Source organism: Lepus europaeus, chromosome 6 (assembly GCF_033115175.1).
Source record: "Lepus europaeus isolate LE1 chromosome 6, mLepTim1.pri, whole genome shotgun sequence".
Classification (NCBI taxonomy): domain Eukaryota; kingdom Metazoa; phylum Chordata; class Mammalia; order Lagomorpha; family Leporidae; genus Lepus; species Lepus europaeus.
Genome location: NC_084832.1, coordinates 53425607 through 53569785, shown reverse-complemented (window position 1 = coordinate 53569785; position 144179 = coordinate 53425607). Strand labels below are relative to the sequence as shown.

The 144179-nt window shown below is 37.4% G+C and overlaps 1 pseudogene; it reads right to left on the bottom strand.

The window, feature by feature from the left end:
- Positions 1–31757: 31757 nt before the first annotated feature.
- Positions 31758–108354, bottom strand: LOC133762080 (splicing factor 3A subunit 1-like; annotated as a pseudogene).
- Positions 108355–144179: the final 35825 nt, after the last annotated feature.

Sequence of the window (144179 nt, the reverse complement as noted above, 5' to 3'; positions counted from 1 at the left end):
ATTCTGTAAATTAACCAATGCATTATATGATTTATTCTTTATTTTGTTATTCTATAGGCTAACTTGTTCCCTCCTAAGTTCCTCACCAGGCCCTGTGGTTACAGTAATGTTGCCTACCTCCAGTATACCCCATATGCATACCTAAATTATTGTACCTACTTATGTAAACATCCTACCATGCTTAAAGTTTGAACCATGTTCTTTCTCAGACAGGCCATGGCTATTCCCCTGACCATAGAATGCCTTGATCATTTTTGGCTGTAGCTCTTATAATCCAGACTCAAGGGAGTGGTGAGAGCATTTGACCTCCTGTTTCACAATACTGTTATGGTGCAAAAGTATAAGATGTGCTCCTGACTGACCAGATTTGTATACAGCACTGACATCCTCAGGAAAGTAAAAATTCTGTGTTGGTGTTTTTTAATTTTGGAAAACAGAAAGTAATCTGACATCTCAGAACTCCTCCAAAGGGAATATAGACAATAAGTACTGGAGCTCTGACTGATCCCTGAGAATTGAACAAAATAATGAGCTTTAACTCACAGACGGATCTCAATGAGAACCCGGGCTAAACTGAGAAATACCCCATGAGTCCTCACAAATTTATGGTGCCTATTTTATCAGCTCACACCGGACTCAGAATTAAGGAGCTTCTGATAAATTACTCTGAAAAATTCATTTATAAAGGAGAATAGAACTTGGATACATAAATACAAGATGTTGGCAGCAAGTCTTATGAATAAGGTTAGTCAAAAAGGACTTCCAAAGAGAGAAGTCCACCTTTTATTTCCTATGAGATCACCATGTGTCAATCTAGTTTTTAAGATTATTCATCTGTACATTGTTTTAAGGCAATTGGGAACATAGTCTTTTTTTCTCAGTTATATTCTTAGCCTGATAGTTTTGAGTACTTAAGGGAACCATGGTGCCATCAGATCTCATTTTAAGTATAATGGCAGCATCCTAATTTTCTGAGATCACTGAGTTCAGTATGATTTTTACTTCTGATTGACTATATCATAACTGACCTTATCTTTATCATAACTGATCTCATCTTTATCATAACTGGTCTCATCTTTATTCTTTTTAGGATTAAAAAAATTTTAAAGGTATACAAACTATGTGTTTGATATATACAAATTTAGTAACATGGTGATTCTTCCCACCCTACCCTCCTGGCCATATCCACCCTTCTTTCTCCTCTCTCCTATTCCCATTCTTATTATTTTTACAAAGATCTATTTTCAGTTAAGTTTATACTCAAAAGATTAACCCTAAACTAAGTAAAGAGTTCAACAAATAATATGAAGGAAAAAAATACTGTTCCTCAACAGTTGACACAGGGGCTGTTCAAAATCATCCCATCTCAAAGTGTCAACTTCACTCCTTTAAGTTACCTTTTAGGTACTCTATTAGTTACCACAAATCAGAGAGAACATATGGCATTTGTATTTTTGGGACTGGCTTATTTCACTAAGTATAATGGTTTCCAGTTGTATCCATTTTGTTGCAAATGACAGGATTTCATTTTTTTTTAACCACTATGTAGCATTTCCATAGTGTATATACACCATAATTTCTTTATTCAGTCTTCAGTTAGGACGTCTGGGTTGATTCCATTTCTTAGCTATTGTGAACTGAGCTGCAATAAATATGGGATACAAATCACTCTTTCATATGCTAATTTCTTTTGGTTTGGGTAAATTCTCAGGACTGGGATGGCTAGCTATTCCTTCTAACTAAAATGGAGATACTCAAGTTGCAAAACCATGACATCTAAAAGTGAGATTGTCTAGCTGGCCTGCTCTGATTTTCACGACCTCCACCAGCCCCTAGGCCTAGTTCCCAGCCTGGAGCTCCTCAGGGTTGATCCATGAGGTTTTCCTCTTGATTCACACACACACACACACACACACACAACAGCAGATGCGAGTTGCTTGACCTAAAGTGGATTGGAAATGCAGAAAGGCAGGTTAATGATTTAGCCAAATTGTATCTGTTTCTTAAATCTTTGAATTTGTTTTATGTTTCTGGCATTGGCACATCTCTTTCTATTCAAATAATTAGTGTGCCTAACTGCTGAGGAGCTGTAGTTGTGGCTTTCCTTTCCTTCTGTGGGTCTGAGAAAAAAAAAATCTTCTTTTTGGCCACTCTAGTATTCTTCTTTCTGAATTTTCATCTAGTTCAAGAGTGGAATAATTAAGCAAAATGAGCATCTCCTGTTGCTACTGCCTATACAGAGACTGCTACACACATCTCTGAGTTATAGGTAAATCCTATGGGTGATTCCATTTATCCCGAGAGTCATTCGGTACAGCAAACTTATATTTCTAAGGTCTGTTTATTTTGCAAGAGAGTAATGGTGAGAAGAATTGCACTAGACTGTGTGGTTTTGAAAGGGCAAAGGGTGTGAGGAGTGGTGGGATAGCTACTTCCCTTCCCCTCTCAAACCCATGGGGGCTTCTGCGCAATTTTGCCCATGGAAGGCTCAGGTGAAGTGACACAGGCAGGTACAGGTGAACTGTATCAAGAACCTTGCATTTCATCCTCTTTGCAACTAGACTGGGAACTGTTTTCTCCTGCTCATTCCACTCTGATCCTAAAGAAGAGGCTCTGTTTGCAGTTTCAATCCACTTCCTGTGTTCTTCCTCTGGATTGGAGGCACAGTGAATCAAAGAGAAGACAGGAATTTAAATGATTCTTTTCATGAGGAATTTTTCCAGTTACAAGTAGAGGAGGAGAATGCTATTTCAGTATGTTTTGTACTGGGACAGCCTAAAGATTTCTTACAGCCATAACTATTCCAGGCCCCTAAGGAATTACAATTAAGCCCACTTCTTGTTCAGTGCACAAAGATTTGTGACGTTGGCAAATCATTATAATTTTAAAATTATTTTGAATTTTGAAAGTGGTTTACAAATTACAAAGAAATCTCAAACATTTATTCATTTCATATTAGCCCATACCTACAAATTTTATAAGTAATTAGGAGCTGGCGCTGTGGTATAGTGGGCTAAACCTCCGCCTGCGGTGCCAGTATCCCATACGGGCACTGGTTCATGTCCCAGCTGCTCCTCTTCTGATCCAGCTTTCTGCTTATGGCCTGGGAAATCAGTGGAAGATGGCCCAAGTGCTTGGGCCTCTGCACCTGCATAGGAGACCTGGAAGAAGCTCCTGGTTCCTGGATTCGGATCAGCCCAGCTCCCGCAGTTGTGGTCATTTCGGGAGTGAACCAGAGGATGGAAGACGTTTCTCTGTCTCTTCCTTTCTCTGTCTGTAACTCTACTTCTCAGGTAAATAAATAAATCTTTTTTTAAAAAAAAAACAATATTTCAATGACCTTTAGGAGGATGTGTAGTAGAATGTGTTAGGATTCTTAGAAATCAGTAATTTTCAAAGAAGTTGGCTAGACTGAGTGGTGGAATGTATCTCAGATGCCAAAAGGTTCTCTAGGTAATTGTACTTAACATTACCTGATATTTAGTGGAACCAGGGCTACGAATTAGGGAAAACAATTTTACTCAGATGGAATTAAGAATGATGATCAAGAAAATTAACCAGAAAAAAATTACCCAACCCATGCAAAGTTGGGAACTGGTTGTTCAGGGTAGAACTTGGCTCTGAAATAATGGATAAGAGAAATATAATGATGTTTGTGCTTATTTTTCTCCTTGGCAAGACAAATAAAACAGAAAGAAAATAACTTTTGGACTGAAGCAGAATCTTAATAAGACCACAATAACAATAAATTGGAAGCAAAGTTTAATTATTGTTTTTCTCCGCATGATTCACTCTCTGCCTTCTTTGCAAACTTCCTAGCACTTAGTTTTGATTCTCCTTTTATCTTTCATCTGTTGATGTTATTTACATAGAGAATTGTGATGTGTTTACCATATTATTAAAATAGAACTAGATTTTAATTAAATATCAATTCAGGATCACAGCTTCTAGCTACTTGCCAGCACTGATGGTGATCAATAGGAGATGCTGAACAAAGAAAATAAATACATTTTCTGAGTACTCAAATGTTTTTTCATTTCCCTCTCTTCTTCCTTCAGTTTCCCTGCTTTCTAACTCCCTCTAGATTTGTTTGTTCATTCCCCTTCTCTGTTCCTCCACCTGCTTAATTTTTCACATGGTGCCTGTATTTAATTTCTTGTGTGCTTTCTCTATTGCATGCATTCAAACACTGGAAGCTCGAGTTCTGAGTGCCAGATCATTACGTTTTCTAATTCACAAATCTGCTTCCAGTTGCCAGTTTCTTTGGATTAGGCATCTTTGAAATGCTCTCTCTTCTATGCTTGTTTCAGAATTATAAAATGTTGTTTGCTTGATTGTGTATTTATTTTACAATAATTAGTGCACCCTACACTTTTATTTGGAAAAACCATTGCCTACCAGAAGTAAACAGTTCTAAATATTCTATAATATTATTCCTAATTATTTTTATAAATGTATACCATTCCCTCTCAAGTTTACCATTTTGGATTATTCTTCAGAAATTAAAACTCTTTGTGATAAAACGTGAATTAGAATAATTCAGTGTTTTTAGATTTGAAAGATCTATGCAGATACAGACACATGCTTCATCAATGAGATATTTGCCTGTACACTGTAATAACAAGGTCATGATGAATTTGTTAATTATGTACCAATTTTTTAAACTAATGTATTCAATTACTTTTGAAAGATTATCAGAATATAAAAGATATTATAAAACAATTCAATGTCACATATAGGTAGGAGTAGTCCACTGTTCAACCAAGGCATGAGTCTGAGCTCACTTGTAGCCTGAGTATATAAATTTGACAAAAGTTATTGAACTAATAATCAAAATTTTGTATACTAGGGTTAAGAAATTCTTTTATCCTCTTGTCTACATATACACATGAACACACACATATGCGTGAATGGGATAATTACACTGGAAATGTGTTTCTAGATTTTAAATTTTCTTCTTTTGTTAAACACCATTTAATTTTAAAACTTTCCCATATTTAGCCACTTTTATTTTTTTTTTTTTACCTGACCTTTTTCTTTGCTTGCTTAGGAAGATTCATATGTACCCTTGCTATAATACCAGAAATGTGCAGAGCATATTATGACTGATTCTCTGTGTTTCTATTAAGCTTATTTTCTTTGCTTTTTGGCCACAATTTCTTTATGGAAACTCCCTGTTTTATTCATCCTTTACCCTTCGGCTGTACACATGACCTGTGTTAATCATTCTCTTTCAATAAGCAATGGACAGTTTCATTATGCTCATGATTTCTACTCTTCGTTGGTCTGTGTCTGAGAATGTCATTTTGCTGTACCACTATGTTGATATACAGTGACTGATTCTCTTCTGTTATTATAACCTTTTTATAGAGGTGAGGAGCTTCTCGAGGCTACATGAAGTAGTGAACTGTGGCTGATGTTCATGGAGAGAAATTATTCATGAACTTTGTAAACACACGTCTTAATCCCCAGTGGCCAAAATAATTGTGGTATATTAATTTTTAGAATGAATATATATACACATGCACATGCACACACATATGTAACTGATATATTTTTTGATATGTAAAACACATGTGTTATTAATAGTCGAGAAAATTGATAGGATAAAAAGTAGAAATTAAGGAGTTACAGATGAAAAGGAGAAAACAACATTACTGATGAAAGCAAGACCTTGAAAAATCAGGAAACTAGGGAAAAGGGACATACTAATTGAATGCAGACATTCAAAAATTGAAGTTATAAAACAAGACCAAGAAGACTAATTAGGAAGTCTTGGAGGCAATTTATGCTGCTACTGTCACCTTTGAAATCACAACAAAATTACATGTAACATTTACAAATCAGTATATAATACAATCCAGGCAAATGGGTATTGACTGGCAGAAGGGATGATTCAGGGAATTTTCAAAACAATATTTTTGAAACAGATGGACAAACAAAATAAATGGTCTAATTGCTTACCTAGAGGAATGTTGGGTTAGAAGCCACTTCAATAAATCTGTTGATGTTTCTTATTTGTTTTTGCTTGGTTAAGAATCTGATCTGAAATCCCAAACTTTGTACAGTCATCTTGGTTACTTAGCAAACAGATTCCCAGAAATCTGCTTCCTACACAGAGTTCTAGGGTGCCAAGGAGGAGATACGTGACTCATATTTTCCTAGAGGAAAATGTATAACCCTTGTGAAAGTAGGATTCCATTGAACATTGGTAAAACTTTAATGTAAAAACAGGTCACATGCCACTTTTTAAAAATGAATAAGCACTCCCAATGAGAAGAGTAAAATGCCCCTAAAACTTAGGAAAAATGCTCCTCATCAGTCATTCCAAACTAGATTTTTTTTCTTATTTTTAAAAAATATTTATTTATTTGAAAGGCAGAGTTACAGAGAGAAAAATATTTTCCATCTGCTGGTTCACTCATCAAATATCCACAATAACTGGGACTGGACCAGGCTGAAACCAGGAGCCTGGAACATTCTCACTACCACCATTTTACTAGGCCAGGCCTTTATAGTCTTTTTAAAAAAAGATTGATTTATTTGAGAGGCAGAGCCAGGGGGAGGGGGGAGGGAGAGATCTTCAATTCATTGGTTCACTCCCGAATGGCTGCAACAGCCAAAGCCACAAGTTTCAGCTGGGTCTCCCACATGGTTGGCAGAGGCCCAAGCACTTGGCCCTTCTTGGGTTGCTCTACTGTGCTCATTAACAGGGAGCTGGATCAGAAGCAGAGTAATCAGGACTTGAACTGGTACGCTCATATGGGATGCTGGTGTTGTAGGTGGTGGCTTAACCTGTTGCACCACAATTTTAGCTTCCTCTCAACAAGGCTTTATATACTTCAGTATTTGTCTACTGCAGGAATTGACTTCTAGGATGGTGGTCTACAAGGGTTGTTTTGGAGATAGCATATTTCATGAACAAAACACAATCTGTTTAACACCACTGAATTTTTTCAAATATTCAAATAAAATTTGTAATGAGTTACCAACTAGCAAGTCAGCTTTGCAATGAAGAGAGGAGCAGAAGGAGCTTTAAACATGTATAATCCCTCCCATGCGTCCCATACTCACAAACATCATACACGCACGAGCACAATTACACCCTCTTGCCCAAAACTCATTTCTGGGTTTATAAATAGGCAGATTTCTTCTAAACACAAAATGATAAATAGTTTTGGGAAGTGCTGACTTTTATTAGTTGACATTTAAGTTGCTTACATTATACATGAAAGTGTTTTATATTGCAACCGATTGGGCCATTTATATTGCTTAGAAAATTAATTTTGCCACCCTTTTTCTAATAGAAATAAATATTTTCTACATATGAGGCAATTTTCCTCAACTTCTTTATAGTTCCTAGATTTAAGTGAAGTTAAATACTTGACAGATCAGCCATCATTTCCTATGGATATTAGGAAAAAAGTCAATCATAGAAACATGAAACTATTAGAGTAAATTGATGGTCAAATCATTCCCAAGGAATTTTACCTTAAAATCTTAGCGGAGAGTCAGTGTTTTACTTGACATGTTCTGCTTATTTTCAAGAGATGGAGAGGGAGAGAGAGAGAGAGGAGACATGAAGAGTTAAATTGTACTCAGAGGTTTTTTTTTTAAAATTTCGACTGTTTTCACACTTGAAATATTCTATTCTCAAGCAGAGTAATTGTCTTATTTTGTTCAAGCAAAATGAAGTAAAAAAGTTGATGCATTAATATTACAGGTCTATAGTGTGGATAAATTGGCATGTTAAATTTCTCTAAGATTAAGGTTATCTTCTTTACCTCTGTGAAGTAATAGAATGAAAAAAAATATATAGCTTTGTATTTCAGAGAAAATGTTGTAAACTACTCAGCATCCTTGATATTGAGGAGAGTGGCCTCTAAATAAACAGTTTTAAGCCTCACATCTGAAGTGAATTTACATCTGTAAGCTGGCTTCTCAATTCATGGAACAGTCTTGCATCAAGCATTTTCCTTACAAATTTAACTTGCCACTTAGAATGCTTATCATTAGACTCACTTTTTTACTTTAAAACTCTAGAAAGCCCCTCATCAAATGCAAATATGTGATTCATTAATTGTACTTTCAAAATTTTTACATTTATTTTCATCTTATTTGAAAGGCAGAGAGACAGAGAGAGAGAGAGATATCTTCCATTAATTGGTTCACTGCTCAAATGTCCTTAAAAGCCAATGTTGGGGCAGGCCGAAGCCGGCAGGCTGAAACCAGCAGCCCTAATCTCAGTCTGGGTCTCCTGTGTGAGTGCTTGGCTGGGACCCCACCATTTGACCCATCTCTGCTGCCTCTATGGGTCTGCTTTATCAGGAAGCTGGATTGGAAGCAAAGGAACAAGGAATTGAACCATTCACTCCAACGTGGGATGCAGGCATTCCAAGTGCCGTCTTGACCACTGTACTGGACAGCCACCCCAATTCGTTGTCCTTTCACCAGGAACATTACACCAAGGGATGAAAAAGCCACTTGGGTGTCAAAGTGGAGAAAATTGTCAGAAAGTGTGGTAATAGACAATATAGATAATTTCGTCAGTTTCTTAATACAACTCTGCAGTTTATTATGTCCCCTTTACAGAAAAGGGAAATGGGGGGGGGGGGGTAAGCAACTTGTCTAAAATCCCACAGCCAGTAAACCCGATTTTTTTTTTAATATCTGTGCAAAAGCACTGTGCCTTTTAAAATATTAATACAGTTACAAAGGAGTCTTCGGGTGTTTTAAAATCATTACCATACTCACACTGAATGGAGAAAACTCCCCCAGCTGAGAACAGTGCATTTGGCTCAAGCAGCCTAAGACATATTTGGAACTGCACTGCTGTGGTGGCTGCTCAAGAGCCTGCTCCTCCCGCTGTGTCTCATTTTTAGAATATGAGGGGGTGGAGGGAGAGAGTGAAAGGTGACTGGAAGGTAAGAGTCACCTAAGTTTACCTGAGAGCTGCAAAGTGTTGGTGGGAGGTTAGTGGAGAAGCCAAGTTTGCTGGGGATGCTATAAGAGAATAAGGTCAGGCAGTTGGGGCTTGAGGTCACCAAGGCGAAGTGCTGTTCTTGGAGAAGGTGTATTTACAGAAACAAAGCGCTTTAAAGAGAAAGGCTATATAATAACAATTATCATGTCCATGGCTGTGGCAATTTTTGATAATTTATATTAAAAAGAAATTGGAATTTCTCACAAAGAGAAGGCTGAGAGGATGACTTAATTACTATCTTCAAATATATGAGGGATTGTTACAGCATTTGGAAGATGACAACCAGCTGTTCTCTGTCTCCAAAGAGGAAAACAAGAGAAAATGAATTTGCAAAGTGGCAAGGACTTAGACTGAAGACAAGCAAACATGATTATTATGTATTTTCTTAAACATAGGGACTACTGAATGCTGAGAGGTAACTTGTAGAAGACAGGGTCTGTGGACCTTTCGAAACTGATGTTTAGGGTGAATGTCACTTGGTTTACTCTCTTCCATCAAAGACAAAGATACACAGTACTGAGAAAAAAATTAGGAGTAGGAGGCTTTTTTAAAAAAGATTTATTTATTTGAGAGGCAGAGAGAGGGAAAGGGAGAGGTGGAGAGGGGAGAGGGGGAAGATGAGAGAGAGAGAGAGAGAAAGAGAATGAGAATGAATAAATCTTCCGTCCTCTGGTTTACTCCTCAAATGACTGTAATGGACAGAGCTGGGCTCATCAGAAGGCAGGATCCAAGAGCTTCTTCTGGGTCTTCCCCATGTGTACAAGGGGCCCAATTACTTGGGCCATCTTCTGCTGCTTTCCTAGGCACATTAGCAGGGAGCTGGTGCAGAGTGGAGCAGCCAGGACTTGAATCAGCGCCTATATGAGATGCCAGTACATCAAGCAGAGGCTTAACCTAGCCATAGCGCCGGCCCCAAGGAGTAGAGTTTTAAAGTAGAAATAAATATCCAGTGATGTCTGCCCTGCTGCCTGGTCACCAAAGATGTAGGGTTAATATGTAGATAAAGTTCTTATAAGAATTGCTCTAATTTCTGTTTTACCAGAGCTCCTGATGATTTTTAGTAGAGGATTCTATTTGCAAGTGCTCACAGCTGTTACCTCTTTTACCTAGAGAGAAAAAGATTCTAGAACGTTTTTGCAGGTGTGTTTGTGTTGCTAAGCTTTAAGTGATAACTTGATGAAAGTGATGTAGAATCACCTTGGGAGACTCCACTGAGCTGAAGAGTGACTTTGGCACTCAAGTTGAAGTAACCAGCACGGACCTCTTTAAAGGGAAGACTGAAACTGTTAAAACTAAATTTAGAATATTTCATTATCTGAAATTCATATTTTATCAAAAATAGTTTATATTTTTGCTTTAGTAAATGTATACAATATCTAAATATATATTTAGTAAACACAATTTAATGAATAACATTTAGTAATCTAATAATAGGTACATTTTCTTGATTATCTTTGGCCAAAAGACAAATTACCAATAATAGTTTAATTTTTGAAGTCCTAAATGATTTTAACTTTAATTCCTACAATATGGGACTTATAGCTTATTGAACAGTTTTACATGCTTGAACTTTTAAAAAGGAGGTATCATAGGTCATCTGTAGTTACTCCTCTTTTCCCATCAATTTGATGAGAAGGGTCAATATAGGTTAGAAATATGATGGCATTACCATTTTCCCTCAGAAAAATCTATATTTCATTTGGTACCATCAAATCATCCTCCATGCACTTTTTGATGACAATATGAAGTTGTTTACCTTTCAGCTGAGAGCAATTAGATTTCTTGTTAATGACCAGTTTTAATTGAATGCTGCTAGCTCATCATTAAAACCTGAGAGATCAGAAGAAGCAATTTCTCAGGCTCATGGCACTTGGCTCTGAGTGTTTTAAAAGCATATAATATATATATATGTATATATATATAGTATGTATATACACACATATATATACACAAATATAAAAGACTATTTGTTTTCCATTTAATTGTTTTTCTGTAGTATAATGATAGTCACTGATGCTTTCTTCGCAATCCGTATTTTACTAAACAAAGTCTTATAGAATTTCCTTGTAGAATTTCCATCTTAAGATAGGTAACAGAGACATCAATCCTTTGTATGTATTGGAAACAAGGAGAAACCCTAACTGTGCATACCTAAACCAGAGCGTGCCAATATCTATTTTGGAATGGGAAATCAATAAGGTACAAGGTGTTTGGCATTGCCAACATTTCCTATCCTCCTTTCCTAGAAAATTCATTTTTCTATTCTCTAAAGTGTTTGAACGATTATTTTCTCCTCAAGTTCTAACAACCTATTCCCTCTCCCCTCACAATATTTAAAGAGGATAGCAAAGCGATAGAGTGAGCACTGTCTTTTCACCCAAGTCTAAAGGCAGAAAAAAGGAGGCAGATTGAGAGAATGCCCTTCCTGAAGGACACTGGAAAAATCACCAGGGCAGGGCCTTCATCCGAGTTTGCAGAATTGGCAGCCTCGAGTCTTCCCTTATGCCTTGGCCAATATCAAGACACTTAGCCAATATATCATCAGTTCTTTTTAGGAATTGTGCCATGGCTTACAAACACCCGAATTCAGCCCAATCTGCTAATGTGTGCAAGACATAATTGAAGTGTACAAGGCTGTGTGTATTTTGCATTTGGTAAATATCCCTAAACACATATGTATGATCAAACAGAAATATACATACAGATGAGTATATATGGACATACTTCATAGGGATTCATAATTTCTAAGGGCATTGGGTTATGTCTTCACAATCTAAGGGGAAAATTTCTCCTTCTGATGCAGTCAATAAAACAATGAGTTTTCCTCAACCTTCTCATGGATGGATTGTTAGAATGAATGCTTAAAAACTTTTTTGCCCTTTAACTTTATTAAATGCCTGACATTTAACAACATTAGCTGATGGTAGAAGATGAGTCCTGCTCTGTGTGCTGTATCCTGGAACATGATGCAAGACATAAAAAAGAAATCTCCACGGAAATGTTGCCATTAGTTTGGAAGTCACTGTTCAATCTGAGTTATTTTGGGGAAGAAAATGACTCATAGAAGCTAAGTGTTCACACAGATTGTGATATTGTGGGAGGCTGGCATGGCTCATCATTAATCTTATTTCAATTAGAACTGTTCACAGCCTGCAATTAGAATGTCGCTGCTGTGGTGAAGCCATACTGTACATGTTTCAGTGACTGTTTTGTAATGAAGAAAAACAGGCCAGTTGGCATGAGACAAATTTTCATTTTGTGTAATTCAATAAATGCTGTGATTTGAACACAGTCCCTCTACCCCTAGAATTGCCCCCTCAAAACTAGTAAAAGTTTTTAATTAATCTTAATCATGTCAAATAGAACTTTAGCACATCTTCTGCAATGTGTCTTACTTATGATGGAATCCTTTTATAATAATTTGATATTTGTATGTCATTTAGACTAGAGATCTGGGCCTTTTTTGAAAGACCCAGAGAATAAATAGAGGTTTGCAAGCCATAGTTTCTATTTCAACTACTCAACTCTATGCCCTGTATTTCAGAAGCAGCCATATGTAGTATGTAAATAACTTGGTAGGTAGCTGGCCTGTGAGGCTTTTTTTCTGACCGCACAATTACCCATTTTCTGGAGTGTAGAGTGTGGAAAAAACGTTACCACCTTCAAGCATTCTTCCTAAATTAGTTATGTTCTTGAGCCAAATTTATCTAATTAATCCCTTTTTATACTGCTGTTTTCTGGGTGACTTTAAATGATAATGCATGAATTTGTATATTAATTGATATATATTCCTCCATCCCTACTTCACACTGGTGCAATGAACCAACTTGAGAACACTGTCATCATCCTTTTTCTTTCATAATTTCCATTACTGGGATATGGCTTTTGTGAGACTACAAATGTCAAGATTTAACATGGTGAATGTTGCTCACTAGTCTCAGACCCAGCCCACCCACATTTTATCATACATTTATCCTTTTTATCCAAAGGATCAGCAAGTATTTACTCTCTCAAGTACTTTGATAGGCATCAAAAACAAAACGTCTTACTGTTTGAATGGAAATAGAATAGACTCAAGGAGAAGAGTCATTAAACATCTTGTATTCCAGTTTGTCATTTTAGACTAGCAGTTGTTTTTAAAGAACATTGGGCTTGCTGTTGTTCAAGTTAGTAAACAATATAAGGCTGTTTATAAACAAGTATTACATACTGAAGTGCAGGTGCTAAGTACTTCAGTAATTCCAAAATGTAATATAGATAATCAAATCAAGAAGTAGAGAATACTTGCTCTATCATGAATAGAGCTCAGATAATCCCACCACATTTCAAAGAGGTCATCCTCAGAATGCTGAGTCTAAGTCTCTCCCTTTAATGATGAGATCCTTCTAAATTGTCTCCTACATTTCTTGTGCTTTTATAAAGTAAAAGACATTATGCTAAGTGCGATGAGGGCATTAGTTGAGTTGACAAAGATCTCAAGAAACTTATGATTTAGGAGGAAAGAATGTGTACACAATTGAATAGAAGGCAGAATATAGGGCAGTAAGCTTGAAAGTAAGGGCAGTAAGCTTGAGAGAATATGAATTTTGCAACTCAGAGGGTAAAGGTATAACAATATCAATTTATCCTTTTAGAATTTTAGTAGAGCTGGACTTCAGAATGGTGCATCTACATTCACTCACTCACTCACTCACTCAACAATTTAGTGAATGACTTCTCCATTATCATTAAAGCACTAATGCATTATCATGATGCACTAGGCATGGTACTTTGTGCTAGAGTTAGTTACAATACCTGTTTACAAGGGTGTGTGTGTGTGTGTGTGTGTGCGCGTGCACACACTCAGGATGACAAAAGAAGGAAAGCTAAATAGAGTCCGCACTAGTGAAGGAAGATTTACCAAAGGAAGCATTTAACCTGAGTCTTCTCAATCATTCTAAGGCAGGGCATACTAGATAGAGAGTCTGAATAAGACAAGAAAAGCAGCAGCAAGTTAACCCTGTCCTTCCCACATTCAATAACAGGAATATATTACTCTACGAAGGAGTAGAATAAACAATAAACTAGGATCTATAGAGCTTTATAAAGTTAATGTCACCTGTAACATAATCTTGGCTAGAGACAAAAAGGAATGTGGGAGAGAACATTAATTTCAGAATGAGGTAGATCCAGAGATACATCCTAATTTTACCATTTACTGTGTCACCTCAGGCAAGTTATCAAGACACTAATAACTAGCTCTGTCATTTAGACTGTTTTTATATACAAATAACTGAACAATAGCTTCAAGATAGCATTATGGCTGCAGCAATTCTAGGCCTTGCATCCACTCATGACAGTGTGGAGAAGAAGAACAAACATAATGATTTCTCGTGGTTTGCTTGACAATGGAGACCACTAGATTTTTCTTTACATCTCACTGGTCCGAACTGGTCATTTGAATATTCCTAAAACAATCATTGTCAAAGTAAGTCAGAGACCTTGGGCCATCCACTGAAGCTGAAGGTGTAGTTAGGATCCCATGAGGCACCTGATTTTGTAGGGAAAGAATGGAGACATATAAAAACTGAATCTCGTCAGAGAGAATGGATTACAGAAGCAATAATGTCAGTTTCATTATTAGGTTTAAAAGCGATCATATTAAAAAGAGTATAGGACAGCACTTTTATGTGGAAGTCATTTAATAAATGATAACTAAAACTACCATAAATCTTATTTCCATTCTTGTAGATTGAATTTTCTTAAAATATCTTTAAATTTTCTTTCAGAAGTAATGTCAATTTGACTCATTCATAGTCTCATTTGTAATCTGTAGTTATTTCATTTTTCTTCCTAATTTTAAGTTTGTTTCGTTGTTGTTTTTCTAGGTCCTCAAGATGCATTGATAGCTCATTTGTTTGGTGCCTTTCCAGTTTCTTGAAGTAGCAACAAATTGCTATAACTTTTAATACTGCCTTTGCTGTCTCATAAGTTTTGATATGTTGTACTGTTGTCTTCATTTGTTTCCACAATTTTATTTTTATTTTTATTTCCTATATGACCCACTGTTCATTCAGGAGCATGTTTAATTTCCATATGTTTGCATATTTTCTAGAGATTCTTGAGTTGTTAATTTCCAACTTCATTCCATTGTGGTCAAAAAAGATGTGTGATATGATTTCAGTTTTTTTTAATTTACTGAAACTTTAATTATGGACTAGCACATGATCTATCCTAGAGAAAGTTCCATGCACTAATGGAAAAGAACATGTGTTCTGCAACTGTGGCAGGAAAAGTTCTGTAGATATCAGTTCAGTGAATCTGGTCCATAGTGTTGATTATCTCTGCTATTTCTTTGTTGATTTTCTGTTCAGTTGATCCATTGATGATAGTGGGGTATTGAAGTCCCCTATTACTATTGTATTGGAGTCTATGTCTCCCTTTAGATCCATTAACATTTGTTTTAATTAGCCAGGTGCCCTGGCATTGGTTGCATATACATTTATTATAGTCATATCTTACTCTTGAGTTGGTTCCTTAATTACTACATAGTAACTTTTTGTCTCTTTTAGCAATTTTTTTTTGTGTTAAAATCTACTTTGTTTGATATTAGGATGGCTACAGCTGCTCATTTTTGCTTTCTGTTCGCATGGAATACCTTTTTCAATGCTTTCACTTTCACTCTGTGTCTATGTGTTTTGGTGAGGTGTGTGTGTTGTAGGCAGCAAATGGAAGGTCTTCTTTTTTAATTCTTTCAACCAGTCTGTGTCTTTTAAAAAAACTTGGTTGTGAGTCTAATTGGAGATCCTCTGAAAGTAATCTGGTGTTTCTCTCATGCATATTTTAGAATCTTTATGTTTTACTGTTGAAAATTTGACTGCAATGTTTTGTAGTGAAAATCTTTTCTGGTCTTTTCTATTAGGAATTCTATGTGTGTCATGTATTTGGACATCCCTTTGTTTCCAAATCAGGGAAGTTTTCTGTTACTATTTCACTGAATTGGCCTTCTAATCCATTTGCTCTCTCCATACCTTAGAAACTCCTAAGGACCCATATGTTGGGTTGTTTGATAGTATCCCATAAATTGCCAACATGTTTTTAATTTTTATAATTTCACTTTTTTTTCTTGGTCTGACTGAAAATTTCCAAAGATTTGTCTTCTAGCTCAGTATTCTTCCTTCTGTTTCACCAAGTTTGTTGTTAAGGATTTCTACTTTATTTTTCACTTGACATTTTGAATTCTTCTTTTCTAATGTTTCATTTTGATTTCTCTTCAAGTTCTCAATTCCGTGGGAAGATTTTTCTTTGATTTCATGTATGGATTTCTTTAGCTCATAAATTTGCTTCTCATTGCTTCTGATCTTCAAATTCTAATATTGAAGTCTTGTGTTACTTTGGTAGGGATTGGTCATGTTGTGTTCCTTATTATTTTTTTAATATCTGCAATTATTTTTTAGTAATTTGTGGAAAAAAAATTTTTTTTTTTCATCTGATGGCTCTTAACTTTGAGCTATGCCTCAGTGGCTTAATGGAATATTTGTTCTTTCATTGAACACATAGGTATGACCAGGGAGCTCTAGCCAGTGCTCCAGGGTGGGGTGAGTATCCAGGTGACACCCAAGTTGAGTGTGGTAGATGTCCTCTATTGTCAACAGTGGGAGGGTATGATCACCTCTATTGGCATAATACCCTCAGCTTCTGTCTTCCATGGTGATCAGTGCCTGGGTGTTAGGGCACAATTGGTACAATACTCATTCATGCTGCCACAAGAACCATATGAATGATCTGTTCACTTCTCAGTGTGAGCACGGATCCTGATGCAGTGACCCACCACAAGCAAGCAGGGAGCTCTGAGCATGTGGAGCCATTCGCAGTGACTGCCCAGAAATCTAGCTATACCCTGTGCCTTCTCATGTAGTCACAGAGTTCCCACAGTCTCATCACACAAAGATCCCACAGTCATGGGGTGCAAAGGATCTGCTCTGCCTTGCTAGCCTGTCCTATCCACAGAGAGGCAGAGATGTTCCCATAGCCAGCTGCCTATATGTACTCCAAATTTGTGGTTTGAGCTCTAAAGCCTGTGATATATTGAGAGACTGGGCACCTGAGAGTCCTGCATAGCTTCCCAGCTCCCTGCCTATCCTCCCAGCCATATTCATAGTTGGTGGGGAATGCAGATTTTTTCCCTCTGCTAAAATCTCTGGGCCACAAGCATGTACAATAACCAACAGCTGCAGCCCCTATTCACTTCACAATGGTGCCTTCTCCCCACCAGTTCCCAGGTGCTCACACCCAAGCTGTTGCCGCTGCTGCTGCTGACAGATGGCATCTTGTTCCAGTCAGTTGCTGGGCAAGTGCACAAATGCTGCTGCAATTGCTACTTATGTCCAGTATGGCTCCTGTCCTCTCTCAGCAGGTTACTGAGCTCCATTGTGGAGAGGATGGGGACAAAGAAATGTGCCCGTACTTTTTTATTTTTTGCTAGGTTAGCAGATACCTTGTCCCCACTAGGGCTCTAGGCCAGACTCAAAAACCAGGCTCTCCTCTGGGTGTGTCACCAGTGGCACAGACTGCTGCAGTCTGATGTCACCTCACTCTTCAGTGCTGGTGCTTTATCTGGCTTTTAGCTGCTGGGATCATGTGGTATGTCCATGCTCCTTGCTATGTGTTTGTACCTTCCACACAGGTCCAGAGCATCCCTCTTCCTTCTATAAAATTTCCACTTCAGTTTTCTCTCTAACTCTCCCTTGAGAATGTACCTCCTCCACTTTTGATTATTTTTTAATTAATTTTTGCTATTTTCCCCTAGCCTATAGCAATACATCCTTTCTCTATTCTGCCATCTTGGACTCTTTTGTTCTTGCTTTGTTTTGAAATTCATTTTAAATGTTTACTGGATCTGCACCCTAAGCTTCTTACCTTTCATCACAGTATTTTTATCATCATTTTCCATTTAGCTCTTGTTTTAAAGATTGATTTATTTATTTGAAATTCAGAATTTCAGAAGGAGAGAGAGACAGAGATCTTCCATCTGCTGGTTACATCCCCAGATGGCCAGAAAGGCCAGTGTTTGGCCAGGCTGAAGTTAGGAGCCAGGAGCTTCATCTGGGTCTTCCACATGTGTGGCAGGAGCACAAACACTTGAATAATCATTCACTGCTTTTCCCAGGGCATTAGCAGGGACCTGGATCAGAAGTAGAGCAGCCAGGGAAAGAACCAGCATGCAAATAGGATACCACTGTCCCAGGTTTTACAAGCTATGCCACAATGCCAGCCCCATTGACTCTGTTAAGGTACTATTTTCAACTTGATTTTTTGTTCCAATTTCTGTGTGCAGGTGTGCTCTTGTGCAAGTGCGTCTGTGTATAATTTTCTTGCAGAGTGGATGGTATGGAGACAGCTTTATTGTGCAGATAGTTTGATTACTCAGACTCATATTTTCTCTGCAATGGTATCTTTTCCACTCTTATGACATGGACTATGTATATGCAGTATGCTATATTTCAGTGTTATCCATTAATATGTCCTGATTGATGACTTAGATTTTGTTAGCCTAATAATCTTGTTAAATAATATTCTTCTTTTTTAAGTATTCTTGTAATAACATCAAATTCAATAAGAAGAAATCTATCTGCAAGGGAACATTCTAAAAAGCCTATTGCATCAGTTTCCATATTATTTATGTGTCCTTCTTGGTGGTCAGCACATCAGCTTCTGCTATGAAGCACACTACAGGAACATTAAAACATTTATGTTAATTTCTACTCAAACTGCTCTACTGTCCCTAGGTTTTATGATCACAACATGTTACGTGAGTTAGGACAAATCTTTTCTCTCTTTTAATAGAAGAACAGGATTTTCTTCAGAGGTTAGATAACTAACGTAAAGTCATACATCAATTAAACAAGGTGTTTCATTTAGAACTCAGCTTTCCTGACAGTCACAGCATGGAGTTCATGCTGCATTTTAATGTAACTCTTAAATATGTATGGCAAAATTCTTATCTTGTCATACTATGGTGCTTGACCAGAGTTTCTATCCCAATTTTGTGTATGCCTAATGTCCTTTCATTTCTTTTTTAAGTTCCAGTTTAAAATTATAAATAAATATGCATTATGCATACTAGACAGAAAACATTACCAGATTTGAATAAATACCCTACTAGAATTGGGCATTTGTGATACTGTTTTGCAACATTTAGTCTGTGGGATACTGTATCATTGATTCATTGTTTGCTTTGAATATTTGCTCCCACACATGGTACTGTGAATACTTTCTCATCATTTACTTGTGACTAAAGTCATCAAGGGAATAATTGACTTATATTTTTAGAATTTTAATGGCAGATGATATTCCCACATATTATGAAGTTATTCTCTTTTGTGAACCAATAATTTTAGTGCTAATTATACAAATAAATATACTCCACCCACCCTGGCTATGATATATACATATCCAAAATTACTGTAGCAACTCTAATTTTTCCATTGATTTAGCTATTAGTATGCATAAGAAATGCCATTATAGCAAAATATTTTACAAATTGAAAACAGGAAGCCTGTAGATATCTGTCTGATATATCATCCAAAACAAAAACAACATCAACAAAAGGAAACTATAGTTTGCTAGACCAAAAAGTCTGTATATTGTACAGATTGTTTGAATTTTAGTAAATGAAGATGTTAATAGAAAATTAATCTGAAGATCTATAAGATTCTAATATTAGGGGAACTGATTTATGCAAAATGTAATGGGTATGGGATTTTATGAAATTGTTGGAGCAATGAGCTGGGTGTATGTGTAACACCATACTGATTTCTGAAAATGCAGATTTTAAGAAAATGAGTAAGAACTAGAAATATATTCATTCAGTTTAGGTAAATGAAAACCATTTATGCACATTTATACACAGATACACAATGTGCAGTTAAAATTTACGTATTTATGATTACGTATTGCTCACACTTCAACAGATTGCCATGTGGAGGAGGGGAAGTAGAGGCGGAGGATGAAGGATGAAGGCAGAAACTGAAGAAACTTCTAAGGGAGGTATATGTAGACTAAGATGGCAATATACCGATAGCTAAGGACTATGAGGATTATGACTAATTTACTAAAATTATGCCACAACAGTTTCCTTTTGGAAAGTCTATTGAACTGAAAGTGAGAAAACTTGACTTGACTATAAACATTTGCTCCGCTATGTTTTCAGTGCTACTGGTTGGTAGTGTATATCTGACCACGCTACATCAAATTTTGGGCCTCAGTTTCTGCAGAGTGCAGGTGTTTGATTATATGCTCTTTACGGTATCTTCTTGCTTTAAACTTGGATATAAATATATACATTTATGCATTCAACAAGAACTGCACACATACATACCACTAGTAGTGAAATCATCTCATATTTACAAACAATTGCTGACTAGAACACCACTTCAGCTTTAGAAACTTTTAGGAAAGAGCTTTCCCATTTTGTAAATGACAGAAACACTGCTCATGTATGTTTTGGGCGCCTGTCCCTTGACAGTGTCTTGTAAAGCAATATAATATGCTATCGAGGTCAGTCATGGCTATGTCTATGGATCATGCACTTCCCACCATAAGTGCTAGAATTTCACCAGAGGCTCATAAAACTTTAGGTATAATTTACTGTTGCAAATTTACCTCCTGGATGCCTCCTGGTGCCTTTCTGATCCCTACTTTGTTGCTCTTCCCTGATATCAGACTTTGACTTCCACTTTCCTCTTCCCTACCTGGCTCTTTGACTTGTCACTTTTGCCTATCTAGGACTCTGGCATGCACAGATTCTTCTTGGACGTATTTGGTGGCGATTTGTTGCAGCTGCTACTCTGTAAAAGTTTTTTTAAAAAGGGAAGTTCCTAACTGAGTCCTTTGAAATTGTGTGTTGCCCCATAATCCTTTGCTGCTACCACCCCACGCCATACCCACCCATTTCATGTTGGCATCTGGCCTCTGTTGGGTTAAGATAATTACAGTGGGTGGTTAATCACATTGATGGAATCATCCTATTTTGATCCAAATCTTGGGTTGGCCTAAATTATACCAAAAATTCACATTTGATAAATTTCTGTTGCATCAGTGCACACACCATTCTGATGGAAGGAAGAAATGTTTGATGGCTGATTAAGCATGTTGAGAAGATTTTTCCTCAAACATTGTTGTATAATTTTAAAGGGGTTTAAGTACTTGCCCTGTGTAAACTTTGGGAAGAATCTTGAGTAGTTGTTCTTCTGTATTGACAGATCATGTGTGTGTGTATGCACAAGTGCACACACGTGTGTGTGTGTGAGAGCGCGAGAGCAAACATCTTTTTTTCTCCCAACAAGCAAGTGGAGATGGTGACATCTGATTTTAGCAAGGTGAAAGACTAATTGAATAAGAGCATCCTTCGGTCAGAAATGTAAATCTAGATCTGTAGTAACAAAATGGAATACAACAAAAAATTATATAACCCTTAATTTGAAAACAAAGACATGGAAAATCCAGATGCCCTAGGTAGAGATTAAAGCCAGAGCAGTAGATGTCCTGGCTGATGTCACAAATAACTGGGATCTAGCATTCCTGGTTATAACCAGGGAGGGAGTCAGCCACTGTAGACAGCCAGAGTTTCCTACTGAGAACTTGGGAGGAGATATGAAAGATCCTGTAAAAAATATATATACTGAAACTGATCAAAGGGTTAAAATAAGAAATGTAAGCCAGAATGAAGGGATAGAATGAATGTATTGAAATTTTAAAGGACTAAACTAAAAGAAGGCAGGCTATGAGCCCTCACACATTGAAATGTCTTATGCTACTCCTCATGCTTTTCATATACTGCTATGTAATTGTTTGCATTATTATTTTGACTACACACACACACACATATATATATATATATATATATATACACATATATATATATCACATGGGATCAAGATACTTCTAACAAATATCATTTAAACCAAATTTCTAGATAGCAAAATAATTCCAATTTTTTCAAACAATTGCAAATAATTGTTTTTATTATAATGAAGGCTATTCCTTGAAGTTATGAAAAATTCTCAGTAAAGTTTAATCTCTTTAAATATCCAAGTTTCTTAGCTTTATTTCTCTTGAGTAAATAAATTTCACACAAAAAGTACTTAATTGGAGACTGTATTTATATTCTCTAATATTACATCATGCAAAAGTATGTGCCTCTTTGCAGATTTAAAGTAAGGGGATGTTTTAGGTATTTTAAGACAAACAGTATCATGAACAAGGAAATTTTTAATGGCCTCTGAACTACAAGCATTGCCTTTAGTGGTCTTTTAGTTAGCATTCTTACATTTTATTTCATATTCAACTTTTTCATTCTAAATTCAGCTCTGTGATTACTATTTGTCTCAGTTGAATTTCAATGCTAGTCTTTCCAATTGTTTCCTAAATGCTCAATTCCTTACTTACGTGCAGTAGATTTCTCATACCTTATAGAATTCCAATCAACATTCCTCAGACACTTTGCATTCATTCAAAGCCTTCTTTCTCAAAGTAAAAATGCTTGTATTGTTTCTCTTCATAAACAGCATACTCTCTTGAGCATTTCAAATCAAATAATAAGTTGATAACTAGATTTGAGATGCTCCCAAGCTTCAATCTGATTTATCATACTTGGCTGAATTTTTAGGAAAAGTTCCAGGAAAAAAACAAAACAAAAAACTTCTCTCCACATAAAGTTTAGCCAAGGAAAAATGTTAGAATCAGAAAACAATGTAGCTGAAGACAGAACTTTTACTCTTTTCTATAATTAAATTGCCATTATCACAATCAATATCAGTGTAATTAAAATTTTTCATGGTCGATATTCTAGTCTTTTCTGGGCTGATTTTAAGGAAAGTTACTTTGTCTCCTTTCCCTATGGGTTGTTTGTATAAAGAAAAGAGCCATTTTCAAGACAACCTGGATCCAAGGCGGGGAGAGTAGAGGTGAGAGACAGAGAAAGAGACAGAGACAGAGACATATCACAGTGAATTTGGTTTTGACTGCAAATTACATTCTCTAGATATTTTCCTGTTCACTCCTTCTTTTAAAAAAAAAAAAACTAAATATGAACAAGAAGACTGCTTTTTTTCTATTTTTAAACACTTTATCAGGGCTGGCGCCATGGCACACTAGGTTAATCCTCTGACTGTGGTGCCAGCATCCCTGAGTCAAGACCCAGTTGCTCCTCTTCCAGTCCAACTCTGCTGTGGCCTGGGAAAGCAGTGGAGGATGGTCAAGGTGCTTGGGCCCCTGCACCCACATGGGAGACTGGGAGGAAGCACCTGGCTCCTGGCTTCGGATCGGCACAGCTCCGGCTGTTGCAGCCATTTGGAGAGTGAACCAATGGAGGGAATATCTTTCTCTCTGTCTCCTCTCTCACTGTCTGTAACTCTGCCTGTCAAATAAATAAATAAAATCCTTAAAAAAACCCTACTTTATCATATTTATGACATGCTCAAGGATTTATAAATACTCAAGCATTTCTTCATAGCTGAAAAGTGTAGTCAACATAAAGAAACTAACTCTAGTTCCTGTGTTCAAGAAACATCTTCTTGACTAAGGTCAAGATAAAATATCAATAGGAAAAGCAAAATAGTATACTGTATGATAGTTTTATGTGTAGGATGTCAAACAACAGAGTCAATGTAGATGTTAAGTATTTCCTGTTTTGTTATTTATACCTCTGTGTTGGCTTTACATGTCTTATGGTCTTTCTTACTTTATGATCAGAGGACACAAACTTGTGGCCTGAGAAGTGTTTTTTGAGGTTCACAGAATAATAAATAACACCTTGAATTTGTCATCATGTTAAACTTAGAAAATTGGGCAAAAATCGCAGACTATTGAATTTTCTCAACTAAGCCAAAGATCCATTGTGAACCTCAGATTCCATATGGTTATAGGTAGGTATATAAGAATATGGGTGGGCCGACACCATGGCTCACTTGGCTAATCCTCCGTCTGTGGTGCTGGCATCCCATATGGGCCCCGGGTTCTAGTCCCGGCTGCTCCTCTTCCAGTCCAGCTCCCTGCTGTGGCCCAGGAGGGAAGTGGAGGATGGCCCAAGGGTTTGGGTCCCTGCACCTGCATGGGAGACCAGGAGGAGGCATCTGGCTCCTGCCTTCAGATTGGCACAGTGCGCTGGCCGTAGCAGCCATTTTGGGGGTGAACCACCCAAAGGAAGACTTTTCTCTCTGTCTCTCTCGCTCATTGTCTAACTCTATCTGTCAAATAAATAAAAAAAAATTAAAAATAAAATAAAAATCTGTCACTAGATTCTGTGGCTATTTCTATAATCCTCTATATACTAAAAGATTAGTTAGGAGTTAACTTTTTAATGAAGAAATGAATTTAATGTTCTCTGCACGTGGAAGCTCCTTGAGGGTAAAAATTCAATATAAAGTATTTCCTGAGCAATTATTGACTGGCACATTGTCTCTTTTATCTAGCATACATTGACATGCCAATAAATACATAATAGTATTACATTTATATCTCATTATAGCTCATGTTTTCTTCCTCACTTTGTAAAATGTATCATTAAAGTTGAAATCACCACAAAGTATTCACTTTTGTAGTTCATACATTAGCAGAGCATGAATTTAAATCTCTTTGGCCTCCAACTCTATGTGTGTGTGTGGGAAGGGTGGGGGCAGAGGGAGAAAGCATTTTTGTGTAGGGAGGGTTATAACAAAAATGTGTTACGTTGCCTTCTAATAAATATTTTAACTTGGAAATATATATGATTAATAAATTCAATGAATGAATTATAACAAAAAATCACATTGATTACTGGATCACTTTCTTACAACTTCTATATATTTTCATTTGCTATTTGTAGGGATTTGGAAAATAGGGTGGATTTTAGTTTCAATCAGTTAACACTTAACAGTCTTGGCACATAGTAACTGCTCGATAAATATTTAGCATGAAAAGTTAAGGGAATTCCAGAGGAATTCCTACTCTATAGCCAGATTTTGAGGTATAAATGGCTGCAGGTGATTTTAATCCTTCTCTGTTCCCTTCACTCAAAATGTAAACATTATAAAATCATATTTAAATTGTTTTATTGGATCTAGAGAAAGCATTTGATATTTAAAATTATTTGGTGCAAACATTTTAGAAAGATGTGAAATATTCTGTTAAAAATTTTTAAAAAAACCTCCACAGTGGAATGATTTTTTTTTCCTTTTAGTTAGTGGGTATACATTTCATGGGTACATGTAGATACATATCGCTCTGAGTTATTTAAAGTCAGTTAACTTACTGCAAAAGCACCAGTTGTGAAGATTTGGGCATGACGCTTACTCATTTCACTTGAGATGGGATCCTACAAATAAAGAATAAGAAGCAAACAAAAATGTTTCTCAAAAACTGGGGAGCAACCTAAGAAAAGCATTTTCTTTTCTTAACTTTTATTTAATAAATTTAAATTTCCAAAGTACAACTTTTGAATTATAGCGGCTTTTCCCCCGCCCACCTGCAACCATCCCATCTCCAGCTCCCTCTCCCATCCCATTCAGATTGGCAGAGTGTGCCGGCCATAGCGGCCATTTGGGGGGTGAACCAATGGAAGGAAGACCTTTCTCTCTGTCTCTCTCTAACTGTCTAATTCTGCCTGTCAAAAAAAAAAAAAAAAAAGGTTTATTTTCAATTATCTTTATACACAGAAAAAGATCAATTTAGTATATACTAAGTAAAGATTTCAACAGTTTGCACCCAGACAGAAACACAAACTATAAAGTACTATTTGAGTACTAGTTATGCCATTAATTCACATAGAACAACACATTAAGGGCAGAGATCCTACATGGGGAGTAAGTGCACAGTGAGTCCTGTTGTTGATTTAACAATTGACACTCTTATTTATGACGTCAGTAATCACCCAAGGCTCTTGTCATGAGCTGCCAAGGCTATGGAAGCCTCTTTTTTTTTTTTTTTTTTGACAGGCAGAATGGACAGTGAGAGAGAGACAGAGAGAAAGGTCTTCCTTTGCCGTTGGCTCACCCTCCAATGGCCGCCGCGGCCGGCGCATCGTGCTGATCCAAAGCCAGGAGCCAGGTGCTTCTCCTGGTCTCCCACGGGGTGCAGGGCCCAAGCACTTGGGCCATCCTCCACTGCGCTCCTGGGCCATAGCAGAGAGCTTGCTTGGAAGAGGGGCAACCTGGACAGAATCTGACGCCCCAACCGGGACTAGAACCTGGTGTGCCAGTGCCTCAAGGCAGAGGATTAGCCTATTGAGCCGCGGCGCTGGCCTGCTATGGAAGCCTCTTGAGTTTTCCAACTCTGATCATATTTAGACAAGGCCCTAGTCAAAGTGGAAGTTTTCTCCTCCCTTCAGAGAAAGGAGAAAAGTACCTCCTTCTTTGATGGCCCATTCTTTCCGCTGGGATCTCACTCACAAAGATCTTTCATTTAGGTATTTTTTTTTTTTTTTCCTGCCAGAGTGTCTTGGGTTTCCATGCCCGAAATACTCTCATGGGCTTTTTAGCAGGATCCAAATGCCTTAAGGGCTGATTCTGAGGCCAGAGTGCTGTTTAGGACATCTGCCATTCTATGAGTCTGCTGTGTATCCCACTTCCCACGTTGGATTGTTCTCTCTTTTTTAATCCTATCAGTTAGTGTTAGCAGACACTAGTCTTGTTTATGTGATCCCTTTTCTATTACTAGTGGAACTGATAACCTATAGGCAGCCTTTCTGTTTTCACCCTACTATTCTATTGGACATGTCTAGTGTACACAAGCAAATGTCCCCCACATGAAACCCAGTGATAGAAATTGAACCAAGACTTCCTAAAACTCCTCTTTGTACTCCGTTTCTTGGGCCAATATGCCATCCCCTTCCTAAACAAGTTTCAGCAATTATTTGAAACTCTTTTTGAATAACAAAGACATGCTATACTTATATAATTAAAATAGTGATACAATATATTCATGAGTTTTTTTTTTCATTTTTCATTTTATTGTTACAAAAGTTTATTTTCTGTAGTTTGTGCTGACTTGAAGTTTTGTTTCTCCATGTGACAGAGTGACATACATATATATTACCTGTATACAATGGCCTGTTCTAAAGTCTTTCTTTTTCCTCTTTGGATTCCTAATGCAGTTAAATCATTGCTAAAAATTATTATAAAAATCTGAGTATTGTGATCTAGTTACCTAATTTTTAGTTTCTGTTCATTTGCCTATCAAGTTATTATAGGTCACCTTTAAAAATATTCTGTAGTCTATAAAATATCAGTGAACAAAGCTGATTATAGATCCTTGTTGTTTTGTTATGATGTATTGAATTACACTAACCATTACTCATATGATATACAATTCAAACATTTGCTATCTCCACAACATCCTTAAGAGCTCTTGGGTTTATTTGTTTAAAGTTTTGTAGGTAGGTACCAGGAAGTGTCCACCAACAGATAATTTTAATCCAGTGAATTTGACATGTTTTCTCTAGCTTTGGTATTGAAGAATTTATTACTTATAAGATGGAGAAAATGTTAGTATTTATTGAGTGATTACTATGCAGAGAGTAGTACATTGTGCATTTCATGGATACCATTTCATTTAATGCATCCAGATCCATGAGACTGGTGTTTATATACACATTTAGTAGAAAAGGACAAGAAACTGAAGACATGTTATATATAGCCTGCCAGGTTAGGAGCCTGACTCTAATAACAATGTACTTGCTGCTACTCTTTCTGTATATCTGTGAATATTTTTATATGTGATTTAAAAAATACTTACCAAAATGATCCAGTATATGTTCTCTGGATCAAATACTTCTCTGCCTTTGTCTTTATGGTCTATGTATTTATTTTGATATATAATGTGATCTTATGATTTAATACATCATCAGCACTTAAAATTGCTATCAAACCACTTCTAATATCTCTTAATTATAAGGGATAGATACATCACGTTATTTATACATTTTCTTTCCCATCACTTAGCATTTCTCTATGCACTTTCATTTCTACTGCACCCTTCTTCAGTACACATTTAGAAGAGCTTAAGCCAGGATGGGCATTGTGGCGCAGTGGGTTAACCACTCTTTTGGACAAAATCCCATATTGGTCTCCCAGGTGGGTGGCAGTGACCCAAGCACTTTGGCCATCTTGTGACACTTTCCTAGGTACATTAGCAGGGAGGTGGATCAAAAGTAGAGCAGCTGGGACTCCATCTGGCATTCATATGGGATGCATGTGTCCTAGACTGCAGCCTAAACTGCTGTGCCACAATGTTGACCACCCTGCCTCCGTTTCTGATGATTTCTTGCTAATATGCACCCAGGAGGCAGCAGATGATAAATAAGTACTTGAGTTCCTGCCATGCCATCCACATGGGAGATCCTGATGGAGTTCCTAGCTCCTGTCTTTATCTAGCTTGGCCCAGCCCTCATTATGGTAGGCAGGCATTTGGGGAGTAAACTAGCATATGGAAGATCTCTCTCATAATATATATATATATATATATATATATATATATATATAATCTGTAACTCTGCATTCCAAATTAAATAAATAGCTTGGTGTAATGATTGTGAAGTATTTTTAATCCTGTACTTCAACATTTAACCAGCTACACACTATCCTCCTGGTAATTCTCTCAATTTTTTTAAAAATTCTTTTAAATTTTGTTGTATCGAATTACACTAACCATTACTCATAAGATATACAATTCAAATACTGATTCTTCCCCTCCTGCCCTCCCTACTTCAACCCACCTCCTTCCCTTCCTTTTTTTTTCCTTTAAATTATGCAATAACATAGTTTCCATTTATAGTAGGACTTAGATACATGAGTGAGAATAGATAGTATGAGAAATGCTGTTTTCCTTTCTTGCAGGTGGTCTAAATTCTGCTTAGCCTATAATGTACTCAGGTAAAAGTTTCTGCTGATGACTTAGCATGAACCTGAGAAGGTGTGTTCCGTTTAATACACCACGCTCACTACCTCCACCAGCCTGCAGCAGAAATATAACAATCATTTATTAGATATTTTCAATGGCCAGTTGTTATATAGGCACTTAATAAATGTTATAAACCTTAAATAACTTGTATGTAAAGCACTTAGAATTATATATGAAAATAAATATCCCACAAATGTTTGGCTTTATCACTTCAAACAGTATCATCATTATCTCCATCACAATTGTCATTATCTTATAGCTTTTAGTGATCAGTGGATGTAGGTATTATTATTATTCTCATTTCATAGCTAAAAATAATAGGCCTGGTTAATGAATGGTACATACTGAGTTCAAAGCAGGGGCATTTAATTTCTGTGACCATTTTTCTCCCCTACTCAGCTGCACTTGTCCCATGAGTAGGAATGGACTCAAGAAAAAACTGTCTCCCTGTCTCTGACTTTGACCAGGTGTGAATTGCTCCTGTCTTCCCTGGGGGAGTGTGTCACACAGGAAGCCTAATCCAAAAGCCGTGACTGACGTTTTCATAGCACAGAGTGCTGTTCAGAGAAGTCCCTGTGGCTTTGAGGCGAAAGTGGCAGGGTTCCTAGGGGGCTCTCTGAATGTCTAAGATGTTCTGATTGCCCTGCTTATCCCAGGAAAGATAACCATAGCCCTCATCTTCCCCAGGGCATTCTGATTTTCCACACAGAACTGGACTCTCGTGCTATAAATGCTCATCTTGTCCTCTCCTTTGTCCCTTGTCATCACTTCTTCTGAACCTGACACCAGCTGTGTGCCATCTATTAACCTGTCATATTCATTGATCTCCCTAAGAAATCAAACTGTCCCTCTAATTCCCCTGTCTGATCTTTGCTTGCTAGAGGATACCGACAAAATTGTCCCCTAGCAAAAGAAAAGTATAGTCTATTTGCTTTAGTCCTAATAGCCTCAAATGCTGTATAGTCAATACATGATTTTCTGTACATTTTAAAGTTTATGGCTTTATTGAAAGTGAAAACTGTTTGCAGATAACTCTGATTTGGTCTCCAAAGGCTATATGAAAAATACAACCAAAGTAAACACACAGATTAAGAAAGCTTATAACAAAAAGTGTAAAATCTTTCCATTGGCACTTTCATTTTTAAGAGAAAAAAAGACAGGGTGTAATCTGTAACTCATAATATCTGCATTCAAACTGGTTGCTATTTTTCTCCACTCTTATTTGTTGGAGGATCATGGCGTATTATTAGAAAATCTCTATTGTAGTTATCATGCTTACAAAGAATCTCTGCTCATTCTCATTTTTACATATGGATATTAGAAAATTCTGTATTCCTCAGAGAATCTATTCTTCCACCTATGGTGTCACTATAAATAGATGACTTCTTTGACAAAACAGCCTTAATTTTAAAATAAATACATCCTCATTAATTCATCATGTATCTGTTCATCCACTCATCATTTCATCTGTAGCATCTTTTCTTATGTGGGGCTATTGCAGTGCTAGGAGCTTGTGTTAGTCAATATCCAATCAGGAGAACATAAATTATTCGAGGCATTTCAAGTAGAGAGAATTCAACATAGAAAATTAGTTAAAAGCATACTAGAAGTGTCAATATAGTAAAAGAGAAAAGTAAGTGGTTACTCCAAATTAGCTCAGTCCTTGGGATGAGGACTAGGGGCTGACATGCAGAGGAGCTGCCATTGCCCCTGCTGGGGCTGGCATGTCACTGTTGCCACCAAGCAGGGAGCTAGGAACCTCCTTTTAGACTGGTGCTGGTGAAGCTTCCCACAGGGCTGCTGGGTATGGAAACTTGGGGTCATCTATGAAGTTTTAGACGGGGTTATCCCCTGTACCTGAAATTCACCCTTATTACTGTGCCTTCAGTAACAACTTGACTACCCTTCCCCACAATTGGCTAGCTTTTCTATTTGTAGGAAAAATCAGCTTGCTCTTTAACATCTGGCACACGATTTCTATACTGAGAAGTCTCCAACTTTATCATTTCTTTCTCTTTCCCTTGTACAAAGGCACTTTAAAAAGTTCATGAAATGAATGGAATTCAAAGTTTCAAGTCTGGCGCTGTCATAGCAGGGAAAGCCACCTCCTGCAATGCTGGCATCCTATATGGACACCAGTTTGAGTCCTGGCTGCTCCACTTCTGATCCAGCTCCCTGCTAATGTGCTTAGGAAAGCAGGGGAGGATGGTCCAGGTGCTTGGGACCCTACACCCACTTTGAAGACTTAGAGGAGGCTCTTGGCTTCAGCCTGGTATAGCCCCAGCTGTTGCAGCCATTAGGGGAGTGAACCAATGAATGGAAAATTCTATCTGTCTCTTCTTGTCTAGTATTCTGACTTATAAATAAATAAGATAAATATTTGAAAAAAATAGATGTTTCTTTTGGTACAATTTTTTTTGAAATCCATACACAGTATTTTCATAATATGCATTTTAAGTACCTCTCTATATGTGGATTTTAGTTTACATCAAAAGAAACTTTTAGTTGCATTTTTCATGAAGTTTTCTTTTTCAAGAAGTTTATTACACCACAGCAAAATACAAAAATCATCAATGACCATAACAACCATATTCATATTCAATCAGCCAAGTGTCTCTTGGCACAATGTACCTATCCTGTGGGCCATTTCTGGGCTCTTAGCTCCTAATGGGTTGCTCTAACTAACAAGCGCCTTCACATCAAGACCCTAACACAACAGGGTTCCAGGAAGTGGCTTCAAAAGTCCTGCTACTGCTACTAACGTGGGAAGGAGGCCAGGGAATGAACCTTAGTAGAACATTCTGAATGTCCAAACAGAAAGTGAAAGCATGTGCTGCAACCAGGGAGGCCTCCTGTGTGTCTAGGGCAAAAATGGGGGACAGGGACACAAAACCGCAGAGACCTGGCAGCACGTTTCTCTCTTCTTGTTGCCTCTCTCCTTGAGGGCCAGGTGATGATGGCGCCATTGGCCAGGTTGTAGTAAGCCAGTGAGTTGGGATCCTTGATGAAGATGCCTTCATACTACAGTTTCTGTTTCCCTGCAGGCATGCCTGAAGCTTCATGAATCTTCACTTTGATGACAGAGTGAGAAGCAAGGTGAAGACCAGCACCTGTCCATTCAGCTTCCATTCTATCTTACCCTGCATGTTAGGCTCTTGGGCTTTGATGGTTACTGGACCCTTATTCCTGTGCAGGAACTCCTCAGGCATGAGGTTGTCCTTTGTCTTCAGTTTCTTGGAGGCAGGCTCATCTTCCATGGGAGGCGGAGGGTGAATAGGGGTCATTGGGGCTGGAGCTGGGACAGGTGCCACAGGTGGACAGGCACAAAGGCTGTTGGTTCAATCACAAACAGTGGCTGGGGTGCCATGATAGGAGGTGCTGAGGGAGGCATGGGCACCACATTGATCCTGGGTACATGGATGATGGGTGGCATGGGGGCAATCACCAAGGCCAGAGGCAGCTGGACTACAGATGCCATTGGATGCTGGGCATGGCAGGTTCTGCAGACACAACTGTAGTTCAGACAGGAGGTGGCACTGTGGGTGGTCAAGGCACTGAAGTGATGAGAGGTGCAGAGCTGGGGATGTTGGTGGCTGAAGATGGAGGTGGTGGCTGCTGGAGGATTTCAGTGGGCTTGCTGGGGCCAGTCTTCTCTTTGGTGTTGTTCTTTGGCACCAGGTTCTTGGCCTTATAGATGGCCTCAGCTTGCTCCTGGAGGATAATGTTGGCCTGCACAGCCTGCTGAGTCCGGGCCATACATCCCGAGTGGCTGTCCCAGGTCACCTTTTCCTCTGGCTCCGGGATCTCCTCCTCACCGATCTTCTTACCCATGACTGTTTGCTGCACAACAAAGATGTCAGTATGCTGCTCAGCCAGCTGCTTCAAGCTGCTCTCAATATCTAGACCTGGTGTATACACCTCATCATCGCTCTGCTTCTCCCGGATGGAGTGACCCCAATCAAGGAGCCCAATGCACATGTGTTCCTGCATTTTGCTGGCAGGGATATTCTCCCCTGTGATGGCGGATGCAAAATACTCATCTGGAGCAGAGCTGGAGGCATGGGAGCTTTGGGATCATAGTCTTTGTGGATGATGACTTGGTCTGGAGTTGGGGGCAGAGGTGGAGGCACGGGTGTCTCTGGAGGGGTGGGTACTTTTTGCCCTTCTTCATCATCCTCTGAACCCTCATCTTTGTCTTGCACTTGGGTGTCCTGGTTCAGCTGGGAAGGAGGCTCCTAGGCCTTCTCCTGTTTCTCATCCTCCTCATCAGACTCAGCCTCTTCACTCTCCCCAAACTTCTCATATCGCTCCCGAATCAGGATTCGGGCATCTGGTTCCTCTGGCGTGGTGGGGGGAGGGAAGTTCCCTTGCTCATTGGGCTTCGACGCCACTGTTTCCACCATCACAAAATCATGCCAGTCTATCTGAGCACAGGTCACCTGCTCCTCCTCCCCCTCCTCCTCTCTCGCTCCTGGAACTTGGCCCATTCCACCAGGTAACACACCTGATCAGGGGTTTTCAACCTTTCTTGAGCTTTGTAGATAAGCCTTTGAGTGGAATCAAAATCTTGGTATATTGCGCCACAAGCTTCATGAAGTAGTTGAAGAGGCTGTGCTGTGGGTGGAGAAAGTCAATCTGGTAGTTGCCTGCTCTTTCTGCATCAGCTGGGTCAGAAACTGGTGCCCATTCCTCAAAGGCCTGGGCTGTGAGTTTCACCACATCCAGGTCGAAGGCTGAGATGGAAGGAGGGTCAGTGATGAACTCAAACTCAAGAGGGGGTTCTTTGGGCACGATGGTCTCTTGGATCACCTGAGCCTGGATATTTTGGGGCAGCTGCCGGTGGGTGGAATGCTGCTGCTATCGCATAACCTTGGGAATGGTGGCTGAGGGCTCCTGGGCCTTCCCCTCCATGAATTCGCTGACTTTGTGGTGATAGTAGACAAGGTAACTGGGGTTCAGGAAGTTGAACTTGAGGTTGTTGATCTCATTCTGTCGCATCCTGGCTACAAATTCAGGTCCCTTTCTGACCACGAAGCTGGCAGTCTTGTCAACGATATTCCGAGTTCTGGAGAAGGGTAAATAATTCCCATCACGCGCTTGGTTGGGGTGGAATCCTTTGAAGATGCATATTTTTCTGTTGCCTATGTGGGTTCCGTGACCACCGGCAGCTGCGAAGGCACCGCCTGTACAGATCTGGCAACGCTTAGGGCTGCGCGCCCGCCTTGTTGTAGGTGACTATTGCTCTGTCAACACAGCTTCTGCTCTTAGGCAGTTACTTCCAGTCCCGCCCCCTGGCCAGGCACGCACGCGTGCGCGCCCATGCACACACACACACACACGCACACACACACACGATGCCGTTACCATGGCAGCAGTCAGGAAGCCAGGCTGGGTGTCCCAGGAGTCCAGGCACAGCTGGGGCAGCTCCGTGAGCCAGTCAGACCCAGAGGCTTGAGACAGGTGAGAAGTTCTTCATCACCCACCCACTGGACCTGGTCCCCTCCCATTGGCCTCTAACTTTGGAGGTACCCCTCTCCCCCAGGACTGCTGCCTCAAGGCCCCTTTTTTTCCTATACCTTTAGCCCTTCTCTCGCTTCAGACCTGCCCCTTCCAGGCCTTCCAAATCCCATCTTTCATGAAATTTTGATACACCCTTATATCTGTCATTGCAAGTGTCATGACATATTTAAGATTTTGTGTGCCCATTAGTGTATCCTATTGAGCTGCGAGCTTCTCAGGGTGGCATTTTAATGTGTGATTATATCATCTTTACTAACACAGAATTTACTAATTCTCTACTGATATTTGTCAGATTTATTTGCCTTGAATTGAAATACATGATGGCACAAAACTACAAAAGGCAGAGAGTCAGAGTGAGTGAATGCGAACGGTCTTAGCTGTTGGCTTACTGCCCGTGTGCCCGGGACTGCTGGGGCTGAGCCAGGCTGAATCTGTGAGCCAGGAGTCCAGATTCCGAGCCAGGCCTCCTGTGGGATGGCAGCTATGACTGGGGTTCCAGTATGCTGGATCAGGTATTGAAATTTGTGCTGCAGGCAATAGGGAGCCATTGGTGCTTTGGACTGCTTGCAGTGACAGGATGTCATTAGGTGATCCTGAGCAGGAAGAAGTTAGAGAAAGGTAATATCAAGTGCAGCCCATACCTGTAGTAGACAATAGGAATTGAGTATATTGATTTTAGCCTGACTTTTCGGGAACCTCTGTTCTTCTCTCACTTGGGACATAGGAGTGTTATTTTATCTTACTTTTTTGTGGAGGTGGGGCTTTTTTTGAGATTAAAAATTACTCTTTTTTAAAGCTTTCGGAGGTATCTGGCTGACAGGCTGCTGAGGTTTTATAATCAACCATTTCTAATCATGAAATGTTCTAATTATAAAAAGTAATGTAGTCAGACATTCTAAATTATGTTCCCATTCACTTTGCCAAGTACCTTTCCAAAACTGTTTCTTGTTCTGGCATCCTACTTTCTTTTAGTAAATCTCTTTTTTTTTTTTTTTTTTTTTTATTTTTGACAGGCAGAGTGGACAGTGAGAGAGAGAGAGAGACAGAGAGAAAGGTCTTCCTTTTGCCGTTGGTTCACCCTCTAATGGCCGCCGCGGTAGCGCGCTGCGGCCGGCGCACCGCGCTGTTCCGATGGCAGGAGCCAGGTGCTTCTCCTGGTCTCCCATGGGGTGCAGAGCCCAAACACTTGGGCCATCCTCCACTGCACTCCCTGGCCACAGCAGAGAGCTGGCCTGGAAGAGGGGCAACCGGGACAGAATCGGTGCCCCGACCGGGACTAGAACCCGGTGTGCCGGCGCCGCAAGGCGGAGGATTAGCCTGTTGAGCCACGGCGCCGGCAGTAAATCTCTTTTTACAACACAGAAAACTGAAGAGAGTTCAGCTGCAGAAGTGTTATAACTTGTATGCAAAGGTGTGAGTGCATTTGATCCAAGATAAGTCACAGTGCAATACACTGCCTTCTTAATCTAAACTCATTTTTTTTTCCTGGAGCTGCTTTCAAAGCCAAGAGTGAGGTGACCATCTGAGTGAAATTAAAATGACAATAACAATAGCAGCCCTTCCTGACTTGAGAAATAGGCTTTCAGTTCCTGCCACAAAGCCTGATTCTTGAGATGGACATGAATATGACCTGGGCTAGTAGATTTCAATTCAGGACCCACAGCTAGATGCTTGGTGGTCCCAAAGGTCCCTGAAGGTGAGAAAAGTGGAGACAGAACAGGCATGTTCCAATGTCCTCTTCTATCTGACAGTTCACTCATATCCTCTGAATACATTTTGTTCTCTATAAAGCTTTACTTATAAAAAGAATTTGACTGCAGTCGACATTATGAGAAACCACTGATATAATACCACAAATAAAAGGTTGTATGAAGGAAAGTTCCATGGTTGTAGAACCAGCACCTCTCCTTAGGTTTTTAATTTTGCACTTTCAATTAGTTGTGAGAATTTACTTCACCTCTCTGAACCTTAGTTTTCTCATCACAGATATTGTGAAATTTAAATGTAAAAAGCTTTTGAGAGAAGTAGTTAGTAAGTTTTAATATTCTGCTCAAGCACAGGATATTGTTTTCCAGAGAACAAGTTAGTAAATTAATGAAATTCTAGAGGAACAATGCAACTCTGTCATTATTGATGAATTGTTTGAAGGTTGACTGTGATGGTTAATTTTGTGGGTCACAGGTGCCTAACAGTTGGCAAAACATTATTCTGGATGTTTCTGTGAGGGTGTTTTTGGATGAGATTTTCACTAAAATTAGTGAAGTTGAATAAATGAGATGCTGTGTGAATGAGACCTATCCAGTGACCTGAAGGCCTGGGTAGAACAAAAGGCTGAGCCTCCTATGAGTTAAGATAGTTTTCCTGCCTGTTGGTAGCATTTGAATCAGGACATCAGCTCTTCCTGTTTCTAATGCACGGTTCAACTTTCTGACTTGAAGGGAGATATCAGGTCTGCAGATCTTGGACAAGCCAGCCTCTGTCATCATGTGCAACAGTTCCTCATAATAACTCTATTTCTGGATTATGGATAAGTATGTGTATGTGTTTTCCTGTGTATGCGACTTATTGGTTCTGTTTCTTTGGAGAAGCATGACTAATCTTGTCAAGATGATTTTGAAATATATTTGCATATTCTTTGATATCTTCTCCCTAGAAGGTGGGGCCCATTTCTCCTCTTCCTTGACTGGGGGACTTGACTCAGTGCTGTGCTTCTAGTGAATAGCACACATGTGTTTAAATCATAAAAACACATGGTGACTTTCTTTTGTTTTCCTCTTTTAGATCAGTCTCTGTATAGGATGCTCATTCAGTCTTATAAAGAAATCCACATGATAAGGACCTGAGGCCTCTAGACAACAGCCACGTGAACTATTTTGGAAATGAGCTCTCAACTTGCCTGTTGAGCTGTCAGAAGACTGAATCCCTGGCAGAAATCTCGACTGCTACTTCATGAGAGATCTCGAGCCACATCCACCCATCTAAGCTGCTGCGATTCTGGTCCCATAGAATGTAGGTGAGACAATGAATACTTACTATGTGAAGCCACTGTTTTGTTTTTGCAATGTTGGCACTTACTGTATAGAGGATATTTCCATCGACCTCCATTCTTACACACAGGATTGTGAGTCATTCCTGGGCAAGATGGAGAACCAATAATGAAAAGATTAGCTGCATTTTCTACTTGCATTAGACATAGGAGAGTGGCCAACATACAGAAAAGCTGGATCAGAATTCAGAGGGTTCACGTTGATCTGGGCAGGAAGTCAAGACCTAAATGAAGGTCAGCGAGAGCAAAGGCAAAGTAGAGGGGGCTTGGAGAGAAAAGCAAACTGTTCATCAGCACAATGGGGAATAATTGACAGTGTAAAAATGAAGGTCAGACTCCTGTACACTTAAAATAGGTGTTCAATACATATGCATTGATTGATGTTGGTTGATTTATTTTGAGTGCCAGACAGATTGTGAGTCATCAATGTTGCAATGTAGCTTAAATAAATGTGAGCTGTGCTTGCAAAGTAAAATACAACAGTGATAACCAAAAGAGCACCTTTTTGCTTCTCATTGTGAAGCTCTCCTGTTGCCACCTCTAGACTCTGAGAAGAAGGAGAAGGTACCCACTGGATGATAAAGGATGCTTTACCATTAGAAAAGAAAAGAATGAGGAAGGGCTTTGTCAGTGGAGGTGCAGACCTGGATTGATTTTTCTGTTGGTTGAAGACTGGTGTGATTTGCAAAGATGCTGAGAAATATTTCTGTGGGTGAATGGTGGGAGAACAAAGTGGAGAAGTGTGATTGTAGGTTGGTAGTGGGAGAGAAATTTGATATAGATGTTGGCCACTAGTAATGGAAAGAAATAGCTTAATTTTGGTTTCTTATACTGTTAATATAAATCTCTGTTTTTAGGATTCAACAGAATAAGTGCAACTGTGCTTTAGTTCTGCACATTAAATCACCATTGTTTTTGTTGTTGTCATTGCTTTTGTTTCTTTCTCCCATTTGAGATATTCTGGGCAATGTGCAGTATTGAATGACACAGATTAGGAAGATGCTCTGTGTTCTGGTTTTCCTGAGGATCTGTTTATACTTTTTGTGTCAGTGTTGTTATTATAGTGCCACTTTTACTCCAAAGGATCATTATTTAGACAGCCAGTGATATGGCCAGTTAGTGGAAGAATGTTGGTAGAGAAGCAATCTTGTGGAGTGGTTAGAAATATGGACTCAAAAACAAAACTCCCTGGGGGACAAAATCCAAGCTCTGTCACTTAATTGTCATGTGTCCTTGAACAATTTCCTTAATACCTCCACACTCTTAATGCTATAACGTCGAGAATGGTAACATATGTTAATGTGGTTAGGTAAGGATTAAATAAGTTATTATGCATAAAGCCTTTCAAATAGTACCTGACATATGAAAACTCTATAAAAGCATTATCTTTAGTTAATATTTAATGCTCACAAAACTCTTGTAATTAAGGTGTTATGGTGCCCTTCTCAAGTGAGTACATTGACATATCTAAAGGTAAAGAAAATTTTTAATAGGCAAACTGGAAAACTGTAGCTGCAGGATTTGGTCTGTGCTTTGACCTCAAAGCTGAAACTTGTTCCAGCATTCCTTAAGTCCAATTAGCTTCAAATCCTCTTTATAGCATTTCTTCATAATCTATAATTCTTGCATTCTTATTCTCATCCAATTCTATATTGGCACTATCCAGAGCAGAGAATTTTTAGGGAGGAAGTGGTGAGTGGGAGACAGCATGGTGGGAGGGGTGGAGATCACTTCTGTTATCAAAGGGTATCATGTGTTCATCTTGTTTAATATGCCTCTGCATTAGCTTCACAGAAGATGTGGTAGGGGCAGCTGCACACAAATTAAGCTACTGGATTTCTCTGGATTCACTTTATTGATAGAATTCCCAGATTCACGAAAATCTAGGATGATTCTCAGCAGAGAACATAGAAGTCTCTGTGTTTGTAACTATGGAGGCAAAACTCAGAAAGTTTAGCAGAGTGCTTGAAACATGAAGAGAGAAATAATGTTTGATCTTTACATGTGGACAAGTTCAGAGAACCAAATTACTGTGGCTGCACAGAGAAGTAGATTAAAGCACTTACCAGTATGGCACAATTGCCAAAGATCAAAAAGAAATTGACTTGTCTTAGTGAATGCCAGTTTGAATGATCGGCTAGGGTCCAGGCACTTCCCTTGCCTGTTGGGCTTTCTCACAAGAGAACACTATACCTCAGCTCTTAGATGAAACTTTACCAATAGACAGAGATTAGACAGCGGTGGAATTATAGTATTTCCTTGTGTTTGAAAATCAATTCAGCTAAGTCTTGGAAAAGCAAAATTCCAATTTATAGACTTAGGATTTATAGATATATAACTGCTACACTGCCTTGGGAGATAGCCTTGGTGCAGTTTACCCAACACATTCCTTCTGCGCTGAGTTTTCTCTTTGTGAAGTTTGATTTCTCAAGTAGAACTTTTTATAAGGTATCACACTCTTGCTTAAACTCTGTATCCCCATTTATAAAGTGAGAATAATAGTACATATCAGCACAATTGTGAGGATTGGGAATGATTTATCTAATGTGCCTGTCCTGTGGCTCTGAGACATATGCCTAAATACTACTACTGTCATTACATCTACCAGTGCTAATAAGAAAGATAGTAAGAGTAGCCACTCTGGTTCTAATGGAGTTGGTCACTTGACACTGTCAGGATAGTATATTTTACTACATCAATATTTGTGTTACCCATATTAACTTATTGAATTACCAAGATTAACATATATAGCTGGGGCACATGATGTTTTCCCCAAAATGTTAGATCCCTTCCTCTGTGCAAAGAGAGGCCACCTTATTTCTCCTTGAAAGGGTGTCTCCTTGTATAGACAAGCACTTGGAGAACATTTTACTTTTTAAAAGAGCACATTTCCATACCTATCATGGAAATGAAAGCTTTTCAAGAAAATTCCTGTGAAAAGTCTAAGATTATTAAAAGAATAACTGTTGAGGAAAAAAGAAACAAAGCATTTAACCTTTTTCCTCTAAAAGTCAGAGACTGCATTTCTTACAAAAGCCTCTGCAGCCTCCAATTTTATTCAAGAACTGAAGAAACTAACAGTCCCCAAGGCTCTGAGATTTAATTTCCATTGCATAGAATGCCCCTCACATCAGAATTAATCAGGCTTGCTTTCTACTGTTTCATTTCCCTTCAGGAATCCTGTGGTGTAAACCTCATAGGTAAACACAGATATTCATCTACTCAAGGTGTTTTAAAGAGGCAAACATTTAGGGACCTAAATCATTGGCAGTGATGGGTGTGCACTGACTTGGGCGCAATTCATCTCCTCTATTCACCAAGTCTGCTTCAGCATCTTCTGTGCTCACAAGAGCAATAGCTTTGCTCCAAGATAGCAGGACAAATGATCTGATGTTTATGGTTTTTGCTGCCTATAAGGATATGAAACAATCCTAAACTTTTAAAGAAGAAAAAAAAATCAGATGTATAAAATATTTTTTAGCATCTCAATTTGCTGTTGGTAGCATTGTCTTAAAGTATCCAGTTTTGCCACTTCCACAAACCTTCAATTTATTGATACCCTAGAGTTATAAGGAAATCACTTCTAAGGTTATACATTAAATTCCTGTGACAATTTGGATGTTTGAGGATCTCCCTGTATTGGTTGTCTGTTGCTAGAAATTTTGAGTCTCCTTGGAAAGAAAGTAAATGTTGGCTCCAGCTCAATGATAATGTGTTTACACAATTTCGTCTTATTTATAGAAGAAAGGGCCTAAATAAATCTAAATATGTGTTTTTATGCCCTGTACTTGCAGTTGTACACTTTAGGAGGATGTGGCTTTCCATTGTTGCTTTTGTAGCTGTGAAAGACTTAATGATCTACTTATCTCTTCTCTGTTGTTTGCTATTTCAATTCTTAGCAAACTGGAAGTTGTTTCAGTTCAAAAAGTGGACAAAGGACAGGGTGTGTTCTTTTTCAAATCTCTTTTTTTAGAGATTGTAGGGGGATGGAGAGGATGAAATGTGGCTTTACAACATTAACTTCCCCAAGGTAATTAGCATTCTCTTCAAATGCTCTGATTTCTGGGGGATTTGCTTTACCTTTGGGTTGGCTACAAACTTTATGCAGGTATTACAGGCAGAGAACCTCAAGGGAGTTTGAGATGTACCTTTGGAGCATAATAAGTAGCTTAAATGATTTTATTTACAACCTGTTTACCTAGTCATAGACGGTTCAGGAAGTTTGTGAAGTCAAAAGCTACTTTACTTCAAATTTGATTGAACAGGGAATATATTCCTGAAGCACATTCTTTCTTCATTCATTTTGGATATACAGATAGTAATTTAGGAAAAATAGTACAGTTTTTCCTTTCTTTCTTGAGTGTTGACAAACTCAGAGAGGAAGATATCACAATTTGATTCATTGCTGGAGGCTAGTCTCAGGAGGAAGGTAAATCAGCTACAGAAGTTCATTCTATCTTTGGTAGTGTCAAACAACAGGACTAAGAATGTGTGCTGATATTGCTGGTTTCTCAGGATGCTGCCATTTCTGGCCATTCATATTGCCCAAGTGTGAGGCAGCAGGAATTTAGCCTACTGGTTAAGATGCCTGCATCCTACATCAAAGTGTCTGGGTTAGATTCCCAGTCTTGAATCCTGGCTCCACCTTCAGCGGTGATAACTCCTGTAACTGGATTCCTGCTACCAGGGAGACCTGGATTGAGTTCCTGGCTTCTGGCTTCAGCCTTGGCCCAGCCCTACACATTGTGGGCATTTCAGGAGTGACCCAGTGGATAGGAGCTTGCTCTACTAAATCATAAGCTCACTGAGAGTTAAGTTTCTTTGTGAATATCCAGGCTACAACATTTCCAGTGTCTGTATAGGAGCAAGCATTTGAAAAATATGTATTGAATTAATGAATCAGGCTTGTGTTCAAGGACAATTTGACACAAATATGGCTGACAATTTTCTAACAATAAATTTCTCAGCAATAATAGCATTCAGTTATTTACTATATATATATGATACTGTGCTAAGTACTTTGCCTATCCTTTCTTTATATCTTCATACTCTATGTAGGTTTATTTCAAAAATGATCAAACTAGGCTTTGGGAATGTGGGCTTAAAGAAGTGTTGTGCCCCCTTTAGCTCTTTGAAGTATAAGAGGTAGCAACCTTTGTAAATTATGGATTAATAGAGATAATTATTAGAATAACTACAATGTAATGTTTTGGAGTGAAATGGACACTTTGAGATTCAATGATTGTTTACAGCCTTTGTCACTTCTGTTGAGGAGCAGTGTTTTGTTTTGTTTTTTTTTTTTTCATACTATTTGTTGAACTCTTTTACTTAGTGTAGGTTTAACTTTATGATAATTAAGTACACTGAAAGTAGATCTTTGTAAAAGTTAAGAGTGGAAATGGGGGGTGGGGAAGAAGAGTGGTTGGAGTATGGGTAGGAGGGAGGGTAGTGTGAGAAGTATCACTATGTTCCTAAACCTGTATATATGAAACATGTAAAACTTGTATAACTGAAATAAAATTAAGAAGTAACTTTCTCAAGATTGCTGCAAATAATTATCTTTGCCCAGTATATAGTGTGCAATTTTTAGTTATATCTAGGTTTAAGTTAATTTTATTCTTTGAGTCAATAATTAGCAGGAATAATTTATTAATTTCAAGAAGTTTTATTCCACCAATCTCTTATGCTTACTTTTTTATCCTAAAAGTCTACACATCCCATCTAGTATTGGTAAAATTAGCAGCTTTAGTCATTTTGAGTCTACCATATACAACCTTAGTTCCATAATAAGTAGTAATTCCTCTTAAGCAGAACTATTTCTGGTTGCTGTGGGTTGCTAATTCTATTTGGGATCTTTGGCCAATTTTCTGATACTTCCTAGATTCTCCTTACACTAGGAAAGACTTTGTTTAGATGAATTGTTGTTGTAAGAGATCCTGGTTTAGATACATACATACATATATATAAAATTTTGAATGTCCCACTTAGAAACAGTGTTGTTGTTGAAAAGAGAATATATCAGATACCAAAGACAGTTTGGTTGCAAGACCAGTCAGGGGAGATGCTAGCCATGAGCAACTGGTACTTATAATGCATCTAGTGCAGTCATCTGGAAGGTACATCTCTCTGTGTACCAGCTGAGTGTCAATCTGGTGATCACTCATCTCTGACTATTTATAAATGGGAAGAATTTATTAACAATGGTGGAAAATTCTACCTAGACAATTTTCCCAATAGATTTTGCTGATTAGTTTTGTGTGCCAGTTCAGATCTCTTCTGATCAGTACTAGTATATCAACAGAAACCAGAAGAGACAGAATCACTGTATAAAAATATTCAATATGGTAGATATTACACATATTTCACTAAAGGTTTCTTGGCATTACTAATGTCTTGTTGGTGTGCTATTTCTAGATTAAATAATGTGAGCAACTAATGAATAAATCAACATTGTCACCAAGTCAACATCTCCTTATGGGAAAATTTTAAATTTCTGTGAGGCTTGAGGAAAGCAAGTGCACTGGGTATTCAGAAATGATTGGAGTATGGTAGCAAGAACTGTGAAGGGTCTCTGATTTTACTCTGCTTGCTAGTTGAGAAGTTTGTCAGCTGTAACTTCATAAATGCTGATAGAAAACATGAGGCTCCTAGATCAGACAAAGGAGTTATTACTCATGTTGCAACAGGAAGCATGAGCTTCATGTTTCTACTAGATCTCCATGCTCTTCAGGTACCACAGGACAACACAGACAGATATGAATGCTATTGAGACAATTTGTTTGCATCTTATCTGAGGAAACCCAAGCTAACAAAACCCCAATTTGTATAATGAGCCACCAGCAAACCAGCTTAAACATTGTCCCAGAGGGAGACATTATCTTTGATATATAGACAGTAACAAATCTACCTTATGATCTGCAAGAAGACAGTTTATAATCGCCCTTGGCTGTTCTATATACAAATGTCCTGGAAACAATAGACTAGTATGAAATTCATCAGTGTACTGCTTGTAAGATGTGTAGAAATTTGAGAGACTCTGGAGAATTCTCTCCGAAAATATGAAAGCCCAAGTAATCAGCTGACTGTGAACTAATTTTGAAAAGGTTTGAACTTTTCCTTATTCAACCAGCCAGCTTTCTTAGCATCTTCTTTCCCTTTCTCTCACTCTTTTAATGTCCTCATGAATTTTATCTTTTTTTTTTCTCCCTTTTTTTTTTTCAAATTTACTGGCAGGATCAGTGCCAATAGCCCTTCTGATGAAAACTGAACCTCTGAGATGCCAATTAACATTGCATTGCTGAAACAAGTCAATTCTTTATTTGTTTCTCCAGCCAAGTTCGTGCATTTGAACTTTAAAGGTTTTGTTTTCATGGTCTATAGCACAGGAGGAAAATGACAAAACCAGCTAAATCCTCTATAAGCAACAGAGAAAGGAAACCAAAAGCTGTTGCTGAACCAATTTGATCTTCTTTTTCTTGTCTTCCAAGCCCTGCTTATTTATAGCTGTTGTAGAAATCTGTAGAAGAAAGACAAGCAAGACTAAGAGTAAGTACAAAAGCTGGACTGACAACGATTGGGTATAAAGAGAAGTGAATTATGTCAATGCAAAATGTATTTAGAAAGAACTTCAGAGAATCAAGTGGAGAAAAGGTCATGATATGATATTTCTGAGAGACCAGAAGTGAGCCATTGATGTGTCTTTATTACATTCCTATTGGTGAAACATTTCCACTACTTCATAATTATTTGTTTTTAATCTGGAAAAATTTTTAAATATTTTAGCAAACTTTATATCAAGCTGCCATTTCAGATGAGAAATATATTTATCTTAAATGTAGGCATTGGGACAATAGTTCCTATTTCAAGTGAGAAATATACTAATTTAAAATATAGTCTTTGACACAAGTGCTCATCATATTTGAATCATATCAAAATGTGAACTTGAAATAGAAAAAAATTGGGGATGACCAGTTTAATTTACCTAACTAATTTTTCTTGGATTTGATAATTACTATGAAAACATATAAATTCTACCTAAATACCTAGGAATCTCTGGCATGAATGAATGCTATTTGAATTATGTTAAATGTAATAGTAATAGTAATGTAATAGTGGTAATATCGGTATTTAGAAGTCATTTTAAAAATACTCATAAGTTGATATTTTAAATTTCAATATATAAGAAATACAGAAACTCTATTTAGAAGGATTTTGAATGATATTTTAGGATGAAAATATTACCTAAGTTTTATACATCAATGATCTTAATGAAAGTCTGATGTAATTTCTTACAATAAATAAATATTTAATTATTAATCAATTCAGTAATCCAAAGTAATCTTATATATTGCAGTTTGCTTTCATGTAGATGTTACATGCAGCATTGTTATCTAATGGTAACCAGGGTTAAATGTGTACTATTTCAGATGTTGTTTTTTCCTTTTAGCTCTTTCTACTTTTAACCTCATAAGGCTTTAAGGCAAGAGAAAATAATAGTAAGAATTCCTTTATTCTTTACTCTCTTATCTTCCAATTATATGGGAAGCAAATAGTGCACTGACCATGAAAAATGCTTTTGTGTACATTATCAGGAAGCTGGAATTAGAAGTGAAACCAGTACTTGAATCCAGACACTCTTATACAGGATGTAGGCATCCCAAAAGATGTCTTAACTCCTGCCCTAAACACCCAGCTCCACTGTTAGCTTTCAAATGAATTTTACTTTACCTAAATGAATTATAGCTTTTATGGGCAAAAGGAGAGCATTTCATTGCTTTAGGTTTCCATTTAAAAGCTCAAAATCAGAATTTTTAGTGTTTTTAGTATAATAAAATTGTAAAATATTATTTATTCAATTCTTTTAATGTACCAGCTACTTCTCTTGTATCGTTTGTCAATTGAATCTCATATTATTTTTGCCTCAATTGTTAGGTATTATTATTTTACCATCTTTTTGTCATTCTACACTTTTTTTTTATTTCATTTTCTTCCAAACTTCAATGGAAACTCAATAATTCATGCATAGAGAAAACAAAATAATTATTGCTGTATGGAAATTTATTGTAACATAATAGTGAATTCTAATAGCCCAGTCACATAATTTGAACTCATGATATCAAAATAATGAAGTGAATAATGTGTGAAGTTTCTTTATCCTTATATGTCAACATGAACCAGAATTTTCTACACAAATTACGTAAAATTCATTTGCATAAGCGCCAGCAAACTTAGAGTAAACAAAATTTCAAAAGGTATTAGGGTTAACACGGCAGAGAATTTGGTACTTGGTTGAGATGAACAGTGTTGAAATACCTGTTAACTGCCTGTTTACTTAGGAAGCAGTACTGCATGTGCTATTAGGATGCTTTTTAGCATTGTAAATCTATTTCTATGGTTCAAAGTAATGCACCAAGAAAGGCGACATGCTCTACTCTGAAGTTAAGAAAACATGCGGGGATGATGCTGTGTTTTGATGATCCATTCAACCTGGAATTTAGCCTAGACATGATTCACTAAATCTTAGATTGAAAAGAATCAAAACAAACCTCATCCACCACAGATTTCTGTTAAGTTTTCTCTTAGAAGCAGATGGCAAAGTAGAAATGCTGGCTGGAAATTGATTGAATTTCAAAATTCAGATGTGAAAAAAATCAAGTAATTCAACCAGTCCAATAGATTGTTTGGGGAGTGTAGGGCTATCCTTCACTACTTAGCCTTGAGAGAATTCTGTCATATGTAATTAGGAGCAACAAATGATTTTTTGTTATTTATCTTTTTTCCTTGCAGAACTTGATTTCTTATTCTAACAACTCCATTCTCAAAAGTATTTCCAGAAACAAAGCAGGTTTTACTGCCTCTTTACTTCATGCCTAGAATTCTACTTCAAAATACTTCTCACACTCCTCAATCGTGGATGCTTTACAACATTTTTAGATAGTTACTATGTCTGTCAACCTTATCACTGAGTAGTCAGTATCATTTAGGAGGGGGGTTCATAAATGAAAACTACTTGTGTAATCTTTTTTTTCCTGCTGAATTCTTTTTAGTTTTAAATTTTTAAGTTTTGTATTTGGTGACTGTCTACCTCTTTTTAGACCCAATTTTCTGGGCATCATCCAATTCAATTTGAGAAAAACTTGTGTGTTAAGATAAGAGAGGCTGAGGAGGAAGCTAAGACTTTAAATTGGAAAAATGTGAAATTAATTCAAAAAGGAAATGAATAGAAGTTTCTGTTAATACTAACTCAAAATCAAGGAGTACTAGGCTCAGATGTGACCAGAATGAGATGATAAAACCAACTCATCTTTTTTTATATAAATTATTTTACATAACGTAAACACATTTTGGGTAATTCAGATATGCAGATTTAGGAACGTAGTGATACTTCCCACCCTACCTTCCCTCATGCACACCATTCCTTATCCTGCTTCTCTTCTTTCTACTCTTATTTTTTACAATGATCTACTTTCAGTTCACTTTATACTTAAAAGAATAACTTCACTAATTAAAGAGTTCAAGAAATAGTAAGAAGAAGAAAACACTGTTCTTCAATAGTAGAAACAAAGGCGGTAAACATCACATTTCAAAACGTCAGTTCACTCCTATGCATTACTTTTTTGATACTCTATTAATTACCACAGATCAGGGAAAACATATGGTATTTTGTCTTTTGGGGATGGCTTATTTCAGTAAGTATAATGGTTTCCAGTTACATCCATTTTGTTGCAAAAGACAGCATTTCATTATTTTATTGGCTAAGTAGTATTCCATACTATATGTATATACCACAATATCTTTACCCAGGCATCAGTTGATGTGGCTGATGGGCTGATTCCATATGTTAGCTTTTGTGAATTGAGCTGCACTAAATCTAGGGGCACAGAAAACTTTCATATTCTGATTTCATTGCCTTTGAGTAAATTTCCAGGAGTGGGATTGCTGGGTCACATGGTATATCTATTTTCAGCTTTCTTAGATATCTCTGTATTGTCCTCCACAATGGATGTACTAGTTTACAATCCCATCAACGTTGGCTTAGGGTAGTTTTTTTTCCCCACATCTTTGCCAGCAGGTGTTTGTTGATTTCTATATGAGAGCCATTCTTACTGGGGGTTAGGTAAACCTCATTGTGGTTTTGATTCCCATTTTCCTGATGGCCTGTTGCCAAGCAGGCTCCGTTCTCATGTGGTTTCCGAAGCCATCCAATCACGACCTGTTGTCATTCAGGCTCTGTTGCTGTGTGGTTGCTGAAACCATCCAATCACAGCCTGTTGTCAGTCAGGCTCTGTTGTCATGTGGTTTCCAAAACCATGCAATCACAGCCTGTTGCCAGGCAGTTTCTGTTGCCAGAGGTCATCTTGGCATGGCCTTCTCATTCCACCACACTTTATCAGTTGCATAGTTTGCAAATACATTCTCCCATTCTGTTCATTGCCTCCTTGCTTTGCTGAATGTTTCTTCAACAGTGCAGAAGCTTCTCAGCTTTAAGTAATCCATTTGTCAGCTTTGGCTTTGATTGCCTGTGCTTCTGGGGTCTTGTCCAAGAAGTCTTTTCTTATGCCAATGTCTTGCAGAGAGTCCCCAATGCTCTCTTCTAGTAATTTTATGGTATTGGGTCATAGATTTAGATCTGTGATCCGTTTTGAGTTGATTTTTTTGTAAAAAGTGTAATGTAGGGGTTTTGCTTCATACAACTGCACACAGGAACCAATTTTTCCAACATCATGTGTTGAAGAGATTGTCCTTTGTTGAGGATTAGTTGATTGTATATGTGTGGATTAATTTCTGAAGTTTCTATTCTGTTCCATTGGCCTGCATGTCTATTTTTGTGCCAGTACCATACTGTTTTCATTATAGCTGCCCTGTAGTATGTCTTGAAATCTGGTATTGTAATGCCTCCGGCTTTATTTTTGTTGTTTGTGTGTGTGTGTGATGGAATACTACTCAGTCATAAAAAAGAGTAAAGTGCTGTCTTTTGCAAGAAAGTGGATGTAACTGAAAACCATTATACTTGGTGAAATAAACCATTTTGAGATGTGATGATTGTTTACCATCCTTGTCTCTATTGAGGAACAATGTTTTGTTCTTCTTGCTATTTTTGAACTCTTTAATTAGTGTAGGGTTAATCTTTTGAGTACAAAGTAAACTGAACATAGATCATTGTAAAAATTAACAGAAGGACTAAGAGAAGAAGGATGAGGAAGGGTGGGGCATGTGTGAGAGGGATGGTATGGTGGGAAGTATCACTGTATTCCTGAATATGTATACATGAAATACATGAAATTTGTTTACCTTACATACAAGTTTTAAAAAATTAAGAAACAGAGTAGCCGGGACTGGATGTGGCATCTCATGTGAGATGCATGTGTCCCAAGTGGTAGCTTAACATGCTGTGCCACTACTCCTATCCCAAAAGTGTTATTTTGATGGGAATTCAACCAAAAGCATTTGGGGATTTGTGAGCTAAGGACAGAATTTTGTACTAAGAAAAGCAATTGAAAGAAGAGATGAGATCGAGGGAAGAGAATAGAAACGTAGTGGAAGCAACTATGTGAGGGGAAAGTGTGGCTGAAGCATGGAGAGCAGAAAGGAATCGTGGGCGTGGTTTAGGGTGAGGCGAGAAGAGGCTGGAGAATCGTCTTTCTGTAGCTGTGGCAAAAGGAGTTCAGTGAGAAATGGTGGACCTTGGACTAAGTAGGTGGCATATAAATGGGTAAAAGGGATGGAAAATATGTATATTTACATCATCCATTTGCCATCTCCCTCTCTCTAGAGCATCTGAGAGAGATTCCAGCTCTGGTAATGAAGGGTGAGACCATGGAAGATAAAAGGGGGGGTATATTCTAGTAATTTTGCTAAATGGTTTTTTTTTTTTTTGACAGGCAGAGTAAGACAGTGAGAGAAAGAGACAGAGAGAAAGGTCTTCCTTCCGTTGGTTCATCCCCCAAATGGCCCCCACGGCCGGCGTGCTGCGGCCAGTGCGCTGTGCCATCTGAAGCCAGGAGCCAAGTGCTTCCTCCTGGTCTCCCATGCAGGTACAGGGTCCAAGCACTTGGGCCATTCTCCTCTGCCTTCCTGGGCCACAGCAGAGAGCTGGACTGGAAGAGGAGCAACTGGGACAGAATCTGATGCCTGAAACTGGGACCAGAACCCAGGGTGGCGGTGCTGCAAAGGGAGGATTAGCCAAGTAAGCTGCAGCACCAGCCTTTGCTAACTAGGTTTTAAGAGTCTAGTAGGTTAAAAGAAAATGTCTTTTAATTATTATAATTTTAAATTTCCTAATAATTTCTGATACTTAATCAAGAATGACTTGAGACACTTAGACATTCAGTTTCTCATCATATAAACTTAATTACCTGTAAACAAATACTTAGGGAATTTTAAATATAAATTTAGGAATAATTTTGTGTCGTTAATAATTCTATCCTCTATTGTATGGATTTGTAAGAGCTTCTTGGTGTTCTTATTAATTGTATAGATATTTGTCTCATTCAGAAAAGCATCTTAAGGAGGATACAGCAAACACAGACAATTTTTAGAATGCCTCCTCTCTGTGGCTTTGATTCTGCTTTCTTTTTGAGAATAACTTTTCCTTTTGACTTCTGACATATTGATCTTAATGACTATCTTCCTACTGCTGTCAAAAGTGAAGGAAAGAGCTTGCCCGTGTTTTGAGGGGAGGCAGAAAGTGTGCTAAGGGTCTGATTGCTGGTACAAAGTCACACCGAATCCCAGATTCTGCTGCTTGTCATACAACGTTGATGGATAGCTTTAAAGCTCCAGAACCCTAAGATTGGAAGTAGTGCCAGAGAAAGATTACTGAGGGTTACTCACTGTTGTGTTGTGTGCATTATGGAAGATCATCAATATTTTGCTTATAAAACACTGATGTTACTCTAAATCTTTATAGACACAGACCAAGATTCAGTAGAAAGTCTCCTGTAAAAACATTTCAAAACAAGTATATAAATGAATAAGCTAGGAAATTATAGTGCGCGGGAGTTTTATGAGCTTTGCGGTAGTGGAACAAAATAAAAGTAGACTTTGCAATAGCATATATTTAATTAATCTGAAGTTTAAAGTGGCAAGGTGTTTTGTATTAAGTAACTATCTAAAAAAACTTTCCTTAATCTCCATTACATACTCAATGCAATCTTTAATAAATAATCTCAGAAAATGACTTCAGAAGTGCAGAGTGTATAGACATATTCCTGGGAAGCAGAGTATATAGACATATTCCTGGGAAGCAGAGAGCTCAGGGTCTTTTATTTCTAGTCCTTTGATTTGATGTGTTAACAGAAAACACATTAGAATTAATAGTGACCGGATCTGGCAAATCTAGGTGTTAAGCGCCCTTAAACCATCTCTGTTTCTCTAATGGCTTAAGACTATTAAGGAGAGAAAAGATATGAGGGTTGTTATTTTATCCCATGAATCTTTGCAAAATAATGTCGCTAATTAGGAGATTTTCTTTTTCAGTTGCGTTTTTGAAATTTTGAAGTACCCAAAATCCTTTTTACTTATGTCTAGGGATTTTCATGCTAAAGTTACATTAAGGGCATGGCATGGTGAAAATGTAAAGAAATATTACCTTGAAATAAAATTGCAGTCATCCCACAATTCCAATTTACTTATATCTTTTCAAATTTCATTTTTTCCCCTTAAGACTTCTGATTAGTGACTCATGAATGAAGACCTTTCTTAGTGTAATGAGTTCTTTTTCCTCCTTGGATTAGGTGACTAGATATAAGGCATCAAAACTTCAGTCATTAAATATTAATTATAGTTATCCTATATTCTCAAACATCATCCAAACAAGAATGAGGCATTTATGTGCTTGAGTCACTATGGACTTTTTAAATTTTTTTTTTTTTTAATTTTTGGACAGGCAGAGTGGAGAGTGAGAGAGAGAGAGACAGAGAGAAAGGTCTTCCTTGTCTGTTGATTCATCCCCCAATGGCCGCTGTGGCCAGCGCACTGCACTGATCCGAAGCCAGGAGCCAGGAGCTTCTCCTGGTCTCTCATGGGGTGCAGGGCCCAAGGACTTGGGCCATCCTCCACTGCCCTCTCGGGCCACAGCAGAGAGCTGGACAAGAAGAGGAGCAACCAGGACAGAACCAGCGCCCTGACCGGGACTAAAACCCGGTGTGCCAGTGCCGCAGGCAGAGGATTAGCCTAGTGAGCTGTGGCACTGGCCCAAGTCACTATAGACTTTTAAGGCTGGACAGCACACATTAAAAACAGCAAATGACATATAAGGTGTTTAGTTTACATGGTTCTCCCAATGAAAAGCCAGTCATTGTAAATAAGATCTCAAAATTCCTTTTTGATTTCCTTCTTCATTATTCGATGAAATTCTTACATTTTCAGAAACAACATAGCCATTCAAAAATGTGTGAATTATTGTGGTAAGAGCCAGTGTACATTCCCTGGGAAATCCCTACATATGGATCTCCCGTGTATTTCCACCACCACAATTCTACTATGTAAACACAAGGACATTTTTCCTTTCTTACTGTTTTGTATCACTCAGGCTTTGTGCTTTACCTTGACTGGATCTCTTCTTCTTAAGAATTTCTTTAATTATAAATTTAGCCAAGTATTATCTGCATACAGGTATTTTGTACAAATGTTACCACTGGGGACACAAAACAGAATTTTTCCTAGGTACCAGAATTTCATAAGAATGATCTGAGATGAATGATATTTTTAGATGATGTATTATATATCTATTGCTACATATCAAATTAACCCAAAACATACTGGCTTAAAACACCATTTATTATATCAAAGTTTTTGTGGATTAGAAATTGAGGTGATGGGGGTCTAGTGGTTAAGATGCCCATGTCCCAAATCTGGAGTACCTGGGTTTGATTTTAACTTTGGCTCCTGACTCCAGCTGCAGCTAATGTAGAACCTGGGAGGCAGCAATGGTGGCTCACAGGTAGTTGGGTTCCTGTCACCCATGTCGGAGATCTGGATTGAATTCCCAGCTACCAGCTTTGGTTCCAGCCCTACCCTGGCCATTGTGGGCATTTTGGGAGTGAACCAACATATGGGAGCATTCCCTCTTTATCTATACCACCCTCTCTCTCTGTCTCTCAAGTTAAAAAAAAAATTAAAAAGGAATCTAGGTTCATCTTTGATGACTGTAGTTCAGGGTTCCTCACGAGGTGTTGATTGGGCTACAAGACTCTTAAAGTTCACTCCAAGAAGCTAATGATAGGCTAGACATCTTCACTGGCTAAGGGTCAGTTCCTTGTCATCTTCATAAGGCAGCTTACAGTATGGCTACTAGCTTCTCTGAGAGCAAGCCTGCAAGAGTGAGTGACGACAAGCAAGATGGTAACTACAACTTCAAATAAAATTTCAAAAATGTCATATGGTCACTTTTGCTGTATTCTGTGTATTAGATGGAAGTCATTAGATCCAGTCTGAACCCAGAAGAAAAGGATTGCATGAGGATAAGGATGACCAGTGGGGGCCATCTTAGTTAGAAGTTGTCTATCATAGATAATGTGAAATATGAGTGTGCTTTAAAATGTATTGCATTAATTGCACTAATTTATTTAGGTATTTAATTCTAATATATTACTTTTTCATTATCAGAAAACTAACTATTCCTTAATTATTTCATTTATGAAACAAGATGGAAGCATTTGCAAGGTAGTTTATTCAACAATTAATTTGGGGCATATAGGAGTTATGTTAGCTAAGTGAAATCAGGAGAAAAATAGAATATTTTTCTAAAATAATATTAAATGAGTTTGTAATAGAAAAACAGGAAGTTTATTAATTCTTGAATAATTACTCAAAATAAAATATGAACATTTTAGGATCTGAGATTCAGTGAATATTTATAGTCTTTCTGTTGAGGAACAATTTTTTTTCTTCATACTGTTTGTTGAATTATTTTACTTAGTGTAGGGTTAACCTTATCATTAAGCAAACTGAAAGTAGATTTCTGTAAAAATTAAGAGAATTGGAGAAGGAGAAGGAAGAAGGTTTAAAGCATGGGTGGGAGGGAGGGAAGTACCATTATGTTCCTAAATCTGTATATAGGAAATACATAAAACTTGTTTAACTTAATTTTTTTAAATTTTAGAATACCTTTATATTTTTTTCCATTTTTTTAACTTTTTAACTTTTTAGCAAATATAAATTTCCAAAGTATAGCTTATGGATTACAATGGGTTCCCCCCCCCATAACTTCCCTCCTGCTTGCAACCCTTCCAACTCCCGCTCCCTCTCCCATTCCATTCACATCAAGATTCAGTTTCAATTATCTTTATATACAGAAGATCAATTTAGTATATATTAGGTAAAGATTTCAACAGTTGAACAGAAAAAATAGGTTCATTGAAGTCATGTGAACTTTTTCAATGAACTTCAATTTCTAACCTCTCCCTATCAGTTTTCCCTTTTCTCTTTCTGCTGATTTCTAAACAATTCCTCAATTTCTATAAAACTGTTCCAAAATAAATATTATTTTTACTTCTGCATAAGCAACTGAGTAACCATAGTGATTTTAGAAGTCAGACAATCATTAATATACATTTGGCAGTTAAAGATCCTATATTCTGAGGTTGGGTCATTCTTCAAAGGAAAAAATCAATATCATGCTATAGGACTAGAGTGTTTCTATGGCATTACAAACAAGACCTGGATTAACCCTTATGTAGTATAACATCTAAAACACATCAATAATTTTGTTCAAGCATCTTTACCAGATTTCTGGTAGGTGGAAATTTTCAAAGTCCTGAAGAATCTGTAGGAGAGGGGAGGAAAAAAATACTCACTTCTACACTCCCAGGTTTTTCACTTGGATTCTAAAATTTAAACTGACAAGACAGCTGAACAGGGTAAACACAGTTGTTAATGTGTAAGCACACATACGTGTGCAGTGATGAGTAACTCAAAGAAATAGTTAGAAGTGGGGCTTATACAGATACTGTCCTAATGAAAGAACAAGAGAAGAGAAAAGAGAAATACTATGAGAATTAACGGTAAAACTATTCTTCAAACAGTACTTTATAGTTTGTGTGTCTGTGTGGGTGCAAACTATTGAAATCTTTACTCAGTATAAAGTTAATTTGCTGTATAAAAGATAATTAAAAATGAATCTTAATGAAGAATGGGATGGGAGAGGGAGTAGAAGATGGGATGGTTTGCATGTGGGAGGGTAGTTATGGTGGGAAGAATTGCTATAATCCAAAAGTTGTACTTTGGAAATTTATATTTATTAAATAAAGGTTTTCTATTAAAAATATTAAGTGAGGTTGTGTGAAAAGACTGAGGAAACACCTTCACAAGAGGAATAGGGGAAGGCTGAGGTCTCATCCCATGTCTGCTTTTTCTCAATTGTCTTGAGCACAAAATTATGCTTATATCAGAGTGGCATATTTTGGTATGATATAGAGTGAACCTCTTCAATTTCAAGAATTCTTGACATTAGATATCATATTTTAATATATTCAACCATGTTCTGCTTCATAACTTCAAGCACCTTCTACCTGAGATATGAGCAGTTCTTTGCTTCAATACAGTCACCTTCATAGTCAGGTGTTAAAATATACATTTAGCACGGATCCCTGTTTTGTGTGTATATAATGGGAATTACTGACCAGTTTCAGTCACCTTATATTTCTCTATAATTTCCCCACTAGTTCTCAAGTTAGAAGTGGTATTTGAAAATGAATCTTTCCAACTACTGAAAATTTACCTTTTTTCCCCAATTCTAGCTTTTAATTTGTATTCTCCTCTCAGTGACAATAATTTTTCTGCCCTCTTGTACCTTCTAATTATTTGAAACTTAATTCTTTAAGAAGAAAGTAAAGCTTGAGTCTGTTTAATCTAGGTACATTTTCCATATCTAATTTGAATTTAATTTTGTAAAAATAAAATATAGTTATTCTTAACTACCTACTCTCCCATCTTGAATACTTAGTTCATATGATTGCCATAAATCAGGAAGAATATCTAGAAAATAGATTGTTAAATTTTCTATTTGATTTGAAATAAAACAATATTAAGTACAAAGACTACTGAAAAGAATTAATGAAAGTCAAGCCCATTCTTCAAGATTTTTATCAGTACATAATTTAAGACCAGACTAACCAGATACAGCATCATTTCTAGCAAAATGGAACCAGGGGAAGAGAAATTTCCCACTTTACTAATTAAAAATATAATCAAGATCTTTAATATATTGATAAAAACCAAGAGGAAAAATAACTGCTGAAAAACATTTTTTTTAAACAAGCAAATTTTATTGTGAAAATTTGATTCAGAAGTTTATTGTGTCTGCCATGTAGTATCATACTTACAAGAAGGTCTTGTTTACTTAAAATGTAGCCAAATATTAAGAAGGATGGGAACATACCTCACCATGCTCATGTAGTGAGTTACTGTTTTAAGGATTCAGGTTTTGTAGCCATCAGGTAATCTCTACGAGCGCCCATTAGGGGAATGCTGGAGTGATTACCAGCTGAGTAATGAGGAGTGGGACGCTGTACTGAGGTACACTTGCTCTGAGAGACTCTTGATGAAGTAACAGCACAGTCAGCAGCTCCACTTCCTCCTGCTCTGAATCCCAAAACCAGAAGGAAGACACAGGACTAAACGGTCTCACAAATGCTTTTGTGTGCTTTTATGCAACTTCATAAATTTCCAAATGTGTTGTGCTCAAACCAAACAGAATATATTTCTAATTTACAATTGCTGCTCTGTGAAATGGTGGCCAGTTTTCTGTGCAATAAAATGATACATCAAGATTTGCAGGCAGTTCTCATTGTGAACATAGTGCACTGGGACAAGCGTAAATGATACCATTAAAAATTCATTCCATAACCCTCACTAGAGTTTTATACAGCTACATGACATTACTTTTAATACAGATTTAGAATATATTTTTCATTCATTTTACAGCTTAAATATTTGTGGTTTGTTTGGTTTAGTACTTGTTTCTATGTTAATCTTTCAGGATGGAATACCTCCCATTACAATTTCATCTTAGCTGTTTCTCCAGACCCTCATTAAGAGAAAAGCTTGCAAAAATTCTTTAAAAATAAGTGCAGCTCATCTCTTGCACACGACCTTCTCAGAGACTGAGACTAGACACCAGACTAAAATTCACTGCCTTTTTTCAAACAATTCTGTGAGTGAGGAAATTCATTAATGGTTACAATTAGCAGAAGACATTTGGTTGGAATATAAAGTCAGGGGAAAACAAGAGAAAGAGTCTATAAGTTCATAATAGAATTCTCTCTTTTTCAAAAATAAGAGATTTTCATCAAGCATATGTAATTGGCCTGGTGCTTAATATGCTGACAGGTTTTCCAGAAAACTGGATAGGCTTTGAAATTATCACATTGTCATCTCAGAGTTAACTGGGGACTCTGAATATATTCAGTGTGGTCCACTTGGGGGGTCTGTCAAAGCCTGTATGATGTAGATGTAAATATTATTCTACCTGGTATAAAGTAATTCCTTCCTCCTTTCACTTAATCTTTAAAGATTCCTTTGATCCCTTTATTTTCTGTCACAGATCCCCATGATTATCTCATTAATCATCAATTCAATCAAACTTTCAGAGGTGTGTCAGAGATCTTTCAAAGACTGGTTTCTTCTCCCGGGGGGGAGGAGGGGGACTCCTTACACTTAATAGTATATCTAGAAGGCCTGGCACTGTGGCTTAGTGGGTAAAGCCACAGCCAGGAGTTCTGGCCTTCTGTATGGGCGCCCATTCAAGTCCTGGCTACTCTACTTCTGATCCATCTCTCTGCTATGGCCTGGGAAAACAGCAGAAGATGGCCCCAGTCCTTGGGCCCCTGCACCCACATGGGAGACCTGGAAGAAGTTCCTGGCTCCGGGCTTCTGAACCACACAGCTCTGGCCGTTGAAGCCATCTAGGGAGTGAACCAGCGGATAGAATGTAATTGGCCTGGTGCCAATCTCTCAATCTCTCTCTCTCTCTCTCTGCCTCTGCTTCTCTGTAACTCTGCCTTTCAAATCATAAATAAGTAAATCTTTAAAAGCTAGTATATCTAGAGAGAGATACACAGATAAATATAGTTTTGGGGATTTTTGGATCTTCTACAGACTATTGAAGTATTTTTCAAATTAAGAACACCTGTCCCCATTCTTCTTTGTCTTTAACTTGTAAATATATCTTAGAAAGATTCAGCTCTAGTTAAGGGAAAGAAAGAAACAAATGCACAATTTGATGTTGCAGGCTGTCCTGTGGTTAAAATGCACATTCCTTGAAAGCATGCTATCTTCTAGGTAGAACTGTTTCTCTTCTTACCCTCAACATTATATTCAGAATCCCCAGTTACACATTCTTCTGTTGGATGCCTTCTGGTTTCTGTTCCACTGCAATTCTCTTGCTCACATCACCATATAACTTCTTTGTTTTTGACACTGATGGGCAATTTTGAAATCTTACCTTTTATCTCTTTAGTATTGGACCTTTCTGATCGCAGCTCGTTAAACCGCTCAGCCATCCTGACGGCAGACCCTGGACCTTTCTATAGAAACAAAAAAGAAGAAAATAAAACTCTAGTTAGTCTTAACTGCTCTGTCTTGATCTCCTTGACATTTCCTAATCAACTTCCCTTCATGTTTTCTGGAATCTTACCAAGATTTTTTTCTCCTCCTTTTTTGTCCTAGGTTATTGCGCACAGCCTAGGGCTCTCATATTTCTATTCCTAACCCAGAATTCTCTGAAGTCTAAAATTCACTATGTGTTTTCTCTTAGCAAACTCATCGACACCTAAAGATCAAAATTTTAAAGTTAAATCCACCTCTTTTTAAAAAATTTTTTTTCTCTGTGTTTAATTTCTCAATTGGAGCTATCTCTATACAGTCATTATCTGATAGAAAATCACCCTTTGCTCTTCTTCCTTTCTCTAGTGCATCTAACTGGCGACCAAGCCTAATAGATGCAAACTCTTTCCTCTCTTGCTATGCTCCCTGCTACCCTCATTGCAGAGGCATTTATAAGGTAGATTTGATATCACTGGATAATGAAATGAAAAAGAAGGCTTTTCAAAATGATGTCTGTACATACATATTTTATGTTGATGCTACACTATTGGGACAGAATATATTTCCCAGGAAAACTTAGCTTTGCCTTTCCTGCCTGTCAACTGATTGGATGAGGCCCAGAAACTTTAGGGAGGGCACTTTCCGTTGCTTATAACCAACTAATTGTAGAAGTTTCCAAAATGGCTTTCCAGAAACATCTAGGTTAGTGTTTGCTTAAATAACTGGATACCATTGCCTAGCCACACAGACACACTGAGAACAATCCCCCAGCAACATTAACAGATTGTAGCAATCAGAAGTTTTGTTATAATTTCCAAGGACTTCTCATTAGTTCTCCAAAGCAACAAATGGAGAGGATATAGAATTAAGGTTGAAGGAATATGTTGGAGGCCACCCGACAAACCACATGGAGACATGCAGCACTCAGTCAATTTATTACCACGTTTATTGCCTCATCGCGTTCCAAGCCAAAGTAGGGGGCCCGGCGCTTTTTAACAAGGCCTTTATATCCTTGTCACATTTAGATGTGACTGTATATTCCCCATGGGCAATAGGAGAGGCTCCCCGGGCAAGCCCTAGTCTGCCACGTCCTGCTCGTGCTTATGTGCCTCCCTTGTAATTCCTACGGCCTGCTACCGCCGCAGCCTTCCCTCTTACAGAGGCTTACCTGCGGATGAGATGAATCCGAGTCACGGCACCAGCTGTCGGAGGCCACCCGACAAACCACATGGAGACACGCAGCACTCAGTCAATTCATCACCACGTTTATTGCCTCATCGCGTTCCAAGCCAAAGTAGGGGGCCCGGCGATGAGGGACTGGAGGCAGTCTCCCTAAGGAAACCCTTCAGTCTCCAGCCCCGAGCACACAGAAAGACAAGGATATATACCCCAGACCCCATACAGATAACATTCATTGTGTGCAATCATGCATAGCACAGGAATAGAGCAAGTTTACAAAGTAGCAATGATCAGGGTACAAGCTCTACAGATAGAGCAAAGAACATCATAAACCTTCATCAAAAGTCACATCCTGCCTGCAGGAATGTGGGACAAAAAGTCTTAAAAACAGGATTAAATAAGGGACAGCCTCAGCCTGCTGCATCTCATGTCGGGCCAGGGCCACTGGCCCCGACAGGAATAGTCCCTATAAGTTGATTTTTTGCTTTCTTAATAGTCTCAATGAAGTCATAATGGTCTCAAAGAAAAGCAACCTGATTCACGAATCCACATGAAGTTATTTGTGCCTGCCTGAGTTATTCTTTGTCTCAAAAGTGTTTAAAAAATGGAAGACTAGCAGAAAATAAGGAGAAATTCTGAATATAAGAATTGAACACTTTGATAATAGGCTGTTCTGCTTATATCACAGCATGTTGCCATTAATTCTGACTACATATGTAGCTGAGCTGGTAAGGCACAGTCATCTCCCCCTCCAGACCAAGGAAAGCTCACAGCAGCAGCCCAGTGCCCTCCTAGGAGGGAAAGGAGTCTAAAGCATTGTAATTGACAATGACATGGTCATTAAAGCTCAGAGGTAAATGGATAGGAGGTCATCAGCATGCTACAGGTAAAGAAGGAATAAGTTGAAAACAAAGGTCCAATAAAAGAATTGTACATCTTGAAGGATGTGACGATGATTGCATTCAGCCCATGATTTTTTTGTCAATTTGTTTGACTTTGCTTTTTTCCTCCTGGCAGTTGAATTGTCTGCTTTTTTCTTGAAGCTGTTAAGGCTCGAGAAAGAAAACAACGTGGGCATTTTAATTAACTTAGATGCAGTGTTTGCTTGAAAAGTAGTCACTCTGAAATAATGTGGTCTCCTCCGTATTGGCAACAGCAGTTTCAAAGGGTCTTCTGGAAGAATAAGGGAGACTTAAGTTTAAACTAAAAGTAACACGACAGTTACAAGCTCTGCATTCATGCTGTGTTCAAAAGCTTCCTCTATTTCAATTTCCCTTCCTTTTAGAATAAGTAGGGAGGAAGAGAATAAATAATATCTTGTAGAAGGTTTCCTCCTGCGGGACTCCATCTTTCTGCAGTGAGCAACTGCACATTCCCTACTCAACAGACATAAATGCAGACCTCAAGGGGAATTTTAAAGAAAAAGATCACCAGAAAGGTGACACTTCTAGAAATAGTATCATGGTGTTTGCTCATTAGCCTTGACTGGTACAGAGCTGTTCCTCTCGAAGAATCCCTCTTAAAGTGCTGCACTTCTAAACTTGGAATCATAAAAGGAAGTAGAAACTCTTCACTCAAAAACAACTTATTTTCTCTTGGTATGGGACCTACATTAAGTGTGAAGGATGCAAGAAACACAGAACCTAACTTACCTTACTTACCCAGTATTTTCATTTGTTTTTTCCTACCTGCTTTCTATTGATCTACATGGCAAGGCTTCTGAGACAGTCCCCAGTGATCTGATCTTTTGGTACAAAAACCCTTGGGTATTTTTGTTTACTGGTTTGTAAGCTGGGCTATGATCTTTTTACAGTAAAAGTGATGGGATTTCACCTCCAACCTGGGTTTCAGAAAGGCTATGATTTCCACTTTGATTACCTTACTCCGTTTTTATATTGCTCCCCTTTAAGAGAAACTAGCTACTGTTCTAAGTTGACCTATGGAGAAGTTGATGAAGCAAGGAGCATATCTCTGTGGCTGATAGCCAACAAAGAACTGAGGCTCATCAACAAATCTTGGGCTGAAATCAAAAGTGTCTCATACACCCAGCAAGTCGTTTTTTTTTTTTTTTTTTTTTTTTTTGACAGGCAGAGTTAGACAGTGAGAGAGAGAGACAGAGAGAAAGGTTTTCCTTTTTCCAATGATTCACCCCCAAAATGGCCGCTATGGCTGGCGCGCTGCACTGATCTGAAGCCAGGAGCCAGGTGCTTCCTCCTGGACTCCCATGGGGGTGCAGGGCCCAAGCGCTTGGGCCATCCTCCACTGCCTTCTTGGGCCATAGCAGAGAGCTGGACTGGAAGAGGAGCAACCAGGACAGAATCCGGTGCCCTAACTGGGACTAGAACCCGGGGTGCCGGTGCCGCAGGAGGAGGATTAGCCAAGTGAGCTGTGGTGCCAGCCAACCCAGGAAGTCTTGACATGGCTGCAGCCATGTGAGACATTCTGCTCAGAGGACAGCTGAGCAGTGCATGGACTCGTGACCAACAAAGACTGTGAGCTAATATGCACTTGCTGTTTTAAGCTGCTAAATGTTGGGGGTAATTTGTTTTATTAAGCACTAAGATATGTATATTAACTAGCTAATATATATTATCTTTCTAAGATAATCTACTTGTTTGCTCCTACCTGGCGTAAAAATTAAGAAAGATGGGTAAATACCCAGAGTTTGTTTAATGTCAATCCTGATTATTTGGCTTTAGAGAGGATGTTCTTTGTAATACTACTCAATTTCACTGACTTCATTGATTGCGTTTCCTTGATGGTCCCCAAATTTCTTGCATCTCTTCTGTGTGGTCTATATAAATAGGCTGCATAATCTAGGACACTTTGTTTTCTTTTATTGTTGTTGTTTCCATTAGCTTGTTTATTTAGACAAAAGTTCTAAACAGTGTTGCCAAGGATTCTTTAAAAGTGTGTTGAGATATTTTAATGTTATTTTCTGTGATAAACATGTTTAAACCTAAAAGGTTAAAGATTACATGGAGCAGAGTTTTCAGTATTCATTTGTATAAACAAGTGTTAATTAGCAGAGTCTGAGGTAGGACTTGGTGTCATGCAAATGAGTAGAGAGTTGAGCTGTTGGGAAATTATTACCATCGTGGTGGCATAAGAGATGGACTCTGTGATGATATTCACAATCATTCCATAGCATAGTTAACATTGATATATACATTTGAGCACCTATTACATCCCAATCATTGTCATAGCTAAACTGCACAATAAATCTTTGAGGCAGGTACTATTGTCTGGATGAGGAAATGGAGGATAGGAAAGGGGAAAGTGATTTGTGTGAAATGATGTAGTCAATTGTAGATCCGGGGCTGAAATCCATTTTCCCCATTGTTTTAGCGTTTACTAAAGGTAAAGTGCAAGTAGATTGAATTAAGTAGGATCTAGGACCTTCTGCTATGTTTACAGATAGGTCTTTGTCCTCTCCTAACCTCACTTACTCCAGGTGTGGTGAGTCCATTAAATAAGATTTCTGGTGACTAGTGCAATCTTTACATCTGACAAAAAGCTGGTCTAATTTTTGCCTGAATAGAAGGTAAAAGAAATGTATAATTATGTGCGCTGAGACCAGGGAGGTTATGGCATGTGAGATTACATCTGTCTTTTAAGACAAAATTTAAAAGCTAAAATCATTCTTTTCAAAAGACTTATTTATTTGAAAGAGTTATAGAGAGGGAGAAGCGGAGGGGGAGAGGGAGAGGGAGAGGGAGAGGGAGAGGGAGAGGGAGAGGGAGAGGGAGAGGGAGAGAGAGAGAGAGAGAGAGAGAGAGAGAGATTGAGTTCTTTCATCCACTGATTTACTCCTCAAATGGTTGCAATAGCCAGGGCTGGGCCAGGTCAAAGCCAGTAGTCAGGCGCTTCATCCAGGTCTCCCATATGGCTTCAGGGGCCCAAGCACTGGGACCATCCTCTGCTGCTTTCCCAGGCACATTAGTGGGGAAGTAGATGGGAAGTGGAACATCTGAGACTCAAACCAATGCCCACATGGGAAGCCCATGCTGCATGTGGTGGCTTTACCTGCTGTGCTACAGTGCTGGCCCCAAAAGCATTCATTTAGATAAAATCTTAAGCCCTTTGCAAAAACTAGCAAGCTTATCCAATCGAATATGCCAATTCAGAGAACTCTAACGCCCTTATTTCTCTGAATTTACTCATCTTAGTGATGGGAATATTTTGTTGAATGTTTAAAGCTTCATTAGTGGAGATACCAAGTATTCTATTCAAAAGTACTTGCATTTAATGTCAAAATACCTGAGTTTGATTTTTGGCTCCTCTTGAATGCTTTTCTATGCACTTAGACAAGTCACTTAGACTCTCTTCTATACAATAGAGATTGTTCCGAGGGTACATGGCCATTGTGAGGTTTAAATTAAATAAGAAATACAGAAGTGCTTGCAAAGTATATTGCACTATAAACATGTGAATTATTCTTATAACTTCATAGATATGATTAAAGATTCTTTAAAGTACCAAAACTTTCCTTCCAAAAAGTTTTGGAATCAGGACATTTATGCAGAGATTTTGCTGTCCTGACTGACTATTGAACACAAAAGTAAATACAAAAACTTTTTTTATACTTTAAGAATTTTCAATCCTACAAGGTATATATTTTTTTTAAAAAAAATAGAAAAACACCTAAGAATAGTTCATCTATATACAGGGTAAAATTTTTACTGGGTAAAATGACAGTGGAATGGATTTAAAGGGCTCTAGACAACTCGTGCTTGAGGGGTGATTTTAGCACCTGGAGACATTTTTGATTCTTACAACTAGAGAGGTAGATGCCACTCCCATATGTTGATAGAGGCCAGAACTGACACCTAACATCCCACAATGTACACAACAAAGAAATCTCTGGTCCAAAACGTCAATGTGCTGCTCTTGAGAGACCCTGCATTAGATGACATTGGGTAACATCTCTCCTTCAGATTAAGCAGCTGTCAGATCCTAGCCACCGAGAGGCTATTGTGACTTCTATGGGTAACCTCTCCTGGGCTCTTTCCCTCTATTCTCTGTATAACTGAAGGGTCTTATCTCTACCATCCCCAAAGACTACTTCATTCTTTTATGTCTCAAGTCAGAATTTATGTGGAACCACTGTGGAAACTCATAAGACACCATGGACCGCAGAGGCATTAATATGCTACTGACATCAGCTGTAAATCTTCGTCTCATCTACTGCTGACAGTGCTATCTCAGAGATTTCAAAGAGCCCCAAAGAAGTAGACTCCTGAGTAAAAAACAGCTGTCTTAGCATCAACCTAGGTGATATAGAGGTAGCATGGCCCTGCAGGGAAGGCATTTTGAGAGCTTATCTACTGCTGACTTCAGTTCCAGGTGAAGTTTATGCTCTCTTACTTCCTACCAGATTTCCAGCACTTGTTTGTACTTTCAAGACTTATCACCATACATGATCTACTTGTTCTATTACAAAGGTCAGTCTACAGTTACAACACTCTTGGAGGCACTTGGTTGTTGATTTTTAGATTGGGTATTTCCCCTTCGTTACACTGAGATCATGGAGACTTTTCATCTGATAACAATTAGGACATGTCTGGAACCTTGAAGTAGAAGCCCAGAGAGCTGCAACTTGATCTCCAGTGCGTATCCCTACAACCCCACCCTGACTGAGTTGGTCTCAATGTGTACCACAGGTAGATGCAATGATACAGGAAAGGTGGTGGGTGAATGCATCGCTCAATTCAGCTGTTTCCCTCATGCAAGCTGATGTGGAGAAAATTTGTTTCAACCATATCCTCTGTAGTTTGATTTCCAAGAAGAAAAATATACTAGGTTCTAAAATAGGGCTGTTTGGGGAAAATAATAGTATATTTAATTTTAGGAGGTTAAACAGGCTATTATAAGCCTGACTGAGTGCAACAACAAACAAGGAGCAATGGTCCTCATTGCATATGGAAAGTCTGTGTCTGACTTCATTTACAAATCCCTCCCACACTTTACAGAATGTTCTAAAGGGGCACAGTCAGGATTATTTTCTTGATTATGTGCTTTTGATGAGATTGCCACTCAAAGCATTCATCCAAACCACTTGACCAGTTGTGTGGTAGTTCTTTGAATGTCAAAGAGATCTGAAGGAGAGGAATTAGTATTCTTTAAAAAAAAATAATACTTTAATCAAATTAAATGAGAAAGACATTTTGGCAACTGTATCTACTTCTGAAATTTATATTTAAAGGGTGTACTGTGTAATCAGAATTCTAACAAGGAGTCAACATCATTCTCCCAGAGAAAAAATGACTTTTTAAAATTTGTTTGCTGAAGCTGAACAGTCTTGAAAGAAGATGAAAAGGTAGCCAATAAATTCAGTGTCTTACTGAGAGACTCAGCAAATACTGAATATCACTATCCTAACAAATCTTAATGAAAAGCTAAATCTACCTGTGAACAGAGGGAATTGATTGGGAATAAATTTAACTTCATAAAGACTAAAATCAAGTGGTCATACAGTACTGTTTTGTCAAGTTTGGAAAAGCTTTCTCATTAACAAAGAAGAGAACTCTTTGAACTTTATCTTCACCACTGCACCGGGGTTCTGAAAAGCTTTTGTTACCAGCCTCATGACCTGGTGACAACAACTAGACAAAAGGCAGAGGTAATTGAGGCTCTGAGCTAAACACATCTCACCTTTTGCACAGAAGCTGGTGGGATAAGTGAAAATGGTCCCAGGAGTCGTCCCTCACTAGCCGCCCTGGAAGAATTAATTATAGTGTCTGGCTTGAGGTTGTCTTTGGGAAGGGAAAGTGCATTCTTTCATACCTTTGTGGTCTCAGAATCATGTAAGTGCTTAAAATGCCATGTGGATCTCTCTGTCTCTCTCTCACTGTCCACTCTGCCTGTCAAAAAAAAAAAAAAATGCCATGTGGAGAACTTTGTACTGCTCCATCTTAGAAAAAATATGTGCACTGACCCACAAACATTTTTTAAACAAATAATTTAGCACATTCTCTTGGCTTGAAGGGTAAATTGTTGTAATCCAGTGGTTGATGTGAAGCCACATGAAGTTCAAAGGCGTGTGTGTACTTCCACATTCAAGCTACTGTGGAATTGAACTGTCTGCATTTATGTTTTGTCAATATCATGATTGCCTTCAAAACAAGATAAATGCATTTTTATTGACCCATGCTTCAAAAATAATTATCTGGGCATTAGGGTAATTCTTTTTACCTTTGTCACATATAACTTTATATTATCTGGGAGTTATCAAATGAAAATTAAATGGACAAAAATGAAAATCAGGGATGGGCATTTGGCATCATGGATAAGACACTGCTTGGTTACCTACATATGTTATTGGAGTGCCTAGGTTTAAATTTCAGCCTTTCACTGATGTACACCCTGGGAGGCAACAGTGGTGACTCATGTGGTAGAGTTCTTGCCATCCAGATGGGAAACTCAGATTGAGTTCCAAGCTCTTGGCTTTGGCCTAGCCCAGGCCTAGCTATGAAAGGCAATTGGGGAGTGAACAGCCACCTGGGAAATCTTTGTCTCTCTCTGCCTTTCAAATCAATTAATGAGTATTTTTTTTAAATTTTTTTCATAAAAATCAGGTGTAGCTTGCAAATAACATAGCATGCATGGACTAGCAAGTTGTATATCTATCTTATGCTCAGCTTGTGGCAAGTTGAGAAATGAGAAATAAGTAAGGATAAAATAACACATTTATTGAAAACAAGTTTGAGTCCATTAGCTAATGGATTTTCCAGTAACAATCCCCAGGATTAGATATATCCCCATCCCACACTTCTAGATATCTGGAACGAAGCATAGACACCGAGTATTTCTCCCTAAAGGATGAGAGGTAATTCTGAACTGAGATACTCCCTACGTTGTTATTCTTTCCAAATATACATATCAAAACATCAGGCCGCTTCTCTAGGAGTAGCTCCATTGCAGGGATTGGAAGAGGTCAAGGAAGTGCTTAGAGAAATTGACCTGAAGCAAAGTGGATTCTTATTACAATTCATATTTTGAGTTATTGTTTATATGTCAAGATATTTGTGGGAGTATGTTAATTTCTTTCTTAAGAGAGAACATTCCTGTGAGAACCTAAATTCAAATGAGGTTTCCCCAGGAAATGACATGAAGGGAGTGACTGTATTTAGGGAGGTAAACTATGAAATCAATACATGTCAAATCAGAGTAGAAAGATGCAAATTTACCATAAGGAGGCATAATTATAACATGAATTGAATATTTCAATACAAATAAAGAAGGAATACATCTATAAGTAGGAGGCTCAGCTAAAGAAAGGGGTGGAGGGGGAGAGAGGGAGAGAGGGAGAAAGGGAGAGAGGGAGAGAGGGAGAGAGGGAGAGGAAGAGACATGCCTGATCCTCTTTGCTGGGTTTATTGAAGCTCTGTCCTGGTTAAGGAAACAGCTGAATCAGAAACTCAGTTCTCCTTCATGAGGACTGTCTCTGGTTCTGTTAACTACTTGATTTCTTTCTTTGCCCTGATCCATTGCTTGTTGAGCCAACCTTACTGCAGTGTGGCTGCCTATGTCAGGCTGCTGAGGGACATAATGCTCTGTTCATGAAGTTTCAAAATTGTTTAGTACCTTTGAGAAGAATTTCTCTGTGCCATCTTTCCTACATAGGGTCAATCAACAATGTGATTCATGTTAATGCCAGAATCTGGATCTGTGTGATGGTTACATTTTCCTTGGATATTATTGTCACTCTAGCTTTCTAAATTAGTTCTTGTGAGCCTGGTTGAGGTGATTCTAACTCTGAGAGTTAGATTCACTATTGGTATGCTGGCCAAATAAAACTTCCATACCTACAAAGCTCAAGGAGAAAATGATAGCAATATGTCACATGATTGGAACAGAGATTAGACCATAGAAAAAGACATGTAAAAGATCAAATTATACAATGATTGCAGGAATATAACTGTGTAATTACATGAGCATAATTCTGTAAAATTTACTAAAACTTTTGAAACATTCACAAAATGTTGTTGCTATAACAAATAAGAGAAGCATAAGGAAGTATGATCTGGTCATGCAAATTAGTAGAACACAAGAGCATCAATTAAAAATTCAAAGACCTATGGCCGGCGCCGCGGCTCACTAGGCTAATCCTCCGCCTTGCAGCACCGGCACACCGGGTTCTAGTCCCGGTCGGGGCACCGATCCTGTCCCGGTTGCCCCTCTTCCACGCCAGCTCTCTGCTGTGGCCAGGGAGTGCAGTGGAGGATGGCCCAAGTGCTTGGGCTCTGCACCCCATGGGAGACCAGGAGAAGCACCTGGCTCCTGCCATCGGATCAGCGCGGTGCGCCGGCCACAGTGCGCCTACCGCGGCGGCCATTGGAGGGTGAACCAACGGCAAAGGAAGACCTTTCTCTCTGTCTCTCTCTCTCACTGTCCACTCTGCCTGTCAAAAAATAAAATAAAAAAAAAAAAATTCAAAGACCTAGAGATCACTCCCAGGTGTCTCAGAATTATTGGGAAGCCTAAAAAGACATAGCTCTATACTAATGGAAGTTTAATGCACAGCCACACTCTCTAATGATTTCAGTTTTTAAGAAAACATTTTGAATTTATTAGAGAATACTTCAGTTTTCTTCTGATTGGAAACAGCTGTGAATAGAAAAGTATAAGGATAATTCAAAAAGATCATGGAAAATGGAATTAAAGGATAACTTTATTTTGTGACAATTTTCTTTTGAAGATTTTATTTATTTTAGAGGCAGAATTACAAACAGAGAGAGGGAGAGACTGAGAGAAAGGTCTTCCATCGGCTGGTTCACTCCCCAGTTGGCCACATTGGCTGGAGCTTGGCCAATCTGAAGCCAGGAGCCAGGAGCTTCTTCTGGGTCTCCTACGCAAGTGCAGGACCCTGAGCACTGGGTCATCTTTCACTGCTTTTGAACTGGATCAGAAGAGGAGCAGCTGGGACATGAACAAGTGCCCATATGGGGATGCTGGCACCACAGGCAGAAGCTTAGCCTACTTTACCACAGCACCAGCCCTGCCAATCTTATTTTTTTAAAGCCATGCATAGAGAGGTCTTCAAAAGGTCACAGAAAATCCATGTTATGAAAACATGTGGATTTACATTTTTGCACCAACAACCTTGTATTTTATTTGTTTTTAAAAAAGATTTGTTGGGGCTGGTGATGTGGCCTAGTGGGTGAAGCTACCACCTGCAGTGCTGGCATCCCATATGGGCTTCAGTTTGAGTCCCAGCTGCTCCACTTCTGATCCAGCTCTCTGCCATGGCCTGGGAAAGCTGTAGAAGATGGCCCAAGTCTTTTGTTGGCCCATGCACTTTTGTGGGAGACCCAGAAGAATCTACTGGCTTCAGTCTGTTCCAGCTCTGGCTGTTTTGGCTATCTGGGGAGTGAACCAGTGGATGGAAGAACTCTTTAATTCTGCCTTTCAAATAAAATGAATAAATAAATAAATTCAAATAAATGAATAAATATTTAAAACAAACAACAACAACAAAAGATTTACTTATTTACTTGAATGGCAAAGTTAGAGAGAGACAAGGAGAGACACAGAGAGAGAAGTCCTTCATCTGCTGGTTCACTCCCCAAATGATCACAACACCGACAACTGGTTTGGTTGGAACCTAGGAGCCAGGAGTTTTTTCCAGGTCTGCCACAGAGGTGCAGGGGCCAAGCTTTGGACCATCTTCTGCTGCTTCACCAGGCAAATTAGCAGGGAGCTGTATTGGAAGTGGAGTAGCCAGAACTCAAACCAGTACTTGTATGGGATCCCACTCCACAGCCCATTGGCTTTACCTACAATGCCCTAATACTGGCCACAACCCTTTTATTTTAATTCTATTTTGTGATGAACTTTTAAAAGTATTCTCAAAGACATGGGGACAAGAAAACATTATCATTGAGAGATGATATCAGGTTGCAGATTATAAAGAAGGTGTAATAAGGAAGAAAAATTGTAGTGAGATTAAAATCCACAAATAATAAAATTTAGTTGTGATAGCAATTTTGTATATTTCTATAAATTGCACATCAATGATATTAATGAAGAACCTGATATTTATTGAACTGTTATGACAGGCACCATACTTTTTAATGTTCTATATCTCATTTAATCCTAAGAACCTCATGAGTTAAATGTTATGACTAACTGACTTTATAAACAAGGGAGTGGAGGCAAAGAAATACCGTCATTTGACCAAAGTAACTAATAAATGGGGCTGTTATTTGGATCCAGTTCTCTAACTTAAGAATTCAGAAGTTGAGCATTATATTTTGTTAAAAATATTAATAAAGCTAACCAACCAATGTTTGTTCTTTTGTGGCAATGTAACAAATTCAATTCTCATGGGAAAAATTTAACATAGAGGACAGATAAAAACCTGGATTTTAGGCCATGCTTTGAAACATGGAAGCTATGCAATTTAGTAGATAAAAGAAAATAGTATTTTCATTGTTTTGTAAAGTGCAGGCAATTTGTCAGAGTCTTTTCAAGAAAAAGTAAAATTTAGGAAATAAATTACACCAGATAATTTTAAGTCATAACTATCTTTGAAAACTCTATGTAAAAGGTCACTAAGATGATATAAAAGAAGAAGCAAACAAAAATTGTAATAGTTTCTTACAATTCTGTAGTGCTTCACAGTTTTCAATGTTTTTAAGTATGAATTACTTCAGAAAGGTCATGGAAAACAAAATCAAAATTAAAAGACAAGTTTATTTTGGCTTGAAGTATTTGAAATCCATGCAGAGGTCTTTATAAAGTTCATGGAAATGTATGTCAAAACACCATGTATGAATTTAAAAATATCATTCCACCTACATAAACTTGTCTTTTACTCTCATTTTCCATGTTTTTCTTTTAAAAATTTTTCTAGTGTTTATTTTCTAAGTAGATTCTACTGAAGTCGATACTTGAATGTATTATTTCTGTTTAATTCTGAGAACACTGATACTGAGAGAGATTAAATGACTTGTATAAGCTCATATAACCCTTAAGAGACAGACTTAAGGCTATTGCTCATAGATCAATTTTCACATAAAAGTGATGAATTATTGAGTCATTACTTTTCAAGAATCCACATTCAGTGCAGGAAAAAAGGTTGGACTTTGATGTGAAATGTCAGGCAAAATAATTATATCTGAACATGTTAAATAGAAAGCATAGATAACTTCAGAAGTGTTATTTTGTTTGAAAAGCAGGCACACATACACACAGAAAGGGAGAGAGTGGGGGAGGGAGGCGATGGGGGGAGAGGGGAGAGAGAAACAGAATATCTTTCATCCACTGCTTTATTCTCCAAATGCTCACATCAGTTGGGACTGGGCCAGGCCAAAGCCAAGGATCAAAAACCCAATCCAGGTATCTCACATGACTAGCAGGAATTTGAGTACTTCAGCCATCACCACTGCCTCCCATGGTGTGCATGAATAGGGAGCTGCAATCCGGAGTGGAGCTGGGGCATGAACCCAGGTACTCCAATCCTAGATGTAGTCCTCCCAAATGATGTTTTAATGTCTAGCATAAATGCCTGCTGCCCAAACATAGATAGTTGAGAGGACTTGGAAAGAGGTTAATTTTCTTCTTTAAAAACAAAACAAAAAAAACCCACAAAAAAACAAAAAAATTTTACTTAATAAACATAAATTTCAAAAGTAAAACTTTTGGATTATAGTGGTTTTTCTCCCCATAACCACCTTCCCACCTGCAAACCATCCCATCTCTTACTCCCTCTCACACCCATTCTTCATTAAGATTCATTTTCGCCGGCGTCGCGGCGGCTCAATAGGCTAATCCTCTGCCTTGCGGTGCCAGCACACCGGGTTCTAGTCCTGGTTGGGGCGCTGGATTCTGTCCCGGTTGCCCCTCTTCCAGGCCAGCTCTCTGCTGTGGCCCGGGAGTGCAGTGGAGGATGGCCCAAGTCCTTGGGCCCTGCACCCGCATGGGAGACCAGGAGAAGCACCTGGCTCCTGCCTTCAGATCAGCGCGGTGCACCGGCCGCAGTGCGCCTGCCACAGCAGCCATTGGAAGGTGAACCAACAACAAAAAGGAAGATATATCTCTCTATTTCTCTCTCTCACTGTCCACTCTGCCTGTCAAAAAAGAAAAAAAAATGAAAAAAAGATTCATTTTCAATTATCTTTAAATATGAAAGAAAAACTGAGTATATAGTAAGTAAAGATTTCAACAGTTTAAACCCACACAGATGCACAAAGTATAAAGTACTGTTTGAGTAGTAATTTTACTGTTAATTTGCATAGTACAACACATTAAGGGCAGAGGTCCTACATAGGGAGCAGGTGCGTAGTGACTCCTGTTGTTGATTTAATAATTGACACTCTTATTTATGACACCAGTAATCACCTGAGGCTCTTGCCATGAGCTGTCAAGGGCTATGGAAGCCTCTTGAGTTCACAAACTCCAATCTTATTTAGACACGGCCATATTCAAAGTAGTTCTCTCCTCCCTTCAGAGAAAGGTACCACCTCCTTTGATGGTCTGTTTTTTCTGCTGGGATCTCACTTACAGAGATCTTTCATTTAGGTCATTTATTTTGACACAGTATCTTGGCTTTCCATGCCTGAGAAACTCTCATGGGCTTTTTAGCCAGATCCAAATGCTTTAAGGGCTGATTCTATGGCCAGAGTACTGTGTAGGGCATTTGCCATTCTGTGAGTCTGCTGTGAATCCCACATCCAATGTTGGATGGTTCTCTACTTTTTAATTCTATCAGTTATTATTTGCAGACACTGGTCTTATTTATTTGGTCCCTTTGACACTTAATCCTATCTTTATGATCAATGATTAATTTAAGCTGATCACTTTAACTACTAAGATGGCATTGGTACATGCCACCTAAATGGGATTTGGAGTCCCCCGGCATGTTTCTAGCTCTGCCATCAGGGGTAAGTCCAAGTGAGCGTGTGCTGAACTGTACACCTCCTCCCTCTTTTATTCCTACTGTTATTTTTAGCAGGGATCAATTTTCAGTTGGATTAAAATTCCTAAGACTAATTGTGTGTTAATTAAAGAGTTCAACCAATGGCATTAAGTAGAACAAGAAAATACTACAAAAAAAATAAAATAGTAAGCTGTTTTTCGACAGACAAGACAAGGGCTGATCAAGCCGTTGTTTTTCATAGTGTCAGTTTTGCTTCTACAAGTTTCCTTTTAGGTGCTCAGTTAGTTGTCACCGATGAGGGAGAACATATGATATTTGTCCCTTTGTGACTGGCTTATTTCACTCAGCATGTTTTCCAGATTCTTCCATTTTGTTGCAAAGGGCAGGATTTCATTTTTTTATTTACCGCTGTGTAGTATTCTATAGAGTACATATCCCATAATTTCTTTATCCAGTCTTCTGTTGATGGGCCTTTAGGTTGAATCCATGTCTTAGCTATGGTGAATTAAGCTGCAATAAACATTGAGGCGCAGACAGATATTTTGTTTACCAATTTAATTTCCTTTGGGTAAATTCCAAGGAGTGGGATGGCTGGGTCATGTGGTAGGGCTATATTCAGGTTTCTGAGAAGTCTCCACACTGTCTTCCATAGTGGCTTTACCAGTTTGCATTCCTACCAACAGTGGATTAGTGTCCCTTTTTCCCCACATCCTTGCCAGCATCTGTTATTAGTTGATTTCTGTATGTAAGCCACTCTAACTGGGGTGAGGTAAAAGCTCATTGTGGTTTTGATTTGCATTTCCATGATGCTAGTGATCCTGAACATTTTTTCATGTCTGTTGTGCCTCTGGGGTCTATTCCAAGAAGTCTTTGCCTGTTCCTATATCTTCCAGGGTTTCTCCGATGGATGGTGTCAGGTTGTAGATTTGCCAAACTCTTCTATGAGTTCCAGTAGTCTTTCAGTGGAGCTCTTTGGATCCCCTAAATAAAGAATCACACCATTTGCAAAGAGGGATAGTTTGACTTTTTCTTTCCCAATTTGTGTCCCTTTAATTTCTTTTTCTTGCCTAACGGATCGGGCTAAATCTACCAGTAATATATTGAATAGCAATGGTGAGAGTGTGCATCCCTGTCTGGTACCAGATCTCATTGGAAATGCTTCCCACTTTTCCCCATTCAGTAGGATATTGGCAGTGGGTTTTACATAAATTGTTTGACTGTGTTGAGGAATGTTCCTACTTTACCCAATTTGCTTAGAGTTTTCATCATGAAAGGGTGTTGTATTTTATTAAATGCTTTCTCTGAATCTGTTGAGATAATCATATGTTTTTTTCTCCTGAAGTTTGTTAACGTGGTGTATCACATTGATTGATTTGCAAACATTGAACCATCCCTACATATCAGGGATAAATCCCACTTGGTCTGGGTGGATGATCTTTCTGATATGTTGTTGCATTCTATTAGCCAGAATTTTATGAGGATTTTTGTGTCCATGTTCATCAGGGAAATTGGTCTATAATTCTCTTTTTGTGCTGCATCTTTTTCAGGTTTAGTAGTTAGGGTGATGCTGGCTTCATATAAATAATTTGGGAGGGTTCCCTCTCTTTCAATTGTTTTGAATAGTTTGAGAAGAATTGGAGTTAGTTCTTCTTTTAATGTCTGGTATGTCTGGTAGAAATCAGCAGTGAATCCATCTGGTCCTGGGCTTTTCTTTGTTGGGAGGGCCTTTACTACAGATTCAATTTCTGACTTGGTTATGTGTCTGTTTAGGTTTTCTATGTTTTCATGGCTCAATTTATGTAAATTGTTTGTGTCCAGGAATCTATCCATTTCTGGTAGATTTCCCAGTTTGTTGGCATACAACTCTTCCTGTGGTGTCTGTTGTTACATTCCCTTTTTCATCTCTAGTTTTATTGAATTGGGTCTTCTTTTCCCTTTTTTGATTAGTTGGGCCAATGGTGTGTCAATTTTGTTTATTTTTTCAAAAAACAGCTCTTCCTTTTGCTGATCTTTTGTAATTTTTTGGGATTCATTCTGTTGATTTCTTCTCTAATTTTAATTATTTCTCTTTTCCTACTGGTTTTGGGTCTGGTTTGCTGCAGTTTTTCTAGATCCTTGAGATGCATTAATAGCTCATTTATTTGGTGCTTTTCCAATTTCTTGATGTAGGCAAAAGGCTGATTATCTTCTTAATGACTCAGACACTGGAGTCATCTCATTGTTACTGTATATTATGGTTTTATATATTTTGAAGACAAGTTACTTCCTCAAGATCATTTTTTATTCATAATCTCATGTGGTCTATCCATGGGGAAAGTGAGGAATCCAGAGACATTATATGGTCAGGAGTTTTAGCTTCTTAGATCCCAACTCCCCCACAAAGTATTTTGAAACAAATTACATAATTTCTCCATGCCTGAAATACTCTCATGGGCTTTTCAGCTGGATCTAAATGCCTTAAGAGCTGATTCTGAGGCCAGAGTTCTATTTAGGACATCCGCCATTCTATGAGTCTGCTGTGTATCCCGCTTCCCATGTTGGATCGTTCTCTCCCTTTTTTTTTTTTTTTTTTTATTCTGTCGGTTAGTATTTGCAGACACTAGTCTTCTTTATATGATCCCTTTGACTCTCATTCCTATCATTATGATCAATTGTGAACAGAAATTGATTACTTGGACTAGTGAGATGGCATTGGTACATGCCACCTTGATGGGATTGAATTGGAATCCCCTGGTATGTTTCTAACTCTACCATTTGGGGCAAGTCTGATTGAGCATGTCCCAAATTTTTTTTTTTTTTTTTGACAGGCAGAATGGACAGTGAGAGAGAGAGACAGAGAGAAAGGTCTTCCTTTTGCCATTGGTTCACCTTCCAATGGCCACCGCAGCCAGCACGCTGTGGCCGGCGCACCACGCTGATCTGATGGCAGGAGCCAGGTGCTTCTCCTGGTCTCCCATGCGGGTGCAGGGCCCAAGCACTTGGGCCATCCTCCACTGCATTCCCTGGCCACAGCAGAGAGCTGGTCTGGAAGAGGGGCAACCGGGACAGAATCCAGTGCCCCGACCGGGACTAGAACCCAGAGTGCCAGTGTTGCAAGGCGGAGGATTAGCCTGTTGAGCCGCGGCGCCAGCTTCTACTCTTGTATTTAACAGGGATCACTTTTCAGTTAAGTTTCAACACTTAAGAATAACTGTGTATTAATTACAGAATTCAACCAATAGTATTAAGTAGAACAACCAAAAAAAATACTAAAAGGGATAAAGTATTAAGTTTTTCATTTTTTTGATTAAAAATTTTATTAATAGAAAGAGAACAGATTTCATGGGTAGGTTTTCCCTGCTTCAATCCCATTTCTTTCTTTTTTTTTTCTTTAATTTTTGCAAAGATATAATTTCAATCCCCTCTATAATCACAGGCTTAATTCACCACTGTCCATAATATTTAATAAGTAAAATTAGGAAGACCACATTTCCATAGCAGTATAAAAAAGGGCTAAATCAACAATCATATCACAAGATGTGTGTGTGTGTGTATACCAATATAATAATTACCACAATCAAGCTAATGAATGTATTCATTCCCCTCACAAGTTTTCTTGTAACCCTTTGTAATCTATCCACTCCTCTGGCCCTCGGTAAGACCTATCCATTGCTAGGCTCTCAATGATTATTGCTAATGTAGATTTGTTTTTATTTTATAGAATTTAATGTAAATTGACTCATAACACACAGGTCTACAAAACATTCATGAAAAACATGATTTCAAAGTTTTTCCTACCAAAATAGTATAGTTTAATTCTGTTTCCCACAAATTTTTTTTTTTTTTTGCCTGGCACCCCAAACTTTATGCCATTTTTTTAGGTTCGTGGTAAGAACAGCTCAGTGTTAAAACCTTTATATTCAACATTGTGCTCAGAAGACTGACGTTCTTCTGCAGATCACTAGTAAAAAATCCCTCCATGTTCAATCGACAGAGATTGCCTGTTCGTTTCAGTTTCCAGCTCTAAACATAAGTGGGTCAACATAAATGTTTATACAAAATACTGACTTCAACAAAATACAAAGCACTTTCTTTATCTTTCAGAAACTGAATATACAAAGCAAATTTTTTTTCCAAAATATTTTCATAGGCAAAGGATTAAAAACGATTTTAATTATACACATATGGTCACAATTTTGCCTTAAAAAGATTGTTGGGAAATGTACATAAGGCCGCTTGTAAATGTACATCATGTTACTGTTATGTCTTATGTCCAGAGAAAAAAATGTTATCATACAGATTTGCTCTTACTTGGGAGTAGGCTATTCAAAAATACAGTACTCTTCTGTACAAAGAAAAAAGTCACATCACATTTAATAAGATGGAAAAAGCATTGGCCTCCATGGTAACCAAATATCTCAGTCCAATACTTTCTATTATGCACAATACCCTGACTTCAGTTGAAAATGATCCAAATGACTAGCATGTCCATATTAACAGAGTCAACAACTATGTTATAAAACAAAATGCTTCTCACAATAATAAAAAGAAAGCTGGTTCATACTTCTGAAACCATATAAAGTTAAAAAATTTTTTAAAAAATCACTCTTGATTTGGAGAAATAAATTTACATTATACAACACTATTTTGCCAGGTCAAAGAGGGCAGGGACATAAATGTACACTAAGATGCAAATGTTTTCCAAAGAGGTAAAACAAATTCCATTTACAGCATGAAGGTTTACAAATGTACACCTGTACAACCAAGGAAAGTGTCACTACTAAATTAGCAAGGCTTTTTATAATAAACATTGAAACAAGATCTGCTTTCAAAGTGTAAACTTACATCTATTACTGCACACACAATGCATATATTTATAGGGAGCAACAAAAGCTATCTGAATATGTAATCATGCTTAAATGTTGAGCTATCAAAATCACTTTTCAATGGCCCCTTTTCACCTCTATCTGGTTCCTACTTTCTGCATCTACTATGAAAAAGCAAAATAAAGCTCAACACGTCTTTGTAATTCTATAAGCAAAACAAAACACAAATTTCCACTCTCCCACAAATTTTAAAAAATACCCTTCTGTTCGGCGCCGTGGCTTAACAGGCTAATCCTCCGCCTTGCGGCGCCGGAACACCAGGTTCTAGTCCAGGTTAGGGCGCCAGATTCTATTCCAGTTGCCCCTCTTCCAGGCCAGCTCTCTGCTATTGCCCGGGAAGGCAGTGGAGGATGGCCCAAGTGCTTGGGCCCTGCACCCGCATGGGAGACCAGGAGAAGCACCTGGCTCCTGGCTTCGGATCAGCACAAAACGCTGGCCACAGCGGCCATTGGAGGGTGAACCAACGGCAAAAAGGAAGATCTTTCTGTCTCTCTCTCTCGCTATCCACTCTGCCTGTCAAAAAAAAAAAAAATACCCTTCTATATTCTTTTTGCTTTTTTACCCCATGGAGCAAAATAATTTTAGGATTCAGTCTTTTTTTTTTTTCTTTTTTACATTACATGATATTGAATACACACACATACCCTGTTTATTCATTTACCTATTCATGCATATTTGAGTTATTTCTACTTTTTTGGCTATTAAAAAGGAAGTAGGTGTGAACATTTGTGTGTAAATCTTTATATGAATATGAACTTTCATTTTTAAATAGATACTTCCATTTTTAAAATACTTAGGGATGGAATGACTGGGTCAGATGATAGTTGTGTGCCTAACAATTTGAAAAATTGTCAAACTATTTTCAAAGTGGTTATACTGTTTGTTTAACATGTAACAACCACAGCAGTGTCTGACAGTTCCATTTTTCTACATTCTGGCTGACACTAGAAATGATGAGTATTTTAATCTTAGACATTCTTGTAGGTATATCATTTTAAAAGTACTAAGTAAAATTTTAATTTGCATTTCCCTAGTGACTGAAGTTGTACACATTTTCATTTTTATTTTATTTTATTTTTTATTTTTGTTTTGACAGGCAGAGTGGACAGTGAGAGAGAGAGATAGAAAGGTCTTCCTTTACCGTTGGTTCACCCTCCAATGGCCTCTGTGGCTGGCGCTCTGTGGCCAGCCTCTATTATTTGGTATCTGGAGTATTTTATATGAATCAATAATTTCCTCCAGTATGATTTTAATAGTTCCTTAGTAGTTCATTTACAGGCATGCCAAGAAATTATGTTCAATAATTATACATCATTATGTATCATAATTTGACACATTCACATATTGTTCATTATTTATGTTGCATCCAATTTTTACCACCATAAATAGTGCTGTGTGGACTTTTTGGCAGATAAATCATTTTTGCTATTCATCATGATTTCCTTAGAAATAATTCCAAAAGGTAGAAGCACTGATTTAAGGGATGTGTACATTTTAACATCCTCGAATATTTGCGGCAAAATGTCATGCAAGTAGTATACAAGGAGAACATTAAACTACCTTTCCATCGCCCCAGGATATTGTGGGTCCCAAGATGGCATCTGGTTTTTACTTTTAATTAATATTCCAGGCTTTTATGTCAGGGATATTATGCCTCTGTCCCTCACCACAGCATGCCTTTCATTCTTCCTAGAATATATTCATACCACACTTGTGCCTCTCTGTCTCCCGTGTTTTCCTGTTTGTATGTGGGTGTGTTTGTGTGTCTGTCTGTCTCTCTCCCCTGTCTCGATGAGGCTTTTTCTTTTCCCTTACATCTGATTTCCTTTTTATTTCCCTAATCTAAATTTAATTATTGGTTTCATACCTAGTTACTCATCTTTTTTCTTATAGTGCTGGATCTTCGATAAGGTGGAACACAATACATTTCTATATCATTAACCACCCATTAACCTATTCAGAGCGTCAGAGAATTAAGAAATTCAAATGCAGTTCAGAATACAAAATGAAATAAATGCTATGTTGAAAAGAAGATAATTCAGTTGTAGGTGTTCTTGCTTTTAACTCAGATTTCCTAGAAATGGCTGCAAGATGTTTGGCACATCTAAAGCATCTGATAGGTATGACAGCACAAATACATAGACTCAAAGATTGACCTAAAATAAGACAATACTAATATTGGGAGTAAAAACACAAATGTGACTTCAGCATTTAGATAGAATCTTGTTTACACTCTTCTTTTTCACATGGGCCAAAATGAATTATATAAAGTAAATGTGTATAGATCCATTACTGGTTATACAAGATCTGCCTTCTTCCGTCCATCTTTATTCATGTTAATTTTTGAGTGCTATTATAGGCATCCCATGATAATCATGAGAGATGTCTTTGTGTCTCTGTAGGTGTTTATTCTGCACAAATGCTTATTCTTTAGTCAAAATTAGTTTTTGTGTGACTCCTGCTCCTGTACCTTTTTCTTTGGCATCTGCTGACATCTCTTTTTCAATGGTAGGAAGTCTGCCCTTCTATCAAGACTAATTCATCTGCAAGTTATTGACTCAAATGGAAGATCTAAGGACATGCCCATGGAGTTTATTTTTTGGTGGTTCTTGTTTTCCAAATAGATGTCATAGGCTATTATGTTATGTTGTTTCAACAATAACCAGATAACTTAGATCAAACCATTGATAGATCAAACCACTGACAAAGAGAAAACAAGTTATTGCAGGCTTGCCTATCTGATCATTCATATTTTCGTCTGACTTCAATTTTATTCATGAAGCATTTCTACATATTTTAACTTAATTTAGAACTCTTTTAAAAAAGCAAAATTAGAATGCTGGAAGATGCAGACTTCTAAACTTTCAAAATAAAATTATATCCAACTTTTATATTTCTTAGGGGAACTACAGAATACCAATTTGCATAAGTCTAGGTAACCTTATTGCCTTATTTTATCATGAAACTATTAAAACTGTCTTGTTAAATCTCAAGCTCAAATTCTGCACATTCTGTTGCAGTCTGGTCTGTGAGACTGGCTGGCTGCACAGTGTCTGTTCTTTCAACTCTTTGTAACCAACAAGTGTCCCTGAGGTCACTGCCATGTGTTTGTTTACACTTTTATATGTAGGCTGTGCCACACTAGGGTAGAATAGCATCGATGCTTGGGTTTCTTCAATCATTCTGTGGGGACGTGAAACTCGTACATGTTTCATATTCTCTCCACGTTTTACCAAAGAAAGCATCTTCTGGCCTGATTTCCTCAGTCCACCTACATATACTTCTCTTTGTTTTAATATTTCTGGAAAATGAATCAAGATAACATCTTTTTTCAAGATTTATTTAAAGCATTTTAATTTAAGAAACTTATTAATAGATTCTTAGAGTCACAGCAAATGTGTAATAACTACTACAGCACAATTCTCATCTTAATGTGATATTAACACAGAGAACCGATTCAATGTAGTTCATAGATACAGTTCTGAGAATACAATACTTATTCCCCCATTCCTTCCATCCTTCCTCCTCTTCTCCACTCGTTCCTTCCCTCCTTTCTACATTTTTGAGATAACAATTTTAATTGACATTGTAGTCAAAGACTTAAAGCTTTGCTGAATAAAGAGTTCAACAAGAACAAAGCAAAAGGACCCTAGCTGAATGGGAATATAAGCAAGGGCTAAAAACAATGAAAATGTGAAAATATGACCATTTCATTCACATACAGTAAACTTTAAAGCACAATCAAAGATTATTCAAACTATATTCATGTATCATTTTTAACCACTGGTTTGACAAAGTTATAAAACAAGGTTTGACTAAGCCATATTTGCAGCAATACTGGTATACACAAATATTTTTTGGTTAACTTTGTTTTAGCTCCAATATAAAAGGGAGAATGTAGTGTTTTTCTTTGCATTTTCTCCTTTCTATTTCTCTCTATTTCATAGTAGCATCAGAAAATATATAAATAAGTAACAATTAGTTTCAGGGAAAAGAGGATTAAAAGATGAGAAAGTAAAGTACAGTTAAAGAATATAAACTTTTCTATGAATTACAAAGTTTAACCTGAATTTGTAGTGGGTTTTTATTTTAAATTAGCACGGTTACGAAATTGGAGAATAGAAATTGTTGATTTGAGAAACATTAAAGACTGAAATTTTATAATTTTTAGGAGATATAATAACTAAGATTTATATACTTATATATTAGTTATTCTAAGTACTTAGCTTGTTAGATACAATAAATCTATGAGATATGGATTATAAGTGTCCCTATTTTATGGCTGAACAGGAGATTTTTGAGAGGTCTATTAACTTGCCCAAGACTCCATAGCTTATATTTAATGGAGCTTGGATTTAAAACCCAGACAATCCAGTTCCAGAGACTGTACTTCCAATTACTAAGCATCCTAACACATGTGTAGCATCTACTGTTAGTAACAGAAGAGTTGCTTTTCTAAGCCATTTCTTATTCTTTTAGTTCATGATCAAAGATGGTGTTGTGTCATTTCTAGATTCAAACATAACTTTATTTTTTTGGGATAATTTTAATGAATTTTATTTTTAATAAATTTAAGAGGAAAGCTATGAAACCTAAATATTATTTATAAAATGAATTCACTTTTATTTTAATAAAGTTAAAGATATGAAACCTAAATATTACCAAGCAATTCCAGTGTTTGTATCAAACATTATTTAAAGAATAATGACCCTTTTTTCTACTCTCAAAGCTATAATGATTAAAAATCCATTAGCAGCTGTTTTACATTAGAATATAAAGCAATTCAAGAAAGGAATTTCATTTATATACTGTTTTTTATTGCTAGAAATATATTAGTTCCTGATCTCAACTTCCATATTGATCTCAACTTCCATACTGAAGTGAAACAAAAGTGGCCTACATTATGAAAACAATGCTTCCTAAGCAGTTAATAACATTATTACAAATTATGTTTTGAAAATTACTTCTACATGAAAAGTACCTGCATTAAATAAAAAATGGAGCTATTGATTTTTCCAAGAAGAATTGTCATTAAAGCATTTATTTTCAACCACTACAAAAATGTATCTAGTCCTAATATGGAAATATTTTTGTAATTAGATTATATTTAATAAGCAAAAAATTATACTTTTAAAGGTAAGCAATAGTTGTATATATATATGTGTATATGTATATGTTTGTGTGTGTGTATGCATTGGGTTAGGTTATTATAAAACACACACATTTCCCATCAAATTCAATTTTGTGGAAGTCTTCTTTATATATAAAGTAAAGAAGATCTTTGGGAACACAAAATGTTAGACTTTATTTTTTCATCAACAACAATGGAATTTAGGGTGAATGAAGTTGCAAGGTGATACAAGACATGAGAAATGATTTCTTAAGTGTTGAAGGGATTAGGAAAGAGTTAAGAAAGAGACCCATAAAATTATGGATCGGTCAGCTTAAGCCAGTCAACTCACTGTTACTATGGTAGAAAAATTAGTGAATGCTAAATGAGATAAGAGCTGCATCATTAAAACAAATGAAAGGAAAATACATTTTTTACACACAACATTCTGTAATTAACCTATGGAACTTTGTGTGATTATAAATTATGGCAGTAAATTACTGAGAGTGATTGAAAATAAGACACATGGAAAACAGTATCTGAGTAGTTCTTGAATTAACTGAAAAGCAAAGTGCAATAAGCTGACCAGCTAAGGTCAGGAATGAGATTTCTTGTCTTCCTTTTTTGTTTGTTATAATATTATACAATTAGGGACCCAACCTTTTTTGCGAATCAGGCTGGTATGGAGATGAAAGGCCACACAGAAAGCTGCTGGTCAATTTTTAATATATACATAAAAGAAACCATTAGCTTTAAGAAAATTACCAACAGGAAAGAGTTTTCAGTTCAGCAGAATAATGTGGAGAATATACTCACAGCCTTAGAAGCATTTTTTTTTTCTTTCTAATGAGCAGCAAAGGTGAGACTCTTAAAGATATAAGAGGGATCACTCAATACCTAAGAGAAGGATAGCTTCAGAGTTGAATATTTCTCTTCTAAATGTCTTTCACAGTTTGTTAGCTAACATCTTGCTGGATATATGTGATTAAAAGATTATGTTACAAAAAAGTGATTATTTAAGTAAAGAAAGGTGTTTCTTTAGAAAGGAGAAGTATTTTCTTCCAAAAAAGTTCATTGTTTTTGTCAAAGGATGTGTGGTTATTTTTAAAATGAGAAGTTATATCTTTGGGTCCCTGTGTCTGCTGATTTCAGTATTTATATTTAATTTATTCTTGTGTGAGTGTATGTGTGTGTGTGAGTATAGTAGTACTTCCTATATATCAGGTTTTATGCTATGTCCTGGGAATAATCAGTAAACAAGATAGACTTTGTCCTTAATTTCAAGGAACACACAAAGAAGAGAACTAAGTAATTGTGTAAAATATGCAAAAAGGAGTAGGTGTGCCATTTTCTCCTGTCTCAAAATTAAGGATCTGATTTGAGAGAAACTATAAGCAGATGACAGTTGTGGAGACAGTTGCTGAAAGAAACTAGAGGTAAACAGCACTCTGGCCTCAGAATCAGCCCTTAAAGCATTTGGATATGGCTAAAAAGCCCATGAGAGTTTCATAGGCATGGAAAGCCAAGACAATGTGGCAAACAAAATGACCTAAATGAGAGATCTCTGTGAGTGAGATCCCTGTGGAAAGAATGGGCCATCAAAGGAGGAGGTACCTTTCTCTGAAGGGTGGAGAGAACTTCCACTTTGACCATGGCCTTATCTAAATAAGATCGGTTATGGCGAACTCAAGAGGCTTCCATAGCCCTTGGCAGCTCATGACAAGAGCCTCGGGTGATTACTGGTATCATAAATAAGTGTGTCAATTGTTAAATCAATAATGGGAGTCACTGTGCACCTGCTCCCCATGTAGGACCTCTGTCCTTAATGTGTTGTGCTATGTGAATTAATGGTAAAACTACTACTCAAACAGTACTCTATACTTTGTGTGTCTTTGTGGGTGCCCTCTGTTGAAATCTTTACTTAGTATATACTAAGTTGATCTTCTGTATATAAAGATAATTGAAAATCAATCTTGATGAAGAATGGGATGGGAGAGGGAGTGGAAGATGGGATGGTTTTGGGTGGGAGGGAGGTTATGGGGGCAAAAGTCACTATAATTCAAAATTTGTACTTTAGATATTTATATCTGTTAAATAAAAGTTGAAAAAAAGAAACTAGAGGCAAGAGACAACATAGAATGAATTGGAAGCTGAAATAGTTAGTGTTTGCAATGTAGGCTTAGAGATGGAATGGCAGAGATAAACTGGGAAGGAAGATGGTGGCCCTGAGTTCAGAGCCTTGCATTAGAATTTATCCTACTAGCAGGTTTTGAGCAACAGAAATTTATTAATTCTTTACCATGGTAGGAAATTTTAAGATGATGCAATTAGAAAACTCTATAAAATAGATAACCAGTCAAGACATAGGAAATATGAAGCATAATAAATAAATAATTATTTATGAATATGTACCAGAATATGTGCTCTGATCATAAAATCAAAATATAATGTGTTATGCATTTGTAAATTTAATAACTTCTCAAAGAACTCTTGGATAATGTAAGAAATCTTAGTGAAAAATGCAAGTATTGCATATTAAAAATTGTAAGTCTTGGTTAAAATGGTACAGAAAGGGTAAGTTCTTATGTTAGAAAATAAGAGGAGACTAAGACCTAATGAATGAGTGGAGCATATGAACTAGGACTGTGAAAAAAAATAAAAAAAAAAAAAACTGATGGTGTGTGGGAGAACTCACAGTGTGACTGAGACGTGAGTAGTCTCTGTGGGAGATGCCATAAGCTTGGGCAGCCCTGACTATCCAGTGAGAGATATTGTAGGGGAATCTGAGCTTACAATGAGGACCACATAGATCCTTTTTTGTAGTCCTTGAGACAGAACAGACGAATATTATACCCACTGGAGCTAGCACTCAGGCACTGATTGCTATCGAGGAGAAGAGCTCAGCTGAGAGGAATTACTTCCCTTCGAATTAAGAGAGAGAGAGAGAGAGAGAGAAGATTTAACATGCCAAACCTGGAAGTGTCACCTTAGGCACAACCTTAAACCTGAAGAACTGAACAGAGCTCTCTGGCTACTCCCACCACAAGCCTCTAGAGATTCACCAAAAGCAGACAGTCCACTTAATCTAGAGTCATAGTATAACGAGAAAAGCTGCCAAGCAAAGAAAAAAAAAGAAGAAGAAACCAAAGATTATCTCCACAATGCCAAACAACAAACACAACAACTGAGGAAACAAGAATAAGGAAGACAACATGACACTTCCAAAAGAACATGACAATCTAATACAAGATTATGAAGACAATGAGATAGAAGAAATGCAAGAAATAGAACACACAAAAAATTCATGATAAAAATATTTAGAAGTAATCAAAAACAAATGCATGAACTACTGAAATCCATGACAGAAAATCTCTCTCATGAAAATGTAATCTTAGGCCGGCGCCGCGGCTCACTAGGCTAATCCTCCGCCTTGCGGCGCCGGCACACCGGGTTCTAGTCCCGGTCGGGGCACTGATCCTGTCCCAGTTGCCCCTCTTCCAGGCCAGCTCTCTGCTGTGGCCTAGGAGTGCAGTGGAGAATGGCCCAAGTGCTTGGGCCCTGCACCCCATGGGAGACCAGGAGAAGCACCTGGCTCCTGCCATCGGATCAGCACGGTGCGCCAGCCGCAGCGCGCTACCGCGGCGGCCATTGGAAGGTGAACCAACGGCAAAAAAGGAAGACCTTTCTCTCTGTCTCTCTCTCTCACTGTCCACTCTGCCTGTCAAAAAAAAAAAAAAAAGAAAATGTAATCTTAAGGAGGAATCAAAATGAAATGAGAAATTTAATAGGACAAATAAAAAACACAGTTGAGAGCCTTAAAAACAGAATCAGTGAAGCAGAAGAGAGAATATTGGATTTAGAAGACAGAGGATAGGAAAGTATATAGCCAAACCAAAGAAAAGAAGAGGAAATTAGAAATCTAAAAAGTATTGTTTGGAATCTACAGGATTAAAAAAACCCAACATTCAGGTTCTAGGAGTTCCTGAAGGCATGCAGAGACAGAGAAAGGATTAGAAGGCCTTTTTAGTGAAATACTAGAAGAAAACTTCCTGGGTTTGGAGAAAGAAAGAGACATCCAAGTACAGGATGAACACAGAACTCTGAATAAACATGACCAGAAGAGATCCTTGCCATGACACATTGCAATCAACCTCACCACAGTGAAACATAAAGAAGAGATTCTAAAATGTGGAAGAGAGAAATGTCAGATTAGTCTCAGAGGATCTCCAATTAGACTCACAGCATATTTCTCATCAGAAACCCTACAGGCTAGGAGGGAATGTCGAGATACAGCTCAGGTACTAAGAGAAAAAATCTGCCATCCCAGAATATAACCCACAAAGCTCTCATTTGTGAATGAAGGTGAAATAAAGACCTTTCTTAGCAAAGAGAAATTGAAAGACTTTGTCTCCAGTCATCCAGCCCTGCAAAAGATGCTTAAAGATGTGTTACACATAGAAACACAGTCATCAATATGAAAGAAGGTAAAGGAAAAAAAAAATCTCTCAGTAAAAGATCACAGGACATTCAAAGCAAACAGTAGAAATATCTTTGGAAAAATGGCAGGGCAAAGTCACTATTTATCAATAGTCACATTGAATGTAAATGGCCTCAACTCTCCAGTTAAATGACACAGACTGGCTGAATGGATTAAAAATCAAAGCCCATCTATTTGCTGCTTACAAGAAGCACATCTTTCCAACAAAGATGCATACAGACTAAAAGTAAAAGGTTGGAAAAAGATATACCATGCCAACAGAAGCCAAAAAAGAGCTGGCATAGCCATCTTAATATCAGACAAAATGAACTTTATCACAAAACTGTTAAGAGAGATAAAGAGGGGCAAATATAATGATTAAGGGATCAATTCAACAGGAAGATACAACTATTATAGATGTATATGCACCTAATTATAGGGCACCAGGTTATTTAAAAGAGATATTAAGGAGCTTAAAGGGAGACTTATATGCCCATACAATAGTATTGGGGGACTTCAATACTCCACTTTGAGAAATAGACAGATCAACCAGACAGAAGATCAACAAGAAAACAGCAGATTTAATCGACACTATAGACCAAATGGATCTAACAGATATCTACAGAAGCTTTCACCCGACACATGAAGAGTACACAGTCTTCTCAGAAGTTCATGGAACTTACTTTAGGGTTGACCACATATTAGGCCATAAAGCAAATCTCAGCAATTTCAAAAGAATCAAAATCATACAATGAATCTTCCCAGATCACAATGTAATGAAGCTGGAAATTAGCAACTCAGGAATCCCTAGAGCATATGCAAACACATGGAGATTGAACAACATGCTCCCAAATGAACAGTGGGTCATAGAAGAATTCAAAAGAGAAATCAGAAACTTTCTGGAAGCAAATGAAGATAACAACACAACATAACAAAACTTATGGGATACAGCAAAAGCAATGTTAAGAGGAAAGTTTATGGCAACAGGTGCCTACATCAAGAAATTGGAAAGGCACCAAATAAATGAGCTATCAATGTATCTCAAGGATCTAGAAAAGCTGCAGCAAACCAGACCCAAAACTAGTAGGAGAAGAGAAATAATTAATCAGAGTCGGCAAACTTGGAAGGCTTCCATAGCCTTGGCAACTCATGACGACAGCCTAGGGTGGTTACTGGCGCCATAAACTAGAGTATCAATTTGTTGGGTCAACAACAGGCGCCACTGTGCACTTGCTCCTCATGTGGGATCTCTGTCCTTCATGTGCTGTACATTTTGATTTAATGCTATAACTAGTACTCAAACAGTATGTTTCACTTTGTGTTTCTATGTGGGTACAAACTGTTGAAATCTTTATACTAAATTGATCTTCTGTATATAAAGAGAATTGAAAATGAATCTTGATGCAAATGGAAGGGGAGAGGGAGCGGGAGAGGGGAGGGTTGCGGGTGGGAGGGAAGTTATGGGAGGGGGAAGCCATGTAATCCATAAGCTGTACACTGGAAATTTATATTCATTAAATAAAAGTTAAAAAAATTAGAGAAGAAATCAACAGAATTGAATTCAAAAAAATTACAAAAGATCAGCAAAAGGAAGTGCTGGTTTTTTTTTTTTGAAAAAATAAACAAAATTGACACACCATTGGCTCAGCTTACCAAAAAAAGGAGAAAGAAGACCCAAATCAATAAAATCAGAAAAAGGGAATTTAACAACAGACCCCACAGAAATAAAGAGTCATTAGAAATTACTGTAAAGAGTTGTATGCCAGCAAACAGCGAAATCTATCAGAAATGATAGATTCCAGGACCCACACAATTTACATAAATTGAATCATGAAGACTTAGAAAACCTATACAAACCCATAACCAAGTCACAAATTGAATCAGTAATAAAGGCCCTCCCAACAAAGAAAAGCCCAGGACTGGATATATTCACTGCTGAATTCTAGCACACATTTAAAGAAGTACTAACTCCAATTCTTCTGAAATTATTCAAAAAAATTTAAAAAGTGGGGGGCCTCCCAAATTCTTTCTATGAAGCAAGCATCACCTTAAACCATAAGCCTGAAAATGATGCAGTAGCGAAAGAGAATTACAGATCAATTTCCCTGATGAACATAGACGCAAAAATCCTCATAAAATTCTGGCCAATAGAATTCAACAACACATCAGAAATATCATCCATCCAGACCAAGTGGGATTTATCCCTGGTATGCAGGAATTGGTTCAGTGTTCGCAAATCAATCAATGTGATGCAACACATTAAAAAACTGCAGAAGAAAAACTATATAATTACCTCAATAGATGCAGAGAAAGCACTTGATAAAATACAACACCCTTTCATGATGAAAACTCTAAGCAAATTGGATATAGAATGAACATTCCTCAATACAATCAAAGCAATTTGAAAAACCCACAGCCAGCATCCTTTTGAATGGTGAAAAGTAGGAAGCATTTCCATTGAGATCCGGTACCAGACAGGGATGCCACTCACCATTGCTATTCAATATATTACTGCTAGTTTTAGCCCGATCTGTTAGGCAAGAAACAGAAATTAAAGGAACACAAATTGGAAAGGAAGAAGTCAAACTATCCCTATAGCAGATGCTATTATTCTTTATTTAGGGGATCCAAATAACTCTTCTAAGAGACTGTTGGAATTCATAGAAAAGTTTGGGAAATTAGTAGGATATAAAATCAATGCACAAAAATCAACAGCTTTTGTATACATAAACAATGCCACAGCTGAGAAAGAACTTCTAAGATCAATCCCATTCACAATAGCTACAAAAACAATCAAATACCTTGGAATATACTTAACCAAGGATGTCAAACATCTCTATCATGAGAATTACAAAATCTTAAAGAAAGGAATAGAAGAGGATACCTAAAATGGAAAAATCTTCCATGCTCATGGATTGGAAGAATCAGTATAATCAAAATATCCATTCTCCCAAAAGCAAGTTATAGATTCAATGCAATACCAATCAAAGTACCAAAGACATTCTTCTCAGTTCTAGAAAAAATGATGCTGAAATTCATATGGAGGCACTGGAGACTTCAAATAGCTAAGGCAATATGGTAAACAAAAGCAAAGCCGGAGGCATCACAATACCAGATGTTAAGACATACTTTAGGGCAGTTGTTATCAAAACAGCATGGTACTGGTACAGAAACAGATGGATAGACCAATGGAACAGAATAGAAACACCAGAAATCAATCCGAACATCTACAGACTATTTATATTTGATCAAGGATCTAAAACCAATTCCTGGAGCAAGGACAGTCTATTCAACAAATGGCACTGGGAAAACTGGATTTCCACATGCAGAAGCAGGAAGCAAGACCCCTACCTTAGACCTTACACAAAAATGCCCTCAACATGGAGTAAAGATCTAAATCTATGACACAACACCATCAAATTATTAGAGAACATCAGAGAAACCCTGCAAGATATAGGCACAGGCAAAGATTTCTTGGAAAGAAATTTTGGCAGTCAAAGCCAAAATTAACAATTGGGACTGCATGAAATTGAGAAATTTCTGTACTGCAAATGAAATGTCAGTAAAGTGAAGAGGCAACCAACAGAATAGGAAAAAATATTTGCTAATTATGCAACTAATAAAGAATTAATAACCAGAATCTACAAAGTGATCAAGAAACTCCACAAAACAAAACAAACAACCCACTTAAGAGATGGGCCAAGGACCTCAATAGACATTTTTCAAAACAGGAAATCCAAAGGGCCAACAGACACATGAAAAAATGTTCAGGATCACTAGCCATCAGGGAAATGCAAATTAAAACCACAATGAGGTTTCACCTCACCCCAGTTAAAATGAATTACACACATAAATCAGCTAACAACAGATGCTGGCAAAGATGTGAGGAAAAAGACACTAACTCACTGTTGGTGAGAATGCAAACTGGTAAAGCCACTATGGAAGACAGTTTGGAGATTCCTCAGAAACCTGAATATAACCCTACCATACTAGCCAGCCATCCCACTCCTTGGAATTTACCCAAAGGAAACTAAATTGGCAAGTAAAATAGCTGTCTGTACCTCAATGTTTTTTGCAGCTCAATCCACAAAAGCTAAGACATGGAATCAATCTAAAGGCCCATCAACAGAAGACTGGATAAAGAAATTATGGGACATAGAATAATATACAGCAGTAAAAAAAAAATGCAATCATGCCCTTTGCAACAAAATGGAGGAATCTGGAAAACATCATGCTGAGTGAAATAAGCTGATGCAAAGGGACAAATATCATATGTTCTCCCTCAATGGTGACAACTAACTGAGCACCCAAAAAGAAACCTGTTGAAGTTAAATGGACACTATGAAAAACAATGACTTGATCAGCCCTTGTTCTGACTGTTGAGGAACAACTTACTATTTTATTCCTTTTAGTATTTTTTGTCTGTTTAATACCATTGTTTGAACTCTTTAATTAACACACAATTATTCTTAGGTGTTTAAATTTAACTGAAAAGTGATCCTTTTAAATAAGAGAGGGGGAGATGTGCAATTTGGCACATGCTCACTCAAACTTACCCCTAATGGTAGTGCTACAAATGTGCCAGGGGATTCCAATTCAATCCCATCAAGGTGGCATCTAACAATGCCATCTCACTAGTCAAAGTGATCAGTTCAAATTAATCATTGATAATAAAGATAGGATTAAGTGTCAAAGGGATCACATAAACAAGGTTAGTGTCTGCTAATACTAATTGATAGAATTAAAAAGGACAGAATGTTTCAACATTGGAAGTAGGATACACAGCAGACTCATAGAATGGCAGATGTTCTAAATGGCACTCTGGCATCAGAATCAGCCCTTAAGGCATTCAGATCTGGCTGAAAAGCCCATGAGAGTTTCGCAGGCATGGAAAGCCAAGACAATGTGGCAAAAAAAAAAAAAAATGACCTAAATGAAAGTTCTCTGTGAGTGAGATCCTTGTGGAAAGAACAGGCCATCAAAAACTTTGACTATGGCCTTGTCTAAATAAGAATGGAGGTGGCAAACCCAAGAGGCTTCCATAGCCCTTGGCAGCTCATGACAAGAGCCTCGGGTGATTACTGGCATCATAAATAAGTGTGTCAATTGTTAAATCAATAATGGGAGTCACTGTGCACCTGCTCCCCATGTAGGACCTCTGTCCTTAATGTGTTGTGCTATGTGAATTAACGGTAAAACTACTACTCAAACAGTACTCTATACTTTGTGTGTCTTTGTGGGTGCAGTCTGTTGAAATCTTTACTTGGTATATACTAAGTTGATCTTCTGTATATAAAGATAATTGAAAATCAATCTTGATGAAGAATGGGATGGGGAAGGGAGTGAGAGATTGGATGGTTTTGGGTGGGAGGGGTGGTTATGGGGGAAAAAGCCGCTATAATCCAATAGTTGTACTTTCAAAATATTTACTTATTAAATATATGAAAGTTTAAAAAAATAAAATGAGAGCTGAAAATTTATGAATAGTTATGGTAAAATCAATACAATAAATCCACAGAAAGTACATATGGAAATATGATGAAAATAAGCTAACAAAATTAATGAAATATAAAACATTTACAAGCAAGAGTATCTTAGAAAAGCTAATTGTATTGACAACTCAGATTTTTAAGAAAAAATAGAGGGATCAAAAACTCAGTATTGTGAAGGAAAAAGGAGACTTAATTACCAATAACACTGAACCTAATACTGTGAGCAAAGTGATGCTAGTAAAGTATGATAATAAGCATTAGCACTTGAAAAAAATTGACTAAAATTTTATAGTATGTGATCAAACAAAACTGATGGGGTAAGTATAAAAAATCCAGGTATATTTGTCATCAGCATAGAAACTTTAGTTACTAGTGAAAAACCTTCTCACAGTAAAAATACCATGACTACAGGTCGAACTGACTCCAAAAATATGTTTTTAAATTAATTTTTATCTTTAGTTAACAGATTCAATATAGTTTATAAATAATTTTTTTAAAAGATTTATTATTTTACATGAAAGTCAGAGTCACACAGAGAGGAGAGGCAGGGAGAGAAAGACCCTCCATCTGATGGCTCACTTGCCAACTGGCTGCAATGGCTGGAGCTGTGCTGATCTGAAGCCAGGAGCCAGGAGCTCCAGGTGTCCTGCAGGAGCGCAGGGGCCCAAGGACTTGAGCCATCCTCCACTGCTCTCCCAGGTCACAGCAGAGAGCTGGCACCCATATGGGATGCCTGCAATTCAGGTTTACGCACTCTGCCACAGTGCTGGCCCCAAGAGAGTGAGTGTTAAGTTATAATGTTTTGCTTATTTAACTGTGAACTAGAGAAAATCCTAAAAATATTAATATCGATGAACTGGGAATTAGGAACCTAAGTTCCAGATGTTTGGAACATTTCATAGTCTTTTAAAGCATGGACCTTTGGATATAGCCTTGACCAGAAGGAAGAGTCATGATTTTTGCAATTTCTGAAGTATTAAAAAGAGGTGATGCTGATTTTCTCTGGCTTGTAAAGCTCCTCTCTCTGCATAAGGTCCTAGTTATTCTAATGAGTCAGAATAAATCATTAGGTTCTTAATCTGTAAGTATGCTTCATTTCTTTGTCTTATACATTGCCCAGCTAAAGTTCCCTAACAAATTGATATTATATAAATATTTTCAATTATAAATTTGCCGATTCTGATTGTAATATTTATAGATGCATACTTAGAACTGTAAGTTCGTATTTCTTGTCAATATGAAGATTAAGTATAGATAACCCCTCTCTAGTAAAAAGTCAGAAACCTTTTAAATTCCTTTTATTAAAAATATTTTATTTGAAAGTTCAATATATTGAGAAAGACAGTGATCATCTATCCAATGATTCACTCACCAAATATTGGCAACAGTCAAGACTTGGCCAAGCCAAAAGCAGGAGTTGGCAACTCTGAGTCTTCTGCATGGATGGCGGGAACCTGTGTCTGCTTCGGTCATCATCTGCTGTCTCACAGTGTTAACAGGAAGCTGGAATGGCGAGCAGAGGTGGCACTCAAAGCAAAGCACTCAGGTGTGGAATGGGAGGATCCCAAGTGGTGTCTTAACTACTATGCCAAAGGGCTCCCCTCAGCTTCCTTATGAATGTGAGTTGAGTGAACTGGTTCTGTGGGCATGGAGATAAGCACCCTGCTGGTAGCCTGGAATGAAACCACTGTTACTGCAAAGGATGGAGTTCTTGTGAGGATGGTTATTTAGGACATTTCTGAATGGGTTTCCTAGGAACAACTTTAATCTATATATGTGGTTTAAAAGGAAGAGGCAAGTTCTTGCTTTGCATTAAGGAAACTCTACAGATTTTGACTATTTTCCTTCCATATCAGTCAAAAGAACCAATATCAATTTCAATGTTGTAACTGCAAAAGAGAACTAAGAAAATCACTGTTCAATTATTCTTTTTACCTGTCTCTTCAATACATTTTCTGGAATGACAGTCAACACAAAATATTTATTTTAAAAGTTAATATTTCTCTGATTTTCAAGTGCTCATAGACTACATGTGGAAATTTATTATCCACAGTGGAATTTGTCTTCATGTAAACAACTGAGAAAGTTTGCAAAAATAACTAGATTTCCATAAGGCAACAAATGTAAGCAATTCATTAGGGAAGCTGATTGTTGCAGTGAATGCGATGTATTTTGGGAATAGCAACCTATTTGTTAATTTACCCAAATAGCATATCTGTGGATCAAAGATTTATTAAAGATATGACTGAGATGTAAGTTTTCTTGAAAACATAATTTTCTGTATATTAGTAATATATTTTGTAAGATAGTACAAGTAACAAGAATGTGGTGACTACAAGTATAAAGACTATACTGCCAATGAAAATCAATCATCAAGAACATAATATTTATAAAAACTTGATAACAAAGATGCAACTACAGCAACTGCCCTATGATAATGAAATGAACAGATTATCATGCAAAACATAATGAATGCCTTGTTTTCAATCAGCTTTTATAAACAAACAATGATCCATCATCCAAAATTAGCAAAAACATCAGCAAGCAATGATGATTTAATTAAAATAGGCAGAATGTATAAATGCAGCAAAAAATGAATGCTGAACATAACATACCAGCAAAGTGTTTTGAAATAAGAATCTTGAAGCAGAATTCAACATCAATTGAGCACTACTCTTCAACTAATAAATTGAAGCATAATGTTATTTCATTTATTACAATTACTGACTTCACATTTCAGTTTGAATGAAAACAATGATTATAATAATAAATCAAACTTTGACGAATAGTGGCACAAACATTCAGAAAACTATGTTTGGAGAGGTTTCTACTAACTTCATTTGAATTATTTATATAAAAACATTCATTGACTTAATCTAATACAGCCATACTATGGATAAAAAGCACTGTTATGTTTCATGAAAATAATAGCATTATTAGATCATCACAGGTTTCCATGCACATAGAATAGAACTGATTATTGGTGCATAATGTTAGAATTCTAAATATTTAGAATTCAGTTGGCCAACTATTTTCATATCATTTTGAGAATATTTGTGTGTATCTTTTATTTAAATTTCACTTTGCTTTTGGAAAATATAGTACTTTTGACTCTACAATATTAAAATTTGATTCAAATGTACTTTCCTAATAGCATTTTAAAAATTATATGAAGCCTAAAACTACTTTAAAGAGCTTTATTTTTGTAGAACTTATAGGGTTTTTAAAAAAGCTATTTACTTATTCATTTGAAAGTGACAAAGAGGGGCAAGAATGCAGAGATAGAATTTTTGTCTACTGGTTTATTCCCCCTAAATGGCTGCGAAGGCTGGACCAAGATGTAGCCAGAAGCCAGGAACTACATCCTGTTCTCCAGCTTGGGTAGCAGGAACTCATGTGCTTAAGCCAGAATCTATTGCTTTCTAGGTCCATTAATAGGGTGTTGAATTGGAAGTGGAGTAGTTGAGACTTGAAATGACATTCTGATATGGGATGTTGCTATGCCAGGTGGCAGCTTAACCCACTGTGCTAAGAAATTTGCCATAGAATTCATGTTTTGAACCAGATTTCCTTTTTAGGATATTACAGGGATAAAAACATGGATAGATGAGCCTTATTATCATAAAATATTTATAAAATATACTTTTGATTCTTATAATTTATTGTAATATAGAATGATCTTTTATTTTAATGAGCATGTATTCTTATTGAATTCTACATTATTTATAAAGTAATGTGAAGCTGAAAAGAATGTTGAATGTAAGATTCTAAAGAATTCAGAAATATGAAAAAAGATCTACCATATAACCAAGCAATCCCACTTCTGGGAATTTACCCAAACAAATGAAATCAGCATATGAAAGAGTTACCTGTACTCCCATGTTTATTGAAGCTCAACTCATAGCAGCTCAGATATGGAATCAACCCAGATGTCCATCAAGTGCTGACTGGATAAAGAAATTATGGTATAGGTAGATATAGATATAGAGATACATAAATATAATATGGAATACTACTCTGCCATAAAAAATGAAATCCCATCTTTTGCAACAAAATGGATGCAACTGGAACCCGTGAAACTTCGTGAAATAAGCCAGTTCCAAAAAGACAAACACCATATATTTTTCCTGATCTGTGGTAATTAACAGAGTACAAAAAAAAGTAATGTATGTGAACAAAATTCTGAGGTTCATTGATTGTTTACAGCCCTTGTCTCTACTCTTGAGGAACAGTATTATTTTACTATTTGTTGAATTCTTTAGTTAGTGTAGGATTAGTGAGTATAAAATAAACAAAGTAGATCATTGTCAAAATTAAACCAAACAAGAAAGGAAGAAAGAGGGAGGGTGGGGACGAGTGTGGGAGAAAGTATAGGTGAGAAGTATCACTATGCTCCTAAAGTTGTATATATGACATACATGGAAATTTGTTCACCTTAAAAACCAAATAAGTAAATTTCAAAAAAGACTCTAAACCAAAATGTAAAGGCCAAATTTATTCAGAAAGTCAGAATTTGTTATATATGACATTTGTTATATATGACATTTCAAAAAGTTTATGGAAATAGAAGTAAAAGATAGGTTGATAGTGGTACAAACCTTGTTTTTGGAAGTCCTCCATAATTTGGCTATAATACATATTTTCCATGAAGTTTTGGAATGCTTCTCATAATTTTAAACAGGAAACATATCAGGCATTTTTAGAAGGTCAGTTATGTTTTAACAGTCTTAAAATTAATATATGCATGTTTTATCCGTATTTAAATAGTAGTTATTTTTTGTTGCCTTTGCTAAAAAACTGAGGTAATTAAAAAATCATGGAAACTGGGAAACTCTTTTGCTTAAAATTATCATTTGCAGCCATTCTTGTATTCTCACAGAACTACACATCCTTAGAAGGAAAGACTCCTCCTATTGTGGTTGGTGCTTGCTCTTTGCAGATACTCAGTGCATTAGAAGAATGAAATCTGATCTAGAAACTAGAAGATAAAGGAATATCCAAAAGGTATAGCTTTTATTAAATTGATATACATGAAAAAGGTAGAGCTTCTAGGCTTTGAATACTTCCAAGGGGTAGAGAATACATGGAGAAGATGACCCTATGAAGAACAGTTTGCATAGAGTTCTAGGTCTCACAAAGTCGGTTTCCATTTCCAATTCAGATGCTGACATTTTCCATTTCACTTCCTCTGCTCTAATTTATGTGCTGCTGTCTGTGGGCTGAAGATCCTACTATGTGGACTGTGAAACTGATCTATTCTCCCTCTTAATTCAGCATCTGACATTGTGCTTTGTCTTAATTCTGTGATTTTGGTTTATGCTGCCATTTTTTAATTGCAGTATTTGCCATCAATTCTTTCTTCTGCTCTTCAGACTTTTAAAAAAAGTTTATTTATTTGAAAGGCAGAGTTTCAGAGAGAGAGGGAAAGAGAAATCTTCCAACTCCCCAAATGGTCACAATGGTAGTGGCTAAAACCAGAAGCCAGGAGCCAGGAGCTTCCTCCAGGTAGCAGGGTTCCAAGCACTTGGGCCATCCTCTGCTGCTTTCCCAGATACGTTAGTAGGGAGTTGGATCAAAACTGGAGCAGCCAGGACTCAAAACAGTGCCCACGTAGGATTCCAGCATCACAGGCAGTAGCTTAACCAGATATGCCACCATGCCAGCCTCTGGACTGTGTTTTGCTTATCTTTAATCTTGTGTATAGATTTGGAAAGCAGGCATTTTAAAATTTTAACTATTTTTCCCAATGTAACACACTTTTTAAAATTTTTATTTATTTTTTTATTTAGTAAATATAAATTTCCAAAGTACGTTTATGGATTACAATGGCTTCCACCCCCCATAATTTCCCTCCCACTCGCACCTCTCCCATCTCCCGCTCCCTCTCCCATTCCATTCACATCAAGATTCATTTTCAATTATCTTTATATACAGAAGATCAATTTAGTATATATTAAGTAGAGATTTCATCAGTTTGCATCCACACAGAAACACAAAGTGTAAAATACTGTTTCAGTACTAGTTATAGCATTACTTCACATGGACAACACATTAAGGACAGATCCCACATGAGAAGTAAGTACACAGTGACTCCTGTTGTTGACTTAACAATTTGACAATCTTGTTTATGGTGTCAGTAATCTCCCTAGGCTCTAGTCATGAGTTGCCAAGGCTATGGAAGCCTTTAGGGTTCACCGACTTCGATCTTATTCCGACAGGGTAATAGTCAAAGTGGAAGTTCTCTCCTCCCTTCAGAGAAAGGTACCTCCTTCTTTGATGGCCCCATTCTTTCCACTGGGATCTCACTTGCAGAGATCTTTCATTTAGGTCTTTTTTTTTTTTCCCCAGAATGTCTTGGCTTTCCATGCCTACAATACTCTCATGGGCTCTTCAGCCAGATTCGAATGCCTTAAGGGCTGATTCTGAGACCAGAGTGTTGTTTAGGGCATCTGCCATTCTATGAGTCTGCTGTGTATCCCACTTCCCATGTTGGATCATTCTCTCCCTTTTTGATTCTATCAGTTAGTATTAGCAGACACTAGTCTTGTTTGTGTGATCCCTTAACTCAAGAATAAAATAGCATATTCTGACTTAACAAAAAAGTACTTATTTATTTATTTGAAAGGAGGGTTAACAAAGAGACAGGGAAAGACAGAGAGAGATATCTTACATCTTACAACTCTCCAAATGGCCACAATGTCTAGGGTGGGCTAGGCTGAAGCCAGGAGTCTAGAACTCCATCCAGGTCTCCCAGAAATTAACAGGGGCCCAAGCACTTGACTGTCTTCTGCCTTTCCAGATACATTAGCAGAGAACTGTATCGGTATTAGGATAGCGAGGAGTTGAATAAGACCTCCAATATGGGATGGTCATGTCTCAAGAGGTGGTTTAACCCACTATGCCATAATATTGGTCCTGCTTTCTGACTTTTATTTTAATGTATTCTCTTTCTCTCACCTTCAGCTCATCAGTCTTAACAGAATCTCAGCTTGGAATTATGTTTTTGTCACTGTGTTTGTTACAGGTTTTTCTGATGACCATAATTAATTGCATTTTATTGCAAATTCCAAATAGTACCATAGACTTCCTATGCCTATAGTACTGAATAATGATTCTGAAATGCATTTTTGTTAGTGTTTTCAAGACAATATTTACTTTTGCTTATGTTATGGGATGAATTATATTTTTCCCATATATCATTATTTTAATGATAACTCATGGCTCATCATGAAAGAAAGCTATAAAATTTTTGATCCTTTCATAGGGACACTCTGCCCAATACTTAGATATCAAGAGTGGATATCAATCAGAATAACTGACACCTATACTTTAATTCTTAAGTGTGTTATTGTGTCATATTTTATTTGATTTTGTTGCATGATACTATACTGCTTCATATATTTCACTGCAGTGGATAGCAATGTGTTGGGTCTCATTTAATTCCAAGACTGAGATATTAGTTTGCTTTTGATCTTGCTCAATGTATACTTGCTCATTAGTTGATACTTTTATGAGCTATTACTTGAAGATAGTCTAGAATTCACAGCTTTTGTTCTATGTTTTGGTATATAGAAATAATTTTTCTAGCATGTTTCTGATGTAGTGATTCGGAAACTTGATAGTTTATTGCCTATTTCTCTGGCCTTGAGAATTGGTAGAATTTGTGAAAATATATACAGGATAAAAATGCTTTGTAATAATACAATGCTGTATACAATGACAAAATACAATATAATACCATATGATAAGCAATAATATCATACAATACAGTATGACACAATAATCATGCTCAAGAAGCTAAAGGATAGGTGTTAGTTTTTCTGGTTGGTACCCAACATTGACAGCTGAGACTTGGGCATAGCATCCCAATGCGATGAAGAAATACTTTCATATCTTTGTTTTACAATGAAAACATGATACCTCCTTACTAGAATAGTAAAAAGGATAAAAATGCCAATATTGGTCAGAATGTGGAGTAGTATAACCACTTTGAGATATTATTTGATAGTATGTATCATAAAGCTAAGCTTAACTTTTTTATAATACAACATTCTATTGCATAAGTATGTATCTGATTGAAATGCATATATATGTTTATGAAAAGACATATACTAGATGGGACTGTGCCATGACTCACTTGGTTAATCCTCCACTTGTGGCACCAGAATCCCACATGGCTGCTAGGTTCTAGTCCCGATTGCTCCTCTTCCACTCCAGCTCTCTGCTGTGGCCCAGAAATGCACTAGAGGATGGCCCAAGTGCTTGGGCCCCTGCACCCGCATGGGAGACCAGGAGGAAGCTCCTGGCTTTGGCTTGGAGTAGCTCCAGTCATAGCGGCCATTTGGGGAGTAACCCAATGGAAGGAAGACCTTTCTCTCTGTCTCTCTCTCACTGTCTATAACTCTACCTGTCAAATTAAAAAAAAAGACATAAAGACATATACTAGAATGTTCATGATCATATTATGTGTAATAGCTTAAAACTGGAAATTATAAAAAGTGCATTATCAGGAGCAATGGTAGATTGTGAGGTGTTCACATAGTAGAATATTATAGAGAAATATAAATAAATGAACTATATCTATGGAAGCAATATTGCAATATGGATGAATTTTACAAACAGTATTAAGCAAAATAATCCAAAAATTAAAGAATGCATATGGCATTGTTCCATTTGTATAAAGTTCAAAAAAAGCAGCACAACCAATCTAAGGTGTTAGAATTGAGGGAAGTTTTTCTGATTTGGGGGAAGAAGTGTTAGTAACACTTATTTACTCTGATACAACAATCACTCTTGGTGATGTCCGTTATGCTGCCACGTGGAAGATTATCAGAGGATCTTAGAGCTGAAAGAGACTGTGAAGTCCTCCATTTCAGTGTCATGGTTTTGAGACAACTAGAACTAAGGTGTCAAATGGTTCACACAGGTGATGGGAATGGTATTTCAACCTACTTGAGGCCTCCAGGAGTCCTGCTTTACAGAATAATTGTGGAAGTGGCTGATTGATTTGATATGGAAACCTGACTTCAATCTGGTCCTAGTGAAGTTCAGTGTCACTGAGAGGATAACTGCTGAGAGTATTGGAGTTTCTCCAAGGTTGATGTTGTGCTGATGAACAGACTGAATACGTACACATGCGATCTCCATTCTGCCAACACAGTGTGACAAGCACTGAAGGCTCTCTATGCTTGAGGACCTTTCCAACCACTGTTATTTTGAAACTGGGCTGAATGTCAATAGCAAAACAAATCATAATGTAAGAATAGGAAGAGGTATATATGTTCCAGATCTTAATGGGGATGCTTCCAACTTTCCATGTTCAATAAATGCTGGCCATGTGTTTGTCATAAATTTCCTTGATTGTGTTGAGGAATGTTCCTTCTATCCAGTTTGCTTAAGGTTTTCATCATGAAAGGATATTGTATTTTATCAACTGCTTTCTAAGCATTTTTTTTTTTTTTGTGAAAATCATCTGGATTTTGTTCTTCAGTTAGTTAATGTGATGTACCACATTGATTGATTTGCAAATGTTGAACCAACCCTGCATACCAGAGACAAATCCCACTTGGTCTGTGTGAATGATTTTTCTTTCTTTTTTTTTTTTTTTTAATTTGACAGATAGAGTTAGACAGTGAAAGAGAGAGACAGAGAGGTCTTACTTCCCTTGGTTCACCCCCTAAATGGCTGCTACAGCCGGTGCTGCACTGATCTGATGCCAGGAGCCAGGTGCTTCTTCCTGGTCTCCCATGCAGGTGCAGGGGCCCAAGCACTTGGGCCATCCTCCACTGTGTTCCTGGGTCACAGCAGAGAGACGGAGTGGAAGAGGAGCAACCGGGACTAGACTCCAGTGGCCATATGGGATGCTGGCGCCACAGGTGGAGGATTAACAAAGTGAGCCACGGCGCTGGCCCTGAATGATTTTTCTTATGTGGTGTTGGATTGGATTAGCTAATATTTTGTTGAGGATTTTTGCATCGGTGTTTATCAGGGATATTGATCTATATCTCTTTCTCTGATGTATCTTTTTTTGGATTAGGAATTAAGGTGATGCAGACTTCACAGAAAGAGTTTGAGAGGATTCCCTCCATTTCAGTTGTTTTCAATAGCTTGCAAATAATTGGAATTAATTCTTTAAATGTCTGGTTTAATTCAGTAGAGAAGTCATCAAGCCCTGTGCTTTTCTTGGTTGGGAGGATCTTTATTACTGATTCAGTTTCCATTTTGGATATTGTCTGTTTACATTTTCTATGTCTTCATAATTCAATTTTGATAGATTGTATGTGTCCAGTAATCTATCCATTTCCCCTAGGTTCTCCACTTTGTTGGTGTACACTCTTTGTAATAATTCCTGATGATTCTTTTTTATTTCTGTTGTATCTGTTGTTATATTTCCTTTTTCAACTCTGATTTTATTGATTTGGGTCTTGTCTCTCTCCCACTTTCTTTTTGATTAGCTGGGCCAGTGGTGTATCAGTTTTATTTTTTTTTTCAAAAAACCAGCTCTTTATTTCACTGATATTTTGTGGGTTTCTTTTTGTTTCAAATTTGTTTATTTATCTTCTAATTTTTTTTGACAGGCAGAGTGGATAGTGAGAGAGAGAGACAGAGAGAAAGGTCTTCCTTTTTCCGTTGGTTCCACCCCCCCCCCCCCCCATGGCCACTGCGACTGGCGCACCATGCTGATCCAAAGCCAGGAGCCAGGTGCTTCTCCTGGTCTCCCATGTGGGTGCAGGGTCCAAGGACTTGGGCCATCCTCCACTACACTCCTGGGCCAGAGAAGAGAGCTCTACAGGAAGAGGAGTGACCGGGACAGAATCCGGCGCCCTGACCAGGACTAGAACCTGGGGTGCCGGTGCCGCAGGTGGAGGATTAACCGGCTTTATCTTCTAATTTTAATTATTTCTTTCATCCTACTAATTTGGGGTTTGGTTTGTTGCTGTTTTTGTAGGTTCTTGGCGCATTGATAGCTCATTTAATTGGTACCTTTCCAATTTCTTCATGTAGGCACCAATTGCTATAAATTTCCCTGTTTACATTTTTTTGTATTCCATATATTTTGATATATTGTATTGTCATTTTCAGAAATTTTTTGATTACTCTTGATTTCTTCTAGGACATACAGTTCATTCAGGAGCATGTTGTTCAGTCTACATGTGTGTGCATATGTTCTAGTGATTATTGAGTCACTGGATTTGTAACTTCATTCCATTGTGGTTAGAGCATGGTATGATTTATATTTTTTTGAATTTGCTATGAGTCAATTTGTGGCCTAGCATATGGTGTATCATAGAGAAAGTTCCATGCACTGATGAGAAGAATGTATGGGATGGAAATTTCTGTATATATCAGTTAAGTCTATTTGGTCCATAGTATGGATAGGCTCTGTTGTTTCATTGTTGATTTTCTGTCTAGTTGACCTGTCCATTGCTGAAAGTTGAGTTTTGAATTCCCCCATTACTATTGTACTGCAATCTATGGCTCCCTTTAGATACATTAACATTTCTTTTAAATGACCAGGTGGCAGGTAATTACGTGCATATACGTTTTTTAGTCACTTTTTCCTGTTGGACTGATCCCTTAATTATTATATAATACCTTTCTTTGTCTCTTTTAGCAGTTTTTGTGTTAAAATCTACTTTGTCTTATATTAGGATGGCTACACCTGTTCTTTCTGGCTTTCTGTTGCATGGAATAACTTTTTCCATGCTTTCACTTTCAGTTTGTGTGTATCTTTGTTGGTGAGGTGTGTTTCTTGTAGGCAGCAAATAAATGGGTCTTGTTTTTAAGTCCATTAAACTACTTTGTATCCTTTTACTGGAGAGTTGAGGCCATTCACATTTAAAGCGAATATTGATAAGTAATGACTGGACTCTTCCATTTTTCTGTAAATTTTACTATTGTTTACTTTGGATTCCCTTTGTACTTTTACTGGGAGATTTTCTGCTTTCACATTCTTTCATAATGATGACTATCTTTCTGTGTTTCTGTGTGTAGCACATCCTTAAGTATCTTTTGGAAGACTGGACAACTGGTGGCAAATTCTTTAATTTTCTGTTTGTTATGGAAGGTTTTTATTTCACCTTTGCAGGGTACAGTATTCTGGATTGACAGTTTTTTCTCTTAAGACTTAGAGTATGTCTTGCTATTCTTTCTTTGCCTATAGGATTTCTGATGAGAAGTCAGCTATGAGTCTAACTGGCGATCCTCTGAAAATAATCTGGCATTCCTCTTGAGAACATTTTAAAATCTTTTCTTTATATTTTACTGTTGAAAATTTGACTACAATGTGCCATGTTAAAGATATTTATTGGTCATGTTTATTAGGAGTTCTATGTCTACTAAATAGGCCTTCTAACCCATTCTTTCTTTCTTCACCTTCAGGAACTCCTATGACCCATACATTGGGTCACTTAATAGTACCCCATAAATCTCCAACACTGTTTTTAATTTTTCTAATATTTTGGTCTGACTAGAAAATTTCCAAAGACTTGTCATTGAACTCAGATATTCTTTTTCTGGCTCACAAAGTCTGTTGTTATAGCTTGCCACATTTGTTTGACCTTTTGAATTCTTCATTTCCAGTATTCCATTTTGATTTCTCTTTAAAATCTCAATTTCATGGGAAAAATTTTATTCATGTCATGAATGAATTTCTTTCCTTAGTGGATTTGCTTCTCATTACTTCTGAGTAATCTATGATTAATCTTTTGAATTCCATTCAAACATTTACTCAATCTCTTCATCTTCATCTTTTTTTATTTGACAAGAAGAGCTACAGACATTGAAAGAGAGAAACAAAGAGAAAGGTCTTCCTTCCATTGGTTCACTCCCTAAATGGCGGCTACAGCTGGCGCTGTGCCAATCCGAAGCCAGGAGCCAGGTGCTTTTTCCTGGTCTCCCATGAGGGTGCAGGGGCCCAAGCACTTGGGCCATCCTCCACTGCATTCCCGGGCCACAGCAGAGAGCTGGAGTGGAAGAGGAACAACCAGGACTAGAATCCAGCGCCAATATAGGATGCTGGTGCCGCAGGCAGAGGATTAGCCAAGTGAGCCACGGCGCCGGCCCCCATCTTCACCTTCTAATATTGAAGTGTTGTTTTCTTCTTTGCGGGGGTGTGATGTCTTAATCTTGTTTCTTAAATTTCCGTGTTTATTTTTAGTCATTTGTGGAGATACTGTTTTTTCCCCCCTCTGATGGCTTTTATTTTTGAATTATGCCTCTTTCGCTTAGTGGAATATCTGCTCTTTCATTGAATACCCAGAGATGTGTGCTGGGTGTGGCCAGGGAGCTCTGGTCAGTGCTCCAGGGTGGAGCCAGTATCCAGGGTGACATCAAGATCTCCTCCTTTTAAATCAGAAAGGAAGGCTTGATCACCTCTTTTGGTGTAATCACACCTTCACCTCCTCTGTTCCAAGGTGATCAATGTGTGGGTGTTAGTGCACATTGGGTACAATCCTCATACACACTGCCCGAAGTACTACACAAAGGTTCTGTTCAGTCCTCAGTGTGAGCATGGATCCGGTTGCAGTGTCGCACCCTAGATAATCAGGGAGCTCTGAGCGTGTGGAGCTGCTTGTTCACAGTGATTGCCCAGAGACCTAGCTACCAGTTCACTCTCTCATGCATGGTTCCCTCAGTCTTTACAGACAAGTCTTCCACAATCACAGGGTGCAGAAGATCCACTCTGCCCTGCTAAACTTTCCTATCCACAGACAGGCAGAAATGTTCCCAGAGCCACTTGCCTGTGGGTGCTCCATCTAGGTGGTTTGAGCCCTAGAGCCTTTGATATGTTGAAAGGCTGGGGGCACTTCACAGTCCTACATGGGTGCCCAGCCCTCTGTCAATCCTTCCCTCCAGACTGGAAGTCAATGGGGAAATTTTCCCTTTGGGAAAATCTCTGTATCACACACGTAACAAGCAGCCCCTCTCCATTCACAGTGGTGGTCTCTCTCCACTGGTCGCCAAATTCATGGACTCCAGCCACTACCTCAGCAACTGAAAAGATGACTTCTGTATTGCCTCGGCAGTTTGCTGGACCATGTGCACAAGAGCTGGCATAGCTGTTACTTGTGCCCAAAATGGTGCCTGCCCTCTTAGCCAGTTGCAGGGTACCCTCTGAGAGGTACAGGGAAAAAGAAAAGTGCCCAGTTTTTTCCTGTACATTGATAGGTACACTGTCCCTCGAGGGCTGCAGGCTGGACTCACACTAGGCTCTCCCTCCAGCTGTATCTCCCTCCAGCTATGAGATGGGCTGCTGCAGTCTGATCTCACCTTGCTCTCTAAAGCTGGCATTCTCTCAAGCTCTTGGCTGCTGCAGTCCTGTGTTATGTCTGTGCTCATGCTTTGCATCCACACCCTCCACATAGATCCATAGGTCCCTATTCCTTTCATAGAATTTCCACTGCAATTTCTCCCTAACTCTCCGCTGATAATTCACTCTCTCCATTTTTTTAAAGCTATCATTCCCTAGTCTAGAGCAGAAAACTCCTTCCGTATTCTGCCATCTTGGAATCCTCTTAAATAATCGGCAGTATTTATTTTCAATGCTCAAATAAAAATATAAAGAGAATGCTGTTTCACTAGAAAAACTAGTAGTATGGCTTATAAATACTTTTAAGATTATATGAAATTGATAAGCAAGCTTAAAGATATAATGTTTGACACAAAAAAACACATTTTTTTGAAGGGCGTGAAATCGTTATTTAGCAAACTTATGCAGAAGAATTTATTGACATCTTTTGTAATACTAACACAAAATAAGATCATGGAACAGTATAGAGGAAACTTCAATAGTAAGCTCTATTCCTCAGCCTGCCAAAGAGCTTGCAGTAAAACCTCTATTCTGCTTGGGAAAAGAACTGACAAAATGGACAATTTCCCTGAAAACTCAAGTCTGTTTTTATTGTATAAAAATACATGGATGTGAACAACAGAGTTGGAAACTGGGTTTGGTTATTCTAGGCAACGACTTGGAGAAAAATATCTCTCAACAAATATAGTAGAAAAAAACCTGTTTCAAATGAACAAACAGTTCAACTGCTACACAAGATGTTCTTAAAAGCAGAATTATTGACAGCAGATGTTGTGCAAAGGAACAGCACATAGTTCTCTAGGGATTATACAGTGATGATGTTAAATGACTGATTTATTTCCTCAAGTCAATTTCCTTAACCATTCTGAAAAATTCTTTAAAAAGCAATTGTGACTTCACATTTTTGTCTCTTAATTCAATAGATATATTTTTCTCTTTCATGAGTAGATTATAAATTACCTGTAGCAACAAATGAATAGGCAGTTTTGGTTACAAGAATTTATTGAAGAACTCAAATGATTTAAAATTGATATATAATAGTAGTATATTTTCATGTGAAACTATCAAAAATCCATTCTTTCAATCATATTACCAGTGGCCTATTTAAATATATATTCATTTCAAATATGAGTCTAGGAAACTTTGTGATTCATTGTGTTTGATTAATCAGTACTATTTGAGTTCTTTGATTTTTGAGAAATCTTATGTTAGTTTCATACAAACCTTCTCAAACCTTTCCCCCTAAAGCCAGAAAGTTATACTTTACTAACTGTAAAGAAATAGTAAAGGACTAAAATATGTTTTGCAATAGAGAATTAAGAATGTTCCAAAGACTTGCCAACACATTCTCTGTTATCCTTAAGCCAAATAGAAGTCAGAGATCAAATACTTGAAACTGAACAGTATTGGAAAACAATCAAAGCAGAAAGAAACTGGAAATCTTGTTTTAAGGGCTAGAAGCAAAAAAAGTAAAAATATTTCTTGAAAAGTAGAAATATTGACATGTATAATATGAAATTTTAGGTGAATTATGTTCAGTTAAAAATCAGAAAATACAAAGAAGAAAAAACAATCCTTTTTCCCATATAGTAAAGCTTATTTTAGATAAAGAAAAACAAAAATATCCCAAATTGAGCTTTGGGTCCTTAGGAAGAATTTGAAAAATATAAACAATATTTTCCTTTTCATTATATTTATGTTTACTACATTGCCCACTAATAAGAACAATAGTTAACCATATTAATTGCATTGTGTGTAATGTCTACCTTTGATCTAAGGAATACTACACTAGGTGTCTAGGCCCAAATAAATTCTTATCACATTTTACATAATAGTATAAAAAGTAGAAGGTTTAACTTCACAAAAACAAAAATTCAACATGTTCAATGAAGTTGATGGTCAGTGACAGCGCAATGTAGCAACTTATATGGGTATTACATTAGGAATTTATGGTTACAAGTCCTTATTTGTAGGAGGTTTAATTAGTTTATACTAAACAGTAAATGACACCACACATAGGCAAAGGGCTTAGTACTTGGTTGTTTCTTAACCGAAGATTTCTATTACAAAAGATCTTTTAGGCAACTTGTTGATAGTTACACTCTAGGGGAGGCTGATATTATTCTAGATAAAGCCAAATGGCGAGTTTCTGGTAAGATATATTTTTGTGAGAGCAACTAGTCAACTTATCACAGTCACCAGTCAATCAAATGATATTCTAAATTTTGCTTTTGATTGTGAAAGAATTGCTTATATAAGAGCAACTGACCAGCCAAGATTATTCAAACTTATGTAAAATACGAAAAAAAAAAATTTCCAAGAGCAAGCAGAGAACAGCTATGGCAGCAAGAATGTTAAGGAGACTATAGTATGAATAAATAAAAAATATTCACTTTTTTAATTCCCACTTAATATGTCACTTAGCCTTTTCACAAGCAGCCCAAGTTGAATTACAAGGTAGAAAGTCATGGGTTAGGGTATTGCACGATCTTGAGAGATTGGAGAGACAAATCAATGTACAAATATGGTGGCTGAGACAGCCAGGATATAGGAGCCTAAGATTCTGGGGGAAACAAAGCAACAGAGAAGTTAGCTTCTGCAGTGTTTTCCCAAAGCATTTGTAGTTTTATGAACTAAACTAGATGAGGGGCTGGTGTTATGGAGTGGTAGGCTAAGCTTCCACCTGCAGCATTGGCATCCCACATGGTTACCAGTTCATGTCCTGGCTGCTTCTCTTCTGACCCAGCTTGAGTCTTATGGTCTGGGAAAGTGGTGAAGGATGTCTCAAGTGCTTGGGCCACTGCAGCTATGTGGGAGAACCAGAGGAAGCTCCTGGCTCCTGGCTTTGGATTGAACCAGCTCTGGCTGTTGTGGCCATTTGGGGAGTGGACCAGTGGATAGAGGACCTTTCTCTTTGTCTCTCCCTCTCTCTGTGGCTCTGTATCTCAAATAAAATAAAACTGAACCAGTTGATAGAAAATAAGAACAAAAAAAAAATCATTGACCAAGAGATCAAGAAAGTAAATGAAGCATTTGGAATTCTCCCAGTAGTGAAGAAGCAAAAACAATTACTGTAGTTCAGCATCTACTCATGAAGAACTTTGGTAAATATCCTTGATTTTAATTAAATTCTAGAAGAGCTTCATCCTAGAAATAAGATCAAACAAAAAGTAAAATTATATAACTTAAACAGCTTCAAATGAGTTCAATCCATGATTGGATCAACATAATATTCCTGTCTTCTAATTACTTCCTAGATAAAAGCAAGTTCCCTATGGAGCAAAACATTATCACACTCAAAGTCTACTATTGTTTATCTATCTATCTATCTATCTCATCTGGAATTCAACAAAAATTGACATGCTATTAGACAGTTTAGTATCAAGAAATACAAAAACAACTGGAAAAAACTCAGAAACAGAGCAATATATTAGAGTTATCAGAATAGGATATGAAAGAAACTGCCATTAATGTTTCTAATAATTTATGAAAAGATGGTAAATTTCAATAGAGAACTTAAATTTGTGAATACAAATCAAATGAAAATTCTATATATGAGTGATACCATAACTCAAATTTAAAAATTAGATAGATTAAGCACTTCATTAGACACAACAGGAGAAAAGATTGATGAAATTAAAATTAGAAGCAGAGTACTTGAAAAAAAAATCTACTTCACTTATTTTATCTAACTCCATTGAGATATAATTTATGTATCTTTTCATTTTATTTTTGTGTATAGCTCTGGTCTAAATTCCCACTAAACTGGGATCTTTTTTTGCTTTTTACTTGTTAAACTTTTATCTTATGGATCATTAAGCCCTTGACCATACTGTAAATTAAAAATGTTGTCTCAAAAACAAAGACAGGGAGGAGGAAGGAGACAGAAAAAGGGAGAAAAGCAGCATCACTGTATTCTTAGAATTCTATGAACCATATTAGATCTGTTAAAAACTAAAAAAGCTAAAAATAAAAATTAAAAAACCCAAAACTGAAAATATATGAGCATAGAACCAAAAAATTAAAGTGTACTTTATTATCATAGCTAATGATTTTAAACATTTTATCATGTGTTCATCACAGTTTTGGTAAAGCATTATTCAAAATTTTGGTCTTTTTTTAAAGAATTTTTATATAGTCAATATACAATTCATTTACATATATATATAATTTGGAAGTAATTTCTTCCCAATTACTTTTTGATTTCTCACTCATTTAGCAATCTGTACCCAAAAAAACAAAAGGGTTTAATTTTGGCATGATCCAATTTGTCACTTTTAATGGTTTGTACTTTTAGGGCTATATCTTAAGAAGTCTTTGTTTAAACCACAGCGATACCATTTTCATTTAGCATGTATATAAGACAATCACACATCTTATTTTTTGTAACTGTTGGTTTTCTGTTTCTAAATACACATATAAGAAGCATTTTAAGTATAGGAACATGATAGTTGGATTTGGATAGGTTTTGGCCTTGCTAAATTAAATACTGATTATAGGTATTTGCTGAGTTTAGTAACGCCCTATATTCTTTTTTTCTTTTTAAGAAATATAAGGGCTTACTTGATGTAATACCGTCCATTGTTCAGTAATTAATTCTTTTTTATATTTATTTATTTGAGAGGTAGAGTTACAGACACAGAGAGGGAGAGACAGAGATATAAGTCTTCCATCCGCTGGTTCACTCCCCAAATGGTCGCAATGGCTAGAGCTTTGCCAATCCAGAGCCAGGAACCAGGAGTTTCTTCTGGGTCTCCCATGTGGGTGCAGGGACCAAAGCACACAAGGCATCTTCCCCTGCTTTTCCAGGTCATAAGCAGAGAGCTACATTGGAAAAGGAGCAGTCAGGGCACTAACCAGTGCCTATATGGGATGCCAGTACCACAGGCAGAGGCTTAGCCTACTATTACACAGTGCTGGCCCCATGAGTAAAGTAATTCTAAATTAATATTTACTGAGTATCTGTGATAGTTGAGTTTGAGTGTCATCTTGACTGGATTAAGGGCTACTCAGTTGGTGAAGCATTATTTATTCTCAGTAATTCAGTAGGAATTCAGCCTGTATCTTTCCTGGAACATTTTTTTTTTCTTACTACTTGTTGAATTTGTTACTTAGTGAATGATTAATCTTATTATTCTAAAATAAATTAAAAATATGTCATTGTAAATATTAAAAAAAAAAGAATAAGGAAAGGAGGTGTTAGGAGCATGTGCGAAGTCGCTTAGTTATCAAATCAACTGTCACACTTTCATTTATTTCGCAAGATCTTTTGGATTGAATTCAATCATTCTACCTTGAAAAATACATTTTACTTTTTACTCAAGTAATATTCAAATGTAACTGGATTATGTTTTTGTCATTAACCATTTTAATATTTTCCTTATTTCTCCCAATGTTCTAGAGTCAGCTTTTTGGACTTCATTTTGTTTCTACACAATTTTATTGATCATATGCTATTTTCAATGTCAGTAGGAATGTGTGATAGCTTTTGTACCAACTTGACAGTCCCATGAGGTGCTCAGTTGTTTGGGCAAACATTATTTTGGCTGTGTATCTGAGGGTGCCTTTAGATGAATATTTGAATTGGTAGACTGAGTATGTTATCCTATGTGGTAGGTCTCTTGCAATTAGTTGAAGATCTTAATTCAACAAAAAAAATCTGAGGAAAAGTGAAGTTCTGATTGCTTGAGCTGAACATCGACTTTTCCAATCTTAATGATCAAAGTGAACAATCAACTTTCTTGAGTCTCTAGCTTATTGGCTTTGGGGCTGAAACTTCTTCTATCAGCTCTCCTGGTTCTCAAGCCTTTGGTTTCAGATGGGAACTACACCATCAGCTCTCCCCGGTCTCAAGCAGATCTTGTGACTTTGCCTCCATAAGCGTGTAAGCTAATTCTTTATAACAACTCTGCCTCTCTCTCTGTCTTATTGCTTCTGTTTCTCTGGAGAACCTCCCAGCATGGTAAATAGTTACCTTAATTCATCACAATTCATTTTAGAAAATATTTTCACCCCACAAGTTTATTTGGCAGCTTAATACTCCAACTTTTTGATTTTTGAAGGTACTTTTCATATTCATGGCCCTGTGTTAAAATAAAAATATTGAAAAAATGGTAACAATGAATCAAGGATTTCCTACTTACTCAAATTTTCCCTATTGGTTTAATCCACATATTACTCATATTGTTCATTTTCTTTACTTCTACATTTTGGTAACTTCTCTGTAACAGTGGAGTTCTATGGTACAGAAACACATTTAACATTATGTAATTCCAACTAAACACACCCAGAGCGAAGCAATGATGCTCCTTCCCTCAGCTTACCACACAGGCACAAAATGAATTGCAAAGAGTAGAGTTAAAAATTGTACAATATGTGATTCTTTTTCTTCTTCTTTTTTTTAAAGGTGAATGTATACTCCAAACAATAAATGCAATTAAGCCTGAAATAGTAAATGTCTGTTGACCAAGCCAATAGAAAAAATGTGTGAATAATGTTTTCTTGACAATTAATAAAGAAGTGAAATGTATTGTTTGGCTGGCCATGTAATTGTTTGAGATGTTTTTTATTTGCAAAATTATTCATAGAGAAACAATGCTTAATGAATAGTTAAAAGAACTGGTCTATAGAAGAATGTTAAAACATTGCTTTATAGAAAAAAATGGCAAGGAATAGAACCAAACATTACTTCAAAATTTTTCCAGCAGCGAAATGATTAGATTTCTGAGTACATTCTCTCTGAGGTTATTTACTGTACATTACTCTATATATTAGACTTTCATACAGCACTTGTAAACTGCAAGATTACATATAACAAATGTATGCTAGAATTTATGAGTGTATATAAGGCTTTTATGAGCGATAAATTGTTCATGGGTGACCTTTGAATTAAATGATAATCTTAGAAATTAAATTTCCACAATCACCCAGTAAGCCAAGTCAGTATTGTATTGTTTTTTAATTTATTGAAAGGATCATCCCAAATGCCACTTCATTTTTGAAACCATCATTTCTAATTTTTTTTCTCTAGTCAGGGCAAAACTTCTTCAAAGCTTATTGGCAATTTGATCAACCATCTGAAAATTTATCTCTGCTCTCTGCTTGGAAGGTTGATTAGATTGTGAGGTCATTCTAAGGCTGGGCTAGATTTTTTTTTTATTCCATGCAACCCCCAGCCTAGTGATTGAAACATGTCAGATATTAAAAATATTTTTTGCAATGAATTGTTATATTTTCTTTACTTTTAAAGATTTGTTCTTAAATTACAAATTCAGAGTTACAGAGAAAGAGAGGCAGACAGAGAGAGCTTCTATCTGCTGATTTACTCCCTAGATAACCCCCTCACCAAAGCCAGGACCCAAGAGCTTCAATGGGGTTTCCCAAGTGGATGGCAGGGGACAACCACTTGGACCACATTCTGTTGCTTTTCCTAAGCCATTAGCAGGGAGGTGAATCGAAAGTGGGGTAACCTGGATACAAACTGATGTCCATAAGTGATGCTAGTGTGGCAGGCAGTGGTTATACCTGCTATACCAAGATGCTGGACCCAAAGTCTATTTTTCAAATGGTCAATATGAAGATTCCCATATAAATATAAAAATGTACCAAAATTTAGCTAATTAATAGAGAATCAGTGGAATATTAAAGCTATTTTAAAGAACATCTGAGAAGCCAGATGTGTGTATGTGTATAATTAATGAGGTAATTTATTAATATTTCTGTTTTAGATTTTAAAGTTATTTTCTTATAGTGTATGGTGATAACCTTTGTGTTTTTTTAATTATTTGAAAGACAGTTACAGAGAGAAAAGCAGAGACAAAATGAAAGAGAGAGAGAGAGAGAGAGAGAGAGAGAGAGAGAGATCTTCCTTCTACTGGTTCATTCCTCAAAAAGCCTCAATGACCCCAGGCAGACCAGGCTAAAGCTAAGAGCTTGGAACTCCACCTGGGTCTCCCACATGGGTGGCAGGGTTCTGAGTACTAGCAGCTTTCTCTAGTTTCTTGGAAACATCAGCAAGGAGCTGAATTGGAAGCAGACAAGACTCAAACCAGCGCTCACATAGGATGCTGTCGTTGCCAGCATGTTAACTCACTGTGCCGCAATGCCAGCCCTCTACCATCACCTTTAGAGTTATTTCTGCCACACAGTGGTTCTGTTCTTTTCTTCTGGACAAAAGTTTACAAGTTAGCCAAGTTAACATATTACATCACTTATTCAGAGACTTTTAATCAGTTTTTAACAGTGATTTGATCTCTAGATGATGTTTAAGTGACTTCACTCCTGAATGTTACTGATAAATTGTGTGGGTCAGACGTTTGGTGCAGTGGTTATGAAGTTAAGCCCCATGCCCGCATCCTGTAATGGAATGCTTGGGTTCGAGTCTAAGCCCTGCTTCTAATTATTGCTTACTGCTAATGTGCACCTTGGAAGGCAGCAGGTAATAGCTTAAATAGTTGGATCCATGCCACCAATGTGGGAGACCTTGATTGGGTTTCTGGCTTTGGACTTTGGCCTGGCCTACATTTGGCTGTTAAGGGAATTGGGAGAGAATGAGACAGAGATCTCTGTCTCTCTCTTGATGGTCTTCATACAAATAAAATAAATGAAAATTACAGAAAAAAGGTATTCTTCCAACTTTTAAGTTTTATTGTGAATTTTATATGAGTAAAATACAATACTTCAATATAACAATTTATGATAGAATTTACTACATAGGCGTGGATCTACTATTATCTTGGAAAACACAGTTATGTGTACAAAATAAGCATTTACTACCGTTGGCAGATTACCGAGGACCCACTGTAATGCTTTAATGGTTTGATTTCTCATCCTTATTTTAAATATGCTATGTAAATTTGTGATAAAGAATATTTAATTACCTTAGAATACTTAGTGACAATACAACTAATAGTCATAAAGCAGATAATGCACAATGAAAACCTTGAACTCAAAGTCAACTTGGGATTAGAAAACAAAAACTTAAGTAATTTGGAGGTGGTTATTTACCATAATGAACAATTAATGGTTTTATTAATCATTTTGAATAAGAGGTAAGATTATATGCTATAAGTTGATTTTAGTGCTTACATAAAGAAAATAGGATGTTGGAGAAATAATTATCTAGAAATGTCATCCATTGCAACCACCTTCCTTTTATGGGTGAGGAAACTGAGGCCCAGTCACACAGCTTATTATCATGAATGACTATATGAATAATGAAGTAATATGCATTTTTGTGGCATTATCCCTTATATGTATAATGTATGGCAGTGTCCCATATTTAACTGAGTGAGTTGGTGAGTCACTAGATATTCACAGGATAAGCACTGTATAAGTTTTTTAAACAGGCAGTACAACCAGTGGCCTGAACAGAAATGACTCATAAAACGTAATCAACTTCACTGTATGTGGTTTTCTATCTATCCAAGCATCCGGATATTACAAACTGGAAGTATTTTGAGGGAATTGAAATGGGTTACTGAGAAAATATGTAGAACACCGTGATTTACACTGAAATAAAATTTTATTGCCATCCAAACATGTTTTCCAAGGGCAGTAAATAATCTTGATGAATCTATCTCCAGTATTCTTGCAAAACAAAAGCTTACCAGGAGATATTTCTCTTTGCAGGTAACAGGACTCTTTTCTGACTCTTTTCTATTAGTACAAGTGTGATATTTTACAAACCTGGCAAATAGACCAGAATTTTGGTCTACAGAAAATGACCTGAGATGACAAAACTGGGGAAGAATGTATGAGCATACTCAAAAAAATTCTATGTGCAGAAGTCTTCCAAAGGTTCATGAGTAGTGCCTATTATGGAAAAAGCATGCATGGGTTTCAAAATTATTTTGCATCAAAATAAACTTGTCTTTTAATTCCCCCTCCTCCACCTTGAATGCTTTGAAGAATTTGTGCATTATATGTTCCCCACTCTCCCACCTGCAAAATGCATACATACCTGAAGAAAAGTTACCTCTGTCTGGATTCCTGTGGCATTTTTGTTACAAATAAAAGAAGCCCTAACAATTGATAATGCAGACCTGAGCAGTAGGAGATATATTTTGAAATGGCTATTTGGCTTAAAGTATATAATGTAGAACTACTTCAAAATAATAGTTCTATGATCCAAATAAGAGCAATTACTTTCAGGTTGAATTCCATGGATCGGCTTTGGTGGACTCATCAGAGTGTTTGCTATAGTGTAGACCTGATGATGAATTAGCATCAGGATTCATTTCCAAAGCATAGTTTTCCTTTTTAAAAAAATTTACTGATAGACTGCTGGGAAGCTGACAGAATTGACATAGATGCCAGAAAGCAAGGTTTGGAAAACAGGCAGGAACCAAGAAAGACTGAATGGAGATTGAGTCATTCAAATTCATATATTAAGGGTGGAACTTGAGTTGGTTCAGTACCTGTGTACATTTGCTAAATGTGCCACAATTTCCCACAAGTTTGAATAATGAAGTACTAACCCAAATTGGAAGAACATTTGAAAACTATAGAGAAAGGAGGAGAGGGGAAAGTTAAAATTCTCCATCACATTGTCCCTACACCAAATCTATTGAATCAGATTCTTGGAAGAAATTATGAGATCTGTATTTTAAAACAAAAGCAATATGTTGTGCTATAATGTGAAATATGTGTATCTGTAAATCATGGTTCTATGTAGAATCATGCAACAAAAACCACAGGGTCTATGAGAAAAGTGGGATTAGAAATACAACATTCAAAAACTTCATTGATGGTACATTTGAAAAGAGAAAGGAAGCTAATGGTCACAGAAATACAGTTTGACATATAGTAAATGGCTAAGAAATACATAAATCATACAGTACAAATGACCTTTTGTCCTGAAAGAGACTTGATGTTTGTGGAATGGAGCTCTTGGAGAGTTGCATCTTCTGTTGTTGGTGAGTAATGCAAAATTTGTCTGAAATTGAGTGGAACATTGTAATAACAGATATGCATGTTTTAGCTCATAACATATGATGAAGCGAAGTAGCTGGAAGAACTTTCAAGTGTGTGCTTCTGTGTGTTTTGCATATTCCAGTGTAGCTCAGTTCATCTGGATGCAGTTTTTTGAATTCACCTGTGTTTCTCCAGATGAAATCGCCCAGAAGCAGAAGTGAAATTTGCATTATGCTCAGATGGTTTCCTAATATGCCAATAAGATTGGAACAAATTCACACTTCAAAACAACCATTATAAAAACATGCACTCCTCTGTGATTTTTATGCAAATGAAAACATTAAGACCTTCATGGTTTTAGACTTTCCATGACTATTCCATATTCTCTTCCTGTTGCCCTCTCTGATTTATTATTAATTCTTTCACATTCTCTCTCATTTTGTTTGTGAAAGTATGGGAGGAAGAATGTTTTTTCCATTTGAACTTCTCTGTAACTCCTTGCTTCTTTGAGTTGATTTACAAGTCTTCCCTCTAGACTTTGGAATCTTGACATTGCTCCTATCCAAGAAAGCCCCCTTTCCCAGGCTCACCAACTTAGTACCTGACTTATTTATTTTTTCTCTGCCTCACCACCTGACAATCATCTTTAGCCATTTTCCACTTCTTTGGTAATGTCTCAGTGGACAACTTGATCTCTTGGGTCTCACTCAGCAGCCACTACCAGTCTCCTCATCACTCCTAGTCTTTCTTCATGAATCTCTGCTCCACATTAGCAAACCTAAATCTAGTGTGTGTCCTTTTTTGTCTGTTTTTCTATATTTCTCTGTTGAAATTTAGCATGAAAATGTGCCCTGTATTTACCAATGGTATTTTTATACTAGGCTGATCTCCTTTGGCCATGTGCAACATGTTATGTGATCCTCTGGGCCTATACTTGTTGACATTATTGTCTTGCTTTACCAACTGTAAATAAGAATAGAATGTTGGAATTCAACAAATACTAGCAATGTTGCAGTTACATTTTCTTCAAATGAAAAAACACATGAATGTCCTTTAATACAAAGACTTTTCTTCTGTATTTCATCTCTGGCTGCCGTGTTTTTAACTTCTTATTCTGTTGGAGAGATTAAAGACAGGGGATCATTATGAGTCTTCTAAGAAACCAAAGAACTGCAGTTAGATTAAAAGCTATTTATTCTGCACTTTGTATTTTCTTTGGTCCTTATTTTCAGATTGAACATAAGGTATCTGCAGCACAGATTGCTTTCAGAAAGATAAATATGACTAAAAATCATACTTGCATTCATTCAATAAACATTTTTTTTCAAATGCCTCTATTATTTAGAGTTTCTGCTAACCAGGACATGTACACGTGAATGAGAAAAAGTTTTTGGCTTTAAGGAGCTGTACTGGAACTTTGGTGTTCTGCTCATAAACCATCTTCCATGACTGCAGTACTCAATTCTCCCAGTGCTGAGTGTTGAATGTGGAAGCCATCTGGAACCCCTGGCATTAAGAGCATCCCTAGTCAAAATATCCAGCAATAAGAAAATCATTAGTGATGGAAAGGCCCCTAGCCAGTGGCAGTCTGTCTCAGATCTGTATCTCCCATAGTGTAATCCATGTTGCAGCCGTCCTCACTTTCCAGTTGATTTGATCACCTGCTTCTCCCTTGAAGGTTACTGCGGCAGTAAGCAGCCCCTACCTGACCTGTTTGCCCACTGCTCCCTTGTAGTATATTTTAATAAATCTGATTCTGTTCAGTACTCTCTGTGTTCTGCTGATGAATAGCCTCACTATGCACAGTACTTGACTCAGTAGGTCACATCCCTCTCCATTGACAGCTCTTTGGTAAGTCTCTAGGACTTGGCCATTGGTAAAGAAAGCCACCATCCCAAGCCATGATGTCCACTTCCCAGAGAAAGCTCCACATCCAATGATCAGTCAAAATAGAGATTTATTTCTTTTGTTTTATTTTGTGACAGCTCTGAAAGGTCACCTAATTCCAGAGCTCCTCGGTAGGACTTCTGGAGGCTTGTCATTGCATAAAATTATAGGTCAGCCTCTCTGTGTCCATTATATGTCCTTTCTTCTTCTATACTAGTTGATTCTGAGAACATAAAAGCAGACTCGGGTAAAATTCCTATATGCACATCGCTTTCCCAGAGTCTGCTCTTCAGGGAAAGCGCCTGTAGTGAATTAACGTCAGCTTGGAAGGACAACCAAAGATATTAGTAAATTGCAATACTATTTTGAAAATTGAGTGAAATTGACTTTTTGAGGTTTGATTATTTTTATAGCGCTTATCTATGCTTCTGAGCAATAGTGGTTATTCTACTTACTACTTGTCAAATCCTTTATTTAGTGGAGGATTAAGCTTTTGATTGTAAAGTAAATTGAAAAAATAGCATTGCAAAAATCAAAGAAAAATAAGGGAAGAAAAAGAGGCAGGGTGGGAACAAGGAAGGGAGGAATGCAAAGTGGGAAGTATCCTTATGTTCTTTGAACTGTATAATGAAATATATGAAATTGTTGCCTTTATATAAAATAAATAAGTAAATAAATAAAAATTACCCAGGTAGAAATAAGCTCTTATGACTAGGAAAAAGGTACTTAGCCCAGACTCAGGTTAAAGTGGGTTTAGAAAAAGTATCTTCTGAAGGTAAGTTTTAGATGGCAATAGGAGCTGTGGGGAAGGAAATGTCAGGACAGATAGCAATATGAACAAAGGAAAAGATACGTGAAGGGACTTGGCACATTCTGGAAATTTCCAAAGGTCAATGTAACTCGAATCTATGGGCAAGAGAGAACGTGAGGAGACCAGATGGTGAAGTGGTAGACTAGTTCCTAAGGCCATAAATCTCATGCTGAAAACCTTGCATTTTATACTGAGAACATTTGAACTATTGAAATTTATAGTGAAAGAGTTAAAATTATATTGGCAGCAATGTGGGCCTGGGTTATAATAAGATAAGAGTGGAGAAAAGAAGATGTTATGGAAACTCAGGTAAAAAAGTGAACATCAAAGCATAAGATAATAGTGATGAGTGGATTTGGGTACTAATGGAAAGGATAAGGATGAGCAGACACATTCTATAATGCTGGTAGGAAACAGAAAAAGAAGAGTCTGAGAGACAAATTTATGTTAATTTCAGTTTTGGATGCACTGAATTTGCAGAATGCATGGCACATACAATAGGATACAAAAGAAAAATGGAAAAAAAAAAGTGGGAGAGAGAAAGATTGGGCATACAGTGTTGTTTGACACTGAGTTGGTTTGCTGGAAACATTGGAAAGAAAGGAGAAATAAAAGGAGAAACTTGGATTTGGGAGGAAATTCCTGTGTTTAAAGTAAGACTGAAGGGAGGGGGCACAGGCCCAGCCTCTGGAATTGGTACCATTGTTATGGTTGCTATTTATTTCAACACATATTTAATGTATACATTTTGAGGTCTTCAAATGTTTTATACCTATTTTTCCACTTGATTGTTGTTCACAGTTATATTTCTTGGGGTGATTGCATCTATAGTATAAGTGGAAACACTAACTGAAAGATAGATTTTGCCATTGTAAACTGATGGTTAGGACAGGTCATTTATTTGAAAGAAGATTGGAAAGTAAAAAACCAGAGTGTTCAAATTAGTCTATAATTTAATGTTTCCTGTTTTAGGAGAACAAGTTTTAGTTACCATTGCACTTATTAGTTTGAAAATATTTAAGCCATTCCCATACAGAACATTTTAAACATCCCAAACTTTCCTTTATTTATCCTTTTTCCTTCTCCAACGTTTTTTAGCCTCTCTTTCTGCTTTAATGTTAAAAAATTGTTTACAAAATTTTACATAATTAAATTGTAAATATTATAAATACTGTTCAAGTCAAAGCATTTTAATAAATGTATTTGTAAAATAGATTTATAATCTTACTTGAGAGTAAATGTGTCATTGTATAATATTTAGCCACATTCTCAAAAGTAACTGTTTTATCTAATATTGTTCTTATAATGACTATATATATATAGTACATCACATATTACAAATAAGTTGTAGCTTTTAAATTATTTTTTCTTTAGCCTTTTTCTTTATTTAGGAAAAGCTGTTTTTCTGTGTCTTTCAGAAAGTGCAGGTATTCAATTAAATGTAGATTGTAAGGTACATTAGTGACCATCAAACATTATGTCTTTCAGCAGGCAATTAAAAAGGGAAAAATATTCTAAATGAATTTTTAAATACCTTCTTCCAATCATTAAACACTGTTACTATGGCCATATTTTGTAAGTGTAAAACACTGGAGTTCTTACAAGCATGCTCGTCACAGTCATTTTTATTGATGATCTATCTGAGCTTCATTTCCTAGCTGAGAAACCTTGTCGGTCAATTTATTCCAACATTACACCATTTGGTTGAGTGGTTATTAATCCTGTAATTGTTCACGGCATGCCAGGAATAATTCAGTTAATTATTACAATATGTCTTACTTTGCTATGCTTCCCCCTGTCAAAATACCTTTTGCGTATATTGGAGGAAAAATCAGATGCTTGTTTCAATTCTAGACATAAAAATCAATTAATAGCTAAAAATATAAAAGACAGACATTTTTGTTTGGCCTACATAAGATATCTGCTGACCTAAATGCAGTTTGATGAATTATAGTCTCCAAGTTTTAATTGATCCATCACCTCTACTTTCTGAAAGAATCATCTTAACTGAATATTAGTTTCAATTAAGTGCCATAGTGAAACAGTTCACCCTCAGTCATACTAAAAAGAATTCCATTTTTTCCAATCCAGTGTATGGTGACAGTGCTAATGTCCATGGTTCCATTACAGTCATGAAATTAAATATTTTGCATTTAGATAAAAAGCTATGATGTATATAATAACTTTTAGATACAGAATTAAATTTGGTTCAAGGTATTTGGGATTGGATATGCCTCATTGGGTTCTGGAATGTTAAAACCTGTCAAAAACATAATATTGATTATTAATTTCTAACACAATAGGTTATTTTGATTCACTATAGAATTGGAAGCTGCAATACTCATTATGCAACACTGCATTGCATTAAATCCAGTTCAGCAGAGGCTCTTCATAAGAGAATGGAATAACCATCCCATTACAGTTAGCTTCTTTAACTAGCTTCTAACTTACAGTAAGGAAATGACCAAGTACTTCTTAAACAAACTAATACTCTTCAAGCAGATCAAAGGAAAAATAGTACTAACTGACATTCCTCAAAGGCCTCTGAGGTAATTTGAAGGCAAATATATTTCATCACGTGATGGTGATGGGAAAGTATGGAAACAAGAGGCATCCTGTTTCATGTGGGAAAATTCCCAGGTGTTAATGAAATTATGGGATTAACTGAGGATCACTTACTTGGTGTCTGTTTGATGCTATATTACTGTACATTAATTTCTGAATTTAGGCAACCCTGTAAATCTTAACTACAAGAGGGCATTTTAATGTTTACTTTATGGGTTAGATATAAAGATGAAATCAACTAGTATATGAGAAAAAAATTTTAAAAAGTTTAAACACTGTACATACATAAAGGATAATATAGAATTATATATATAAAATTATAAATATATAATTATAAACTACCATTACCATATATTTGCAATTAGCTGATCTATTCATTACTTTTAGAGATTAATGGATTTATTTTCAAAGGCAGAGAGAGATAGAGAATGAGAATCTCTTCCATCTGCTGGTTCACGCCTCAAATGCCTGCAATAGCCAGGGCTGAGTCAGGCCAAAGTCGGGAGTCAGGAAATCCATCCTGGCTTCCATGTGGGAGGTGGGGGCCAAGTACATGGGCCATCATCTGCTGCTTCCTGGATGCATTAGCAGGGAGCTGGATCAGAAACAGTAGTTGGGACTTGAGCTGACATGAAATGCAGGAGTCTTTGGCAGCAACTTAACCCCCTATGCCACAGTATCCACCTCAAATAGTTTTATCATCTTTTGATTTTTTTCTGAACTATTTCATAGATTAATATGTTTTAGTATATTGTTGGTATACATGAATGTGATACAATACACAATATATTTGAGCTTTGTCAGCCCTTCTTGGCATTGTTTCTTTTTTCTTTTTCTTTTTCTTTTTTTTTTTTTTTTGACAGGCAGAGTGGACAGTGAGAGAGAGACAGAGAGAAAGGTCTTCCTTTTGCTGTTGGTTCACCCTCCAATGGCCACCGCGGCCGGTGCACTGCGGCCAGCGCATCGCGCTGAACCGAAGCCAGGAGCCAGGTGCTTCTCCTGGTCTCCCATGGGGTGCAGGGCCCAAGGACTTGGGCCATCCTCCACTGCACTCCCGGGCCATAGCAGAGAGCTGGCGTGGAAGAGGGGCAACAGGGACAGAATCCGGTGCCCTGACCGGGACTAGAACCCGGTGTGCCAGCACCGCTAGGCAGAGGATTAGCCTGTTGAGCCATGGCACTGGTTGGCATTGTTTCTAAACTCTTGGTGTTTTTTTTTTAACAGGCAGAGTTAGACACAGAGAGAGACAGGAAGGTCTTCCTTTTCCGTTGGTTCACCCCCCAAATGGCCACTAAGGCCCGTGTGTAGCGCTAATCTGAAGCCAGGAGCCAGGTACTTCCTCCTGGTCTCCCATGCGGGTGCAGGGCCCAAGCACTTGGGCCATCCTCCACTGCCTTCCTGGACCATAGCATAGAGCTGGACTGGAGGAGGAACAAGCGGGACAGAATCTGGTGCCCCAACCGGGACTAGAACCCGGGGTACTAGCGCCGCAGGCATAGGATTAGCCTTGTGAGCTGCAGCGCCAGCCAAACTCTTGGTATTTCCTGAGGGATAAGGGCCTCTTTGGTATTCTGATGAGGTATTTTCTGGAGGATTCCTTAGTAGCTTGGCAATGGGGGACCGGTCATCAGAAAGACCAACCTTGTGATTACGTGGTTGGAACATTGTGCCAGAATTCAGTCATGTGGCCAGTGATTGAATTAATCAAGCCTGCCTAGTGAAATCCAGAGAAAACTCAAGATGTGGAGGTGCAGTGGAGTGTACTTGTTGGCAAACCCACTCCCATGGCTTCTTGGGAAGATAGCATGGGAGCTCTGAGTTTGGGACTCTCCAGTTCTTACTCTGTCTTTTCCTCATTTTGGTAACAAACTTGATAATAAAACTATACCATAAGCGTAGCACCTCAAATTGTGTGAATTATCAAACTCAAGAGAAAACCCTGAATTTATAGCTGGTCAGGCTTTAATGTGGATGGGCCTTGAGACTTGTGCTTGGCATTTAAGGTGAGGGAAGTCCTGTGGGAGACTGAGGCCTTAAACCTGTGGATTCTGACACAGGGTGTTAGTGCTAGGATTATACTGTAGTATACCCGCTTGGTATAGGAATAGAACATTAGTGATATGGAAAAGAAACAGCACATTTCCTATAAATGTGAGAATGTGATTGTAAACTAAAAAAGGAAAATAAAATCCATGAGGCCATTCAAGATAACATTTTAATATTTGAAAGACTCTAAACTTCAAGTTGTACAATCTACGTTGTTTTTTTTTAAATGTCAGTTGAAACCATTTAATTGGATATTCTTAAGTTTGTAAATGCAGATATAGTTTTAATTGACTATTTTTATCTTTTCAAAGTTTTTATGCCTTTGAGACAGGGAGACAGAGGTTGAGGGAGGAAAGGAGGGAAGAAGGGAGAGGGGGAAGGAGGGAGGGAGGGAGGGAGGGAGGGAGATCCCGTCTGCTGGTTCACTCCCTAAATGTCTGTAAAGCCTGTGGTCTCTCATGTGGGTGTCAGGAGCCCAATTACTCGAGCTATCACTATTGTCTCCCAGGGTCTACCTTAGCAGGAAACAGGAAGCAGGAGCTAACCCAGGTGCTCCAATAGGGGACACAGACATACTAACTGGTATCTTAATCACTAAGTCAAATACCTGCTCCAACTCACTGACTTTTACTAAATCTATGTGTCAGAATGTAAGGGGAAATGTGGTAGAATAATAAAAATCTAGAAATGCTATAAGAATAGCTTTAAAATACCATAAGCATTCTTTTAAATGCAGGCTGAAATTTAAATAAAACAAAAATGTCCAAGTCAAAAAAAGAAACACCCTGTTGATATCCTATTGGAGGAAGGGGTGAGAATGTGGGAGGAGGTTGGTTTAGGTACTGTGTGTGCTGAGGTTTTAGTGCTCACAGAGAGCCAAGGGGAAAGGTGTGGAGACCATATATTTAAGAGTTGGAAATGAGACAACTCTGCTTAAAATTCCTCTGAAAGACTTCGTGCTCATCTAACATCTGTACTAGAAAGAAAAAAAGTGCCACTTATTTGGGTAGGCTGATAGACTTTGTAATCTGTCATCTCACTGAATATATGAAAATATATTAATGGATTTACAAAATTATTATGTGTATTCTGAGGTCAAAAGTTAAGATTGCCAAGAATAAACAAAACTGTGGAGTTGGCCTTGTTCTTGAAAATATTTTCCTCATAAGGTGGAAAATGGCGTAGAACACTCTTAGCAACTATTTTCCAGTACACAGCCATGGCTCTGCTGAACTCCACTTCAGGAATGGTACCTGGTTTGAACTTTGGTACTGGGAAGAGATGATAGAAATTTTCCCTGAAAATCTGGATCTCAAAACTGGATCTCAGGTGGGTTTGAGCTGAAATCAATACTATGTGGAAAGTTTAATAAACTCAAGACAGATAACTGCCAGATGAAGACAAATGAACAAAGAAAACCCCCAAATCAAGCAAAAACAAGAACAAAAAATTCTTTGGGACCAGCGTTGTGGTATAGCAGGTCAAGCCACTGCTTGAAATGCTTGCATTCATTATCAGGGTATCTGTTCCAGTCCTGGCTACTCAGCTATACATCTGTATTCCTGTTAATAGACCTGGTAAAGCAGTAGATAACGGCCCAAGTAGTGTAGCCCTGTTACCCTTGTGGTAGACCAGTATGGAGTTCCTGGCTCTTGATTTCAGTCTAGCCCAGACCTGGTTGTTGTGGACATTTGTGGAGTAAACGATGAGATGTAAGCTCTCTCTCTCTCTCTCTCTCTCTCTCTCTCTCTCTCTCTCCTCTCTTGTCTTTCCCTCTCTCTTTGTCACTCTGCTTTGCTAATAAATAAATCTTAGAATAAAATATCTGATGAAATTAACAGTTCATCTCTGGACCCCAGTGGTTTTCATGTGTAAAGTTTAAGCCATATAAAACTTCAAAGTGAATAATTATAAAACATTCAAGGGAATAGTCATTGTGGCATGAAAATATTTTCCATAGAAAATTAGAATGTTAAAACAAAATCCTCCAAAATGAAAAAAAACAAAGATAGAAAAGAACATCTGACCACCAATTCAGGAGAGGCCAAGTAGGTTTGCAATCTCTCTCTTAGGTGTAAGTAATTCCCCTAGGATTAATAACTTTGGGAATGTATTTTGTATCATATAAAAATTTATATTTTTTGAAGATTTTTATTTGAGAGGTATAGTTACAGAGAAAGGGAGAGACGAAGAGAACAGTCTTTCATCTGCTGATTCACTTCCTAAATGGCCACAATGGGCAGAGTTGGGCCAATTTGGAGTCAGGAGCCAGGAGCCTCGTCTTGGTCTTCCACGCGGGTGCAGGGGCCCAAGCGCTTGGGCGATCTTCTACTGCTTTCCTATGGCGTAGCAGAGAGCTGGATCAGAAGAGCAGCAGTTGGGACTAGAACAAGCGCCCACATGGGATGCCAGTGCCGCAGGCAGATGCTTAGCCCACTACACCACAGTGCCAGCTCCAAGATTTATATTTACACGATTTACATGATACAGCAATCTTGTAAACAGGTATTTTTGTAAAATTGGATGTCAGCTGTGGTATCCCTGTGGGAACTAGTTGAAGCCAAAGCAAAAAAAAAAAAAAAAAAACTGCATGCACAAGACCTCAAGTCAGGATGCACAGTTTTTATACTCAGAACTGATGGACTCACAGTCACAAATCACAAATTCACGAGAAAGATACACACCAAGTAAGAGTTAGCTGAAGCATCAAACTGCAGTCAGAGACCACACGAAACTTTATATTTGAGACATCTGACATCTAAAACAATATGCTAAAAATGATTGAATCCTGGTGAATGACTTTGGGAAACTGGTAAACTTGGAAGCCTCAGATTTCAATCTTTTTTACATAGACATGAGATTAGCAACAATTAACGCTTGCAGAAAGCCTTTATGGGAACTCTAGAAAGCAGGAACAGCAATACTGAAACATGTTAAGAAAACTGTTTCATTCACATCAGTCCCTCCAGCAACCAGGTATAGTTTGCTACAACTGGGAGAAAAACCCCAACTCGCAATGTGTCCGTTGGGAGGTAAAAAAGAAATATAAAGCATATGCTCAATGTTCCAACTTTTTGGTGGGCTGCCTGAGAGGCTGGCTTCTGTGTTGCCAGAAATGGAATGCTGACAAGGAACCAGCATGATTTGAATACCTGGAGCTATGGAGAAGAAAAAAAGCCAGTCTGGCAGATAATTGCAGTGCTAGAGAACTTGCAATATTGGGGGCAGAAGCTGTCCATGATCAGTGTGACTGGGGATGTATACCCAGTTTGTGAATTATCCCTCAAGAGGAAAAGAGAAAAACAGATTATATATTCAGTCCTCTGCTTTTTTGTTGAAGACCCTCAATTTCTCCTGCCTGACTTGGAAGGTTGATTAAACTAGCATCTTTTGGATGCCTGGGAGCTGCCAAAAAAATGAACAGAACCCAGTGGTTTGGGGTAGCTTCAAAAAGCTTGGAGTACCACAGACAATAAGAAGAGGAACAGCCACAAGCTTCTGAAAAAAAAAAAATTAGTGAATTTCTGCAATTGGTACATTACTACATGCACAAACCCAAGGAAGTAGCATCCCCGTAAAAGATGTAAAAAGATCACAGACTCTGTAGCCAGGCCGATTATGAAGATCATTCTAAGACGCTAGTGAAGACTTGAGGAGGTGATCATTTCCTCAAATAGAGAAAGCACAACAATAACCACATTAGTAAGGCACACAAAGACACAGGAGACCTTGACCTCTCACTCTCAAAACCCAAACTAAATTATAAGGAAGCAATAATTACAAGAATCACATCATCACTGTCACCACTTCTGCTCAATGGATTAACAGAAGTTTTAGCAACAGCAATAAAAATAGTCACCTAAATTGGAGAGGAAAAAGTAAAACGATCTATTTGCAGATTAGACAAAGTTGTTTATATTTAAAGACATCTAGCAATGTTGCAAAATAGAAAAATCAACATCCAAAAATCACGTGTGTTCTATATGCTAAAAATGAACAATATTTAAAGGAAGTTAAGAAAGCATTCCCGTTTACAATTGACATAGTATAAAAAAGAAGAAAGTATACGGAAATACTTTAATCCAGCAGGTGAAAAACTTGTACACTGAAAGCTAAAACATTCCTGAAAGAAATCAAAGACAGTATAATTAAATGAAAATAAATACCATGTTCATGTATTGGAAGATATAATACAGTTGAAATGTTCATTCTGCCCAAAGCAATCTGCAGATTCAATGCAATCGTAATCAAAATCCTAATGATATTTTTGCAGAAATTGGAAGAACATCTCAAAATTCATATGGAATGTCATAGGACCCCATGTAGCCAAAATGATCTTAAGAAAGAAAAACAATGCTGGAGGCTTCACACATTCTTGTTTCAAAACATATTACAAAACTGGTGTAATCAAACAGCCTGATATTGGCATAAAGGCAGAGATATGTAGATAAATTGAACAGAATTGAGGCCAGAATTAAAACCTCACGTATACAATAAAATGATCTTTGATAAGGGAGCCAGGACTACAGAATTGGTTAAAGATAGTTTCTTCAACAAGTGGTGTTGGGATAACTGGAGATCCACAGGCTCAAGAATGAAATTGGACTCTATTTCATATCACATGAAAAATTTAACTCCATAGAGATTGAAGCACTGAATGTAAGATCTGAAATTGTAGAACTCCTAGAAGAAAACATAAGGGGTAATGTTTATGACATTGGATTTGGCGGTGATGTTGGATAAGACACCAAAGCACATGTTAAAAAAATAAAAAAAAACAAAAACAAAAACAAAAATAAACAAACGACAAACTTAGAAATCTTTTTGCAATAAATAAACATTAATGAACTTCTCTGCAGTCAAGGAATACTCGGTGCAACCACAGAGTTGGATAAAACATTTACAAATCATCTGTTTGATAAAGTTCTTTGTTGTTGTTTTAAAGATTTACTTATTTGAAAGGCAGAGTTACAGAGAGGCAGAGACATAGAGACAGAGAGATTATCTACCTGCTGGTTCACTCACAAAATGGCAGCAATGGCTGGAGCTGTTTCTATCCGAAGCCAGGATCCAGAAGCTTCTTCTGGGTCTCCCATGTGGATGGAGGGGCACAAGGACTTAGCCCTTTTTCCACTGTTTTCCCAGCCCATTTACAGGGAGCTGGATCGGAAGTGGAGCAGATAGGACTCAAACAGGCTCCTGTTTGAATACTACAGATGGAGGCTTTACCCACTATGCCACAATGCCAGCCCTGATTAAAAATTAATATTCAGAAAATATGGTCTTTTCATCTCCAGTACTATCACCATTGCAACCAAAAAATATCGAATTAAACTGGCCAAAGAAATTGAATAGGCATTTTGATAAGTATATGAAATGATTGTCTAAGTTGCTATTTATTCAGAAAATCAAAATCAACACCACAATGAGGTATCACCTTACCCATTACAATCTGAGGTAAATATTGTAAGAATGACTGCATTTTAATAAAAAAATGAAAATTTCAGGAGCTGGCAAGATGTAGAGCAATTGGAAGCCTGCAATGCTATTGTGATATACCAGTTATTTGTAAAATTGTGCAGTTCTGGAAAACAACATGGAAGTTCAAAAAACCAAAAAGAGAATTGTCACATGAACCAGCAATCTCACTTCTCCATATATATTCTAAACAATTTGAAAACCATATCACAAAGAGAAATCTACTCACACATGTTTATTGTGGGTTTGTTCACTGTGGTAAGAAATAGAAGCAATCTGAATACCCATCAACAGGAAAATGAATAAAGAAAATGTGTGTACATGGACAATGGTGTGTTATCCAGCTTCAAGAAAAAGGAAACTGTCAGGTACTGAAACATGGATGACTAAGGACATTATGCTGAGTGAAATAAGCCAGTCACAGAAAGCCAAATACCAGATGCTCCACTTACATGATGCCTCTAAAGCAATCAAAGTCTTAAAAACAAAAAGTAAAGGGTCGATGCCAGGAACTGAAGGAAGAAGAAAATTACGTTGTTCAAAGGACACAGAATTTCAGATAAGAGTGATAAAGTTCTAGGGATCTTCTGCATAGCAATGTGGATATACATATCACTATTTCACTATACACTTAAAATTGTTAAGATAGTAAGTTCTGTATTTTTTTTAAAGATTTATTTATTTATTTGAAAGAGTTACACAGAGAGAGAAAGAGAGGCAGAGAGAGAGAAGTCTTCCATCCACTGGTTCATTCCTCAGCTGGCCACAATGGCCGGAGCTGCGCCCATCTGAAGCCAGGAGCCAGGAGTTTCTTATGGATCTCCTATGTAGGTGCAGGTGCCTAAGAACTTGGGCCATCTTCTACTGCTTCCGGGCTACTGCAGAGAGCTAGATTGGAAGTGGAACAGCCAGTTCTCGAACTGGCGCCCATTTGGGATGCCGGCACTGCAGGCAGCAGCTTTAGCCACTGCGCCACTGCTCCGGCCCCAAGGTCTGTATTTTAACTACTATGAAATAAAAACACACTTAAGGATCTAATAAAAGGAATAACAAAGAAAATTTAAAAATCTAAAATAATTAAAAAAAATAGTAGAAAGATCATACAGAACTTCCTGAATTAAGGAATATTGTAATTAAAATTCAAAATGCAAAGGATGGGTTAAACAGAAGATAATATGGAGCTGGGGAGCAGATTACTGAACTGGAAAACAGTTTGTGGGCTTATATAGATTATAGAAAAATGATATGCCTAGAGAAAATTTGAACAGTTCAGACACATGGAAGTGAGAATGAAATGCCTAACACATCTAATATGAGTTCCTTAAGGAGCAATAGAAAGAATGAGAAAAATGCAAGTTTCCCTCCCTCTCTCCCTCTCTCCCTCCCTCCCTCCCTCCCTCTCTCCGTCTCTCTCTCTTTTCTTTCTTTCTTTCTTTCTTTCTTTCTTTCTTTCTTTCTTTCTTTCTTTCTTTCTTTCTTTCTTTCTTAAACAATGAGTTGTCTCATACAGCACTCCCTTTGTACTTACCTGATTCTTCCTGTTTGTTATCTTTGAGCTATTTTCAACTCTACATAAACGTATCTATCTGTAGATTATCTTTTAAATTGACTATAATCGCTGTCTTTTTTCTCATTTAATATGTTAAATGAAATCTTCCAACATGTGGTTATTTTTATGACTGTATAGTGTCTTAATTTTATGAAATTTGGAAAATTAGTTATATATACTATTGATGTATACTTTGATACTATGGCTTTGGAAAATTTCTTGGTATTTATGTACTTAAGTAGAATATATTAATATCCCATGTACATGTGTGCACCAAAGACATGTCCAAGAATGTTTAAAAAAATAACTCATATGTCAACAAAGGCAAAATAAAAAAATAAGTAGTGTTATAATAACAAAAAGATATATAGGCATACTTAGCAATGATAATTATAACAAGAAATACAATATGAACAGATGATATAATCGTAAGGTTGACTGAAAGAAACCTAAACAACAAGCTACATATGTACTCCAATGTATATAAAACACAAAAATAGGTAGACAGAAACTATGGTGTTAGAAGTAATTAGCTATTGAGAATTATAGTTAACATTTTGGGAAAGGGGAGTAATAACTGGAATGAAGGATATGGAAAGACTCTAGGATGAAAGCAGGGTTCTGGTTTTTGCCATGGTTTGTTATCTATGTATGTCTTCACTGGACCAGGAATTAGAAAGCTGTAAATGTATGCATTTCTCAATATATATGGCACTCAAGGAAATATTATACATATTTGTATATTGAATAATCCTCAAAAAGTTCATGAAAAATGCATGAAAGCGATTGTCCATTATTCCCCAAATGACAGTGACAGCCAGGGCTGGGCCACGTGAATGCTAGGAGCCAGTAACTCCATCCAGGTTTCCCATGTGAGTGGCAGGAAATCAAGTGCGTGGCCCATCATCTGCTGCCTCCCGAGTTGCACAGTGAGTGAAAGCTCCCCTTGCACTATTTTGAAGTACTGTTATGTGTCACACTAGCACATTAAAATATTAAAAATAATCTTCAGAGGAGAAAGTTTAATCATTTGGAACAAGAAAAGATAAATTATAAAATCTATAATAAAGTACATGTATTAAAAGGTAAAAGAATACAGAGATTTATCTAGATATTCAGAGCACTGTATATTTGCCCTAACTGGCAAAGGTTTTTTTCTGTCATCTTGGAGGAGCATTCAAATTCACTAGTAATAAGCATAATGTGAAAAATACTTATTTTTAAATAAAGACAAATTAATTTGCTCTTATTATAGAAATGCCGTTGTTACTTCAGCATATGCATGCTAACTTGAGAGCTGGTTTGATGAAAGAAGGTACCTAAGGCCATTGCAAAAGAATAATGCTGACACCTTTTAAAACTTTAGAAACATAAAGCTATAGGAGACCGCTGACTCATTTGTCTTACAAACAGAGCACATGTTCATAGACTAGAGTCTTATACACCTGAAGGCATCAACTGCAGTTGTCACTAACTCCAACATGATACTTGTTTTCAATCATTTCTAACCCGAGAGGCCTGGGTGATACAAACATAATTTAAAGGTTAACAAAATTGTCTTCCCCTTTCTATATCGCAGCAAATGATCTGTCTCATAAAAAGGGGAGCTCTTTATTGTCTCTCTGATCTGAAAGCATTTACTTTTGTTTTCACTTTTCAATAACAGTGTAAAAATGGTTGTTCCAAAGATTTAGATATGTATCTGATATTCAGTTTATAGAATCAGTTTGTGTTTCATTTTGTATAATTTGGACTGCATTTTTGTTTTCTTTGATGCAAAAGAAACTACAAGTGATTTGGTAAGCATGAAGTTAATAGATCTGGGTAGGTAATGAGATAGAAGCAGTAGTTCTTTCCTGGAGGTGGCATGGCAGAAGACCCTGGGCATAAGTTTTGAAGATACAGGGACTCAACATCCAGACTCTTGCAGATTACCCAGCCTTACCTTATCTTTCTGTAAAATGGGGACATGATTATGAGTCGCATGATGCCATTTTGAAAATTAAATCAAAGAATGAAACATATAAAATATTTGCATCATATATGTGAACTTTCTTCATTCATAGATAGTGATTTGATCAGCTTCCACTTGGCAAAGATGCAGTGTTACCTTTTCCTCGTTTTCCTTCGTCTGAGGGAGATATGGGGTACAATATTCTGGATTTGGCCTACCAAGTTTTTATGGCTGCTGAAATAAATTATAGAGATGGTTTGGCTCTATCTTGAAGATAGAACACTAAGAAATTGGGTCCATTGCTGTCATTTTCCTTTCAGATTCCTCTCATCTGTCACAACACAGTAGTTATGAAAAATGAAACCATAAATTCAATTTAGAGGGCAATTTGCAGCTAATCTTTGGAGTAATTCCAGTGTGAATAATGCAGCAATTTGGATGCATGGTCAGTCAATTCAGCCCTGATTTATTAGTATTTATGAAATCTTTCTTTCATTAATGATAATTACTAAACAAGAGAAAATAATTTCTCCAAAATTATCTAATTTCATATCAGGCTTTCAGTTATGAAAAACGGTTTCATTGTTTGCTAAAATTATGATTTTAAAAGCTTTTATTATTTAAGTATGTAAGATATGTGGAGAATTTGAACAAAAACTCTTCCTAGCCCTTAGGTGAACTGCTCAGCCCCAGGTTATATCTGTCTTTTTTTTTTCTGATAAGACTCCCATTAGAGTTAACATTTGGAATATCTCAGCAGAAGGACCCTGGGATTTGATATTGATTTCCAACAGTCCTTACTCCTTGAAGGATGTATTAAAATCTAGCTGCAGAAGAATGACATTTTTGTTCACGTCTAAGACTGGAATTTATCTGAGATTTTTTTTCCCTGGTTATTAAAACTCCACATTTTGACACATCCAATATGCTCTGAGTCAGTGCACTTACAGCGTGTGTTTAAATAGAGGATAACATGCATTAAAATCTATAAAGAACAGTTCTCAGAAAGTGTTTACATTCACTTCCTTTTCTGAATTTTATTGAATAGGCTTTAACTGCTTTGTGTTGAACTAAAGAAACAGGTATTTCAAAGCAAAGCAAAACAAAGCAAAAAGATGTAATTCCTTTTCTTTTTTTTCTGTGCTGTAAGAAAACTTTATTTCCTAATCATCATCCCTTCTCTGTTTCATGGTAAAGTCAGAGCTGTGAATTGTTAGATTTTGTATCATTCCATTAAGTGAGGAAAGTACTTGCACTCCTATGTGCACAAAATCCCCTTCAGTTCTGGTATTCATTAAAATGAAATAAAGAAGTGGTGAATGATGGCCCTACGGCTGTAGTGGTGAACTGTGTCATTGCTGGTGCTAGATCTTACTGGAACGGCAGAGCATACACTCAAAAGTTGTCATTCATGGCCAGCGCCGCGGCTCACTAGGCTAATCCTCCGCCTTGCGGCGCCAGCACACCAGGTTCTAGTCCCGGTCGGGGCACTGATCCTGTCCCGGTTGCCCCTCTTCCAGGCCAGCTCTCTGCTGTGGCCAGGGAGTGCAGTGGAGGATGGCCCAAGTGCTTGGGCTCTGCACCCCATGGGAGACCAGGAGAAGCACCTGGCTCCTGCCATTGGATCAGCGCGGTGCGCTGGCCGCAGCACGCTACCGCGGCGGCCATTGGAGGGTGAACCAACGGCAAAAGGAAGACCTTTCTCTCTGTTTCTCTCTCACTGTCCACTCTGCCTGTCAAAAAAAAAAAAAAAAAAAAGTTGTCATTCATAGTATCTGGACAATTGCTTTGCAAATTTGATGGTATTCCATTACGTACAACGCAAGCTGCCTTGCAAACCCATCAATATAGCCATGCAGGTTGTCCCAGAAATTAGGCATTTGTATTTTAAATATAGAGTAGGTATTAAGTAAACCCGGAATATCATTTAGGATTGAAAGAGAGTAAGCATATTAACATATTCACTGTTTGTCTTCATGTGACATAAGTTGACAGTGCTAGGTTCGAATGATTCCTGTAAAAAAAAAAAAAAAAAAAAAAAAAAGATATGTTCCAGGCACAAATGCCACTGTTTAAGCTCATTAGCACAAGGTTGGTATGCTTGTCCCACTGTGGAAATCATGCTCTTGAATATAGTTTTGGTATTCTCCATCTGAAACAATGGAAGATCCTTAAACTTGAACTCTCTGCACATTTGTTTGTTTGTTATATTCCTTCAATTCATTTCTGGTTGTTGTCTCTTGACTTTCTAAAACGCAGTCTGAGGTTGAGGTTAAACCTGGAGCAGTGAGGAGAGGATGCAAGTGTTTGTTCAGAAGTGCTTTAGCCTCGGTTTCGGCCATTTCTCACCTGCCACGAGTTAAAGGTCAGTTCTTTTAACACATGACATTGGGAGGATTTGCGGCCCTATCTTCATTTTCTCCTCCGAATAGCAACAGCTTTCAAAAATTTCTCACACAATGGTATCTTTGTTTTTCTCACTTTTATACTGTGAAAATGATATGAAATTCTACCAGAAAACATTTTTTAAGTGCTGACTTAATTATAGCTAATTATTTGCATGAGTGTTTTAAATCTTAATTTATAAATTGTTTCTCTGTTTGGAAAGGAGACACAATTTTACTGTTGTTTTATTTTAATTTCTGTTATCCACAAGAGAATGACAGGTGACTGAACACTTGAAGTGCTTATTTTTTGTTTAATTTTTAAAATTTATTTCCTTTTATTTATTTGGAAGCAGAAATTCAGAGACAGATACCTTCCACCCACTGGAAATGCCCTGAACAGCAATGGCTGAGCTAGGCCTAAGCTATGAGCAGGAAATTCAGTTCATGTCTCTCACATGGGTGGCAGGGACCCAAATTCTTGAACCATCACTTGCTGTCTCCTAGGGTGCACATTAGTGGGGAACTGAATTTGAGACTGGAATCTAGACTAAAACCCAGGCACTCGGGTCAGATGTTGTGGTGAAATGGGTTAAGCGGTCACTTGCAATGCCAGCATCCTTTTTGGGCACTGGTTCAAGTCTTGGCTTCTTCACTTCTGATCCAGCTCCCTGCTATTGCACCTGAGGAGGCAGCAGAAGATGATCCAAGTGCTTGGGCTCCTTCCTCCTTGTGGGAGACCTGGAAGAAGCTCCTGGCTCCTTGCTCCTGGCCCCTGGCTTCTGTCTGACCCAGGGCTGGTTGTTGTGTTCATATGGGGAGTGAACCTGCAGATGGTAGATGTCTCTCCCCATCTCTCTGTAAATCTGCCCTTCAAATAAATAAATTAAATATTTTAAAAGGGGGGTACTCCTGTATGGGATGCAGTCATAACAAGCTATGTCCTAACTCTTGTGCCAAATGCCTGCCCCTTGCAGTATTTCCATTTCTATTATGTCACAAGAAAAAAAAAAAAATAAGCTCTTCTAAGACTCAGTTACACAGGGTTCAACCAAATGTAGCACCCTGAGGCTAGAGATTGCCCATCAGGTTGGGGAATATTTAGAGAGATTTCCTGGCCAATCAGAGCTCTCATGAGGATATAAATTTGGTTCAGGTCCCTGAGAGGGGACTTCTGTTCCTGGTGCCTTTGACAAATTGGTTAAGTCATTGTTTGCTTTAGCCCATGTGTTATTTGCATTAACTTAAATCCTTGGGTATCTGCATAATTTGTTTCCCTTATCTGGAATTCTGTAGGCTCATTTTATTGTTTATTTTATTTTATTTTATTTTATTTTTTCAAAGTACAACTTCACATAACTACTCTGTTGATTTTGTTGGCTAAGTTTAGGTCTTTGTAAAGTGACAACGGTTGCGTGCTTGGCCTACTTAAAGTGGCGATACTTTTGCCTATTCAATCTCTATGTTTATTCAAGTAAGACCAATGTTCTCACATTGAATCATAGGTTTGATTTTCTTGAGTCTTTTAGCTAAAATACGTCATATTTTAATTTTATTGAGACATACTTACTGTTTGTGCCTCCCCCAACTATCATTCACTTTTTGTCAAAGCTAATTTGTTCATGATTTGTATTTTCGTAGTCTTTGTTATTGCAGCTTTGTCATTGTACCTATTATATGTGTTTAATTTTCTGATTTACTTCTTAAATCTTCTTGATCTTAAAAATGAGGTGTAGTTCATTCTGGGACACTGGTAACTTTGATAGTTTGATACATGGCAGGGAATCAGTATGCGTTTATACAATTATATTTTTTGAGCTTTATTGTGGTACTATAGACAAAACTGTAAACATTTTAAAGTGTACAATTTGATGTGTATACACTATAAAATAATTACTACAATCAAGGAAACACTTCTATCACTTCACAATTACCTTTTCTTTGGTGATGGGGGTGCAGTTGTCAAGAATGGTTAACATATGTTCTTTTATCCAATTTAGATACAGTGGTTTTTTTTTAATTTTTTTAACTTTTATTTAGTAAATATAAATTTCCAAAGTACAGCTTATGGATTACAATGGCTCCCCCCCCTCCATAACTTCCCTCCCACCTGCACCCCTCCCAACTCCCATTCCCTCTCCCATTCCATTCACACCAAGATTCATTTTCAATTCTCTTTATATACAGAAGATCAACTTAGTATATATTAAGTAAAGATTTCATCAGTTTGCACCCACACAGAAACACAAAGTGTAAAATACTGTTTCAGTACTAGTTAAAGCATTACTTCACATTGGACAACACATTAAGGACAGAGATCCTACATGAGGAGTAAGTGCACAGTGACTCCTTTTGTTGACTTAACAAATTGACACTCTTGTTTATGGCATCAGTAATCTCCCTAGGCTCTAGTCATGAGTTGCCAAAGCTATGGAAGCCTTTTGAGTTCGCCGACTTCGATCTTATTCTGACAAGGTCACAGTCAAAGTGGAAGTTCTCTCCTCTCTTCAGAGAAAGGTACCTCCTTCTTTGATGGCCCGTTCTTTCCACTGGGATCTCATTTAGGTTTTTTTTTTTTTTTTTCCCCCAGAATGTCTTGGCTTTCCATGCCTAAAATACTCTCATGGGCTCTTCAGCCAGATTTGAATGCCTTAAGGGCTGATTCTGAGGCCAGAGTGCTGTTTAGGGCACCTGCCATTCTATAAGTCTGCTGTGTATCCTGCTTCCCATGTTGGACCCTTCTCTCCCTTTTTTTATTCTATCAGTATTAGCAGACACTAGTCTTGTTTATGTGATCCCTTTGACTCTTAGACCTATCAGTGTGATCAATTGTGAACTGAAATTGATCACTCAGACTAGTGAGATGGCATTGGTATATGCCACCTTGATGGGATTGAATTGGAATCCCCTGGCACATTTCTGACTAGTGTTAAGTGTTGTCATGGTGTTTGTATAGTTATATGTCAGTTTTGTTTGCCTAACAGCTCCCAAGTGATGTCCATTGACTATTTCTACTCAATGTATCTTAGGTCAATTAGGAAAAGCAATGTCCCCTAGGAGCTTATGACAGATACTCAATGGCAAACCTCATCTTGGATATTCCGAATCAGAAAGGTGTTTTTCTAAAATCACCAAGTTAGTCCTTGTTGATTTAGAAGGGGACAGAGATTTGAAGCAATGATTGGGGTCCTCTTTGAGATGCCCACATTTCATATCAAAGTGCCTGGGTTTGAATCTCACCTCTTCTTCCGATTCAACTTCCTGCTAATGTACATTCTAGAGGATAACAAGTGATAGCTCAAGTGCTTGGGTCCTTGCCATCCACATGGGAATCCTGGTTTGGGTCCTGGTAGTTGTAGGCATTTTGGGAGTAAACCAGCAAATGGAAGCTAACTCTCTCTCTCTCTCCATTTTGGATAAAGCAAAAATACATAAATAATTTTTTAAAAAGAATTATTTCTTTAGTTTAAAGTCAGAGTTACACAGAGAGAGAAGGAGAGGGAGAGGGAGAGAGAGAGAGAGAGAGAGAGAGAGAGAGAGAGAGAGAGAGAGGTCTTCTATCTGCTGGTTCACTCCCCAGTTGGCTGCAACTGCCAGAGCTGTGCCAATGCAAAGCCAGGAGCCAGGAGCTTCCTCCTAGTCTTCCCACGCGGGTGCAGGAGCCCAAGGACTTGGGCCATCTTCCACTGCTTTCCCAGGCCATAGCAGAGAGCTGGATTGGAAGTGGAGCAGCCACTTCCAATGGAAGTGGATCTCAAACCAGCACCCAGATGGGATGCCGGAACTGCAGGCGTCAGCTTTACCTGCCACACCACAGTGTCGGCCCCTTTAAATAAAATTTAAACTGATTTAGCAAAATGTAGATCTGTATGTAAGTCATTCATAAGCGTGATTCTTGGGCCAGCAACATTGACAACAACTGGGAATGTCCTGAAAAGGCTAGTTCTCAGGCCTAATCCTAAAAATACTGAATAAGACTTTGGTAAGGATGCAATGGAAGCTGTAACTCTTTAGATGATTCTAATGTATACTAAAGAGTGAGTGTCATAGGCCGGCGCCGTGGCTTAACAGGCTAATCCTCCACCTTGCGGCGCTGGCACACCGGGTTCTAGTCCCGGTTGGGGCACCAGATTCTATCCCGGTTGCCCCGCTTCCAGGCCAGCTCTCTGCTATGGCCCGGGAAGGCAGTGGAGGATGTCCCAAGTGCTAGGGCCCTGCACCCGCATGGGAGACCAGGAGAAGCACCTGGCTCCTGGCTTCGGATCAGCGAGATGCGCTGGCCGCAGCGGCCACTGGAGGGTGAACCAACGTAAAAGGAAGACCTTTCTCTCTGTCTCTCTCTCTCACTATCCACTCTGCCTGTCAAAAAAAAAAAAAAAAAAAAAGAGTGAGGGTCATTGTGCAAAGCATTGTCTAAAAATCAACTTTTAACTGATCTGAACTGTGATTAATGGAAAGTAGATTCATGGCATGATGAATTAGATGAATGACTCAAATATTTCTTAACTTCACATAGCGACTTAGATTTGGCCAATGAAATCAAAGATCTAAATTGAAGAATGGAAATGAATATTTATATACATGTATATATTTTTAAACATATTTCTGTTTGACTCAGATAATCTTATCATAAAGGAATATTAGATTCTTTTAATTTAACATGTGAGAACAAGGCTAATGACAGAGCTAAATGATTTGTCCCAGATCAGAGAAGTAATATTGCCCAGAATGGTGTTTTTTTCCTAGTTCCCCTCTTTGTCAGCGGAGGTCCTAAGATAATGTTTTTGTTCCCAGCCCATTTTCTTTTTCTTGAGTGGAGCAGTTGCTTCCCTAACACCATCACAAATAAATAAATCTTTGGAAAAAAAATAGATGGAATTTGGAGACTTTGTTTAGCGATATCCTTATTTCATAGATGAGGACTCCAAGGTGTTGAGAAATAGTATAAATATTTAAAAATATTATGTTTAGGATTTTCTTGGCAAATAAAAATGACATGGTTACATATATATGTATATATAAAATACATATAAATATTTTTTCAGATCCCCTAGTTCTCTCTCCATAAAGGCATTAGTGGACAGCTTCTTATTTCCTTTATGGTACAGTCATTTGTTTTCATTCAAAGGACAATAAAACCTATTCCCTCTGAAGTCAAAGGCTTGCATTTGTCCTCTTACCAGAGACAATTTGTTTACTTGAGGAAAATAAAAATCTGGCTTTCTCCCTTCCTCCTTCCCTTCCCCACAGTGGAGAGAGTTGTTTAGAAGTACACCCAGGAGAGCAAGTACAAAGGCAGGCTTGAGACTGGGAGGATAAAATGGCTGTTGGCATATCAATTCTAATGGGTGGGATGACATACTCACAAAGAGAAGTGGAGAAAAAAGTGACAATAGGATATTTCTGGTTGATAACCTTGAAGATTTCCTTTTGCCTAAATCTGAGGTTTCTATTGGTCCTATAGGCTACATTTCAGTGATATGACAGAGAAGTCTGGATCTTGTCCTTCAGCTACAAGGCAAGAAGGCACATCCATGTTTTCTGGATCCTAAAAATTGGAGGAAATTACCATATTGCATGCCTGATTTTCTCATGGTTCAAAATATCAGAGTAGAAACTCTATTCAGTCCTGTCTACATGTGTTTTAATTGAATAACCAAAATATAAGATAAAATGTTGAATAAATAAAAATGACACACTAAGACCTTGAATTATTTTAATTTATAAACATATAGAGTGTTCTTTCCTCCTTAAAAAAGGACAAAGACTGTACTTTTGCTTGTACTTTTCATGCAAAAACTATGCTCATATGGCAGACGTTTGTGATTTCTAAGATTGGTATCCTGGTCTTACCTGGTGCAGTGGGAATTTGCCAGCGCTTTGATGCAATCTATGGATAGGTCTTTTGTATTTTTATAACTCAGTCTGTTAGTTGCTTCACCCACTAATTTGACAGCATTTTTTTACAGCTCATCTTTTTGGGTGTTTTTCAAAGCATTCATAATAGTTATTATAAAGCAAAACCCTTCTATTTGATACTCATGTTTCATCAGCTTATATTTTATTAAATTTCATAATTAAAACATCAAATGACATGTCCGTGAATAGGTCTTAGAACAAAGATAATTGATGCTTGGTAATCACAAAACTCAAGTGGAAAGTACACATGAACACTGGTGTATTTGAAAGGCATAAAAGAAAGATGATTATGATTAATTTTATTCATCTATATTTACTTGAGACTTAATGACAATTCTTGAATATTT